Here is a 144179-nt window from a genome sequence, read left to right as displayed (position 1 = left end):
TGGTATGTGGGATTTCATACTCCCAAATTCTGACACTGAGAATCAAGAAGAAGCTTTTCCTGTTACTACAAGAAGTAAAATCGCTTCTGAACCTACTCAAACAACTACAAAAAAGAGGAGTGCAGGTGCTGCCACACCAAAAGAAAAAGTTCTTCCGAAGAAATCTCCGGTAGCAGCCCCTCAAAACCAGCCTCCAATTTCTAATTCTCCTTCAACATCCAAAACACTAGTGGTATCTGACCATATGGAGTATAATATTGTCGATGACATGAAAAAGACCAAGGCAAACATAACCATGTTTGAACTAGGTAAATTAAAACATCAGCAAAAATTGCTCCTAAGGGAATTTAACGCTATTCCCTCTTCCCCTCTCCCCAGTTCAAAAGCTGCTAATGATTCAGGACAACCCCCTCCAGATATGGTCGAGGCTACCGATTCGGTTCTGATTGGAGATAGATCCAATTCTCATACCCCACCTTTCTTGCTCACCTATGAAATCTATAATCGAAATCTGCATAACTGTTTAATTGATTCTGGGGCTTCATCCAATATTATGCCAGCTTCAGTTTGTTCTAAGCTGAACATAGAACCCCAGAAGTCAGCCATCCACATTGTACAGTTAGACAGAACCAAAGTACAGGTCATAGGAGAGATTAATTCCGTGACTATCAGGTTGTCTGCTGATCCCAGAATAGTACAGAGAATAGACATTTTGATCGCCGACATACCTGAATTCTACGGTTTAATTTTGAGCAGAGACTGGTCTGAGAAACTGCATGGATATATTTCCACGGATTGGTCACATATGTGGCTCCCCTACAAGGGTAAGCCAAATCAAATAAGGATCGACCGTGAAAAGCATATGACTCATACAGTAACCGATTTCGAACAAGAAAACCAGCCGGTGGCTTTCAACAATAACATTTTGGGAAATTATTCTTCACAGTCATTCTTTGGCAATTTTGTTGCCCAATCTTCCCCTTTTCAAGTTAATCATTGTACATCTCAAGTAGAAAATTTTTCACAATCAAATTTATCCAAATGCTTTAATGTAGATCAAAAGGATGTAAATATTTCTGATTCTCCTTTATTTTGGTCTTTGTATTTTGATGGCTCTAAGTCCAGCGAGGGCTCAGGAGCTGGTTGCATTTTGGTTAGTCCAAAAGGCGAAAAGACAATGCTTTCTTGTAGATTAGAATTTGAATGCACCAACAATACAGCCGAATACGAAGCACTACTGCAGGGATTATATAAGGCAATTGACCTTAAAGTCCAATATTTAAAAGTATTCGGCGATAGTGAGATCATTGTTAAACAGGTAAGGAATACAATTCATTGCCTCTCAAGCCACCTTAAGCATTATCAAACGCTAGTGCAAGATCTCACTTCGCATTTCTCAGCATTCAATATTTTTTCAATCCCAAGATCGCAAAATTCAGCAGCTGATTTGCTAGCCAACGTAGCTTCCAAACTCCTCCCTTCCGAAGACTATAGTCTTGATAGATTTTCCATAGAGTTAATTTTTAGACCTTCAGTTCCTGATAACATCACTAACTGGAGGGTTTTCAACCATGACGAGGATATTTTGCAATTTTTGACCTCTGAAAAGTCCTATGACAATCAAGTCATTGAAGAGGATGAGCATGATTCTCAAATGAAGCAAACATCTCAAGATAACGTTATTCCTAAACCTGTGGTAAAGCTTGAAGACCTTTATGACATCAAAGATAGGTTTAAACCTGTAATTAATGCTAAACTCCAGAGCTCTACTCTTAGGTTTGAATTGATTAATTTAGGAACGGCTCAAACTCCTCAAAATATAAATTTAGGATCAGGACTTTCTACAATAGAAAAGGAAGCATTTATCAAACTTTTAAGAAAAAACAAACAAGTTTTTGCTTGGAAGTATGATGACCTTAAGACATATGATACATCTATCATACAACACACTATTCCTATGCTTCCCGATCAAAAACCAATCCAGCAGAAGTTAAGAAAAATCCATCCAAATTTGGAGAGCCAGATAAAGTCGGAACTTAATAAGCTTTTAAAAGCTAAGATTATTTTCCCTGTCCGACACTCAAACTGGGTCTCCAATATGGTACCCGTCAGGAAGAAAAACGGCGATATCAGAATCTGTATTGATTTCAGAAATTTAAATAAGGCAAGCTTAAAAGATAACTTCCCTCTGCCTACCATGGAGCAAATCCTTCAATCGGTAGCAGGATCTGAATTGATGTCTTTTCTTGATGGTTTCTCAGGATACAATCAAGTGCTGGTCCACCCTGATGACCAATTAAAAACTACATTCAGAACAAAATGGGGAACTTACGCATACCAAAAGATGCCTTTCGGACTCATAAATGCAGGAGCGACATTTCAAAGAGCTATGGATACAGCCTTTAGAGGGTTAATTAACCGAACAGTAGTTGTCTACCTCGATGACATTACTGTATATTCTAAAAAGAGATATAATCACTTGCATGATTTAAATCAGATTTTTCAACGATGCAAAACATATGGTATTTCTCTTAATCCGAAAAAGTCTTTCTTCGCTCTCAACCAAGGCAAGCTCTTAGGGTTTATTGTATCTAAGGATGGCATTTATGTAGATCCTGAGCGAATTAAAGAAATTTCTGAAATTCCTTTTCCACACAATAAAAAATCGATGCAGTCGTTTTTAGGACAAATTAATTTCGTTAAGCGATTTGTTCCAGATTTTTCACAGATTGTACTACCACTGCAAAAGATGATTAAAAAGAATTCAACCTTCAGATGGGGACTAGAAGAAAAGCAAGCTTTTCATGATATTAAACAATCCATAATCAATGTCCCAGCCCTGAATACTCCAAATCTTGCTAATCATTTTACATTATATACTATTGCATCCGACTTATCTTACGCAGCAGTACTAACTCAGTTGAATGATGACAATTTGGAAGCACCCATTTCGTTCTTCAGTTCTAACTTTCAAGGCGCCGAATTGAATTATTCCGAAATTGAGAAACAAGCTTTTGCTGTCTTTAAAGCAGTCAAACATTATCGACCCTTTCTTCTTAAAACCCATACTAAAGTAATAGTTCCTTTCTCCGCAGTCAGGAAACTATTAATTCAAAAGGAATTGGGAGAAAAGAGGGCAAATTGGGTCGCAGCCCTCCAAGAATATGATCTAGAAATAAAGCCAGCAAAAGTTGTTAAAGGTCAAGGTTTTTGCAGGATCTTAGCAGGAGCATCAAACATTCCTGAATCAGGTGATACAGAGCAAAACCAAGAAGTCAATCAGCTAAGTATACCGGATTCCGAATCTCAATATTCAGATTTAATCTTTTATTTAAAGAATGGTTATGCACCTACCAATTTGTCCTACAAGAATAAAAGAGCCATTAGATTGAAAGCTAAGAGTTTTTCTCTTATTAATGATGTGCTCTTCAGGAGAAACTATGATTCTGTATTACTAAGATGCCTTGAGAAACCTGAAGCTCAAAAGGTTTTGCAGGAGCTACACGATGGACCGGCAGGAGGACATTTTGGAGCTGATACAACAGCTCATAAAGTAATTCATGCCGGATATTACTGGCCTACTTTGTTTAAGGATGCTCATGAATATGTAAGGAAATGCATTAAGTGCCAAACTGCCAGTGGAAGACAACAAAAGCCAGCTTTCCCTTTACAACCAATCAACATTGAACAACCTTTTGAACAATGGGGATTGGACATCATTGGAGAAATAAATCCTTCATCTTCCAAGCAACACAAGTATATCCTTACAGCAACTGATTACTTTACAAAGTGGGTAGAAGCAGTTCCATTAAAGACAACAAACTCGGAAGCAATCATCGAATTTATAGATCAGTTCATCGTAACCAGGTTTGGTGTCCCAAACGCTCTTGTCTTTGATAATGCTTCTTACTTCTCAGGCAATGCAATGATTGATTTCGCTATCAAAAGAGGATTCAAATTAAAGTATTCTGCCAACTATTACCCCCAGGGTAACGGCCTAGCAGAATCAACTAATAAAAATCTAATCAAAATCATTAAGCGAACAATTGAAGAGAATCATAAGAACTGGCATAAATCCTTGGTATTTGCATTATGGGCCGATAGGATTACACAGAAAGCTTCCATAGGAACTTCTCCGTTTAATCTTGTTTATGGAAAAGAAGCAGTCGTACCAACCAATCTTCTTCTCCCATCTTTAGCCCTAGTGCAATTTATAGACGAAACTCCCTCTTCTTCTATACAGTTTAGACATGATCAAATACTCAAACTTGAAGAAGAAAGGGATAAAGCCAAGGTTACACATGCAAGACATCAGCAAGTCATTAAAGCAGCCTTCGATCTAGCCTCATCCAGCCCTAGACAATTTGAAGTCGGAGATCTAGTCCTGAAATGGGACAAAGCCCATGAAGACAAAGGTAAACATTCCAAATTCCAAAAACTGTGGCTAGGACCATTTCAGATCTGTGAAAAAGTAGGCCATTCCACATTCATACTTCAAAATCTATCAAGGGTGAGAGATTCTCTCCCTGTCAATGGTCTAATTCTGAAGAAATTCTTTAACTGAGGAGGTAACCCCTTCTCTTCGTAGCTTATTAGTTTTTCATAGTTTGTAGGATTTGTAGGAATAAGAATGTGGGACATTCCCATTGACCTTTCGCTGTAAACAAAAGCTGTCTCGCCATAGTAATATTAATATTTACTTTTTAAAAATAGCATCCTGAACCGAGAGAGATCATTTCTAGGAAATTAGATATCTTTTTATTCTGAGCATTACAGACTCACCTTTGTAAACTTCACTCTGAACGAAGTTCTTTGAATCATCTTGAGTGGTTGAAATTAGTCCCCAAAGGTTATCTATACGAAAATAGGAGCTAATTCATCTTCAGCATCTTCAACTCTTAAACCTGTCATCCATTTATTCTTAATAAGATAGTTGTTCATCCCATTCACCAACAGTTTTTGATTACTCAGAGTGAAATTCTAAAATATAAAAGATTAAAGATAAGAGGTCTTATCACAAGCCTGCTTACCATGTTCATAGGAAAATAATTTAACTGACATTACCAAAACTGCATACCAAACAGGGTAATGGCTTGAAATTTCAAGACAAGGGGTCTCATCACGAGCCAGCTTGTTCAGTTTAATTACTACCCGTGAATGGCATTGTCACCTATCTGGCCACCAAACCAGGACAATGGCTTTTATCTTAAGAAAAAAGAAATTGAAATTCAAAAAAATACGAGAATATCTTTTGAATTCATTCTGTTTAGTCACACTCTAAGGTGAATGGAACAATGGACAACAACATGGTTAAAAGGTAACCCTGCCGAGACTATGAATGTTTGCTGGCAGCAGAGGCTCTACCTGTGACAGAGGAGTTTATTTTAAAAAGCTGATATGGAAAAGTTTTCTATTTTTACTTTTACAAACCAATAAGGACTTATTTTAATACTCGAAGTGCATTTATAAAAAGAGGAAGTTAAATGAAGAAACCTGTTTTATTTAGAATCAATAGATATCTAGTTATATTAGAAATTTCCTTTCTTTTATAAAGATTCTATTTGAGAAAGTGTAAGTATAAATGTTAGTTCAGAGATAACTGGTTCTGCCAGCGAATCGCCAATTGTTGTGCCCTACAACACCCCCCCCATTTCATAACATTTTTATCATAAACAATTTACATATGAAATGGGTCCCTTTTAAAATTTTTAATTGGCATTAATAAACTTGTTCAAATAAGGTATGATAATCAAATGAATTTATGCAAAAAACCCTTGTTGAACAAATGTTAAGCAATTTTTGGTTAAGTCCAAAAAAGTAATCGCAAGTTCGGTTGCCATCTTGGTTTTTCCCGATGCGATATCGCTATCGGCCATCGGCAATAGCCAATGCACACACAAAAGGGCACATACCTTTTCCCCGATGCGACGCGATATCGGCAATCGGCTATCGGCACGGCACTATTTCTTGTGAAAAATGTTTTGACACTCCGGCCCGATGCGATATCGCATATCGGCAATCGGCACAATCCTACGCAGTTTCATAAGACGTTTATATCTTTTCCCCGATGCGATATCGCTATCGGCATTCGCTAAAAGCAATTGATACACATTTAGGGGTTATGTTCACGCGCCGAATGCGATATCGCAATCGGCGTTCACTAAGGAACTTTCCCAAGTGATAACGCCACACACACACTTCCGATGCGATATGATGACGCTTAATGATGACCTCAGTTCCAAAAGGTGATTATTTCAAAGCATTAAAGTTAGATTTAAATCCGATTTGACAACAACACAGATCTCAAGATACCGTTAAGTAAAGGGATAAGGTAATGCATGCGTATTTAAAGCTTTGCCCCTTCGAATTAACGAGCAATTACGATTAGACCTTTGAAAAATCTATTACACGCTTTAAGGGGTCATTCGGTTTAATAACTTAAGTAATGGTCATTTATGAAGCTGCAGGCCGTAAAATCACCATTATTGCATCTACGATCCCTTCTCAAATCATTAGATCCGCAGCTTCTTTTAGGAATAATCTTGCCACGCTTCAAATTATATATTTATCCCGTTATGGATTGTCATTGTTATTTCTTTGTTACGATTTCTCTTGCACTTGTGTAGAATTCGACTACCGAGAGAAGTCTGAATATGATGGGAAAGAAGTTCAAGAAGGTGGCAGGTTCTACTGCGACACCTGCCTCAGGCCAAGCTGCTACAGCTTCAAGGAAAGGCTTAATCTCAGATACTACATGCACTGCTCTTACTGGTACTACATGGCAAGGGACATACAATTTGCTAGAAGGAGAACAACCAGAAGCGACAGTAATGGAGGCAAGTGTGGATGAAGTAAGAAAGTCTGAGGCAACTCTTAAAGATTTGGCTGATTCTTTTCTGCACAGAATAGCAGCCAGGGAACAAGTCTTGCCTTATACTGATGTGGTACGTTGGGCAATTGAAGAAATTCCTCTCACTAATAGAACCTTCGTTTCTAAGGATGGAAGGATTTTCGGCTCCTTCAAGCCTGACGACTTGAGACGAATGTATCATTTGCCCAATCCCGAGCAAGTCTATAACAGAGCATTTGTGGAGAAATTCGCCAGAGAGAATGAATCACCAGCCGAACCTCTCCGAGATTGGAGGCAAAATCCAGCAAAACACAAGCAGGATATGTCAGGTAAGTACTCCAATGCCTCTTTGGCTTCACCTTACTGCTATGCTGGAATTATGATGTGTAGATTGTGGGGATTTCATGATTCTGCAAATATCCATGTTGATATGGTTCCCTTAATGGAAGCGGCCGTTAATAGTATAATTATGGATTGGGCCACTATCCTGTCTGATAAGTTGGTCTTAGCTATCCGTGAGTTTAGGGCCAAAACCAGAGTCACTGAGAGAAAAATTCCACCTTTTTATTACTCTGCATACATTATGGATGCCCTTTGTTTTAATTCTGAGTTTCCTGTCCTTGGTTGGAGATGGACAACCCATGACCCAACACCTATTCATTTGTATCATCGTAAATTGTGGAAACCCTCTCACAAAGACCATTTGTACCAAATTTGCAACGGTTTTATGGTTCCCGTTCACTATTCTATTTTTGACAGACCTATCCCTAGGATTTCCTATGAAGCCTCTTTTGACCTACCAGCCGTAGCCCATTGGTTTGGCGAAGAATGTTTTTCTTATATCAGAGTTTTTGGAAGCAAGGCCAGGCCGCATGTTCTTCCCTTATACATGCCAGACAAATTGCTAGCCCGAGAAATCTCTTATCAGATAATGTCTGAAGGTGTTACCCAAACTCTCAAAGAAGAGAAGAAGAGAGGATGGCCATCTTTTCCTTTAAGAATTGGAGTTTATACGCTGCTAAATTATAAGCATGCAGAAAAGGAAGCAGCAAAACTCCAAATGCTATCTCTAGTTTCTATTCCCAACAGACTCTATGACCCGAAAAAGACTGCTTTCATTGCCTTGGAACAGGCTAAGCTGACAAAGGTTGTTCACCAAGAAGACCAGTTTGACGACCTGTTCATGGGCGCTGATTCAATAAGCCAAGTCAAACAACTTGCTGCGATGAGATATGAAGATATGGAATTAACTGAATTTAATAAACTTAGAAAGCAAAGGTTGCAAACTTTGCCTCTAAAGTTATTATCTACAACCCCAACTTCATCCTCAAGCGAGCCTGATCAACCAGAAATAAATTCACCTCCCATTACAATTAGAGAACAGGAGGAAAGTCAAAGAAAGCTGCAGGCAGAAAGTCATAGAAGAGAACAAATAGAAAGGCAGCAAAAAGCACAAATTGAGCAAGAAGAGCAAAGAAGACAAAGGGAGATAGAAGAACAGAGACAAAGAGAAATAGAAGAACAGAGGAAACGAGAGGAAGAAGAAAAAATAAGGAAAGAACTGGAAGATAGGCAGAAAAAGGAATTGGAGGAACAGCAACAGAGAGTACAAGAGGAGCAACAGCGGAAGGCATTTGAAGAACAGCAGAGAATTGAAAAAGAAAAAGAACAGAGTAAGCAAATCTCTGTTGATACTGAATTAATTAAGGAATGGAATCAATTTGATTCCATTATAAGTGGTAAAGAAGCCTCCAAAGACTCAGATGCCTTAAAGACTCCCGATACTATTGTTTCTCCGGTTCTTGAAGGAACCAGCGGCCCACCCACATTACAGAACGTAGAAGAAGTTACTCAGAATCCATCTGATCAAGTTGATCTTCAGGTAGAGGAAATTCCTCCTCTAGACATTTTCTACAACCCTAAGCATAAAGCCGTTGTAAGACGCTCAAGGAAGAGGCGAAGGCTTGATCAACCTTCTGTTTCAAATGAGCAAACAGTCACGGGCAATGTCGTCTGGAAGGGAGAATTAAGTCCCTCTGAAGATTTAACAAAGCTGTCGCAATTTGCGGGAGCTTATTCAGCAGCAACCATTGACAAAGCATCCGAAGTGAGTCTTCTTTTGAAGACTAAAGAGCATGAGGTATATGCATTGCAAGCAGAAGTGATAGAGGCAAAGAATAAGGCGACACAAGCAGAAGAACAATTGCTGGCTCAACAACAAGAGAATCATTTGTTAACCCAGCAAATTGAAAAACTAAGGATAGACCAAAGTGACATTAAAGCACGAGAATTGGCAGAGGCATTATCACAGTTGGAGGCATCAAATGAGCTGTTAATGAAATCTAAAGAGGATCAAATAGTTCAGCTCTCAGCACAGCTTGAAGGTATCAAAGGTGCCAAGATTATTGAAGATTTCAGAGCAGAGGCAACTCTGATAAATGGCGCTTTGATATCCCAGATCAGACTTTTGTGCCAACAGCTAGTTGAAGCTGAGTCACTTTGTGATATATCTACAGCAGTATGTGGGCAAATCGAGAAAGCCAGGACTAACTTGGATCAGGCCGAAGATGAAATAATAGAATATATTGAATGGCAAGATACTCCAGAAGGGCAAGCTGCTAATTTAGCCCGAATTAGTGAAACATACAGAACATACTTTTCATGGAATGGGAAACACAGGTAATGAAGGCAGAGAGGGCAGCATCCAGGTGCAAAACAATTTCCAAAAACATGATCAATATAGTCAATGATACATTGTATCTGGCTAACATGATTTCACAATGCACACCTGGAAACATAACAACCGCGAATATGCTGGAGCACAAGAATTATCTTAAGCTGGAAGAACAAGGGCGGTTAATCGCTGGAGTGAATACCTTGACCTCCGATGCATACTGGCTTTTCCTGATTAAACTGCATTCTCAAAGGTCGGCTCTTAACTGCCTAATCGACGCTCTCCGATACCTGATCGCCGATTTCTAAGATGCCACATATGATGCACAGCTGACTTCTCGCCTCAATACTCCACCAGAAGTAGAGCCAATGCTGGCGATATGTCAGCGAAAGAGTAAAGGCAAAGAGACAGCTGACTGAAGCATCGTCGCCGACTGCCGAATCACCCAAATGCAAAATGATATTTGTTGATGCCGATTTCTTAGTTTTCAGTTTTTAGATATTTAGTAGTTAGATTAGCATAGTATTTATAGACCCTTTCATTGTTTTGGAAAGGGTCGTAAAATTTTGTAAAAGACTAAAAGGCTGAAGTTTGCACTATTGTGCTTCAGTCTATATTCTTTTTGAAACTCGACCACTGGTCCTTAATTTTACTTGGAATGCTGTTTAAGTAAATTGTGCACTATTGTCGTTTGCTTGGAATGCTTTCTGGTTGGAAGGAAGGACTGCGACATAGCGATTAATATATTGGATTGATCAAACAGCTTGCATGGTACTATTATCTGTATCTGTTCTCTTTTCAGTTATATGAATTGCTGTGTTATTACTTTGCTATTATTGAATACATGTATGTAATACAACAACAAGTCTGCATTTCATATCACTATTGAATGTTTTGTGATTTGTTATCTTTCACTCATGTATGTATCAATGATATAAATGAATGAGTGCAGTAATTCGCTATTATAGCTCTGCGTAACTACTTACGCAGAGCAATCTCAAATGATTAAACATCTATGCTTGCTGTTAGTGTCATCTATATGCCTGTCATTAAGCATAGTTTATCAAACGCTATACTGTCTGAATTGATAAGTCCCGGGATTAGCTTATAGTTTTTGTATTTCTTTTATAGTTTAGTTATTTGTTTATTATCATTTCATATCTTAAATCATCCATCCATCCCGTTCACTTATAATTTTTGGGAGACTGGTCCCGTTATCCCCAGTCGGAGCCACTATTCCAAACGGAAAAGGAGCTGCACTAAGTTCCGGACCGGGTGGTTTCCCCGATGTTGTTGCAACGAATTTCGGGGCATCAACAGGTTGTTACATTAGGCTTCCATTGCGAGTCAAGTCATTTTGAGACTTTTGCCCTTCTGTTATTTTTTTGATGATATAAATTATTCGGGTGGTCATCTAGTTTTCTTCACAAGGGCAGGTGGTCCTACCTACCACAATTTTGTGATAACCAAACTCTTTTTCTTCTAGCGCAATCTTGTATCTGGCTAGCCAAATCCATCAAAACATGCAATCTCCGTACATTTTCTATAATACAAAGATGTCTAACTTACAATGGAAATATCGATATCACATATGCTCACAAACAAATAAACTCAGAAACTTACACATGTATTAGAAGCAAAATTCATATAATATGGAAATACTTCTTCAAAAATTACAAGTCATCAATATATACAATGATAAAAGAATAATCTTTGAAAAGGTCTTCCATTCTTTTCTTAAATTCTGATGGAACATTTTTCAAACCAAAGGGCATAACTGTCTATTAGAATTGGCCACATGGTACCACAAACATTGTTTTATATCTGTCTTCAGGATTAATTCTAATTTGCCAGAATCCACTCTTAAGATCAAATTTACTAAAAACATTGGCTTTGGCAATTTTTTATAACAACTTTTCTTTATTAGGCAGAGGGTACCTAATAGGAACTACAACGTCATTCAGGGCTTTGTAGTTAATGACTAATCTCCTCTTTCCACACTTCTGCTCTGAATGCTTGTTGACATAGAAGGCCAGACATGCCCATGGGCTCTTGTAAGGTTCTATTAATTTCCTGTCCAGTAGATCCTTGATTTCTGCTTTGCAAAGTTCCTGCTTGGTTGGACTCATGTGATTTGTTGAAGTCTTTTGTGCTTTAAATGATCCTTCTTTATGAAACGAAAGTGAAACAAAATATTTTCCCCTTAACCATAATGCATCAGGGTGGTCTGTTGTACAATTTGTTTTCAGCTTATTTACAATATCAGACAAAATTGTAGAGCCATGAAGTTCTGCATGCTTAACATTTTTTTGGATCTTTGAAAGATCTGTAACTGCTTCCTCTAGAGTGTTTATTTCATCAACTTTTACCCTAATAGTAAACTTGTTCTTAGCAAGAACTTTTACCTTTTCTCCTTGTATACTAAAAATTATCAAATTTCTTTCAATGGTAATTGGCATATGTTTTTTCATGAAATCTTGGCCAAGTAGCATGTCAACACCAGTGTCATAATTATATAAAGTGACATACACTTCTTGAGACCACAATAACAAAGGAAAGTCTGGTGCAACTACTTTCAAATGTTTCACCGTAGGATCTCCGGCTATCAACTTCTATCCCTTTTTCCCTATGGGATTTTCATTATTTGTTTGTTAACAACTCGAAACTCGACCTGAGTTGGCTTCCAATAGTAGGCTGGGATGGCTTTGAATCTGCAACAACTACTCATGGCACCAATATCAATTTGAGCATCTAGAGTGTATTCTTTATATCCTAGTACTTTTATTTGAACAATGATCACCATGTGATCATAAATCCCACTAATATCATGAGTTATATCATCATTTTGTTGTTTGCCATAAACTAATGGAGTATGAGTGTTAGTGAAATATGGGGTAACAAACTGAGAATTTAATTCATCAAGAATTTGAATTTTAGCTTGGATTCTTTCTGCTAACTGCATAATCTTTTCTTGATCTTTTTTGAGCTCTTCCGTTGTACTTTTTATTTTCTCTAATAGTATTTCTACAGTATTATCTTTATTAGATGCTTCTGCTACAAGATGCCAATAATCATTACCAAATTCTTCTTCCTCTACATTCTCTTGTAAAGGTGGATAGATGCATGCTTACAACTGATCAATTTTCTCTTGGATACGTTTTCTTGGCATGATCAAGATGGGATTGAGGGAAGCTTTCTGTCTCTGGAGTATCTAACTATTTTTGAATATTGTTGAAAGAAAACGTAAAGCAATCTGACAAATATGTACGATCATTATCACTGCTGGATTCTGAAATAGAAATTTTTCTTCTATGTCAATATTGTTGTCAGTATCATCATTATTTATAGAAAAACATTCAAAATCTGAATGAGACTGTGAAACAAAGTCCCATTATGCTGGATTATAAGTGGATTTAAACATCTCAAAAATCTTTTTATGGATTTTCCTTCCTTTATTTGGACATTTTTTATCCCAATGACCAATTTGTCCACAGAGGAAGTATTTAGTTTGCTTTGTTGGTTTAGGTCGTCTTTTAAACACAAATCTTGACCTTTTTTTTGTAGGGGTTCTAGACTGATAACTTTCTCTTTGTTTTTTATTTTCAGTGTTAGGAGCACTGACCTTGTAGTGGCACTTAGTTTTTCTGAGAACCCTTTATGGGGGAGTTCACATAGCACCCAAAATGATAGGTCTCATTGAAGGAATCGCATATATTGGGACTAAGATATAGCTGCTTCTTAACATTATTACGTGTTTTGTAGGATGCACATTCATTTTTCAAAATGGTGAGGATGTGTTGATGTAATGCAGCTAATGATAAAGTGTCAATGGAAATATGCTGAGAAGCCAAAGACTGTTGGACTAATTCTGGTATCTTGCCTGGAATAGAAGCAATATAATGCCTGAGATATGCAACATTATGGTGATCTGGAATATTGTAATACAAGCTTTGCATTGTGCAGTAATAATTAGATAACAGGTCTAAGTTGCAAAGCCTTTGGCTCATAAACATTTGGGCATAGTGTTCATCACTAGAAGATATGAAACCCAAGAATTCATGAGATAATGCTAACAACATAGACTCTCTTAAGGGTTTCCCACCATAGCCTTGCATTACTAGTTAATGCCCATGTGATCTATATAGTCACATCCTTCCAAGAAGCCTTAGTATCTGCTTTTCTTTGAGAGACCCGTGCATTAATTTTTTGTAGAAGTACCAAGATCTGACCTTTGTTCAGATAGTCAAAGTTTATAAAGAAAGTATTACTTTGACTTACAAAATTTGACTCCAAATGTGCATCTTCTTTAGCTTATGTGGAAGCCAAGTTTCGAGTCCAGATGTTAAATGGCCTTTTGTTTGGTTGAGAGCCTATATCTGAACTAGATGTTCTCACAACTTTATTGGGAAAACTAAAAGATTATGTTTTCTTTTGTTTAGTGGTAGAAGATTCTGCATCTTCTCCTGTTAGGCTAGTCACTTTTATTTCATTTGCACAGAAATCTGAAATTATTCTTTTTAATAGATCTAAATTTTATTTGGCCAAATCCACTCCATTTGCTATTTTCAGTAACTCATCTTCGTCTTTCTGAAAAGCCTTAAGGGAAAGGCTAGTAGAGGTTTCAGATGCCTTTTGCAGAGTAAATTTAGGACCTTCTTCTCCAATTTATGAATATCTAGGGGGAGATCTAACTCTGGTTTAAGCAATTTCAAAGCTAGATACAACTTTACTGATTACCCCTATTTGGTTATTAATGGTCCGTAATTGGTCCTCATAAACATTCTGGTGTGCATACATAGTTTTCTATGCTATGATGGATGTTTCTTACATGCTCTTTGACCTCAATAATGTCTCTTGCCAGATCATCAATGTTCTGAGCTACACATACTGACATATAATTATTGTAATTTTGCATTTTTATGTGCTCAACAGGCTTTGGATTTGTAGATGATCCATAATGTAAGAACTGTAAATCACTTTGAATAGTACCATTTCTGAATTTAGGAGTACTATTACTCGGTTCTAAACTTCTTTCAGGCAATTCTACTTTATTACATGTCTTTTCTCTAGGCAGGGAAATCATCTAGTGAACTTTCACAAGGAGCATGATACATTCAGGACAATCTGAATGTTGGCCTTGATGTGCAGAGGCAGATGTTGAGGGAATAGACTGATATTTATTTTTTAAGTTTTCTCTTCTTTGACAATATATACAGGCCGCGGAATTTCTACTATCATGATGATGTCTTTGGCTGCTTTCAGATATTGACAATCTTGGTGGTATATTGACAGAGTGTGGAAATTGAGCAAACTGACTTCTGATTAATGGATTTGACTAATTTGCTGACTAAAATCTTAGACTAGTGCCTCCATCACTTATGGGAATAACTCTCAATTGTCTAGATGAGCTGGTCAATTCTGGATACTTATGGGATAAGGGTTGGTACTCACTGGACCATTCTTCTGGGAGAGTTAATTCACAAAACCCAACTTGTAAAGATGTAGCATTGTTAGGACCAACAATTACCCCTTCTTTTAGTGCTCTTTGGTGTAATTTTTGGTTAATGGCTGGCATGGAAGATGAAACAAATTGGATACAAATAGTAGTGTGTAACTGGGCTACTTGAGTCCGTGGCGCAAAATTAAATCCATGGAACTGAATAAAAGCTTGAAGAAAATCATTTATATATGGATCTGTCAGTGAAACTTGGTATCTGGGTACAAAAGAAGACCATGCAGGACCATTATTAAGAGGGATTTGGAATCCTCCTAATAAGGCATCACTAAATTCATTGGCTCTGGTGTCAAGGACACAAGCTAGACATGAAGTGTTTAACCCTGGCCTAACTAGAGGATTGATTTTGAACTGGATTAGTCCGATGTGAATATATTTATACCCCTTAGCAAGTCCCCATTCTATATATTCCTTGTTAACTAATTATACTTGATATACTTGTTGCGATAGGGATATAGGAATGTTGACCGAAGAGAATCTAAACAAATTAGTTGCTCTAAACTGGAACACATGCATCTTATAGTTTTTTTCACTATCTATATCGGGTAGAGTTCAGTTTGGTTGTGGTTCAAATTCTTGATCAATAACACGAGTATTATACAAAACATCTTTATTTTCTTTGTTAATATACTTAGTTAACCATGACTACCTCTTATCATGTGCTACTTTGCGGGACTCATAAACTAAAACTTTGCCTAGCATCCATACTGCTTAAAGTAAAAGAATTAATGCACCTGAAAATTGTAGAATTGTAATCTTGGGTCACACCCTAACGTCCAAACACCTCACCATGGCAAAAACAAGACTTATCATGGCAGACACCTTCAACTTTCGCCTACTACAAGTACTCTTCCCCTTCTACCTCGAATCAACAAAGAACTAGGCTCTGATACCAATTTACCAGAGTGTGCAAATTGATTCACAAATGCAATTTATAAACACGAAAATATTGATATCACATATGCTCACAAATAGATAAACTCATAATAAACTCATAAACTCACAAATGTATTAGAAGCAAGATACATATATGTGTGTGTGTGTGTGTGTGAATAAAATTAAAGTGAACCACTTAATAAAGAAAATTTAATTAGATTCACATAAAATTTAAGAATTTTTTCCTCTTATAAATAAGTTTGTCAACTATCTTAGGGAAGTAATGGAATTGAAGACCTGAGAGTGAGAATCTAGGGTTTTCTAGCGGTTGTTGTTCCTCCCCTTTGTGTTGATCATTTTGGTTGTACATTGGAGTTTGATTTGTGGCTAAGTGTAGATTTTTTCAGTCTTCATGCTAGCTTTGGAGTTTTTTGCCACTGAATTAGGGTTTGTCTTGATTTTCAGCTAGCTCAGTTTGCTATTAGCTTGGCAATTCTTTTCATGTTCCATGTGTTCCTAGCTCATTGGGGTCTTTCTTGTTGCTAGACTATGATATAGTGGTGTTTCTCTAGTTCTTGAGTGGTTGAGATCATTGCTTGTTCAATGGGTCTTAGAAGTAGATTTGTTTAAAAGGCGAAATCAATTCCCTCTCTTGATTTGGGAATTTTCTCCTCTGTGAAGAAGAATGTGACTATATTGAAAGAAAGAGGGTTGATTGGTAGGTTCATTGGCCCTTTCCCTAGCTATAATTATGTTTTAGAATGGGTCTCTGTTAATTGGGTAAATCATGAGCTCGTTGGTATTTTCTATCATGGAAGCAGTTATTATTATTTTCTTTTTTAAAACAAGGAGGATAGACATCAAATATACAAATCTAGACCTTTTTTCATGGGCACTAGAGGAATGTTTCTCACCCACTGGTCTCTAAATTTCAACCCCGTGATGGAAATTTCTTCTACATCAATGTGGATCAGATTGTCATATATTCCCCTTTTTTTCTAGGGTGAAGGTATTTTCACGGCTATAGGATATAAATTGGTATGATTTATTTCTAGTGACATGGATAAGGAGAATAACTTCTCTTGTGCCATAATTTATGTTGAAATGGATTTTTCAAAGGGCTTTCATGAGGTTATTTAGCTTAACTTGGACAATTGCTCCCATCTTCAGACCCTAGTTTATGAACAAGTTCCTTTAAATGTAATTTTTGTCATGAGTATGGGAACTTTGTAAAAAGTTGTCCTAAGGCTCCAAATTCTCAACTTTCTTCTAATCCTCTGTCATCTTCTCATAGCAATGATGAGAAAAGAACATTCAAACTAGTTAGAAGGAAACACAAGAAGCAATTGACTAAGAGGCAACATGCTAGCAAGCCTGAATCTCATCAACATCCTTTCTTCAGTAGTAGATATGAAGTTTTGAAGTCTCAAGTGGCAGAAGTTATGGGTGATGAGGCCTAATTTGATCAATCATTCCTAAATCAAGTGTCTCCAAAGAATATTAATTCATTTGTTGGGGAAAAGTCTTCATCCGAGGATACTGACAAAATCCCTCTTATAGAAAATAAATAAGAAGAAGTTGGAACAAAGGATGAGGAGGAAATTAAACCCCCTTCTTCTTCTCCTTTCTATTTAGATGTGCTAAAAAATAATATGCATTCTTGCCCTCCTTTAACTAGAAGTAGGAAAAATCGAAACAAGAAAGCCCCAAAATCTGGTGTCAAGAACTCTCTTGCCTCCCATGGGTCTAGCGGTGGGTCGATTTCTCTCAAATCTTAGAAATGTTTTGTTCTTGCATCATCCTTTGCCAACAATTTGTAAGAATATACTCATGTTCTCAAGAAATAATAGGTGCGAGCTTTAGAAGGTCTAGCATTGGATCTTTGCCCCCCTTCTTTTTTTAGGCGAACTATGGGTTTTATCTCCTTTCTTTTTAGATTCATGCAAATTTTGTCAAACCTTCATACAACCATGCTTTGATACCAAATTTGATCCAAAAAACAAAAGTGAAGGTATTACTAAACAATTTGCAAGTTAGTTTATGTCTCTTTGTGCAACACATCGTAATTGCAAAAATACATAAACGAAAGTAAAATTGCAAAAAATTACAGAACAAAGAGGATGAAAACATAACATAGGAAAGACACAACTTGATAACAAAGTTCACCCATCTTGGGCTACGTCTTTGGGTCCAACTTCTAGTGGTGACAGTTTTATTAAAATGCTCAAGTGCTTAATACATCAATTTACCAACTTTAGACTGAAAAACTAACACTTCCATGTTGTTCAAAATGCTCAAAAACCTCCATTTAGGCTCTCCCGAAGCTCAAAAAGGCTTAAAAATGAGCAAAATACCCCCCTTACAACAAAGGACTATCAAACAACTCTATAAAAAGGCTTTGTTTTGCAAAAGATTCAACAATATGGTCTTGTAGCTTGACTTACTGGGTGTAGGCATTGTTATGGTGTTGGTCATGGGTTTGAATATCTAAATGTGTCGATGGTTGTGTTGTTTATTGTTTATGTTAAATAAATAAAAATTATAACTCTCAAGCGGTTCGCGCACTAGTCATATTTAGTGATCGACCGTGGGCGGTTAGCACCAACTATCGACCCTACCTCTAGTCATGCAACCACCGTAGAACCCTCGGCGTAACACTTATCCACACTAGTATTGAACCATAAATTCACGCTTGTTTCGATGGATCTAGTCACGTGGAGTCCCATACAACCAAGCACGTTACTATTTATGTCGCCTCCGCCTGTAGCGCCTGTCGTTGGTCACCTATATGCCATATAACACTAGTCGGGCATTCTAATGCCAACCTTCAATTATTATGATAATAAATTAAAACATTCGCCCGTCGTTTAATAAGTCATAACATAGCCTAGTTGGTTGGACGTTGGATTCATAGACGAGAGGTCAGTGGTTCGAATCCTGCGAAGGCCTGTTCGACCAACAAATTTTGGCACAGAAATCGAGGCCACTTAGCGGCCTATCGTAAGGCCGCATGGTGCCCTCTGATTAGGCCACCTCAATATCGTATTGTCGATGTCAGCGCCATGTGCCCTTCTGTGATTGACCTGTTTACCCATCTGTACCGCCAACCATCGACTACCACATTCGCATACGGATTGCCACACCAGCATTTGTACCCTACACACTCAACCCTGCAAGTTGACCTTTTTTACTGTTTGGCCAAAAACTTCAAAACGCCATAACTTGCTCATACGATGTCAGATTGACATGATTCAAGCATTATTGGAATCATTGCGATGATATCTACGACTTGGCTCTTTCAGGATAATTTGAGCACTTTAATTTTTAAGCATTTTCTAGATCCCCTGGATCACTCTTCCCCACATAAAGCTTTTGGACCACCAAAAATTTGTTTTTGCTCAACAAGTAAGTGAGAGTACAACTCCCTCACTTTCTCGATCTCTATCCATTATGCTTTACTTGGATTGTTACCTTTGAGCCCCACACGAAGATACTCCACGTTGCCTCTGCGTGAAGTTCTTATTTTCCTATCAAGAATGGTATCTTCTTGCAGTTCATCTAAGTATTTAGGAGAAAAATATTATATAGATGGAATCTGAACATTCTCTTCTTGATCAATAATCATAGGAGGCTCATACAACCTCAAGTTTTCCACATTCACAACAGAATAAATTTGCATGTAAGGTGGAAAATCTAGTTGGAAAGCATTATTACCAATCTTTTCCACAATCTTGAAAGGACCATACCTGATTGGTTTTAACTTTTTACCTTCACCTTGCAGTCTTTCCTTGTTGATATACGACCATACTTGATCTCCCACTTGAAAATCACAATCAACTCGTTTCTTATCATGCCTAGCTTTGTACTTGGCATGACTCTTTTCCAACTGTCCCTGTATTGTTTGATGCACCAATTAGATTTGTTCAATGAATCGCTTGGCTTTGTCCACATCACTATGTCCATCCACTGCAATATCCTTGCCAAATATAAAGTCCAAAGGAGACTTTGGTAAATATCCAAAACATGCTTCAAATGGAGATGTCTAAGTTGATGAATGCTTGGTACGAGTGTAGCCATGCTGGATATAATGCAAATGTTCATCCCAAAGTTTATGATGCTTACCACAATATCCACGTAGTAGATGCACTAATGTCTTGTTCACTACCTATGTCTGACCGTCTGTTTGTGGATGAAATGTTGTGCTCTTTTTCAATTTTGTGTCCATGAGTTCCCACAAACTTTACCAAAACTTCCCAATAAATTGAGAATCTCGATAAGATATAATAGAAGTGGGTAACCCAAAGTGAAACCATGCATTTTGAAAGAACATTTGTGTAGTTTGTTCATCTGTTACCTATTTCTTACAAAGTATCAAAACACACATTTTGCTTAATCGATCCACCACAACATATAAATAATCATGACCTTTTCTAGACATAGGTAATCCTCCTACAAAATCCATAGAAATCCTTTCCCAAGGACGAGAAGGAATAGGAAGTGGAGTATACAAACCCAATTTCCTGATACTTGGCTTACTAGTAGCACACATAAAACATCCTCTTACATATCTTGACACAGTTTCATTCTTACGATGCCAATAATAATACCTCTGTAGTTGAGCAATTGTTTTGCCTACACCAAAGTGACCAACAATAAGAGAAGTGTGGGCTTCTTTTATGACATTAACTCTTTCACCCTGTGGAACACACAACTTGCCAAGATTATATAATAGCTTGTTATGAACATGATAATCCAACTCTTCAACATGATTGCCTTGACATAAAGTTGCATATACATCTTTAAAGTCTTCATCTTGAGCATATTGTTCAATATAAATTTCATGCATGACTAAATTATGCTTAAGAATGACAGATGCATTGACTCTAGGTATGAATAACATATGTGCAACTTTATTATAAATCCCTTTCTTATACCTAATGACCAAATGAAATTGTTGTAAAAATCTCATCCACCTAAAATGCCTTGCTTGCTGTAACTTAGTTTGCGATTGAAGATATTGCAAAGGTTGACGGTCAGTATGAATAATTGTTTCTTTACCCATCAAATAGTGTTTCCATTCCTTCACACTTTGAACTAGAGCATACAACTCCTTATCATAGGTCGGATAGTTAATTACTGCATTAGAAAAAGTCTCATAATGATAACATATTGGCTTACCATGTTGCATCAACACTGCTCCCATAGCATATTCACTTGCATCAGCCTGAATTTCAAATGGTTGTTTGAGATTTGGAAGTGTGCCTCCCACTGAAAGACTTGTTTCACACTTGTTAAAGCATTTAATGGCGTTGCAATAGATGAGAAGTTAGCAATAAAATTTCTCCAGTATTGGGATGCTCCAAAAAAACTTCTAACTTTTGTTACATTATTAGGCTTAGGCCACTTTACAATAACTTCTACTTTGGAGGGATCTATTCTCAATTCAACAACCCCTATAATATGACCTAAGTACACTAAAGATGTTTTGCCAAATTCACATTTGGACATTTTCAAATACAATTTTTCTTTTTTCAAAACATATAGCACTTGCTTTACATGCTCTTCTCGAATCTTATTGAAAATCAAAATATCATCTAAGTAGACTATGACAAAATCATCAAGAAATGGACACAATACATCATTCATCACCCTCATGAAAGTAGCAGGTACATTACAAAGCCCAAAAGGCATTACTAACTATTCAAACAAACCTTGTTTTGTCTTAAAAGCAATCTTCCAAATATCACCTTCAACAATCCTTATCTGGTGATAACCACTTCTGAAGTCTAACTTAGTAAAATAAATAAAATCCTTTAACTGATATAGCAAATCATTAATATGAGGAAGAGGATAATGATTCTTTAACGTGATCTTGTTCAAAGCTCGAAAATCCACACACATGCACCATGTACCATCCTTCTTTGGAACCAAAACAATAGGAGACCCACAAGTAGATGTACTAGATATGATGACCCATTTGTCAAGCAACTCTTGGATTTGTCTTTTGATCTTTGCATTCTCCAAGATTGACATTTTGTACATTCCAATATTCATAAGTGGAGCATCCTGTTGCAACTAAATCTCATGTTGGATTCCTCTTTTTGGAGGTAACCCTTCAGGTTCCTAAAACATCTTGCCATAAGTATTAACAACATCAACCAAATCATACTCAAGTTTAGAATCACATCCAGAGAAAGCTTTAGATTCAGAAGTATCTTTAGCTTTAATCGTCAACAATACAAAGTTCTTACTAGCATTTACCATCCTCTTCATTTGACCTGTGCTAAAAAGAGATAAATTCATTTTCTTGTGATGTGCTCTTACAATATATTTTGTATCACCTTTGAAAACACGATACTTGTTCTCATGATATTTACCATCCCCTTCATTTGACCTATGCTGACAAGAGAAATTCATTTTCTTGCAACGTGCTCTTACAATATATCTTGTCTCACCTTTGAAAAGTTGATACTTGTTCTCATGATGATAGAATATATCCTTTCGATCATATAAATATGGACTCCCTAAGAAAATCCCACATATGTCAAGTGGTACAACATCAAGCTCAACCTCATCAATAAAATTAGCAGTAATTGCAAATTTAAGTTTACATTTTCTTGTTACTTTCAATTTAGCATTTTCACATACCCATCCCAAAGGGTATGGCTTTGCATGAGGTGTTGTTTCAAATTATGTTTCTTGACAATATCTTTAGAAATAATATTGACCTGAGATCCACTATCAAATAGTGTATCAACATTAATATGCTTTATAACCACTCTAATATGGAAAATCTCATTCCTTTCTTTATCATTTTGAGAATTAGAAGATTTTTTAGAAGAACTAGTACTTGCGGTAGTAGATATACCTTTCATTCCCATGGTTGTGATCTTGGTTTCATCACCTGAATCAAATCCCAAATCTTGTTGCCTTGTAGCAACAATATTTTGTTTCCCCTTATTGTTGAACTTCTTTGGGCTCAATTCGGGATGTAATTTCCAACAATGGTCTTCATCACGACCTTCTTTTGAACAATGCTTGCAAGTCATTTTCCTTTCCTCCTTCTTAACAATAGATGTCTTTTTTTCTGTTTTCATTTTCCTTTCCCCTTTGACTTATCAACATATGGCTTAGATGGTTTCTTTGAGAAATCTTGTCGCACACTTACATTCTTACCTCGATTTTCCAGATGTAGTAGATATACCTTTCATTCCCATGGTTGTGATCTTGGTTTCATCACTTGAATCAAATCCCAAATCTTGTTGCCTTGTAGCAACAGTATTTTGTTTTCCCTTATTGTTGAACTTCTTTGGGCTCAATTCAGGATGTAATTTCCAATAATGGTCTTCATCACAAACTTCTTTTGAAAAATGCTTGCAAGTCATTTTCCTTTCCTCCTTAACAGTAGATGTCTTTTTATGTTTTCATTTGCCTTTCCCCTTTAACTTATCAACAAATGGCCTAGATTGTTTCTTTGAGAAATCTTGTCGCGCACTTACATTCTTACCTCGATTTTCCAGATGTGTAGCTTGCACATATACTTCATCTAACTTAGTTGGATTAAACATAAGAATAGTATGTCTAAGATAACTATATAAACCACCAATATGATGATGATGATGATGATGATGATGATGATGGTGGTGGTGGTGGTTAACGTCCACTGAGACCAAATTGGTCTATTGGACCTATAATTTTCTTAGTTTTTAATTATCTGGCTCCTCGTCTTTCTTGGTGAGATTGGTGTTGTAGCTTTCTTTTTTTTCTCTACGGTCTTCCAACTTCCTTTATCTTTCATCTCCTTCATTTCTTCTGGTTCTTGGGACATTGGTGTCTTAGCTTCGCGATCTATTGTGTTCGTCCTTTTGAAGATAGTCGGAGAAGAAGTTTGGTCTAGGAGATCTGCTTTGCTATTAAATGAAGATTTATTTTGTGCGGTATTCAAATCCTTATAACTGTTGATTTTTTGGGCAGGGTTTTCTCCCTACTTGTCTTGAGAGTTGTTTCTTTCTTGCCCGATTTCCTGTGATTCAGAGTTTTCTCTAGAGTATTAGGCTTTGATTTCATTTTGTGCTCCTTCCCACCATGTAGATATGTGGTGGTTTTTTCTAGCAAAATTTTTCTAGGAGGCTTTTGGGCAATTTTTGGCAAGATGGCCTATCTCAAAGTAGGATTGACATCTGAAGAGGACACTTTCATAATCGAGTTTCTGGTTCCACACATAGTCTTTACTTGTTAGGTTTATTTCAACTGGGAATTCGGCGCTGAAGTCCATTTCCACACAAATGCATGCATAGGTGGTTCTGGCATATTCCTCTGTTTCTAGGCACCTGCAGTAAAATTTCCCAATTGCATTTCCAATGGCTTTAAGCAAGGAGAGATTCCAGAGATGCAAGGGTAGGCTTGGCAATCTCACCCAAATTGGTGTTGAGGTCATGACTACTTTAGAGGGATCGAATGATGGGTTCCATGGCTTCATGAATAGGCCTGATTTTTCCCAAAACCAAGGGCCGGAATCTAGAATACATTGTCTGCTTTCAGGATTTTCAAAATCTACTATAAAGAAACCCCTAGCACAGGGGTAGATATTAATTTCATCAGAAATGACAGGCTTCCATACCTCCAAGATCCAATTGTGGAGAGCTGTCAGTCGTAGCCAAAAACCATTAAACCGGCAGATTAGGGCACTTTCGGAAAACTTCAAAGCCTCGTCGAGTGAGGCCTAGACCACCTGGACAGTGGGAGCTGGGGCTTCACTAACGATATGGGCAGGAGCTTGCCCTCCAGAAGCGGATGAGCCAGTAGCTATTTTCGCGAAGCTGGGAGCCATATTTTATTTGCCCGTAGAACCCAGCCGTAGATAAATAAGGCAGAAGATAAGATTAGATCTAGATCTAGCCGCAGAAGATTAGATCTAGAACCTAGCCGCCTAGATCTAGATCTAGCCACAGAAGATTAGATCTAGAACCCAAAATGTGCAAACAAACTTATTCACTCAAAATTTTCAGATGTCGGTGACTAACCAGATCTCACCTAAACAACGAGTGCGGATCAGAATTATTAAACCTGTGAGTGCGCATGAGAAGAACCTGCAGGAAGATGCAATTTGGGTTGGCGTGGTGCAGCAGAACACACAGGCGGTATCTTCTGCTCCTTAGTTTGCCATTCTTCTTGTGATAAGTAGCGTATCTTGTAGATAACCTCAGACAACTTGCATAAACAGCAGAGACAACTCGCATATCCGACACTGATTATCCCATATCCAGTAGAGACCGCTCACAAAAAAATCAGAAGAGTTACGAAAAATCAGAAGAGTTACGGCTCTTCAATAAAAAATCAGAAGAGTTACGGAAAATCCAGAGGGATACCCAGAATTAAAGCTTGCTTATGAAATTCTTGAGTATAGCTTTGGACACTTTGTCCTTTAGCTTCTCTAAGGTTTTTCCATCTCATAAATGCTTGTTTCTTGTATGCCAATGGATAAAATTGTTTTCTTAATGTTCCAATAAAATCATTCTAAGAAGAGATAATCTTACCACTTTTCTTAAGATCTTCTTGAGTTTTGGCCTCACACCATACAAGAGTTGTACCTCCCAGATGAAGAGAAGCAAGTTGGATTTTAGTGACATCATCATTAATGTTTTGTATCTTGCAATAAACTTCAATTTGATGAACCCAATTATCTAACTTTTCAGGATTTAGTTATCCATCATACATTAACAATTCAAACTTTACATCAAGCTTAAGTAAAGGAGACATAACATGTCCTTTTGGTGATGTTGGAGGAATAATAGGAGTTGAAGGATAAGATGGTTAAGAAGGAGGCGAAGGAGGTGGAGGAGGAGGAGGCCTACTTCCACCACCATATCCATCTTCCAGTGGACCATTCTCGCCACATTTTTCATGCTTCAGTTGACAAGAACTTTCTCCTTGTATCTGTGTCGTATGCTCATCATACAACACATTCACCATCTCAGTCATATCATAAAAAGCTTTTCAAAATTCTCTGTTTGCCTTAGAAAGAATCTCTTCTCCTTCTTCATGTGCCATGGCCCATAGAGAAGGTGGTCTTCTTGAGCCAATTTTTAGATTGAATTCTTCATTTGGTCCTACTCACTAGTAAAAAATGAGAAATTAGTGACTAGGTGACTAAAAAAGTTAGTCACTGCAACTTTTCCAGGTGAAATACTACAAAAAATGAGCAATCTTAAGTGACTCAACTAAAAACGACTAACATAAATGACTAATTTAGTCCCAGGTTAAAATATACGACTAACTAATAAGTAATACAACTAAAAATGACTAATGTCAATGACTATTTTAGTCTAGGAACAAAAATATGACTACCTAACAAGTACTACAATAATATGAATCAATCGTTTATGCTAGTCACTTTAATTGTGTCACTTTAACAAACCTTCTGTATACACCAGGTGTTTATGTTAGTTAGTGCACCTAATCCCCTAATCCTTAATCCCTTAAATCCTAAATACCCCAATCCCTAGAAACCCTAAGCCCTTAACTCCTCACCACTAAAGCACTTATCCCCTAAGCCCTAAACCCCCTAACCTTAAATGACCTAACCTCTAAACTCCTTAACACCTAAATAATTAACCCCTTGACCACTTAGTTGTAAACCCTAACCTCTACACCCTAAAATCCTTAACCACAACCCTTAAAACCTTAAACCCTTAACCCTATCTCATAAGCCCTTAACTTTAAAACACCTAAAAAAACATTTTTAGATTTTCCATCCCATCCACTCGAGTTCAAGTCCCCGAAGACAGAGCCTGTCATAGTAAGGCTAGAAGGATAGGCATCATGTTAGACTCTAGGATCTCGACTCCAGTTTCGGTGGTCTCTAGACGTCTCGATCCCAAGCTGAATTATGAGTTCCTGATATATGTGGCTTGCAGGCTGTTTCATATATCTGGGGAGATTGCTAGTTCCCCATCAAAATTTTGTCATTGAGAAAAAAATACTATATTGATGACACATCACTCAAAAATTTATAGTGGATTACCATAATGTCAAAGATCTTATATGTCCACAAAAAGGACACATATCAGTCGTATAAAGCTTTCAAATAACTTTTTTGAAGCAAATCAGTAATAGTGGGCCTATTTCATTTGCTAGTCACTAATAGCGCACCTATATCCCAAAAACCTCATAGAAAATCATAGCAAACATTTCTTACTTGACCTAGTCACTAATGGATTACCATAATGTCAAAGATCTTATGTGTCCATGAAAAGGACACATATCAGTCATATAAAGCTTTCAAATAAAAAATCACAGTTAATCACTAATAGTGGGCCTATTTCATTTTCTAGTCACTAATAATACACCTATATCCCAAAAACCTCATAGAAAATCATAGCAAACATTTCTCACTAACCTAGTCACTAATATTGGTGCTAGCCAAAAAAAACCTCTCATGGCTCTTTATGCAATCCTTCCCTAGTTCAAGTTTTTGTTCATGGTCCATTAGCTGAGAAGCAGAAGAAACAAGTAGTTGCTTGAGAATTTTGGCAAGCAAAAATCTGTGAGTGCGTCCAAGTTTTTTGTTTACAATGAATAACAATTGTTGTGGGCTTTACTAGCATGATATTATTCGATAGCTGGGGTTTATTTTGTTATTATTTAGCAATCCCCCTCTGAAAAGGTTTTATCTTAATTCGGTCCAAGATTAGGTTTTTGCTTAGTCAGGGAAACTACACTGGTGTTAATTTTTATTTTTCCTTTTTCTTCTCATTGGTAGTCGATGCTCTGCTCTCCACCGAGTGAATGTTGGCTTGCACCCTTAGCTTCTCTCCTTTCCTTCCTACTGGTTAATGGATCTTGAATGTGCCCAAGTAAATTCTGATTCCATTTACTTTGAATCTCTCAAATTTCATTTTTATTTTGTAGTGTGGAGTTTCCTTATGATTTTTAATTTCTTCAGTTTCTTTATGACATGTTGATTTCCTTGTGCTAGGATACTCAACTAGGCATTCATTTTCAGAGTCAATTTTATATTCGTCTTCCTTCATTTTCACCCTCTTTTCAAATTATTTATAGAGTTTGGAAGGATGAGGTTAATCACTTGACCCTATTTTTGCAAATTTGTTTCATAGATCCTAAATTTTTTTTTTTCCTCGTAGCTAACTCTTCTAATTTCTAGCAGGATGAGAAGTTTGGTGGAGAGACTATAACCAGGTGAGGGTTTGTCCTCCATAATGGTAAATTCAACAAAAATCCCCCGCCTTTTCTAGTATTTAACTACATATTCAAATTTAACTCTTCTTTATTGCTATCTAGAGGACTCTCTAGTCGGTTCTACCAATAATTTCCTATGTCATGTCTTCAGTCTTGGTCTCGTTGCACATATGGTGTTAAAAACTCATGGGCGAGGTAAAATGTGGAATGCTCTTTTATTGTTTTGGGTTCTTTGTCAATGTGAATCCTTCTTGTTTCGTTTCGAAGATATCTCTGTTCCCAAGTCTAATCAGTTGATTTTAACAATGTTACAGGTGAAACATGGTCTCTTATTCCTTCTAGGTCGTTCACATGTGATTATAAAAACTATGTTATACTATTTCTAGTAAGTTATTACAATTTAGCATTCAATTTTTGGTTGTTTGACAAGTTCCTCGCAGGGATTCTTTGGCCCTTATTTCATAAATCTGCATACATCTACTACAATTTCCCTTTTTATGGTTCTAGTTCGATCTCTCACTTTGTTGCGGACCTTCTCCTCACTTTTAGGTTAGGCGTGTCGTAATTAATTCCAGGTTGAGGGGGCAACCAGATGAACATCCTTTGTTTCTTTTACTTGAGATGCGTTTTATTTTGTTCATGGTTAATCATGGGAACTACCCACTTGTAACTTCGAGTTCCATTATGTCCACCCTTGGGGTGAATAAGTGTGTACCTACAATCGCTTTTGACTCTATAACAATCAATTTAGTTTAATATTACTCTATCAATGTTTCTTTTGGACCATTTATTTCTTTATCCAATGTATGGATTTTTCAATAGGACTTTACATAAAAATACTTGCTTACTTTGTACCTGCTTAGTTATTTATATACTTGGACTCCTCTTGGATATGTTATGAGCAATTTTTTTCTAATAGTTCTTACTTCATATTGATAATGTAATTATTAATGAACGAAAGTGATTTGTCAACAAATTTCATCCTTGCATAATTCAACAAGTTATTGCCATGAGGGTAATTTGCTAACTGGATTCCACATACTTCTGAAAATGTTGGATTACATAGGAGTTTCCTTATTCTTGGAGTATTTGTTAGTTGAAGTCAATACCATAATTTTCTAGTAAATGTAACTAATAGGTTTTGACTTGTAACTTATTGCAGTTTGTCGATATAATTAAATTTTATGTGCGAGTTCAGAGTACTAGCTTAGACCCTTACTCACCTGGAATTTTCCTTACCTAATATAGTTATGTACTAATCTCGTATACTGTCAGGTTTGAATTCTTTTTGTTGGACGATTAATGAATAATATTTGGAATTTATTCTTTTGTTTTCTTGGGAGGTTGTATACAGGGGAAATTTTGAGTCCCCTTATCCCATTTTCCCAATTAATATATGTCTTGGGCTGAAGATTGGCATTGTTAACATTTTGTTACTTCACACCATTTAACTCTGTCATAAATAGTAAAGAGAGCATATCTTAAAACTCTTATTTAAATTTCATGTTTCCTTACCAGACCCGACCCCTAAGATTTTTGTTTTAACTTCTACTTATTTCGACCTCACCACAGGTTATTCACACTACACCAACTAACTATCCTTCCTTCCTTATAAAAGGTTATTCCTTATCTAGTTGAAAGGGTAAATTAAGGTATTATCATACCAGGGTCTCTATAGTGTTAACCTTAAAAACCATTTGTCTCTCTCTGCACAACAAACACAATCTTTAAGAAGGGAATCAATCAAGTGTCCAACTAGAACTTACAACAATTATGAGGAGGGCACAAGCCATATTATATCGGGATTTAATTTGATATGTTCTAGTCATCTAGGCTCCATTCAACTATGCTCACAATATTATATCTTTGTAATTTCGAAATTTAATTAACCATGTCTCCAATGGGATCATCCAAATATACTTCTACATGTACGACACTTGCAATAGTAGTAATAAATATTTATCTTACAAAATTCATTTGGAAGCATACTTTTTTGTTCTATCTGTAACTATTCCTTGTATACTACATAAGACAAACAACCCTATTCAAAATTTAGAACAACAATTTATAACAATCTCATTATGAAATGGTGACACTTATTTGATCAACAAAAATTTCATTGGGAATGATAAAGGGAAATGCACATTCCTCCCAACCAATGAGTTGCCGCCAAGAACTCTCCTTGAGCTTAGAATTCTTTCCTTCAAGAGCTCCCCTTTGTATTCCCTTTGTATTCATCAATCCCCCTCCGTATTAGATCAAAATTTGGAGTTTGATTTCTTCGCTTCTTGACCTACCCATAAAAATATTTCTATCATTTACACAGTCAAAATTGTGACCATGGTAGGAATTTAAGGAATCCAAAGAATGGAAGATGAATAAAATCTAGACCATATGAAATAATACTATTTACATGTTTATCTGTTGTTGATACACCCAATAGATGAGTAATTGGTTATCATTGTTTTTATCTCGTAAGAGGTATATGACTATATAAAGAAAAAAATTAAAACATGTACTTTAGGACTAGTGGTTATAAATTTACAACTAGTTTTGTTTCAATTATTTATAAGATTTGCATATAATACTACATTTGGTGCCATCGCTATTTTGTTTCCATTATTTATAAGATTTGCATATAATGCTACATTTGGTGCCATCACTGTTTTGTTTTCAATTGGGGTTGTATGTGGTGATGCCTTATAATGTATGCTTTCATTGTTACAAAATGAACATTCAAGCATGTTGATATTTTTATTGTTTCTCACAAAAATTGCTCTACAATGTGTGGGTTAAAATTTGAGAATTGCGACATTTTGTTAGCATGAAGAAAGTACGATTGCAACAAGTGAAGCAAGTTGGCATGTTGAGCTCAATTATCTCTGGACAAGTAAGGTCTTTAGTCTATATAATCCAAATATGCCACCAAAATATTATTTGCAAAGCCATTAGAGAATTTGTCATTTATTTATTATTTCTTCGATTATAAATTGAAATTCTCATTTTGACACATTCTTATAAAGGTCAAGGTTGAGCATAGGGTATTTTTTTCATGTTTTCCTAGCCATTTCTATGTCTTATCTTCATTTTTTATGGTTTTGCAAACAATGACAATAGTTTTAAAAACAATATTGTTATCATTCTTATCCTGTAATGAGATTATATAAAACATCATGTTAAAGAAAACTATTTTATTTTACATAAAATGACTATATGATGAATATCAAGAGTGGTGCAACGACAATAAAAAATCATTCATCAAACTATTTGCAAACTCAAGCAAAGCAAGGGGCACCAATACCTTATCGCACAATTCCCTCGTAAGGGTAAACTTCTATTAATTCCTCAATCCTTGAGTGTTGCAACTATTGTACAAAGGGTCCCTTATATAACTATAGCTGACCATAACAATCTCTTCAACTATCTCCACAATATCTTCATAATTATCTCCTATGATCTCTCCATTATCTCCTCAAATCCTTCCATGAATCTCTTAGTAAATCTTCATCCCTATTTTAGCTCATTCCTCTTCATCTCTTGTAGACTTCTAGAATTAGTCTACATCTCATCATATTACTTATTTATTAATCATTACAAATTTAGGTTCTTTTATTGGTTTATATTTATTTTCTAAATAACTTAGTAAAATTGGGATAAACCTAGTTTTCATCATGGCAGGTGGCTTAGGTGGAGCTAAACTAATTGCAAGCTATATCAATGGATTATTGGCATAAGCAATATCTACATTAGGAGATGAAATTGTTGTTATCTACTTCCTTCATTTCAACAAGTCATTTTGTTGTGGATTTAGAATTCTATTCAATTGTTATTATCTTGTCGTTCCTATTCAAAACTCAAATCCACAAAATAAAATATGCATTACCTTAAACCCTTATACATATTGCAGATGCAAGAATGAGTAAAAAATCATAAGCATACCCATGGCTATCATATAATGAGTAAAAATATAATAATATCCATGGCTTTCATTTACATTATTATAATTATGTATGCTTGCTCAACATTGGGGTGCATGTGGGTATTATAAACCCTAAATCATTGATGTTTTACCTTGTACATCGATTGAATGTAAGAAATAAGCATGCTCAATAAAGCATGTTGAAATCAATTATATTATGTAAGAAAAACAAGTGGTTACTTGACTATAGAGTGCACCAAGAAGAAATAATCAACAATTAACAACTATTTTTTTGCAGTCATCTTACCCCTGATTTCTATGGGAATAAGAGCCATCTTTTGCACTCCATAGAGTTTTTTTTTTTCTGCAAAATTTGAATTGAAAGTTCTGTTGCTTGAGTTTTTGAACAATAAGTGTTGGAATATACTTAATCAAGAAGATAACATAAACTGAAAATCAAATCTAGAACTACACAATATTTTAACAACTAAAACAATTCATTTGTAACAACCCTAGTCAAAAATCCATGTAATAAAGTTAATAAAGACAAAATAATAACCATGGTCACGGGACATGTATTCCAAGTTGAATGTTGAGCAAAAACATAGTGATGGGGATCACTTGTGATCAATTAATGGCTATGGAAATTGGTAAAGGCAATGATAAAGGCTTTGGAAAGGCAAATTGGAATTAATTGGTATTTTATTTATGAAAATAATGGAAAATAGGAGAAAAGGGAGGTGAAAGGTCATAAGTTGCATGTGAGGAGGAAAACGAAGGAAAAACAATGGAAATGAAGAAAATAGAGGCCTCATTAATAAAAAGGCTTATGAGGATCAATTTGTAGCTTTTTATCAGTTCAGTTTTAGAGCTCTCATTTTCTACTCTCTCTCTCTCTCACATACTCTTGGGCACTTAGAGTTTTCTTGGAGCACTCTTTGAGGAGTGTGGCATACTTGGGATTTAGAGAAGAAGGAAAAGGAAGAGTAGAAAAGCGCAAGAGGACATCGATATCAACAGCTACAACGGGTTTTGCTTGCAGGTATCGAGTTGCATGTATGATTTCCTTGCTAGTTTTGGCATGCATGGCACATGCATGTGGTTTCTTGGTTATGATATGTCATTGGAATGGAGGATTGCCTGGATTGACGATGGATTTACCCAGCCTTACCATTTCTTGGATAGCCATGGTGTTGTGGGTTTCTTTCTTTTTATTTTCTAGTTGGTTCTCATGTTCCTTATGGCTATGGGTTGAGTTACTAGTTCCTGGAAGCCTTGGTTGGAAAAATTCTTTGGAAGCCCTGTAACAACTTGGGTTGAGTTACTAGTCTTGGAAGCCTTGATTGGACAAACGCTCTAGAAGCCCTTGGTGGGTTGAGTTACTAGTCTTGGAAGCCTTGGTTGGACAAATGCTCTGGAACCCTACAACAAATGTGGGTTGAGTTACTAGTCTTGGAAGCCCTGGTTGGAACTAATGCTCTAGAGCCCTGGATATATTGGGTAGAGACCAATTTGGTGATGGTTAGTGATGTTTGACCTTGAGGTGGAATCACTGGTTGAGGGTTGAGGTGGCTTGGCCTCTAGAAGCCCTGGTTCGGTTTTGTTTGAATGGTTCCATGAGATCCCACATTCATGCTTGGAATATGGCATGGAGGTGATTGGCTAAAAGAAAGATTTGGTTTAGCTAATCTATGGTAGGGTGGTTCATGGAAGTCCCAAACCTAGTTGACTTATGAATTCATTAATAAGAGTTCCTTCTCCTTGGTATTTAATGTGTAAATGTGATTGTTCATATATGATTATTATGGTTGTTATATCCTTGTTATTTCTATTGGTTATGTGTTGGTTATGAATATGTTTTATGAAAAACTTAATGTATGGCTCTCATCATGTTTTTATTAGCAAAAGAATGAACAATGAATATATGACCTAATAGATGACAATGCAACTATTGTGATAAGGCATCAATGCTTCCTTATGAATCTCATATAAGTATGAGACCCCTATGCTCAGATCTGTTGTTATGACTTGTAGATTACATATTGTGATATGTTTGACGAAATGCCTATCATGGCTAATAGGGGTCCAATAAATTCATTGATCAAACGTTTTCATTAATAATCTTGTTTCAATGTTATTTATCATTTCTTAAGTTTTCATGAAGTTTTGGGCAATCATAGCCCTTAAAAAGTGGCACAGAATCTAGGGTCGTTGGCTTAGAATTGGATGAAAAAGTCCACAGTCGTTGGCATGCCTTGTTGTGGGAGAAAATGGAAGGCCTCGATCACATGCATGGCTTGTCACGGGAGAGGCTGAGGGTCTAAATCAGTGAAATGTCAAGTTGTCTCAGGGGTTGGTCACCTGGAAGGATTGGTTGGCTCCTGAAGTTTTTGTAGCATGTGTGGAAGATCATGATGGTTTTTCTTTGTCGGTTCCACTTCCTTAACTGTACATGGGGAGTTGAATCATGTCATAGTAGCCTCTCGCCACATGTTTACCCCAACGGACCAGTTAACTTGGGTAAATGTGGGAGGAGGGCGTTACAGAGTGGTATTGGAGCATGGTTCACCCCTTAGACTGGATGAGCGGTGTGTTGGTCATGCATACATGCAGATTACATATGTGTTCCTTATGATTATGGTCTATGTTCTTGTCGCATGTGCATGGTGTTGGTCATAGTTGTACTGGTGTCATTGTGTGAAAAGTTGACGATGTTTTTGTTGGATGTGGTCGTCATGAGTGCATGTCAGTTGTGCATTGGTCATGCATGTTAGTGCTTATATGTTGTTATGAATACATTGACATGGTGATAGTTTTCGTGCATGAGGTCATGGTATGTGGTTTGTATGGTCATGCATTGATGACTGGATAATGGTTGAAATGATGATTAAACATTGATATGATTATGTTTATATATGTATTGTGTTAATTTGGTTGGTCTTGCAGATGAGGTATCCTCCCTGAAATAAACTGAGGTATGTTGGTTTGTTTATGATTTGGTTTAGCTGACATGATATACCTTGCAAGAAGAGAAGATCAAAGATGACTAGCAAGATGGTAGACTACAACTCATGATATTCTCCCTATAGATTATATGAGCAACATGGTGAGGGATATTCTCCTAACATAACATACACTTTGAGAAGTTTGAAGGAAGAAATAAGGAGTTGCAAATAAGATAATGATTGAATCATTCAATCACAAGAGAGACTTGCTAGGGCACAGGAGATACAAGCAAAGGTCAATGAAGTTATCCTTCAGATCTTGTCAGACTTGCAGAGATAGGGACCACTTAGAATCAATCATGGACAAGAGGATAGAACTAATGGGGCATACGGTAGCTGGTCACATGGTGGGAACATGTTGGATAGAGATGACACAGTCAAAGATGGAATATTATTGGATACACCTAATAGACGAGGCAATGGACATTGGCTTTCCTCTAGTTCTATTTTAGAAAGGTATCATGGTCATCATCGCTATCATCCTTACAGGAGGAGTGACAGGGGATATTTTCTGGATGAGTTCATGAAAGCAAAGGCACCTACATTCGATGGAGAAATAAAGAAGTCACAGGATGCAAAATCATGTTTGCTTGGGATGAACAAGTTCTTTAGATTGCATGATTACTCAGAGACCATGAAGGCCATAATAACTACATTCGGTCTTAAAGGTAAAGCAAACATTTGGTGGGAAGATGTAAAGAATGTAAGAGGTATTTATGAAGAGGAGTTGACTTGGAGTGAGTTCGAGAGACTATTTAGGAAGAAGTATCTACCGGAGAGATATTATGACGACAGGGCAAAGGAATTCTATAAGCTAAAGATGGGATCTATGATTGATGAGGAGTACACTAGCAAATTCTTGGAGTTATTGAGGTATGTGCCTTACCTCAAGGAGGAGAAGGCCAAGATTCAGAGATTCATTAGTGGATTATCGATTGCATTCAAAGACAAGATTGAGTACATACCAATAGTGTTGAAGAATGTAACTAATTTCAGTCTTAATAATTGTCATTTCAACAGTGTTGAAGAATGTAACTAGTTTCGATCTTCATCATTGTCATTTGACTCGTGTAATGATGTAAATATTATTTGGAGAAAGAAAATGATAAAAAGGAAAAAAAAAAATTGGAGCATGGGTTTCATGCTCAAGTTAGTTGTCATTAGGTCTTCTAGGTTTATCACGAGTCAAAGAGTCATTATTATTGTAAAAGACCTTTTTGGGCATTTGTATCATTAAAAGAAAAAAAATTTGTATATGGAAAGGTTTAGAAGGCTCCTAAGAACCAAGTCAGCCAACCTACATGAAGTCGGCCTTGTGAGGGATATTTGAGCCCTAAGAAAAGAAAGGATTTGACCTCATTTGTGAGACAATAAAGCAAGCATATTCTTGGTTCGATCTACAAAGGAAGAAGGAATGTGAGGGTCATAGGAAAAAAGGAAGGCTAGTGAAGAAGGAAGAGGCTCCAGAATTAAGCGAAGGTTTGAAATCTTGCCATCTCTTGCTCACATGTACGAGTACCCTAAGGTTTCTAAGGTTACCTTAGGTATAAATTGCAAAAAGAGTTGCAAGCTATCTTGGCATGAGTTACCTCGGTCTAGGGTTTGGTCTTGGAAGTCTCCTTTGAAGTTGATTCTATAAGAAGATAAGTTATTTATAGGTTTTTCCCTTGGAGGGGTCTTACCCTGGCTTGGAGCCTATATCTTGTGTTCATTGTGTATGGTTGTGATCTTCCTATTTTGGCATTTATTTGATGATAAGAACATAAGCATAATAAACAAAAGAAGAAGATAAATCACAAATAATTGTCATGAATGGAAAAGATAAATTTAAATGATACCTTATCTAATTTTCCAACATGATATCAGAGCTAAGGTCAGAAACATTGGCAGTTGGAAGGATCACTAGAAAAAAAATTGTATTGCTCCTAAAAGCCTAAAAGAAGGGACTGATTATGCCCTTGAAGTAGTCGAGCTCAAGGAAACTAGGCCAAGGGCTTAAAGAAGATTGGTTTTGGGTTTATTTTGTCTCTATTACAGGGCCGAGTAAGGAGCATAGGCTAGCCACAGGCTTAAAGAATATAAATAAGCATGGTTTGGGGTAAATCTTCCTCAAAGGCAAGGTTGAGTCATATAATACAAAGAAAAGAGAGTCTATGAGATCACGTCAAGGGCTACTACAGACTTAGAATAAAAGCCAAAGGTTGAACTTCTGTAATGGTTATTAGAAAGGTCCAAATAGTCCTAAAAGAAGTAATGAAAGTATCCTCTTAAAGCCTACAGTAGCCTGATAAGAAAATAAAGAGACAAGAACCTTGTTAAGGAAGCCTTGACAAAGTCACTTGAGAAGGAATTAGGTTGATTTAGAAGTAACAATAGTTACAATGTGACCTAATGAGAGGCCGAGACTTGAAGGACAAATTTAGATGATTTTTGGGACTATATTTACATGGTACAAATGGTCACTTTGTTTATGTTATGCGCCAAAATTTGTTGGAATAAATTAAAGAAGAGCCTAACTTTGTTAAATAACAAAGAAGGATTTTGAAAAGCCTACTTCTAGACTAGATATTAGCCCAGGTATCAACGTATGGAAGTAGGAGGCTATGGAAGGAAGGTCACAACTATAGGAGAGGCATATTTGGAGCCTATAATAAGGGTTGACATGGATTGTAATAAGCCCTTACCAGAGGGCCGACGTTGCACTATGATAATGTGAGCTTGATCCCATCAACAAGGGCATGTCATTTAATAGTTCATTTAAAGCAAGGAACTGTGGTAGACATCCAATTTAAGAATATGTAGTAGCATGTACCTATCAAAAGTCAAGAGGAGCAGAAGCTAAGTCACCTTGAGAAAAGCATCCTGTCTTGACATCTTTGAATACCTCCCTTAAAAACAATGAGATTGAATCCTTGGGAAGCAGTCTCCTTCAAATAAACTGAAGACAAAATCCTTTACAAGAAAGGATGAGGTAAGGATGTAAGAAGGTATGTGTGATCTCAAGGTAGTAAATACTCATTTACATTGTTTTTGCTTAAGGGTCTATATAAAGTATGCATTATGTTTTTGTTGCATCTAGGGTTCATAGACCTCATCTTGTTGGAGGCTTTTGGTATCTAGGGATTGTAAACCCTAGAGAAAGCTTGAATTGAAAACCCTAGTGAAAAACTCTAACCCTAACTGATTTTTTCTTTCATAAAAGCCCTAGATTTTGTTTTCTAGGGCTTGCAATAGATAATCTAAGGTATATGGTAATCTTGAGCGAGGGTGGAATTGAAATCTAAGATATGACATCAAAACCCTAGGGTCGATGTTTTTATGAGAAATATCAAAGGAATTTAGGGTTTGTGTCTAAGAATCCTAGGAGAATACCATGTATGAAAACCATGAAACCTTAGTTCATTATCATACTCTTGTACTTGTATTTTGCTTGGTCGTACTTGTCAGTGAATGTTGCAAGTACATAACAAAAGAAGCAAAATGGGAAGGATGGATAAGCAAAGTAGTCCTTATGCTTGGTAATGATAAGCATGATGGAAGGAGGGAACTATAAGGACCTTGAAGAAACTAATGCTAACAAGGTCGTCAAAGGAGTAAGCATGTATCATTATGGAATCTTGTTTTAGTATGTCATCATAGATAGAAGCATGTGATAGTAGCATATTTAAGTGTACTTGTTTAAATTGCTTGAAATAATATATTCCTTCAAAAATGAAAGGCTTGGGAACCATTCTGTATAAGCGTTCATGATCCAGGTGGATATTGGTGGCCACCCACCTATTCAACTCTAACCCCCACCGTTGTTTCTTTTCAGTTTCCTTAATTGTAGGACAACTTACTATTTTTGGCAGTTTTTCGAGTCCTAAGCCATTTTGAGGGACTAAAATACGTTTTTAGGGAAAACATAGAGATCAAAAAATTCCAAATTGGTTTACTTATTTTTTTTTTGCCTCCTCTTTGAGCTCTTTGAAACGAGGTATTATGATAGCCAAATGAAGATTGTATGCCAAATTTATGACCTCAGGAAGTTGACCTTCTAACTTACCCCAATGTGTAGAAATTCTCACTATAGATTAATCTGATTATGCAATGTACTAAAGCAAAATACTTAATCTACTTCTACCATCAAACTTGCAGAAGCTTAATAGATTTGAGCAAGATCAAACAGAACACATATAACAGAGAAGAAGAATCAATAACACATGAAACACAGAAGAATACTCTGGGGAAGGCCTCAGCTAAAAACCCCGCTAACTGTATTATCATACAAGGTGGAAATACATCAAGATTACGCAAAGCCTTAGCTCCCATAGCTAACCAAGTCTCAGTACAATCCTCCTGGATGCTCACAAGCAAACAAGGCTTCTCACAAACCTTCTCCTCTGCCCTTCAAGCCTCCTATTTCCTTACATAGTTACCTTTGGGATGATCTCCTTCACCCAGTGTAACACTGCTCTCACACACTGCTCTAACACACTATCAGAACTGTGCAATCCTCAAGGAACCTTATTCCTTTTGCATGGATGAGTTTCCTTTATAGGAAAATTCCTCCAACTGTTAGTACAATGTCCCTGTCTTTAATCTCAACTGGGTCTTTTTCTGAATTGACATGCATGATTTATTTATGAGAGAATCCTCATTTATCTGGAGTACACTAGTTTCATGCATGCATGCATTAACTGATTGAACTCACAATTAGTTCCACAAACTGTTTGGAACTAATTTAACTGGACTTAACTCAATTAACTGAGCTAACTAATTACAACTCAAATACAACTCATCTTTATCTCCTTAATTAAGGGATAACTTCCTCAATCAAAGGGATAACTGTTGCATGACTTCACAAAGACTTCATGTTTGAATTTCTCCAACTAATTAACTCAAGATGAATTAATTAATTATTTTTCAAGCAGCTAGTGAGACTAAATTCGAATTTTAATTCTCAATTTTAATTCAAGGACAAATCAAAATTGGAATATTCTGAATGCTATTTTTAGCATTTCTTGTTGCTATTTTCAACACTCCCTCTCAACAAGAAAGGAATTCAACTCGATCCCGATCTCGAACTTTTGGAATGTTCTACTTGCAACACTTCTCTCTAGTGTTGTTCTTCAACAACTCCAGAAACAAAAAATACCCAACCTGAATCAGAATGATGCCTCTGTCATCAAAGTCTCTGACTGCTATTGCCTTTGTCGACTGAAAACTCTACGCTTCTGTTGATCATCCTTTTTGCACTGTTGTCAATTCTCCTCTGCGCTCTTCAGTATTTAACTGCTCTAGCCTCTGTCACTTTGATCTCTGACTGCATCAATCCCACTGATTCCTCCAACTACTATGTACTTTGGGCTCCCGTAGCAAGGTACGATCCATGAGATAAAACCTCTCAATGGACCCTGCCCAATTTCAGCCTTCTTGGGACTATCACTTCACATCGCCCCACCTCACACCTCAAGGTATGGCTGCATGTGATCCCTTTGCCCACTTCTCTAATTGTGGCTCCTCCACAATTATCTGAGACTTCTTCTGGGACTGCATGTTGAGAGGTAATTTACTCTCCCTCTCAACCACCAAGTCTCTAACATTGGCCTTGCTCCTCAAGGCTTTACATGCATCTTGAACCTCAAGAGCATACAGGTTCTTGACTCGTGAACCGATCTATTTCACCTATCTCGTGGTGATGTGTCTAAGAAAAACCTTTCCCTTACTGAAGACAACATCATAGCCTTTGTCCTCCAACATCGTGATTGATACCAAATTCTTCTTCAGTCTAGGCACATACTTCACATCTGTCAAGGTGATAGAAGCTCCATGCTCCCTTTGAAAAGAAACTGTGCCCACTCCTGAAACATTATACCTTTCATTGTCACCCATCTCTATGAGTATCTTGAGGTCTTTCTCCTCCAAGGTACTGAATAAACTTTTATCGCCGGTCATGAGGAATGAGGCTCCAGTGTCAAGAAACCAACCACAACCCATCATCGAAGACACCATGCATGCGATGAGGGTGAAGTCCATTTTGAACTGAGAGGCCAATGCCTCACCTTCTGATCCTTCTAAGGATCCCTTTTTGGACTTCTTCGATGGGAAATTAGTCGCATAATGACGCATCTCGTGACAATAAAAGAATCTCACTTTAGATTTGTCACCTTTCTTCCCTCCATGAGAAGAATTCAATTTGGGATGAGAATCCTTCTCCTTCCCTTTCCTTGCCTTACTTGCTAAGGCCAATTTTTCTTCATCATCCTTGGATGAAGAACCATCTCGTGTGCTCCTCCTGATCTCCTCCTTCATGAGATCTGACCACAGTCGTTCCCAATCTGGAAGTTTCTCACCATATCATCATCGTCAGTAGTTATTCCTACACTTCCAAGCTCATCTCTACAGGTGGTGAGCTTGTTCAGATATGTAGAAATAGTGTTGATGTTCTCCATCTTGATTCTTTGAAGCTTATCTTTGAGCGCCAATTTCCTCTGGTCGTTATTGTTCTAATAGAGGTCCTTCAATGTCTTCCACATTGAAAATGGAGTATCCTTCCCATGGAGACTCGAGACAATATGGTCTCGAACTCCCTCTAGGATGATCCTTCTCACCCTCGCCACACACTTCTTCCATTCAGCCAACTCTTGTGCATTAGTTGAACCTGGCTTTGGGATTTCTTGATCAATGAAATCCTTCAAACCATTGTCTTTTAATACAGCTTCCATGCGATCTTTCCGTGCTATTTAATTCGAGCTGCCATCCAATGCATACTTGAGTCTCAAGCCATTAAATGCCATTGGTGAACTTTGAGGTGTGATAAGAATTCGATTTTGTACCTACAATCAAGAACTTCAAACTTCGACTTTTCCCTTCTCAATATGCTATTCACAGCTCTGATCACCTTTGCTCTGATACCATGTGGAAATTCTCACTGTAGATTAATATGATTATGCAATGTACTAAAACAAAATAATTAATCTACTTCTACCATCAAACTTGCGGAAGCTTAATATATTTGAGCAAGATCAAACAGAACACATATAACAGAGAAGAAGAATCAATCACACATGAAACACAAAAGAATACTCGATGGAAAGCCTCAGCTAAAAACCCCGCTATTTGTATTATCATACAAGGTGGAAATACATAAAGATTACACAAAGCCTTAGCTCCCACAGCTAACCAACTCTTAGTACAATCCTCCTGGATGCTCACAGGCAAACAAGGCTTCTCACAAACCTTCCCCTCTACCCTCCAAGCCTCCTATTTCCTTGCGCAGTTACCTCTGGGATGATTTCCTTCACCCAGTGTAACACTACTCTCACACACTACTCTAACACGCTATCAAAACTGCATAATCCTCAAGGAACCTTATTCCTTCTGCATGGATGAGTTTCCTTTATAGGAAAATTCCTCCAATTGATAGAACAATCTCCCTGTCTTTAATCTCAATTGGGTCTTTGTCTGAACTGACATGCATGAGTTATTTATGAGAGAATCCTCAGTTATCTGAAGTACACTAATTTCATGCATGCATGCATTAACTGATTGAACTCACAATTAGTTCCACAAACTGTTTGAAACTAATTTAACTGGACTTGACTCAGTTAATTGAGATAAATAATTACAACTCATCCTTATCTCCTTAATTAAGGGATAACTTCCTCAATCAAATGGATAACTATTGAATGACTTCACAAAGACTTCATGTTTGAATTTCTCCAACTAATTAACTCAAGATGAATTAATTAATTATTTTTCAAGCAGTTGGTGGGACTAAATTTGAATTTTAATTCTCAATTTTAATTCAAGGAAAAATCAAAATTGGAATATTCTAAATGCTATTTTTAGCATTTCTTGTTGCTATTTTCAACACAATGAGGCCCACAAACTTTTGGCACTTCATCTCCTAGGGTTATGTTTTTGGATGTTTAGGGTTTTTCATTGTTTCTCAATGATAAAAAGGCCATTGATCCTCATTTTAACATAGTTCAGAGGCATGTATCCACCACATCTCTTCTTAGAGATAAGCTACCATCTCTTGAGCTAGTTTATTTCCATTCTATACGTAAGCATATTTCAGTTCTTTGATATTAATGAAAGGAAATTTTATTTTTGCTACATTTCAGTGTTTATGTTTGTATCTATATTCTGTTGCATTCCTGTATAAGTTTGGATCAGTGGTATTAGAGCATTCTGTACTTTCTCTGTTTTTCTTTGCATGTCCCCAATGAGGTTAAGGTATAAGGAGTTAGGGCTCGAATTGGTTGAACCTTTGCAAGACCAACCTCACAAACCCCAATGAACTCCCATGACAGAAGACAATAAAGACCAAGGAGCAAGAGATTATTTCAAAATATTGATCAAGGAAGCCCTCGAGTGACAGAGGAACGCGATGATGGATAAATTTGCCCAGATCCTTTGACGACTGCCCACTGGTGAGGCATCTTCATTGAGCAACCACTCTGGAGGCACCACTCCCTTTATGGTACAAGTCAACTTTGAAATTTCCATATTTCAAGGACATATAGATGCAAACGTCGTAGATAGATGGTTAAATCTGTTGGAATGACATTTTTCGGTTCATGACTTTTCCAATAGGGAAAAGATTACTTTTGCACTCCTCAAAGCCATCCCCATGTCAAGGATTGGTGGGAAACCTACTGTGAACAGAAGGACGAGAGGGAATCCTCAATGTTTTCAGCCGCACCCACTTAGAATTATTTATGAGACACCATCAAGGAACAATAATACCTTGTTGGGAGCTATGGAGATAAATACATAAAGTGGACCATGTTGTGGTAGGGAAGGGACCAAGACATGCCAGAGTTCACAAATATTTTTCATACCCTTCGCACGAAGTTGGGTATCAAAGGATTCTGAGCGGAATTTGGTACTCTAGTACCACACCTACCTACACAAGTACATCCAGGATGAAATGGAATTCCTGGACATCTCATTGCTTGGCACTACCTATCAATACACTGTCAAGATCGAGTGTAAATTTAAACAAAATAAGCGATACTTTGGATTTGCGAATCTAAAGCAAGGATGTTAGGACTTTATAATACTAGTGATTCCCCCATTACTATTGTCGGTGTAACCCTTATTAATATTGTTGTGCCCCTATTGTCCCCATATTGTTATCATTGTGCCCCATAGAATCCCTCTATTGTTATTTTTGTGCCTTTATATTATTATTGTTAGGTCTGCTTGGTTATATTGTGACCCCTTAGACTCCTATATATAGAAACGAGGTTTTGTCATTTGAATCATCTAAGAATTGTTCATTTGTGTAATGTAAAGGAGGTTTCCCCCTCGAAGAGGCTGAATTATAAGGCGTTGATCTATCTTTTCTATCTTTTTGTGAGCTGGTTTCATAGCATTTGGTATCAGAGCTTTGGATTCTAGGGTTTTGTTGCTCCAAACAGGTCATCGTGGCATTTTCGCTATAACTTTTTTTTTTGCGACATTTCAGATGCTAAAAAAAGGACCCATTTGGACTGAAATCGTTATGAACTTCGGGTCTGAATTTCGGAGCTTTTCGCGCTATATTTGCGAAGATATGATCTAAGGAAGTTGGCCTTTTTGCAGACTCCCGGATTACATTACAAACCGGTGACCTGGGGAAATGATCCAGGTGGATGTTGGTGGCCACCCACCTATCCCATTTGGACCCCCACAACTGTCTCTTTCAGTCTTTTCAGTTTCCTAAATTGTAGCACAGTTTACTATTTTTAGCAGTTTTTCGGGTCCTAAACTTCCGGAGCCATTTTGAGGCCCTAAACGACGTTTTTTGGGAAATCTACCGCCAATGATTTTTCTATCAAAAAATTGTCTTTTCCGTCGTATTCCTCGGAGAGATCTTTCCAACGGGCTATCATGCGCGTCAAACGGAGATAATATGACCAATTCGCGACCCCAGGAAGTTGATGTACCAACTTACCCAGAAACGGGGCCCACAATTTGGCGTTTCATCTTCTAGGGTTAGGTTTTGGAATGTGAAGGGTTTTCCATTGTTTCTCAACAATAAATAGGCCTTTGAGCCTCATTCTAACACAGTTCAAAGGCATGTAGCCACCACATCTCTTCTCAGAGATAAGCTACCATCACCCTAGCTGGTTTATTTCCATTTATGTTTGTAAGCATATTTCAGTATTTTACAGTAATGAAATGAAGTATTATTTCCACTGCATATCTGTCTTTATGATTATCTCTGTATTTTATTGCGTTCCTGTTTAAATCCGGATCAGTGATATCAGAGCGGTCTACTTTTTCTTTGTTTTTTCTTTGCATGTCCCCAACGAGGTCAGGATATAAGGAGTTAGGGCTTGAACTGGTCGAACCTTTGCAAGACCAGCCTTGCAAATCTCGATGACCTCCCATGGTGGATGAGAAGAAAAATGAGGGGGCAGGAGATCCTATCAAAATCTTGCTTGAAGAAGCCCTCGAGCGACAAAGGAACGCGATGATGGACAGCTTTGCCCAGATCCTTCAGCGGCTACACAGAGGCAACGCATCGGCTTCCAACAGCTACTCTAGAAATGCCACACCCTTTAAGGTACAAGTTAATTTTTAAATCCCCATCTTTGAGGGTCAAATAGATGTAGATGTCGTAGATAGCTAGTTAAATCTGCTAGATGGGTATTTTTCTGTTCATGAATTTTCAAGTCAGGAAAAGATTGTTTTCGCTCTTCTCAAAGCAGCCCCCCACGTCAAGGACTGGTGGGAAACCTACTGCGAGCAGAAGGATGAAATTACAGGCTCACTGTTTTCAGTCGCACCCACTTGGAATGACTTCCGGGATGCCATCAAGGAGCAGTACTACCCTGTCAAAAGCTATGACGACAAATACATCAAATGGACCACACTGCAGCAGGGATGAGACCAAGATGTGCTGGAGTTCACAAACATTTTTCATACCCTTCGCACACAATTGGGTATCAAAGATTCTGAGCTACATTTGGTACTCAAATACCACGGCTGCTTACACAGATACATCCAGGAAGAGATGGAGTTCTTGAACATCTCCTCACTCGGCACAACATACCGATACGCTGTCAAAATCAAGCAAAATTTCAAACAGAAGAAGCGAGACTTTGGATCTGCAAATTCGAAGCCCAAAGGACAAAGCCAAGGCGGGGTGACCCAAGACAACCCCTCGAAGCCGCAAGAAAAGAACAACACCACGAAGCCGAAGAAGGACACAGGAAAGTGGTGTGAGTTCCACAAGAGTCCCACTCATAACACAAGTGAGTGTCGGACCAAGCAGTCGCTGGTGGCCGAGTTGAAGGCTTCTGAATCAGATGCATGTTCTGACCCTGAGTCAGAACCTGACAAGGGGAATGGCAAAGGGAAGCAAATCATTGATGCGGAGCCCAGCACCACTATTGCCACCGCCAAGATCCAGAAAAATGAGCCCGAAGATCCAGAGGAGGGGGAACATCTTTTCCACTCAGAGATGTGGGTGAAGGGTTCGCTGCTGCAATTCATTGTCGACAGTGGCAGCCAAAAGAACCTCATTTCAGCAGAGGTCGTGAAGCGGTTGGGCCTACCGACTACACCACACCTGCAGCCGTACTGTATCGGGGGGCTTCACGAAGGACAAGATCTCAAAGTTCGCCAACAGTGTCGCCTTCCCTATAGCATCAAGCCCTTCATAGACGAGGTATTGTGTGATGTTACACCTCCGGATGTTTGCGATGTACTATTAGGCCAGCCATACTTGTGGAGGCGACATGTTGTGTATGAGTCAAGGCCTCGCGCTGTCATTATTTCTTTGGATAATTCATTATACAGGATATCAGAGGTAGCCCCACCTACCGCCACCTCTTTGATCACTGCCAAGAAAGGCAGCAAGCTCATCTCCCAGACTAGGAAATTCATTTTCTGTCTGATTCACTCCCAAAGTAAGGGGAATATCGTTGCTACATCCATGACCCCTGCGAAGGGTTCCTCCACGCAGCAGCAGCAAAGGGATACGGTCATGAAAAAACATAGGAACAACTTCTCCTCACCCACAGGGGTACCACACAAGTCTCAGGTGGGCAACAAATTTTGGTTGCATCGATAGAAAGAACGCCTTACCAGAACCCATCAGAAGCTCAGACCACTCCGACATGGTCCTTACACCAGTACCAAGGCTATGGGAAACAATGCTTTGAAGCACAACATTCCTCCATCCCTTCGCTTGCACCAAGTGATCAATGTGGACCATCATCGACCATGCTTCCCACCATTTCTGGACACATTAGAGATTGCAGAACAGCTCACTAGAGATCCAGCTCAGCAGAAGCTTCCTCATCTCAAGGAGGAACTCAATGCAATGGCGACCATTGCTTCCCAGGTGGATGTTGGTGGCCACCCACCTATCCCATTTCGACCCCCACAACTGTCTCTTTCAGTCTTTTCAGTTTCCTAAATTGTAGCACAATTTACTATTTTTAGCAGTTTTTCGGGTCCTAAACTTCCGGAGCCTTTTTGAGGCCCTAAACGACGTTTTTTGGGAAATCTACCAGCTAGTGATTTTTCTATCAAAAAATCATCTTTCCTGTCGTAGATCTCGGAGAGATCTTTCCAACGGGCTATCATGCACATCAAACGGAGATAATATGACCAATTCGCGACCCCGGGAAGTTTATGTACCAACTTACCCAGAAACGGGGCCCACAATTTGGCGTTTCATCTTCTAGGGTTAGGTTTTGGAATGTAAAGGGTTTTCCATGTTTCTAAACAATAAATAGGCCTTCAATCCTCATTCTAACACAGTTCAAAGGCATGTAGCCACCACATCTCTTCTTAGAGATAAGCTACCATCGCCCTAGCTGGTTTATTTCCATTTCTGTTTGTAAGCATATTTCAGTATTTTACAGTAATGAAATGAAGTATTATTTCCGCTGCATATTTGTCTTTATGATTATCTCTGTATTTTATTGTGTTCCTGTTTAAATCCGGATCAGGAAAATAGTCATAACTTTTGTTTTGAGCATCAGATTGAAATTTCATAAAAGTTACAGAAAGAGGACGGACTGTAGTTTCCTGTGTATATTTTTCAGATCCTAAGGTCAAAACAGTGACACATGGCACTTCATACAAGTTCGCTCTTCTGAAAAGGTATATAATCAAGTCATCTTGGGAGATTGTGCATAACCCTTTCTTGGAGAATCTAAATTCGATCCGACTGGTGGCATTGGAAAGAGGACGCAGAGGGCTACTGCAAGTCACAATTTTAGAACTAGAAGATCTGAAATTACAGAGATACATCATATGCAATATCAAGCTCCTACAAAGTGAAAAAAGGTGTGTAGATTTTTTAAATTTTTTGCATAAGCTTGGTATGAAAAATTAGTTTGAAGGAATTCAAAGGGCATATTGAAGCATTATTATCGGTAATTGATGCCGCGAAGAAAGAAAATGGAAACACCTAGTAAGCAACCTAAAAGCTCTAGCATGACTCATGAAGAAGAGGAAGAAATGCAACATGATATATCAAAATTACAAGACCAAGTACAACAAATTTCATTCTCACTAAAGGTAAATGAAGCCAATATGAATGGCGTGGAAGCTAATATGAATGGAATGCAAGTGAAGATGGAAGCTAAGATGGATGGCATGGAAGCTAAGATGAATGGCATGGATGATAAGATGGAAGAATTGAAGATAAATTTGAATAAGTTGTTACAAGAAATGGTCACTAATGGTGAAATGGTAGTAAAGGAAACTCATGATGAGAACAAAGGAAATGTTAATCGTGATTTCATAGACTCTAATGTTGGATTGAAGACCCACATGTTCCAGAAATCGATATGAGGAAGTTCGATGTCAAGGATCCTGGAACATGGATACTACAGATGGAGCAATTTTTCGATCTCCATAATGTGCAAAACACACAAAAGGTACGTATTGCAACTTTATATTTGGAACCAAATCATTTTATATGGTATCAATGGCTTTGCTCTCGTAAACAAATTGTCACTTGGGCAATTTTTACGGAAGAAATGACAGCACATTATGAGGATACAAAAAGCAACACTTTTTTAGCCAATTGATAAATCTCAAACAAAAGGGTTCAAGGATGGAACACATTGAGGACTTCCAAAAATTGAACATAAGGGTAAAAGATATTCCAGAGGAGCATATGATTGATGTGTTCATAGGGAATTTAAAGGATAATATCCAATATGAGGTTCGCCTTTGGGAACCTGATTCATTGTAGAAGGAATTCAAGTTAGCAAGAAAAATGGAAAGCAAAATTATGGCAACCAGGAAGCCTACCTGTTATCGGGAAATCTAGTGTCCACTCGGAGCCGCTAGTCCCACTAAGACTGGTAGCTATCTTAGAAACAAACAAACTAAAACTACTTTCATTTTCCTTTATGAGAAGTAGATAAGAGGGGAATGAAGGATACCAATCTCAGTCTTGCGCTTGGTTCCTTGCTCGGTTCCTCTCCCTTCTGACAGATCCTTGCCGCTTCTCCTTCGTCTACCCAGCTTCAAAGAGCACCTGTGGAATCAAAGCAGCATAATACTATCAAAGAACAGAGGTCTAAAATCATAAACAATATAGGACCAAATATATATTGATCACACAAATGCATATATCATCAAACATACAAGAATGTGGAGGAAAACTTGAATAGCTTTATTAATATCAAGAATAGCAAAGAGGATTACAACTACTTGTTCTGACCCAGCGTCATCCTCCAGCATGAAAGCCCTTCTTTCACCTCATGAAAAGCTTAGATCACCAAACACTATGATATTCCACCAAGAAACCAACAACACTTCCTTACAAGATACAAAATTCCAGCCTCTCAATCTCTGGGATGAGGGATCCATATATAGATGATTGCAGGGGGTGAGTCAGCTTCTGGTATTTTGATTAGTGTCCTCTCACTGATAGTTCTTGATTCCACTTGGAGATTGATGATCTCCTACTCATCCCTGGGCGAATTCAGATAGGCAAGTGTCATAGGAGAAGTTTCTGGAAGATTCTATGATCATCCACCTCGCAAACTGTCTTTGCCATTTGTCCACTCTCACCCATCGCACCCTACAGAATGGCTTTTCAGTATGCATCGCACCCTTTACACTGGGCAGGTGGGATGCATCGCACCCTTAGCACTGAGCAACCTGTATGGTCCAGTTTTGACCAGTTCTGAGCAGTTTCCTGTGGAGAACTTCTGGGAGATGATGTAATCAACTGAACTTGTTCTTTTAGGGTATGGAACAACACTTTTAGGGACTTAGGAGCCCTTGGTTTATGGACATGTATGATTGGGGTTGCAGTGCCCAAACATTTCTATAACAGTTGCCCCCTAAAGCATGAGGTCGTTAATCTTTTGATGTAGGGTGAAATGCTTTATCATGAGGATCCGATTTTTTTTCAAGCTGGAAGGCGACCTGTAATAAGATACAATACAATACATTATCTTCATAATATTTTTCATGATCTAGCTGAGGCGGGCATTCCCATGCTCAGCTTTATAAATTCATTTTCATGTACATAAGACAGACAACTGTCTGTGTGGGAGACTGATGATTCTGATAGAGTCATCATCCTTTGGTTCGGATGATCATCTGTGCAGCAACAATGTACATTTGATGTCTTTATTTTCCTGAATATATCGCAGCCCGGATGGATTAAACTAGATCCGGGGTCTTCAAACTCGTCCAATCTTCACTCGGAGTACAAGTCAATCCATGTGAAAAATGTTCTGGAGTTGAACATGGAAAGACATCGCCTGATTACCAGCCAATGATGTAAGTTGTTAACAAGCACGAGAGGAATCACCGATAATGATGATGACCCTCAAGGTACTACAGTGCAATTCGTGTGGTGTGAAAAAGGACTTGGTGTTGAACACCACGCAAAATCTTTCAGTCGAAGGCCATTGATGTAAACCTGTTGCCGGAAGTGAGAAACTTTCCATTGAGGTATGCAAGCTTCAAAGTACTGAAAGGGTTGTTCCTAAGTCGACTTCTCGGATAATAAGCTGATGTCGAAAAGAAGTGACCCGTCATAGGAAGGCCTTAATGAATCCCACATCTACGATACGGAACGGAGTAAATGATTTTTGGAGGTGAAAATGATCTGATGATACAGGGTTCAGGGTGGCGGTCATGAAAGAATGGAGCGTGAATGTATTTCAGTGGATGAGACACAGGTGAATTCTCTGAGCGACATCTCTTGAACATACCGGCGACATTGACATGGATTGGTAGCGTTAACCCCAAATATGGATGGTGTGATGGACCAATGATAATACGACCAGTGAATGGAATAACCCAACCCGACTCGGACGTGGAGTTAAAGTGTCATGTTCAAGAGCGACTTGCTACCAATAAAGTTTCTTCAAGTTTTCTTCTCAATTTTTCCCCAGTCATTTCTGACCAGTACCTCTTTATTTTTGTCAAGCTTGAGGAGGATAACATATGCTTGTTCTACAATTTGCCCTTCGGGAAAACCCGTCGCTATGTTTTAATGAGCCTAGCGACAGTGAAACTCGTTCTTGTTTGTATGGACAAGTTTTCTGCTATTCGGTTTTACCGAGTTTAACGAAAAAGATAACTCGGTCCTTTTCAATTTTAGAGAGTCTGAAAGGGACGTAAAGGAAACTCCAATAATCCTTTTTCGTCATATAATCCCTTAATTCTGAAAAAGTATAAAATAATACGAAATGGATGAATTTTCGATAATTTTAACGAGCCGAACAAAACAAGCGCTCGATCTTTTTGTGTAATAATCCCTTAGGTCCAAAAAGATTAAAATCTAGAGGAGGGATATCACTTCCGGTAGCTTTAACGAACTGGAGAGGCCAATTTCTCGGCAATCTTTTCACATTTTACAAGTCAGATGAAAAAAGCTTAAAGGATACTCGTTTTTTGAGGAACGAGTGATAATTTCAGGTAGCAGCTGATTCCAGGTAAGGTTTGGAATTTTCCAATCATGGCAGTGTCACAAGGATGGCTAACAGGATCACTCTTCGCAGCTGTTCCTCAAAAGGGGTAAACAATCAAATGGAGGTGAATGATCAGCTAAAACAGAGTGGAGGTGATGGTAAGAACACGACCAGGGCTCAAAAGCTGATGATAATGCATTCACAATGGTTATTTACCGGAAATTGGTTCATTTTTTAATGAGCTTAAACTCTGGGGGAACGTTTGCTCATTGCTAAGGTTTAATTTTTAACGAGCTTGAACTTCACATAAAAATTACTCGTACCAGTCGTATAATAAGGATGTCTCATCGATAGGTTCAATTTTTAGGGAGCTTGCACCATTCGAAACTTTGCTCCGGATCCTTTCATTATGAAAGCTAGGAACGACCAATCCTACGAGTTTAAAGGGTTGAGAAACTACAAACTAAGAAAATAAATGGTCGCTCTTCGCTTGCATGCAAAAAGGTTTGCATGCCCCCAGGCATAGCGACATAGAGTTTCCATGTTACTGTTAGCCTCCTGTTGCAACAGGTGTTCATCTTTCATGATTGATAGTTTTACATGCCAAATATGTCATACTTTGCATGCTGCAATGCTCCATATTTCAAGAAAGAGGTCAAAAAAGGAGACCATGAAAGTGTGCCAGTCTAAATGCCACTGCTGTATTCCAAATTTTGATGAGTTAACCATTTTTGAAGAATTTTTTGTTAAAGGGAACTCCAAACAACCTAATCTTGGTTTCCCTAGGTTTCAATTTCTTGTTTTAGAATATAGAGAATGAATATCTGTCCAAACAGTTTAATCTTGGCAGATTTGTAGATAGGTAGAGAATCAAAGGAGCCCAACTGCTTAATCTGGGCCCTTGGAAGAAATAAGTGTAGATTTAGATAGGAAGGCAGTCAAAAGAAAAATGGTAAAGCAGGGTCTGCAAGTCTAAGTGCACCCAAACCAAAAAGAAGAAAAAATGCTAGGTAAGTAGGTTGGGTAGGTAGTTTTGAGGTTGCAGAATGTGGATCTATGATCAATTTTGTGTTTCAAAGTGATATTGTAGTTCATATCACAGGTACAAGGCAGTTTTCATTTGGAAGAGCTCAAACGAGGCATGGCTAACTCCCCTTTCTTCTTATTCCCCAAATCACTCACCAATTTCCTAAAGAGGTCAAGATCTGCTTGATTCCTCTTAGTTTCACTATTTTCCATATCATTTGCCTTGGTGAAGATCTTATCTGCTTCACTCAAGGATTTCCATTCTTCCTCTATGAGTCACTTTTCCCCCCTGATAGCCTAAGATCCACATACTTAGCGCTTTCTTTTCATTTCCATATTAACTACTAACTCTATTATTTAGCTCCCTAAATCATTTTCCTATCCCCTACTATGCAAAAATATATAAAATCCCAAAAATATTAAATAATCCCCCCCTTGGCACTATAGCCATATTTTTCTAAGTCTGGGAGGCAGTAGTCCATCTGGGGCTCCTGCTAACCCATCCGTGTCCTAACTGGAGTTAGTCTGACACCTGGTCATGCTAACAACCATTCCCCCTTAACCCCAACCCTACAGCACCCATATTCTGCCCTTATCCTAAAGTTTTACATGTAAATATCTACCCCGCCCGCTTATAACCCCGTAAACCCACTTTTCTAATGTTTAAACCCCCCCTCGCCATTTAATAAATTATTCAAATGCGCCGCGGGCCCCGTCCATTATCCCTCCGCCGCCTCATCTGTGCCGCCGACCATCAGATCTGGCGCGCCGCAGATCAACGGTGGGCGAGTCTTGTCATCTCTGAAGCCGCCGAGGGTTAACGCCCGAGAGATCAGTGGTTTCCCCGTCGTACTCCCGCCACGCGTCACCCTCTCGGCTGTGGCGGAGCCCCCTCCTCCAATACCACCTATGCGGAAAGGCGGTGCACCATGAAACTGGATACCGCCTCCGCCGAGTGACATCATCCTGCCACGTCATCAAACTGCGTCGGCCTCCTGCCACCGTACTACCACGTCACCTCCTGCCACCGTACTGCCAAATCAACTTGCCACGTAGCTGCCACCATACTACCATGTCACCTCCTCCGCCGTACTGCCACATCACCTGGCCGTACTGCTAACGTCACCCTGCCACGTCACTGCCGTACTGGGACCCGCATGCTGACGTCACTGTCAAAAAGTGCGAAAGGCGCAAATCGCAGCCTAGGAAGCCCGGAATCAAAATCTGAGGCAGTTTTTCATGCGCGATTAGCGCCTAGCGCTAATCACGCATGGCTACGGGAAATAGGCCAAAATGGAAAGCCCCTTCGTGACTCGGCCTCCAGCAAGCCCGAAAGGCGCAAAATGACCAGAATTTCTTCGCGAAGCATACAGAAAGGGGCAAACACAGTTTTTAAAGCAACAGAGGGCCGAACAGCAGCCATTAAAGTCGATGAGACAGTCTAAAGCACTCAGAAGACGTTAAAGAGGCCAGGTTCAGTGCCAAAGTGTACCAGAGGAAGCGGCAAAGAGTATCAGTCGAATGTTTTTAATGAAAACTTTTATTCCCGATGCAGGTGAACATTAAATGACCTCCAACAAAGTCAAAGAAAACGGTGGAGCTCTAATCAAGGCTCTCCCATCACAGTTAATGCACCTCAGAACCACTCAAGAGCATGGATCAAAACCCAAAGCATAGTTATGGCTAAGTGATCAGCACAGAGCCATAAAGGCAATACATTAATTCCTTTTTGTTACAGCTGCACCCAGCGCAGCTCGAGGATATTTTCCCGCATTTATTTCAGACATGTGTTAGGTTTAGGACATTTATTACAGTAGATCTGTCTGAGATCCGATTAGGGTATATATTTTGCTTATATAAACAACCCTAATTCATTGTTTAAAGGGTTGGTTGGTTGATAATCTTCACTAGAGACTCGCACTGGAGATCTGAGATGTTTTACCTAATCAAAGATTGTTGAAAAGCTTTGGAGAAATGACTGTCTGCTCTGTGTCTAATGGTTTGAAGAATTGAATGTGGAATTCTTGTGCTGCAATATGAATCAATAAGTGTTCCCTACCTCTGTTATTTCAATTTCACATATGCTCAAGTCACAGAACAAAGGACTGGTTTAGAATTTGCTTAGCTGCACTCTATGCTCAGTTTCTGTGGCTTCTTAATGTTTTCCTCTTGATTTAGGCATAAATATGAATTCTGTTATGGCTCATGTTTGATCTATTTCACATATGAATGACTATTATCTAGGAATTCTTAGCTGCTCCTAGATAGGGCTCATTTATCTTCCTTCTACTAACCTGAATGAGAGATTCTTAATTACCCCTCATTCCTTAGCCTTTAATCCATATCTTTTACCTTGAATGATTATTTCATATGCAGCTGTATTGCTCCATAATTCCCTCTTGTGACCAGGAAAACGCACCAGCAGTCCTACTCCTTGACTCCACGCCCAATGGTTCTAAAACTTTCATGCTATCCCTGCCTCTTTACCTGAAAGCATCATCCTTCCCACCAAAAAATCAAAACAAAACCCCTTGAACTCAATAACTAGCCTAAAAACCTTATCAACAAAGCTAAATCAGAAAGAGAGAGCCCTCTCTGATTGCAGGTGGGCTAGAACCTGCAGTCCAAAGATTGGTCTGTGGTTACCTCGGCCGTATCCTTTTGAGCTGACCAGAAGGACAACCTGAGTGATAACATAATGGCGACTCCACTGGGGACATCCTCAGTTAATTTCACAAATCAAGTTGGAAAACTCCATGAGAACAAAAATCAGTTGTTCAAGTGTTGTCTATTCCTTAAAACTACAGATGAAGTCTGAATGTCGGCCAGGAAGCCTTTGAAACTGTTCTTGCTTTGCATTTACAGGAGTAAATAAATGTTGCTTCAGTCAATCTTCATGCTAGTTTTAAACTGCAGATAGCTGTCCCAAAAATTTGATCAGTTCCTTGCTAATTCTAAAAAACATTCACAGAAAATACCAAAACAAATTCAGAATCTGGCTCCCAAAAAGAATTCTCGTTATACAAGGACAAATCCAGACCCAAATCCCCCAGCTGCTTTTGAAAATCCGAACTTAATCCCAAAGATCCTTAGGAAGCAAGAACAAAGAGAAGACTTTGCTGATAATAGTCCTGAAGCAGTTCACCCAAGCAGTGTTCCAACCCCTGTCAAAGTTTTATTCCATTCAACCCATGTTTCCCCTTGTTCATCTTCCACACCTCCATTCACTACACATACTACCACTACCACCATTGTTGTTACAGCTGTTCCCGTTGTCCCTGTTGTCCTAGTTGTTCCACTTATCCCTGTTGTTCCAGTCGTCCCTCTTGTTCCACTTATCCCTGTAAACATGGCCAATAGATATGCACCCTTACAATTACCTGCAAACCCTGGGGCTATGCCTCAGGATTATCAAACTAAAATCACATATTTTGATGGAACTGGTTCTTGCACAGCCCTTCAGCATACAAAGAAAATGCAAGACTATTTTGAGAACTACGAGATAGATGATGATAGTGTGAGAATGAAAATTTTTGTCCAAAGTCTGACAGGTGATGTCAGGACTTGGTTCAAAGCACTTGCTGCAAATTCCATAACCAATCCGGATGAGCTTTATCAATCCTTTATCAACAGATGGGAGAAAAAGAAAGACCCCTTACACATACTAGCTGAATACGATACAATAAAAAGAGGCCCTCAAGAGTCTGTCCTAGATTACTGTGCAAGATTCAACAATGTCTATAATGCAATACCACAGAACCTAAGACCTCCACCTGACCTTGCCTTGTATAAATTCCCTGATGGATTCAACCCAGATATGGCCTACCAGTTAAAAGAAAGAGCCCCTCAAACCCTTGCAGACATGCAAAATGTTGTTGTTAGCATAGAGGCCAACCTAATTTCCAAAAGAAACAGAGCTAGAATGGAGAGAAGAACCACCTTCAAAGAAGAACCCTCAGCCTTAGATCAGAAACTTGATGCTATTATCAATGGCATGCAAAGGCTGGGAGACAGAGTAGAAAGTGTTGAGAGGAAGTCATCATGGGAAGGACAACAGTCCAATACCATAAGGAACCCAAAGTTTAGGAAAACGCAAAACACAAATGCTGGTAGGTCTAGCCCAGACCATGATATAAGACCCCCTTTTCATGAAAATTATGCGGAAGCATCTACATCTAGTGAGCCCCCAGAGGACACTCACATGAACTTGGTGGATTCGAGGGCTGAACAACAAATTTTCCTAACTCAAAAAGACCAAGATGAGCATGACTTTAATCAATTTCAGACTAAGTCTGGTGAGTCTTTTGATTTTAAACAAGGCTATGATACTGTTGTGTATGAGGTCCACAAACAATATAAGCTGAGAACTAGGACCATTGACATTCCTGAACCTGGTAAACCAAAGGATGCCAAACAGCCCAACAAGATCAAAGGCAAGGCTGTCATAACAGAACCAGCAGGTATACCTGTCCCAAACCCGCATCAAGTGACTGTAGAGGACATAACAGAAATGCAGCCTTCTAATGATCAGCCTCTGCCACCCTTTTCCTTAAAAGAGAATTTGAACAGCGTTCCAAAAAGCCCTCCTAAAACTGAAAAACCACAAGCAGTCACTTCCATAACACTGATAAAAAAGACCAAATTGCTGATACTCCAATGGAAAAAGGGAAACCTGCCTCTCAAAATACGAAGACCCAATCTGAAAAATCATTTGACTGAGAGGCAGAAATAGGTAAACTAAAGATATCCATCCCCTTATCTGAACTTGCCAAACATGATGTGTATAGGCAACAAATTCAAAGGTCACTTCAAATGCCAGAAGTCAAGGATGATGTCAAAGTTCTTGATGATCAGCCTGAGCTGATGTTTGGTCCAGAAGTTAATGGAAAATCAACTTATGGATCTGTCTTACCTTTCTATGTCAGTTTACATATACATGACAAAGTCCTGCACAATGCTATGTTTGACTCAGGTGCCTCACACAACCTTATGCCCAAAGCTGTAATGGAAAAGCTGAACCTTGATGTTACAAGACCCTACAAAGATCTATTCTCCTTTGACTCAAGTCAAGTCAAGTGTTTAGGCCTCATCAAAGACCTGTGTGTCTCCTTAGTCCAATATCCCAACAAGACAATCCTCATGGATGTGGTGGTTGTTGACATTCCACCAAAGTATGGCATGTTATTGTCAAGATCTTGGGGAGAAAAACTCCAAGGATCCCTCCAATTAGATCTCTCTTACGCCACTATATCTGTCTTTGGGCAACCAAAGAGACTGTATAGAGAAACACTGATGAAATATGTGGTAACTAGTGAGAGCAAGCCTGAAAATTTTCCCATTTAATCAATCCATTCTGACATGGATTCTTTTATTTTATTTAATGATGAAATAAGTCCTCCCATTGATGACAAGCCGCTGGCTTTAGAACTGAACACACACATCAATGAAGAACCGGTTGCCCATACTGATGAAACTACCAAAACAACAAAGGCAACCAGCTTACAGGAAGAACCTCCCCAAACAGAAAATTCAAATCTGTCCACTGCAAGAATGACTGAAACTCTTGATATTAACCACAAGCAAGAAATCACATGGTATCTAGAGTTTGATGGCTCTGTCAACAAGTTAGGAGCAGGGGCAGGTGTCTGGATTCACAACACACATAACAATCATGCAAAAGGCCATGCCTACAAACTGAACTTTAAATGCACCAACAACATGGCAGAGTATGAGGCTCTCCTTTTAGGCCTTAAACTGCTCAAAGCTCTAGGAGCTGCAAAGGTGTCCATCCTAGGTGACTCTGATTTAATCATACAACAAATGAAAGGTAACTTTGTTACCAATGACAATAGAATGAGGGCCTATAGGACTGCTGCCACTAATATACTCAATGCATTCACTGAATCCAAGCTTGCCAAGATTTCAAGAGAGCATAACATTCATGCACACAGCCTAGCTACTTTTGCTAGTACATGCAAGCTACCTTTTGAGCCAAATCACCATTTTACTGCTGAGATAAAACATAGGCCTGCTATCCCAAATAATGTTAAAGATTGGCAAGTGTTCGAAAATGATGCCCAGATTAACAACTTCCTCACTCTTGAGCATGAGTTTTCAAATATTAACATTGACATGGATGCCATGACAGATGAGCAACAACAAACGAACGAAAATCAGCAGGTTGTAACTGCTGTAACAGCCAAACAAATGTTAAACCCAACTGTTTTTGACAAAACCAATATAGAAGAGCTGAGACAAATGCATTTGGAGGAAATAGCCGAAACAGAGGCCGAGATCGTTGATCTAAAGGATAACTTTCTCCCTGCTGGCCTCACTCCATTAGAAGATATGTTTGATGCAAATGATGTTCCCAAGAAGCCAAAAATGCAGCCCTTAAACACTGCTATAGAAGAACATAACATCGGGACAGCAGAGAAGCCCAAAATGATCAAATTATCCAAAAATTTGCCACCTGATCAGAAGCCCAAATATGTTGATTTGTTCAAAGAATTCCAAGATGTATTTTCTTGGAGTTATGAGGACTTGAAGTCCTATGACACCTTAGTAATCCAACACACCATTCCCTTAAAACCAAACCAAAAGCCCTTCAAACAGAAACTGAGGAGAATCAATCCTATGCTTCTCCCTTTGATTGAAAAGGAAGTGAAAAGAATGTTTGAAGCAGGTATCATAGCACCCATCAGATTTTCTGAATGGGTATCCAATCTTGTTCCCACAAGAAAAAAGACAGGTGAGATTAGGCTATGTGTAGACCTAAGAAATTTAAACCAAGTCTCCCTAAAAGGCACTACCCATTGCCCAAAATGGATCATATTCTACAGAGAGTAGTGGGGTCATCTAGAATTTCTTTGCTAGATGGCTTTTCAGGTTTCAATCAAATACTGGTTCACCCGGATGACCAAGACAAGACAGCCTTTACCACACCGTGGGGAACATTTAAGTATGTGAAGATGCCATTCGGACTTAAAAATGCTGGTGCTACCTTTCAAAGGGCAATGGATATTGCATTTGCCAAAGAAATACATGATTTTCTAGTTGTCTACCTTGATGACTTAACCCCTTTCTCTAAATCTGATCAAGAGCACCTGAAACACTTGTGGCAAATATTCATGACATGTAGGAAATATGGCATTTCCTTGAACCCCAAAAAGTCTCTCTTCGGCCTTGAAGAAGGCAAACTTCTTGGCCATATCATATCAAAGGACGGGATTAGAATTGATCCTGAAAGGATCCAAGCCATCCTCCAAGTCCCATATCCAAGAAACATAAAAGAGTTGCAAGCATTCCTTGGAAAAATCAACTTCTTGAGGAGATTTATTCCAAATCTAGCCGAGCTAATAAGACTGTTAAGTAACATGTTAAAAAAGGATGCTAAGGTAAAATGGTCTCTTGAGACCAAGCAAGCCTTTGAGAGTTTCAAAACTGCCTTAACTCAAGCCCCTGTCCTCACCAGTCCACAATTTGACAAAGATTTCATCATATTTTCATTTGCATCGGAGCACTCCATAGTCGCTGTCCTTTTGCAAAAGGATGACCAGGGAGCTGAAAAGCCAATTGCATTTTTTAGCCGAGCCTTAAGAGATGCCCCTCTGAAGTACCCAATCATGGAGAAGCAGGCCTATGCCCTGGTCAAAGCAATCAAAGATTTCCGAGTCTACATTTTATATTCACATGTGATTGCTTATGTACCAAACGCTGTTGTAAAAGACATATTAACCCAAGAGGGATTAGAGGGCAAAAGAGGCAAGTGGATTGCTGACATCCTTGAGTATGACATAGAAATAAAACCAACCAAACTGATAAAGGGACAAGGTTTAGCCAAACTGATGTCCGAAACGAACTTTCAAGCCTTAGACATTAACCAATTGGACAATGAACAGGAGCTGGCAACTCCACAGATCAGTGAAACCTTCTTGCAATCCCCATGGTATGCTGATATATGCTTTGTATTGTTAAACCTGTTTGCTCCCCCAGGATTGTCCAGAACTAAGAAAAGATTTTTAAGAATGAAGGCTTCAAAGTTTTGTGTCATAGATGGTGCATTATTTTGGAAAAATCATGAAGGTATATTGCTTAATTGTTTAACCATGAATGAAACTAACAATGTCATGAAAGAATTCCATGCAGGTGACTGTGGAGGACATCTATATTGGAAGTCCACTGCTGATAAAATTTTAAGGGCTGGTTTCTATTGGCCCTCTCTTTTTGCAGATGTAAGGAAATTTGCCATTTCATGTCATAAATGCCAAATCTTTGAGGGCAAAAGAAAGTTGTTGCCCCTGCCCCTTAAACCCATCTCAACTGAAAAGCCTTTTCAACAATGGGGTCTTGACTTCATTGGAGAAATCCATCCCTCCTCCTCAGGCCAGCACAAGTGGATTCTAACAGCCACCGACTATTTCACCAAGTGGGTTGAAGCCATCCCATGCAGACAGGCCAATGACTCCATCATTATCCAGTTCCTTGAGTGCAATATCCTTTCTAGATTTGGCTGCCCTGAGAAGATCATTACTGACAACGCCGCTGCTTTTAAATCCAAAAAAATGATCAATTTTTGCCATAAATTTCACATCACCTTGGGGCATTCCACAACCTATTACCCCCAAGGTAATGGCTTGGCTGAGTCATCTAATAAGAGCCTGATTAATATCATAAAGAAAGTGCTAGAAGAAAACAAGAAGAACTGGCATAGAAAACTCACAAATGCCCTATGGGCAGACAGACTTTCAACAAAGAAATCCATTGGGATGAGCCCTTATGAGCTAGTATATGGCATGGAGGCCAGATTTCCTTCATCCTTGGGCATCCCTCCTATCAAACTATTACAGGAGATTTAGGCTGAACCAAATGACATTCAACGAAGAATCAATCAGACCATTCATCTTTAGCAAACCAGAGAGCAAGTTTATGACAGAGCTCAGATTTTGCAAGAGAAGCTCAAAAAGATGTTTGATAAAAGAGCTAAGGCGGAAGATTTCTGTGTTGGCAGCAAAGTTCTAAGGTGGGACTCACGAAGAGAAGACAAGGGAAAACATGCAAAATTTGATTTTTTATGGAAAGGGCCATTCGTTATTTCTATTGTTCAGGGAAATAACACATATTTTCTCAAATCTATAGAGGGCAGCACTGCTGAAGAAGGCCCTGTAAATGGCCGAATGTTAAAACATTACCATGATCCTTTTTAAGGGATACAATGCAGCTCTGTATATATCTCTTTGTACATCAATATTTGTATATATCAGCACTTTGTTTTTATTTTTTGTATAGGCAGTCTGAGTGTTAGAGGAGCAGCAGCAAAGTTTGTGAAGACACAACCAATCTTGCAGTCTTCAGTCAAATAGTATCAATAAGAGAGGAGCATTTTCTTAGTTTCACATCAGCAACTGTTTCCAGATCAGAGGCTAAGGAAATGCATCAGTTTTGATCCATGTTTTGGATCTATTTCAAAGGCAATGCTCAAGCAACATTGTATATAATATAAAGCACGCAAAAGAAAGCAGGCAGTGCTTCACTTTTTATGACAATGCAGTTGAGTAGAGGGCTGTTTATATTTCCAATTTTCACACTTTTAGCAGCCAGCATAAAGAAGTTTTCTAATCTACAGCAACAATAGATCAAGGCAATTTGACCTACTGTTCTTGGCTTTTCACAAGGAAAAGTCATCCCCAAGTGGAGCCACTGTTAGCCTCCTGTTGCAATAGGTGTTCATCTTTCATGATTGACAGTTTTACATGCCAAATATGTCATACTTTGCATGCTGCAATGCTCCATATTTCTAGAAAGAGGTCAAAAAAGGAGACCATGAAAGTGTGCCAGTCTAAATGCCACTGCTATATTCCAAATTTTGATGAGTTAACCATTTTTGAAGAATTTTTTGTTAAAGGGAACTCCAAACAGCCTAATCTTGGTTTCCCTAGGTTTCAATTTCTTGTTTTAGAATATAGAGAATGAATATCTGTCCAAACAGTTTAATCTTGGCAGATTTGTAGATAGGTAGAGAATCAAAGGAGCCCAACTGCTTAATCTGGGCCCTTGGAAGAAATAAGTGTAGATTTAGATAGGAAGGCAGTCAAAAGAAAAATGGTAAAGTAGGGTCTGCAAGTCTAAGTGCACCCAAACCAAAAAGAAGAAAAAATGCTAGGTAAGTAGGCTGGGTAGGTAGTTTTGAGGTTGCAGAATGTGGATCTATGATCAATTTTGTGTTTCAAAGTGATATTGTAGTTCAGATCACAGGTACAAGGCAGTTTCCATTTGGAAGAGCTCAAACGAGGCATGGCTAACTCCCCTTTCTTCTTATTCCCCAAATCACTCACTAATTTACTAAAGAGGTCAAAATCTGCTTGATTCCTCTTAGTTTCATTATTTTCCATATCATTTGCCTTGGTGAAGATCTTATCTGCTTCACTCAAGGATTTCCATTCTTCCTCTATGAGTCACTTTTCCCCCCTGATAGCCTAAGATCCACATACTTGGCGCTTTCTTGTCATTTCCATATTAACTACTAACTCTATTATTTAGCTCCCTAAATCATTTTCCTATCCCCTACTATGCAAAAATATATAAAACCCCAAAAATATTAAATAATCCCCCCCTTGGCACTATAGCCATATTTTTCTAAGTCCGGGAGGCAGTAGTCCATCTGGGGCTCCTGCTAACCCATCCGTGTCCTAACTGGAGTTAGTCTGACACTTGGTCATGCTAACAACCATTCCCCCTTAACCCCAACCCTACAGCACCCATATTCCGCCCTTATCCTAAAGTTTTACATGTAAATATCTACCCCGCCCGCTTATAACCCCGTAAACCCACTTTTCTAATGTTTAAACCCCCCCCCCCCCCCCCCGCCATTTAATAAATTATTCAAATGCGCCGCGGGCCCTGTCCATTATCCCTCCGCCACCTCATCTGTGCCGCCGACCGTCAGATCTGGCGCGCCGCAGATCAACGGTGGGCGGGTCTTGTCATCTCCGAAGCCGCCGAGGGTTAACGCCCGGGAGATCAGCGGTTTTCCCGTCGTACTCCCGCCACGCGTCACCCTCTCGGCTGTGGCAGAGCCCCCTCCTCCAATACCACCTATGCGGAAAGGCGGTGCGCCATGAAACCGGATACCACCTCCGCCGAGTGACGTCATCCTGCCACGTCATCAAACTGCGTCGGCCTCCTGCCACCGTACTACCACGTCACCTCCTGCCACCGTACTGCCAAATCAACCTGCCACGTAGCTGCCACCGTACTACCACGTCACCTCCTCCGCCGTACTACCACGTCACCCGGCCGTACCGCTGACGTCACCCTGCCACGTCACCATCGTACTGGGACCCGCCTGCTGACGTCATGCTGACGTCACCGTCAAAAAGTGCGAAAGGCACAAATCGCAGCCTAGGAAGCCCAGAATCAGAATCTGAGGCAGTTTTTCATGCGCGATTAGCGCCTAGCGCTAATCGCACATGGCTACGGGAAATAGGCCAAAATGGAAAGCCCCTTCGTGACTCAGCCTCCAGTAAGCCCGAAAGGCGCAAAATGACCAGAATTTCTTCGCGAAGCATACAGAAAGGGGCAAACATAGTTTTTAAATCAACAGAGGGCTGAACAGCAGCCATTAAAGTCGATGAGACAGTCTAAAGCACTTAGAAGACGTTAAAGAGGCCAATTTCAGCACCAAAGTGTACCAGAGGAAGCGGCAAAGAGTATCAGTCGAATGTTTTTAATGAGAACTTTTATTCCAGATGCAGGTGAACATTAAATGACCTCCAACAAAGTCAAAGAAAACAGTGGAGATCTAATCAAGGCTCTCCCATCACAGTTAATGCACCTCAGAACCACTCAAGAGCATGGATCAAAACCCAAAGCATAGTTATCAGGCTAAGTGATCAGCACAGAGCCATAAAGGCAATACATTAATTCCTTTTTGTTACAATTGCACCCAGCGCAGCTCGAGGATATTTTCCCGCATTTATTTCAGACATGTGTTAGGTTTAGGACATTTATTACAGTAGATCTGTCTGAGATCCAATTAGGGTAGATATTTTGCTTATATAAACAACCCTAACTCACTGTTTAAAGGGTTGGTTGGTTGATAATCTTCACTAGAGACTTGCACTGGAGATCTGAGATGTTTTACCTAATCAAAGATTGCTGAAAAGCTTTGGAGAAATGATTGTCTGCTCTGTGTCTAATAGTTTGAAGAATTGAATGTGGAATTCTTGTGCTGCAATATGAATCAATAAGTGTTCCCTACCTCTGTTATTTCAATTTCACATATGCTCAAGTCACAGAACAAAGGATTGGTTTAGAATTTGCTTAGCTGCACTCTATGCTCAGTTTCTGTGGCTTCTTAATGTTTTCCTCTTGATTTAGGCATAAATATGAATTCTGTTATGGCTCATGTTTGATCTATTTCACATATGAATGACTATTATCTAGGAATTCTTAGCTGCTCCTAGATAGGGCTCATTTATCTTCCTTCTACTAACCTGAATGAGAGATTCTTAATTGCCCCTCATTCCTTAGCCTTTAATCCATATCTTTTACCTTGAATGATTGTTTCATATGCAGTTGTCTTGCTCCATAATTCCCTCTTGTGACCAAGAAAACGCACCAGCAGTCCTACTCCTTGACTCCACGCCCAATGGTTCTAAAACTTTCATGCTATTCCTACCTCTTTACCTGAAAGCATCATCCTTCCCACCAAAAAATCAAAACAAAACCCCTTGAACTCAATAACTAGCCTAAAAACCTTATCAACAAAGCTAAATCAGAAAGAGAGAGCCCTCTCTGATTGCAGGTGGGCTAGAACCTGTAGTCCAAAGATTGGTATGTGGTTACCTCGGCCGTATCCTTTTGAGCTGACCAGAAGGACAACCTGAGTGATAACAGTTACCATATGAAAGCTCTCGATCCGCGTTGCAGACAAAATGCTTCCTTGGCGATGTCTACCGAAATAGACAAAGGTGAGTGGCGCGGTCGCCTCCACTCACATAACTTTGACGAGGGAATCTTATTCCAGTCTAATCCCATTTTCCTAAATGGACGGGTGTGTCAGACTAGTCATATATCCTCTGCGGAAACCTATCCTATACCCAAGGTTTTCCTGCTGAAACAGACCAGTGTGCATGCCCCATGGGTTTCAGTCATGTCCTCCCGAATCACTCGCGCTCTTCAGGTGGACGGACAGGAGATTGATGAGACATTCCTTGCGTGAAAAGACAATTTAGTGATGGCATTTGACTATTAGCTATGTGTGAGCCGGGGAACGAAAGCTGGTCTACGATATTGACCACTCGGCCTTCATGCGGAAAACACATTACTCTAAAGAGTGAGGAGACAATGGCTCCCATGCTATAAATATAGTCACGTCCAAGGAGTAGATTATAGTCTAGAGGTCCTCGGACTACCATTACGTTCATGTAAACGATTTTCCTTCTCAACGTTATGGGCACATTGGGAAGGATCCCTAACGGTCGATTGGTTCCTTTGTCGAAGCCTGTCAGATTTCTCATTTCAGGTAGAAGCGATGGCAAACCAAGCGCTTCCCAAGCAGTTGAGGAAAGGATACTCACAGAAGCCCCTTCATCTATGATGGTACCAACCATGATCATTTTGTAAACTTGTACAATGATTCGGAATGGTACATTAGCCGGTACACGGGGTCTGCCTAGTAGATTCCAATCGAAGGAAACGACTAGGTTGCTTGGAGGTGGGACCGAATAGACGGCCGGATATGACTCTGACGAACTTCCTTCCTACAGTAAAGGAACGGGTAGATTTCCCCCATGTTCATCGGAGTCTGTGCTTACGAAAATAATTTGAACGGTGTCATTCTCATTCTCTTCGGTGTTTGTATCATTTGAAGATGGACCTTCTGAAGACAAGACCGGGTCGACTGCCACCTCAACCTTTTGACTTTCGTCTGGTATGGATTCAGCGGGTTTATCTTCAATGACAGATGCTTCGACCGACCACAATGGCATGTCGGTCGGATTTTCAACTAGCGATGGACTTGGCAAGAGTTTCTTGTATCCAGGAGGAAGCCGTAGCGGTGAAGCTGGACGGTTATCCAAAACTCTTTTAGCTTCGTCTAGGAAGGGACACTGGTGGACGACGTGATTGCCTTCACACAGTTTACAAGGAAATTTACATTTCCTTTTTTGTCCAAATGCTTCGCTTTCACTAGTTGATGGTGTACTCTCAACATGATCTTCAGAGGTTGATGACACCGGGTTGTGCAAACAAGGAGACCAGTCCCTTAAGATCCGAGGGATGCAAGGACAATCTCGATGATAGTGGTCTCCTTTGCAAATGACACATGGAGATTTAGGCTTGGATGGTGCAGTGTGTGGATTTTCACTAGACGATGCCTGGTTACCCATTTTCGCCTTTGGCTCCTTCTTCTTCTCCTCTTTCTTCTCCTTCCCTTTCTTCTCCTTCTTAGTTACTTGGTTTTTGGCTTTACCAGCTTCATCAAGCGAAGAGGAAGGAGGAGAGGGAGAATCGGATGAAGTAGAAGGTTGGGAGGTAACTTTAGTATCATCTATTTTCTGACTCAATTGTTCAGGAATTACAGTGTTTTGAATGACAGAGGTCGAAAAGAGCCATATGGGCAAGCCAATAGTCAATCCTGGAAGTGATAATGTGGCCATATGAGGTGCACCAACATCTCCCCAAGAGGAGAAAGGACCAGGATTCCCTCCAAGGGGAAATCCTTGGTTGGTGGACTCCATTTTTCTCAACCTAAGACCAACGCGGGAATGGTGATATTATTCCGATTAAAATAAATTTAGACGCTTTGACACAACTTGTTTTTTCAATTTTTAAGAGTCGAGAAAAAACAAAAGATGACTCTAGTCGCCTTCGATTTTTAATGAGCCTGAAGTGACAAGTGCTCAGATGGACATTTTCCTTTAAGGAGTCTGAAAAGGAATGAAAGAGACTACTCTAGAAATCTGGACAGAGGGATTACCAAACCAATCGCAAAACTGCGGAATACTTTTTACGGTACGGCAGTCAATCTTCCCGAATGTTGTGTTCAGTGCATTATGATCGATAGGGCAGCAGACACGGCTTCCTATGGATAAAGGATATAGCCTATTATGGTCTCCCAATATATACTCGACGGTACGTGGGAGCACAAGTCCGTACTGGCACTTTTCGTCTCAAAGAGGAGGAATCACCCAACCAACAGTGAAAGCGACAGTTACCAGGCTTTACGACGCCGGAATATGTCTCTAGCCTAGACTTCTAGATGTTGTGTGTTAGGTTCCAAAGTGTTTTTATGTTCATTGAATTTATTTTATAGTTGATCTTTCTTAAGAAATTTGCCTTTCAGGTTCACCACGTGATGTAGATATATAATTCCTAAAATGCAATCTAAGATGATGAACAATCGTTTAATCTTCTTTTTGCAATGAAAATCCTAGCTACTAAAGAAAGAGGCATGATATTCTTTCAACATAGAGCAGAGAGCACACACTAGATGCATTGTCCTAAATCAAACCAACAAGCAGTCTAAATGCAAATGCACATGCATGTATTTGTTTTCAGCTTTCTTAATGTGTGAATGACAAGAAGAATGCTAAGTACAAATCTGAATTATCTTTTCAAAGCAACAGTACTAACAAATTTCTCTTCAAAAACGAAAGGAAGATAATGATGACACTTTGCTATTTTGAATTGAAAACTGCTTTCGACACTTGAAAAACTACTAATTCAAATCAAATACAAGAGTAACCGTATAATTGATTGTCCAGAACAATAGAATTCTTTTCTTTGACTGAAAACGACACTTGCGACACTTTCAAATCAGAAGACGACAGTTTGATTATGCTACTTCTTTGTAAAAGAGAACTGAAAATGGCACACAATACATAAAAACATTCACAGTTCTTTGCACAATGGAGGTGGAATGATGGAAAGGAAGGGAGTTTCCACAGTGGTATACTGATCACAGATAGAAAAACTCCTGAATAAAGCTGAAGAGAGTGAACACAGAAACCAAAATCTGAGAGCAGAAGAGGTCTTGTCTAATCAGCGCACCTGTAACACAGGGAAAGTGCGATGCAGCGCACCTACTGCACACAGGAGGTGTGATGCATCCAGATTCCCAAGAGGAGAAGGTGCGATGGTCCAGGGACGAGACTTCAACTGGGTTCCGAGTCACAGTTTGCAGCTCAGTTCAGGGATTTAGGCCGAGCAAGTGATGTTCAGTAAATATAAATCACAGGGGTTGATCTAATGAGGTTACTAGAGCCACCACTAGGGCAATTATAAGGTTTGCAAATCGATTGTTCAGTTTATAAACAAAACCCGGAGATAGACTGAAGCAGCATTGATCTACTTTGCACTTGCATAACAAATGCAGTTCGAAGGCTAGCTAGCTTGACTTCAGGCTCCATCTATAAGTTTATAAAACAAACAAATATATACAAACAAACAATCTATTCGCTCCCCAGTGGAGTCGCCATTTTGTTATTGGGAAATCTAGTGTCCACTCGGAGCTGCTAGTCCCACTAAGACTGGTAGCTATCTTAGAAACAAACAAACTAAAACTACTTTCGTTTTCCTTTATGAGAAGTAGATAAGAGGGGAATGAAGGATACCAACCTTAGTCTTGCGCTTGGTTCCTTGCTCGGTTCCTCTCCCTTCTGACAGATCCTTGCCGCTTCTCCTTCGTCTACCCAACTTCAAAGAGCACCTATGGAATCAAAGCAGCATAATGCTATCGAATAACAGAGGTCTACAATCATAAACAATATAGGACCAGATATATATTGATCACACAAATGCATATATCATCAAACATACAAGAATGTGGAGGAAAACTTGAATAGCTTTATTAATAACAAGAACAGCAAAGAGGATTATAACCAATTGTTCTGACCCAGCGTCATCCTCTAGCATGAAAGCCCTTCTTTCACCTCATGAAAAGCTTAGATCACCAAACACTATGATATTCCACCAAGAAACCAATAGCACTTCCTTACAAGATACAAAATTCCAACCTCTGGATCTCTGGGATGAGGGATCCATATATAAATGATTGCAGGGGGGTGAGTTAGCTTTTGGGATTTTGATTAGTGTCCTCTCTCTGATAGTTCTTGATTCCACTTGGATATTGATGATCTCCTACTCATCCCTGGGCGAATTCAGAGAGGCAAGTGTCATAGGAGAAGTTTCTGAAAGATTCTATGATCATCCACCTCGCAAACTGTCTTTGCCATTTGTCCACTCTCGCCCGTCGCACCCTACAGAAGGGCTTTTCAGTATGCATCGCACCCTTTACACTGGGCAAGTGGGATGCATCGCACCCTTAGCACTGAGCAACCTGTATGGTCCAGTTCTTAGCAGTTTCCTGTGGAGAACTTCTGGGAGATGATGTAATCAGATGACCTTGTTCTTTTAGGGTATGGAAGAACACTTTTAGGGACTTAGGATCCCTTGGTTTATGGACATTTATGATTGGGGTTGCAGTGCCCAAAAATGTCTGTAACACTACCACTCACAACTATAAATATGGAAGTGTTGTTTCCCCTAGCCTTCCACAACCTACAAGGTTGACACCACAACAATTGGAAGAAAAAAGAGCAAAAGGGCTTTGTTACAGTTGTGATAGAAAATACACTAAAGGTCATAAGTGTGCTGAGAAGAAATTATTCTACATAGATTGTGAAGAGGAGGAAGAAAAGGAACAAGAAATTTCAAAAGAAGAGGATATACTCCAGGAACAAACCCTAGATAAAGAAGAAATGAATCTGACCATATCTTGTAATGCATTGGCTGGAATTACCACTCCTCAAACTATCAAGATAAAAGGACATATCAAGAAGAAAAAGGTAATAGTGTTGATTGATTCAGGAAGTACCCACAATTTTATTCATTGTAAGATAGCCAAAGAATTGAATTGCTTCTTATATCCAGCACCAGAGTGTCAAGTGATGGTTGCAAGTGGAGGAACCATAAATTGCTCTGGAAAGTGCCATAATATCAAGCTATCCATGGGATAATATGTATTAGATAGCCCAATGCTTTCCATTCCAATGGGTGGTGTTGATGTTGTACTAGGAGTCCAATGGCTACAATCCTTGGGTACAATAGCTTTTAATTTTCAAGAACTTTTCATTAAATTTTCTGCGGAAGGAAAGGAAGTTAAATTAAGGGGTATTGCAAGGAAACCGAGAAAGATAATCAGCTCTAACGGTATGACAAAGCTTCTAAAGAAGGAACAAGAATCTGTAATTGCACAATTATGTTCACTAGATGTTTCCACAGTGAAATCATCTATTTCTCCAGATCTCCAAAAAGTCTTGGACAATCATTCCAAGGTATTTGAGACTCCCAAAGGTCTCCCACCTATTTGTGATCATGATCACACTATTCATTTGATTCCAAGAAGTGTTCCTCCAAACATTAGGCCGTACAGATATCCTTATGCCCAAAAGAGTGAAATTGAATGTATGGTTGTAGAAATGCTAGAGGCTGGTATAATTCAACCTAGTCAAAGTTCTTTCTCTGCTTCATTAGTATTGGTGCACAAGAAGGATGGATCTTGGTGCATGTGTCCATATTATAGGGAGCTCAACAAGCTCACTATTAAAGATAAATTTCCCATTCCTGTCATTGATGAATTATTGGATGAATTGCATGGATCAATTTACTTCACCAAGTTGGATCTTTGTTCAGGAAATCATCAAATCATAATGAAGACTGAAGACATTCCGAAAACAGCATTTAGAACTCATGAGGGTCATTATGAATTTTTGGTCATACCTTTTGGCCTTACCAATTCAGCTTCTACATTTCAAGGTTTGGTGAATTCCATTTTTAAACCCTTCCTTAGAAAATTTGTGTTATTATTTTTTGATGATATACTAATCTACAACAAGTCTTGGAAGGATCATGTTGAACATGTTGAAAGGGTGCTCAAACTATTGAAGGAGAAACAATTATATGTAAAAAGCTCCAAATGTTTCTTTGGAGTACAAGAGGTAGAATATCTGGGTCATATTGTATCTCATGAAGGTGTTAAGGTAGACCCTAGCAAAATTAAATCCATTAAGGAATGGAAAATCCCCACATCCATAAAGCATCTGTGAGGATTTCTTGGGTTGACAGGGTATTATCGCAAGTTTGTTAAGAATTATGGGAGAATAACAGTACCTCTAACAACATTATTAAAGAAAGATGCATTTTCATGGACTCCAGAAGCAACAAAGGCCTTCGAACATCTTAAAGAGGCAATGTTCCAAGCACCGGCCTTAGCTACACCAGACTTCAAAAAAACCTTTATTGTGGAATGTGATGCTTCAGGAAATGGAATTGGTGCTATTTTAATGCAATATGAAAGACCCATTGCTTTCGAAAGTCGTCTAATCAAGGGAAAGTATTTACACAAAGCTATTTATGAGAAGGAAATGTTGGCAATACTACATGCACTTAAGAAATGGCGACCCTACCTAATGGGAAGACACTTCAAGGTAAAAACGGATCATGATAGTCTTAAACACTTTTTAGAACAAATATTATCCTCTGAAGAGCAACAAAAATGGGTCACAAAGATGTTGGGTTATGACTTTGAAATCATCTACAAAAAAGGGAAGCAAAATGTTGTGGCAGATGCACTCTCAAGAAAGGATGAGGATGTGGAAGCATTATTGTGCACCATTTCTATTATCCAACCAGATTGGATAAACGAAGCAAGGGAGGAATGAAAGAATGACGAAGAAGTGTGGGCACTTATTCAAAAGTTACAACAAGATTCCAATACATATGATACATTTAGCTAGAAAAATGATTCATTATGGTACAAAGATCGCTTATACCTCTATAAGAATTCCCAACTCAAACAAAAGATTCTTATGGAATTGCACACTTCTCCCTTAGGAGGGCACTCAGGATTTTTAAAAACTTACCATAGGGTTAAGAAGGAATTTTTTGGGGATGGCCTTAAATCGGATATTCAAAAGTTTGTGGCAGAATGTTTGGTTTGCCAACAAAATAAAGTTGAAACAATTAAGACCCCAGGTCTATTACAACCTTTATCCATTCCAAGCCAACGTTGGGAGGAGGTTTCAATGGATTTTATCAGCCACCATCCATCACATCATATTTAAGAGAAAATTCTAAGGTTCAAGCAGTGGAACATCACATCGAGCATCAACAACAGGTTCTCCAACTTTTAAAGGATAACCTCACGTTGGCGCAGAATAGAATGAAACAACAGACATATCAACATCGCAACAAAATAAGTTTTGATGTATTTTTATGATTGTGGAAAAACCCGTGAACAATTTTCTCAAACCAACGTTTCAGACTAGCTTGGTGAGTCCATCATCAGGGAAAAAATTTGAGATTCGATAGGTTTCTAGCTCTGGAGATTCTCATCTTCTCAAAATTTAGGGCATTGTTCATTATGTCCCTTCCATGGTGGGACTTAATGGTGTTAAAGAGAGAGTCCATATGGGTTGGTATAATTTTTATGATTGTGGAAAAACCTGTGAACAATTTTCTCAAACCAACATTTCGGACTAGCTTGGTGAGTCCATCATCAGGGCAAAAATATGAGATTCGATAGGTTTCTAACTCTGGAGATTCTCATCTTCTCAAAATTTAGGGCATTGTTCATTATGTCCCTTCCATGGTGGGACTTAATGGTGTTAAAGAGAGAGTCCATACAGTTTGGTAGAATTTTTATGATTGTGGAAAAACCTGTGAACAATTTTCTCAAACCAACGTTTCGGACTAGCTTGGTGAGTCCATAATTAGGGCAAAAATATGAGATTCGATAGGTTTCTAGCTCTAGAGATTCTCATCTTCTCAAAATTTAGGGCATTGTTCATTATGTCCCTTCCACTGGGTATTCCTACGGTTACAACCATATAAACAAATGTCCCTCACGCAAGCTAAGAAGGATAATAAATTATCACCAAAGTATTATGGTCCGTACAAGGTGTTGCAAAAGATTGGTACTATGACATACAAATTGGAGCTTCCTGCAGCTTCTCGAGTGCACCTAGTTTTCCATGTTTCATGTTTAAAGAAGGTTATAGGCGACAAGCTCCCAATTCAAACAATATTGCCACAACTTGACGAGGAAGGAAAAATTATATTGGAACCAGAAGCAGTCACAGAAATAAGAACTCGACAGCTACAAAATCGATCAATTTCGGAGTATCTCATCAAGTGGAAGAACTTATTTGCTTAATATTCCACATGGGAGGATGAGAATTTTATACAGAAGCATCTAGAACTACTCAAGCATTGAGGACAACACTTTTATGAAGGAGAGGGGCATGTTAGGTCCCCATAATACTAGTGATTCCCCCATTACTATTGTCGTTGTATCCCTTATTAATATTTTTGTGCCCCTATTGTCCCCATATTGTTATTATTGTGCCCCATATAATCCCTCTATTGTTATTTTTGTGCCTTTATGTTATTATTATTAGGTCAGCTTGGTTATATTGTGACCCCTTAAACTCCTATATAGAAAGGAGGTTTTGTCATTTGTATCATCCAAGAATTGTTCATTTGTGTAATGTAAAGGAGGTTGCCCCCTCGAAGAGGCTGAATTATAAGGCATTGATCTATCTTTTCTATATTTTTGTGAGCTGGTTTCATAACAAAGGAAAGAGTGTCCCCAAACCGCAGAACAAAGGACAAAGCCAAGGTAGGGTGACCTAGGGCAACCCGCCGAAGCTGCAAGCAAAAAACAACACCATGAAGACAAAGAAGGACACATGGAAATGGTGTGAGTTCCATAAGAGCCCTACTCACAACACAAGTGAGTGTCGAGCCAAGCAGTCACTGGTGGCTGAGTTGAAAGCTTCTGAATCATATGCATGTTCTGACTCTGAGTCAGAACTTGACAAGGGGAACAAAAAAGGGAAGCAGATTATTGATAAGGATCCCAGTGTCACCGTCACCACCACCAAACTCCAGAAGATTGGGCCCGAAGATCCATAAGAGGTGGAGTGACTCTTCCATTCACAGATATGGGTGAAGGGTTCTCCATTGTAGTTCATTGTAAACAACAAAAGCCATAAGAACCTCATTTCAACAGAGTTCATGAAGCGGTTGGGCCTATCGACCACACCACACCCACTATTGTACACCATCAGGTGGCTTCACCAAGGACGATATCTCTGCTTTAGCCAACAATGTCACCTTCCCTACAACATCAACCCCTTCACATATGATGTACTATGTGATGTTGCTCCTCTTGAAGTTTGTGATGTATTATTAGGCCAACCATACCTGTGGAAGTGTCATGTTGTGTATGAGTCTAGGCCTCACATTGTTATTATTTCTTTGGGCAATAAGTTATATAGGATATCGGAGGTAGCACCACCTACCGCCATCTCTTTGATCTCTGCGAAGCAATGCAGTAAGATCATTTCCTAGACCGAGAATTTTTCTTCCTTATGATTCGCCCTCAGGGCAAGAAGAAGGTTGTGGCCACATCTGTGGCCTCCAGACAAGGATCCTCTGTATGGAAACAACAAATGGACAAGGTCGTGGAGGAGTATAGGGATATATTCACCTCATCCACAAGGGTACCCCTGCACTGTCAGGTCAAGCACTCCATCAATCTGACCCTGGGTGTGTCACTACCCAACGGGCCGATCTATCGATGCTCTGTTATGGAGAACTATGAAATCAAGAGACAGATTTAGGAGCTATTGCAGAAATGGCACATCAAGTCGAGTTCATCACCCTGTGGGAGCCCGATCGTGTTGGTACAGAAGAAGGATAGGACCTGGAGACTCTATCTTGAGTATTGGGCACTGAATAAGATCATTATACGGAATAGGTATATAATCCCACAGATTGATGACATTTTGGACCAGCTCAAGGCGGCCAAATATTTCAGTAAGATTACCTGAAGTCCGGTTATCACCAAGTACCAATCGAACCCTCTTATGTGTGGAAGAATTCCTTCAAATCCAAGGAGGGCTTTTTTGAATGGCTGGTCATGCCTTTCGAGTTGACAAATGCCCTCACAACCTTCATGAGGCTAATGGAAAACATCTTGCGGCCCATCACCAACTCATTTATGGTAGTGTATTTAGATGACATCCTGATCTTCAGCTAGAGTTGGGAAGAACACCTCCACCATATTCGAGAGGTCCTCCAAACCCTGCAGCAACAAAATTTGTGTGCCAATGTGGAGAAATGCACTTTTGGTATGACCGAGTTTCAATATATGGGGTACATCAATGATGAGCGGGGTGTGCATGTAGACCCAACCAAGATACAAGTTATTCGAGATTGGCCCAACCCTAACCACTCTAACAGATCTTTGCAACTTTCTATGTCTTTCCAATTTCTAATCACATGTTGGGTTTCTCTCATATCACTTGGCCTTTGAGACAAGTCACCTAGGGTGGAGTGAAAACAATTTTTTTTGGTCTGAATCCCAACAGAAGGCATTTTATGAGTTGAAGCATCATCTCTACTCTGCACCAGTGCTCACATTACCAGACCTGCAACAACCATTTGAGATTGAGACAAATGCCTCTAACTATGCTATTGGTGTAGTTCTTATTCAGCAGGTCCATCTAGTGGTATATCACAGTGAGACACTTTTAGACACAGTCCGAAAGTATTCGACCTATGACAAAGAGATGTATTCCATTGTCTAGGCCTATTGAAAATGGAATCATTACATTATGGGGAAGGAAACGGTCATCCACATAGACCACTGACCCCTGTAGTTCATATAGACACAAGGAAAGTTGCAGAACGATGACCATCAGAAATGGTCCACATACCTGCAACAGTTCCATTTAAATGTCATTAAGTATAAGAAGGGAAACACCAATAATGTTGTGGATTGCCTCAGCTGACTGCTAGTAATGGTGCTAACCACTATGCTCGACTCTTGTGGACACAATACTTCGAGGTGGCCGCATATTTACAAGAGCGATCCAGAATTCAACAACACATACTAGATGCTCTTAGAAGGCAAGCAAGTTCCTGATTTTCACCTCCAGGGTGCACTGTTATGCCACTTGGGACACTTTTGTGTTCCTTCAAACGAGCATGCTAAGATGATTTGGGAGGCGCATTGTAGTCGAGTCACAGGACATTTTAGAGTAGAGAAAATATTGGCAGTGTTGTAGAAGCATTTTTATTGGCTGAATCTTCAACAGGATGTTGGGAAGTACATTAGATCCTGCACTTCCTGTGCCATTGGAAAACTGACCATCAAGAAGCAAGGCCTATATACTCCTCTGCCTACTCCTAGTCGACCTTCGGTATCCATCTCCATGGATTACATGTCGGGCCTTCCTTCTACTAAGCATGGCAACGACTGCTTTTTCGTAGTTGTCGACAAATTCTCTAAGATGGCCAGTGGCTTGCAAGAAAATTATCACACCATAAACCACTGCTGATCTCTTCTTCAAACGAGTGTGGGTACACTCTGGGATCCCACAGTCCATTATCTCATATCAGGACAACAGGTTCCTGAGAACATTTTGGTGAAGCCTTTGATCGATGTTGGATACCAAGCTGCCTAAGTCCGCGACCTTCCACCCCCAAACTGATGGTCAAACAGAGGTCGTCAACAAGATGATCATGCACATTTTGCACATGTACAACTCGAAGCATCCACGCACATGGGATGAAAGCCTCCCTTATGTCTGACATAGTTACAATAGATCTCTCCATAACTCAATTAGTCATAACCCCTTTCAGGTGGGACTGGGATTTCAACCACTATGTCCCATTGATGTGGCTATACCATTTGAAACTACTCAGATAAATTTGACTCATGTTTAGGTCGAAGCTGACAGGGCTAACAACTTCATTGAGCGCATTCAGTACATCCACCAGCAAGTGCATGACATATTGGATAGAGCCAATGCTAAGTATAAGCAGCGTCATGATCAACATTGGGCACCACACAAGTTCCAAGTGGGTGACAAAGTCTGGTTACATTTGTAGAAGGAACATCTCACTAGGGCCCACTGCAAGCTACGCCCTCTCCAATATGGGCCTTACACCATCACTAAGGATGTGGGAGACAATGCTTTTGAGCTCAACATTTCCCCATTCCTTGGCCTGCACCTGGTGTTCAATGTGGACCGCCTTCGACCATACTTTCCACCATTACTGGTCACATCAAACATTGCAGAACTTCTCACACCAACACAGCTAAACCAAAACTGCATGGAACAAGCCACAACTAATCGGATCATGGACAAGCAGATCAAGAACACTTTCTAGCAAAAGATCCAATTGTATTAGGTTGTCAAAGTTGGCCAACTCCTGCATTAAGGCAAGTGGCTCACCAGGGACTAAGTTTAGTAGAAGTTTCCCCATCTCATGGAGGCACTCAACGCAATGGGGACCATTGCTTTCTAAGGGGGGAGGACTGATCCAGATGGATATTGGTGGCCACCCGCCTATTTCTCTTGGACCCCCACCGTTGTTTCTTTTCAATTTCCTTAATTGTAGCACAACTTACTATTTTTGATAGTTTTTCGGGTCTTAAACATCTGAAGTAGTTTTGAGGGACTAAAAGATGTTTCTAGGGAAAATGGAGAGACCATAAAAGTGCCAAACCAATTCACCTATTTGTTTTCGACCCCCTCTTTAAGATCTTCGAAATGACGTATTATGATAGCCAAATGGAGATTGTATGCCAAAGTTACAATCCCAGGAAGTTGACATTCCAAGTTACCCCAACGGGGCCCACAAGCTTTGGTGCTTCATTTCCTAGGGTTAGGTTTTTGGATGTTTAGGGCTTCCCATTGTTTCTCAATGATAAAAAGGCCACTGGGCCTCCTTGTAACACAGTTCAGAGGCATGTAGCTGCCACATCTCTTCTCAGAGATAAGCTACCATCGCCCGAGCTAGTTTATTTCCATTCTATATGTAAGCATATTTCAGTTCTTTGATATTAATGAAAATAAGTCTTATTTCTACTGCATCTCGGTGTTTATGTTTGTATCTGTATTCTGTTGCGTTCCTGTATAAGTCCAGATCAGTTCATCCATACATTATCTAACATAATGTTAGAGGAAGTCATTTTGCTAAGGTGGATCATCATGATCCTGTAAGAGTCATCATCTTGGGAGGTTCTTGGAAGAAGCATTATGACAAGATTAGTACATATTCCATATTGTATGGAATAAATACATTAAAACGATGAAGGAAGTCAGCTGGTAAAATTGCATTTTCATTGTGAAATACATATAGCTAGATGAATGTGTGAAAGATTAGGTGTGCATGTTCAAATGTAACCTTTGGGTAAGGATTCATATAATCCCTGAAGAAAGGTTGGTCAGATGCATAGTGAATTTTTCATTGATGCATAAGTAGGTGAATTTGACTTACTCTAGAATGGATAGAATGCTAAGAATTTCTTGCTAGAATATATTTACTAATGATCAACATCAAATACAATCTCCAGAAGTAAATGGTAACTTGGTAATCAAGTTCGATCCTTGGGCACTCTGATGCATGAAGGAAGATTCAAGTGGAGATGGACCATAAGGATGTGGATGATGAGAAAGTTTTCATGATAAGGTAACTCTGATATTTTATTGTGTCACCTGGAGGAATGTTGCAGGATGACAAAGGACTATTGAGGAATGCTTAATATCTGGTACCTGGCAACTATGAAGTCAAGATACACTCATCTTGGGATTGAAAGGTAGCAGTGCAAGAATATAACCTGAAGGTCAAGGGAGATCATTTTCTTGAGGAAGATATGATCAACTGGAAACTTGGGAAGGCTCAATATAATTAGTATGTCTTCCAGATTAATCACATGTTATAGAATTGGTCGACGTTTCGAACCAACTAATGTGGTTCATCCTCAGGACAAATGGTGAAAAAATCAGTCTTAACAAAAGTTTAAGACATTCTGAGCAGCCCTAGCATTGGGATTAACAGTCAAACTTTTTGAAGAGGCTTTCGGCATCTGAGGTATAGACTCAACTACGAGCCTCTCAATATGGAGTGGCTCTGGGATATCAGAAGCATCCTTAGCCTTAGAAGGTTTCAACTCACCACAATCATGTGATCTTGTAGGAACATCAACATAAGATCATACCATATATACATTTGATGTGGATTCCCCATCCTGATTTCACCCTGTGGGGGTTCCAGTACTAGAATTAGCGTCAGCAAGCATTTGCTGCCCTTGGGGAAAAGGGTTAGTGAGCACAGCCTGGGAACTTGAAGAACCTTGCTGGGCTAACAAGCGTTGAGCATCCTGAATCTTAGGGAAAATATGGGTAAGATGATCCCCATTTCATAACTTGCATGGGAATTTTACTTTCTTTTTCGATTCCTTTTTGCCCTCTCTAGTATCATTATTTGGTTTGTTCACATTTCCCTTTCCAGTCTTATATTTCTTCTTACCACATCCCTTCTTCTTCCCATTGAATTTTTGGTTTCCTTTGGGATTTGAAGATTGGACAATATTAACTGCTAAAGGTTGGGAAGGAATAAACATTGACAACACATCTTGTGTCAGAGAAGCAGATTGTAAAGACAACTGTTGTAATTGATTCAATAGGTTAGTTGTACTACTATCGATTGACCCTACAATTCTGTCAGCATGGTGTCCCGACTTAGGTTTGGCTAGATCGATCTTCGATCGAGGAGCATAAGGCAGAATCTTGTAAAGGAATCCAGACTGAGAATAGATGAGTTCTAACTACTGGGCTCTAAAGATTGCCTATTCTTCAGTGAACACTCCAGAGAGTGACAAATTTTTAGAATTCTTTGGCTGCAAAGATTTCAAAAAAAATTCCAGAAGAAACTCATCAGGGATATATACCTTGATTAGCCTCTTCCTTCTGCGCCACTCTTGGATGTGGTCAGAAATATGAGTTGCCTTGTCTTGTTCAAAATTAGATAGAAGCTTAGTTCCAGCATCATATCAAATTTTTGAATATCAGATGGAAGTTTGGTGGGGGCCAGAGGCCAAACTAAATTGTATTGGATCGGATCGTTTGTCAATTTCAAAATATCTTGCAAGTTCAAAGCTTATAGGAATGGTAAGCGCAAAGGAACGGGAGAATTCCACCCACAAGGAGAAAAATTTCCAACATTAGAAAAAGAGTATCCTGGATTTGGAGAGGCACCAGGTTGCCACGGGTTACTCATAGAAGGACCTGAACCATAAGGAAATACCTGTGGCCTAAAATTATTCGGAGGGTATCCACCCCCTGCTATAGGGTAACCATGCATAGGGCAGTTTCCTCCTAGCAAAACATTGAAAGAAGGGGAAAGCCCTTGATAAGGATTCCATGCACTAGTTAGTGGAGGAAAGACTTGTGAGGTCTCGACAGAAGGGAGGGGCATACTCCCCTGTTGACCAAATAGATGGGGTAAGTTCCCAACCCCTAAACCAATAACGAAAGGATTTTACCATCCTTGACTTCCTTGGAAAGGATTAACATTCTGAGTTGGTCCAGAGGAAGGTACCGATCTTAAGTTCAAAGATGGATTGGAAGGAGGAATGTGACCACTTCCAAAATCAAAACCCTGAAAAGATGTTGAACCACTTGGAATAAAATTCATGGATATGGAAACAACATATGATAAGGTTGAAGGAACCAAAGGAATCCCACTAGATGGCATCCTAGGCACCAATGAAAGGGGCGGAAGGTTGGGTGCCCCCACTGAAACCCAGAATGGAGGTAGAGCCAACGACTACTATACTAGGCATAACAATAGAGATAGGAATATTATCCCCTCCTGCAACTGAAGGAGGGGTCTACACACCAGAAGTATTAGTAGCCATATTTACACCACTAACATTGGCCATTGGAAAAAAAGAAGGAGAGTGAACAGGGCTTGCTGGGCTATGAGTCAGAGTACCCACACATTCTACAACATAAGAAAGATAAGAAGGAATAGGTTCTGAAGGAGTCACAGGGGACTCAAGGACATCTTCAATATCAACCTCATCTTCTGATTGGAAGAGCACCCTAGCAAGGACCGAAGCATTTCCATCCAAATTATGAACTGAACTAGGTTCACCCTGTGAAATGAGAGCCCATGGAGAAGCCTGATTAATATTTAATGCACCAGCTGCTACTAGTTGAAAATCACCAGCATAATTTCTCCTATACCTTCTAGATGAAGGATCGGTACTCACAGGTGAAAGCCCACGAAGCCTCCTAGACCAACGAACCAGTCGATCAACCACTTTTAAATATTAAGAGAGCCTTTTAAAGACTAAAAGATAAAAATTTATAGAAATCTAGGAGCAAAGAGAACTCACTACAAAGACCCTAAAGATACAACCAAACAAGCAACTTCCAGGTATTTCCACTCCGGGTTTTTAGGACCAAACACCAAAATACAAGAAAGTGAAGATAAGGTCCTTCCGAAGATAGTTTGGCATAATTACAGCACAAGCCTACCAGCGAAGGTATCAGAAACAATTACACTGACCTCCAAACAATAGCCTTTGCTGGTGCAAGTACCCAAGCTTCACAAGCGCACCTTCTAGAAGTACTATGAAAGTGATGCAACGTCTTTCTCAAGTATCACAAGAATTCCCCCCCCTACAGTCACCTATGTGGTCCCTCGGATAGGCAACTAAGGTCACTAGCATGTAATCAAAAGTCAGGCGGAACAATCATGGGTGCGGGATCCAACAAGTAGGAGAGGGGGTATCTCTCTTTCCATGTCTTCTCTCATCCTCATGCTTAATTTCTATGTTAGAGGAGCTTTCCCAGACAACCTAACGATACTGGATTTGCACTCTTTAATCAACTTCTATGTTTCGGTTTAGAGTGGCCTTCGAGAGTTTACTTTCCACACACCTATTCCAAGGCTCTAAATGCCCTAGACTAATTGATGTATCTATGAAAAAAATAAAGTCTAGTTCATTTTAAATTAAGCGCTTAATTTTATTAGTTGTTATTTAGGTCACAGGTAGCGGAAGTGAAACTTGTGATGTTCTGACGCAAAAAGAAACCAATAGAAAACTGGGCTACATGCAAGTGCAACTTCTTTTTCTTCAATGAAAAGTGATCTTTACAAGGTTCTACGAGAAATCTATTAAAGTAAAACTCTTTTCTTTTCCCTTTAAACACACTCGCACATTCAACATCTATCGAAAGAGACTAAAATGTCTAAAATGAAAACTACCTTAATGCATACTTAAATGCATAAATGCAAGATTTTATGGAATTCTCTAAAAAAAAATGTGTTATTTGAAAGACCAAAAGCCAAAATTTGACAAACAAGGAGAAACAAATATCCAAGAAAATATCTCCCAAATGAAGCAAATTTCAACCTAAAGCAAAGATTTGCACACTTGTTGAAAAGCCAAAAAGACCTAAAAACCAAAATTCCAAGAAAAGAAAGGCAAAAAACAAATGTTTTTTCTCTTTTTCTTTTTAAGGACTTATGACAAAAGTTTCAATAAGGCAAAGCAATCAATCACTTGAAGATCAAAATCAAGCGAAAATACTCCAAACTTCACAAGCCATAAACAATCACCAAGATGATAAGACTAAAGTGAATAAGAGACCAAAACACTTGAACAACTTGACCTGAAAGATACATAAAAGATTCAGAAAGACAGAAAGATTTTAGAGAACCAAAATCCTTCACTGAACCAAAATTGCAAAGACCCTTCTCAAATAATAAAAAAGAAACCAAATGAGTCAACTTCAAGAATGCAAAGCAAAGTAATGAAAAGATTGTAAAAAAGTTGAGAACCAGCTCATTATCCCAAAAATATAGAATAGTCAGACACTTCACAAAGAAGGTCTGAAACCCAAACTTCAAATGCAAAAACTTTGAAAAAATGCAAACCCTAGGTTGAAAAAATATTTTTGCAAAAGGAGATCAAGAAACCGACACACAGAAGAAACAAGACCATTCCAAACTATAGATGACTTTAAGAAAGTAGAAAAAATCAGGCTACACCCCTGACTGAAGGAAAAACTTGAAAAATTCAATTTTTCCAAATATACATGACCATGTAATAACAAACCCACATATACACATGACTATTTCCAAAGAAACTAGCATATACGTTGGTTTATTTGCCAGAAATCGCATATGTATGCTTCTATGTACAACAAAAAGAGAAAATATATAGAAAAACAGGGAAAAAAAAAAAATACAGACCTGATCCAATAGATTAGACTAATTTCCCAGGCTACAAATGAGTCAAAAATACTATAAAAATCAAGAAACAAGAAAGAAAAACCTAGATCAATGGAAAAACAACCCTTCTAGGAAATACATGATTGTATTCCCCAGTGGAGTCGACAGTTTTGTTGACGGGAAAAAATCCCCTAAGGTAAGGATTGATAACTTCAATAGATGGGAGGCAGACAATCAACAAGAAGCATACGTTCAAGCAAGAAAACTATACGAACTACCAAAATTGGGTTTGAGAGGATTACCCGTAGGTCCTACATTCTATGTTGATCCCGTAGGGTCCAAACCCTCTGCTTCCTCCCAAGTGAATAGACCTACAACACAATTCAAAGAAGCATATACATAACAAGTAGTTCAAAGTGTGTGCATAGTAAACATGTTAGATCATCAAACATAAACATATAAATCATGACATATTACACATGGATCATAAAAACATGAGATCATGACGTATCAAAAACTAGACATATCTTCTTTATTGATATCAACAAAGAGTAGTGGAGAGATACAACCTGATCCAACCATGGCACCAACAAAACCTTCCTTTGGATTCGTCCAGCCCAAGCCTCAAACATCACCTCTCAAGCATGTGCAAAAGGATGCCATATAATGAAGGATGAGTATCTATGCAAGGAAACAAGGGTTTCCTATGATTGGGAGTGCATGAGGCACAGGGAAAATAAGACTTGATCCAGGGACCAAAAATACTATAATTTCGATATCCTATCTCCTTGATCTCAATAGGCCTTCCCATGAGGTGTATAAATACCACTAGAAATCAGTTGATTCAGTTAGACCACAAGCTCCTGTAGGTGGGCTTTCGGTGAAACCTGTAAACCCTACCCAAAAAATAGGATATTATTTCATTTTTTCATATTTTAAATAATGAACGCGGGTTATGTATTATGGTACCCACGTGTGTATGCGCTTTTTAAGGGCTAGAGTTGATTATGTAATTCAAAATATTCTTTTTTAATAAATGATCAAGTCTATATGGAAAAGGGTTTCCCAAGGCCATACCAGAGCATCATAACTATAGGAGTGCTAAATGATGCTATAACATCTGTACAAGGCATTTTCACCTTGACACTTGATAACATCGTCACTGAAATCAAGCCTTTGTAAATAATCACTACAACATCATCAACTATTCCAATTTATCTACTATCAATGTATTTGTCTTAAAAAATGATTTTTTCTCATAGTACATTTTATTTTCTTCGAAAATAATTTCAAATACATTGTTCTTGCACTAAGATTACTTTTCTTTCACTAATATTTATTTCATTGCTCTTTTTCGTAGATTTTGTTCTAGTTACATGTCAGCATATTGTTTCAGTTACACTTCGAGACTATCAATCCAACAACCAATCTTGTGCATATGTAGTATGCAATTTTGTTCTTCACAAAAAACTTATAGCAAATATATTTATATTTATCGAAAAAAAAAAACAAAAGAATAAATCAACGATGAAAAAAATCCGAAATTCAAAAAAAAATTGTTGGTTTTTTTGGTGAGTTGAATAACATATATAGTTTGGCTATGTCATTTGATTCCACCATAACTGAAATTTTAACTATTATATTAACATAAAACTTAAAAAATTGTATAAAAAAACAAATGCATTTCTCTATATATCCTATAATTTCAGCAAATAAATAAATAAATAAATTTTCTCTTCAACTCAGCCACATGTCTAATATTCCTGTAAATCAATATATCAAGTTCCTTCTTAATTTTTTATTACTTTATAATTCAATGATATTCATGTTACATGTGAATCAATAATATATATTGCATCTAATATTTCTTAATTCCTATAAAGTGTTTACTACAACCATATGTAAAAAGAACAAAGGTAATGACATCGCCACCATTTCGCTCTTCTTTAATAATGATTGATATATACAACTTAAGTTATATTTTTTCCTATATTAAAAACAAAGGTAATGACGTCGCCACCGCTCTTCTTTAAAAATTATTGATATTTACAACCTAAGTTATATTTTTTCCTAAATTAAATTTAAAAATTCAATATTTTTCCACATTATTTGAGAAATTATTTTTGGATATTTTATAGGTTTATGCATGGATTTTCTACTTTCCACAACTAAATCTATTATAATCAACCACTGCTCAATGAGGATGTTACCATCTTAGATTTTTCAAAAAGGTTTTTAATAATTTTTTAGCAAAATATATATTATATTAATATTAAAAATTATAATTTAATATTTTTTTCATTTTTCAAATGATTTAAATATTACTTATCAAAAATTAAAAATTTATTACAATTTATAAATTAATTATATAGGTTATTTTCATTTACCAATGGGCATAATCAATAATACAAAAATTAATATATTGAATGAGTAGAGTATTACTTAACATTTTTAAAGATTTTTTATTTTTATTTTTTTAATAGATATTGAAAAATTTATATTAACAAAAGATAATGTAGTATAAGTTTATGGTGAAAAAAATACAAAATGAATTTTTTGCTATAGTTATAAGATTTAAAAATTCAATTGCTTTTTTTGGAAAGGTTATCTATATAACAAGTTAAAAACTTAAAATAGTTTCCAAAATGACTTTAAACTAAAAGTTATAACTATTAAAAGATAGTCACATACTTCAAAAGCATAAAAATTAAACACAACATATATAGATATGATTCAAAGAATAGGAAGGACTTCCACTACATTTTTTTCTCCATTTGTTACATCCCTAGTGCTTATTAGTTGATGGTGAAGGAAGGAGGTCTTCTTGTATGCATAATTTTGTGTGTTTATCTTAGGTATTAGTTGAGCCTAATGCGGGGTTGATAGAAATTCTGCAAATTCTCTACAAATCTCGCTCTGAGACCTCTGTAGAAAATCTGACTGTAGATTAACCCGATAATGCAATATAACCAAAGCAAAATACTATAATCTACTTCTACTATCAATTTGCGGAAGCTTAAAGATCGAGCAAGATAGAGCTGAAACAAAAGAAGAAGAATCAATGCACAATACACATGAAAATACTTTGGGGAAAGCCTCAGCTAAAAACCCCACTATCTGTATTATCATACAAGGTGGAAATACATCAGAATTATACAAAGACTTAGCTGTCACAGCTAGTCAGCTCTTAGTACAATCCTCTTGGATGCTCATAGGCAATAAAAGCTTCTTACAAGCCTTCTCCTCTGCCCTCTAAGCTCCTATTTCCTTGCGCTGTTTTCCCTGGGTGCTCCTGTTGTAACCTTGTGTGACATCGGTCTCACACACTGCTCCAACACAGTGTAAAACTGCGCAAATCTCAAGGAATGAATTCCTTCTGCATGCAAGAGATTTTCTTATTGGAGAATTCTAGCAACTGATAGTACATTGTCCCTGCCTTTAATCTCAACTGGGCCTTTTTCTGAACTGACATGCATGAGTTATTCATGAGAGAATATTAAGTTATCTGGAGTACACTAGTTTCATGCATGCATGCATTAACTGACTAAACTCACAATCAGTTCCACAAACTGTTTGGAACTAATCTAACTAGACTTAACTCAGTTAACTGAGCTAACTAATTACAACTCAAATACAACTCATCCTTATCTCCTTAATTAAGGGATAACTTCCTCAATCAAAGGGATAACTGTTGCATAACTTCACAAAGACTTCGTGTTTGAACTTCTCCAACTAATTAACTCATAATGAATTAATTGTTTATTTTTCAAACAGTTGGTGAGACTAAATTTGAATTTGAATTCTCATTTTTAATTCAAGGACAAATTAAAATTGGAATATATCCTGAAATGCTATCTATAACAATGCTATTTTTAGCATTTCTTATTGCCATTTTCAACACTCCCTCTCAACAAGAAAGGCATTCAACTCAAACCCGATCCTGAACCTTTGGAATGTTCTACATGCAACACTTCTCTCAAGTGTTGTTGCTCCAGCAACTTCAGAAACAAAAAAAATATCCAACCTGAATCAGAATGATGCCTCTGTCATCAAAGTCTCTGACTACTATTGCCTCTATCGACTAAAAACTCTGCACCTCTGTGATCTTCAGTATCTAACTGCTCTAGCCTCTATCACTTTGATCTCTGACTGCATCAATCCCACTGATTCCTCCTACTGCATCCGTGTTGTTGTTGGTCCTATCTCCCAGCATTGCATCCACACTGCACTTCCTCTCATCATGTTGCATCGTGCTGCCCAATGTTGCACTGCAACTTAGTTACTGAGAAGTAAGTAACTGATCTCCCAACTGACCTCCTTATTGAGCTAGAAACACCCTCTGATGCTGAAGCTCCCTCTGCCGCTCCATCCACATTTGTCTCTACCCACTCAGCCAATCCTACTACTCCTCGTCGGGGCTCTTGTAGCAAGGTCTAATCAAAGAGGCTGGGTACCTCAAGGATCCTGCCCCTATTTCAACTTTCTTGGGACTATCACTTCACATTGCCCCACCTCACACCTGGAGGTATGGCTACATGTGATCCTTCTGCCCACTTGGCTCGAAATTTACCCATACTGGAGGTATCTACATGAGTGGATGCCTCCACTCGATCTCCTCTCAGCATCTTTAATTGTGGCTCCTCCACAATTGTCTGAGACTTCTTCTGGGGCTGCATATTGAGAGGTAATTTACTCTCCCTCTCAACCACCAAGTCTCCAACATTTGCCTCACGCCTCAAGGCTTTGCATGCATCTTGAACCTCAAGAGCATACAGGTTCTTGACTCGTGAACCGATCTGCTTCACCTGTCTCGTGGTGATGTGTCTAAGGAAAACCTTTCCCTTACTGAAGACAACATCGTAGCCTTTGTCCTCCAACATCACGACCGATACCAAGTTCTTCTTCGGTCTAGGTACATACTTCACATCGGTCAGGGTGATAGGAGCTCCATGTTCCCTCTGAAAAGAAACTGTGCCCACTCATGAAACACTATACCTTTCGTCATCACCCATCTCTATGCGCATCTTGAGGTCTTTCTCCTCCAAGGTACTGAATAAACTTTTATCGCCGGTCATGTGGAATGAGGCTCCACTGTCAAGATATGAACCACAACCCATCATCGATGAAACCATGCATGCGATGAGGGTAAAATCCAATTCGAACAAAGAGGCCAATGCCTCACCTTCTGATCCTTCCGAGGATCCCTTCTTGGATTTCTTCAATGGATAGTTAGTTGCATAATGGCCCACCTCATGACAATTAAATCATCTCACTTTAGATTTGTCAATCTTCTTCCCACCATGGGAAGAAATCGATTTGGAATGGGAAGCCTTCCCTTTCCCTTTCCTTGCCTTACTGGCTAAGGCTAGATTTTCTTCATCATCATGCTTAGATGAAGAACCATCTCTGGTGCTCCTCCTGATCTCCTCCCGCATCAGATCTGACCACAGTCGTTCCCAATCTGGCAGTTTCTCTCTTCCATTCACTAAGTCCTAGTAGCTATGCTAGCTCTTCGGAAGACCGAGGAGAGCAAGACTCACCATCTCATCATCGGCTGTCATGATTCCTACACTTCGAAGCTCATCTCTGCAGGTGGTGAGCTTGTTCAGATATGTAGAAATCGTGTCGCCCTTTTCACACTTGATTTTTCAAAGCTTGTCCTTTAGCACCAGCTTCCTCTGGTCGTTGTTGTTCTGATATAGGTCCTTCAATGTCTTCCACATTGAAAACAGAGTCTCCTTCCCATGGAGACCCAAGACAATATGGTCTTGAATTCCCTCCAGAAGAATCCTCCTCACTCTCGCCACACATTTCTTCCATTCCGCCAATTCTTGGGCATTAGTTGCTGCTGGCTTGGGGACTTCTTGATCAATGAAGTCCTTCAAACCATTTTCTTCTAATACCACTTCCATGCAATCCTTCCATGCTATGTAATTCGAGCTGCCATCCAGGGCATACTCGAGTCTCAAGCCATTGAATGCCATTGGTGAACTTTGAGATGTGATAAGAAATTGATTTTGTACTTGCAATCAAGGACTTCAAACTTCGAACTTCTCCCTTCTTTGTATACTGTTCTCCACTTTGATCAACTTGGCTCTGATACCATGTAGAAATTCTGCAAATTCTCTACAAATCTCGCTCTGAGACCTCTGTAGATAATCTTACTGTAGATTAACCCGATAATGCAATATAACCAAAGAAAAATACTATAATCTACTTCTACTATCAATTTGCGGAAGCTTAAAGATCGAGCAAGTTAGAGCTGAAACAAAATAAGAAGAATCAATGCACAATACACATGAAAATACTTTGGGGAAAGCCTCAGCTAAAAACCCCACTATCTGTATTATCATATAAGGTGGAAATACATTAGAATTATAAAAAGCCTTAGCTCTCAGTACAATCCTCCTAGACACTCACAGGCAATCAAAGCTTCTCATAAGGCTTCTCCTCTACCCTCCAAGCTCCTATTTCCTTGAGATGTTTTCCCTGGGTGCTCCTGCTGTAACCTTGTGTGACACTGGTCTCACACACTGCTCCAACACACTGTAAAACTGCACAAATCTCAAGGAATGAATGCCTTCTGCATGCAAGAGATTTTCTTATAGGAAAATTCTAGCTACTGATAGTACACTATCCATGCCTTTAATCTCAACTGGGCCTTTTTCTGAACTGACATGCATGAGTTATTCATGAGAGAATATTCAGTTATTTGGAGTACACTAGTTTCATGCATGCATGCATTAACTGACTAAACTCACAATCAGTTCCACAAACTATTTGGAACTAATATAACTGGACTTAACTTAGTTAACTGAGCTAACTAATTACAACTCATCCTTATCTCCTTAATTAAGGGATAACTTCCTCAATCAAAGGGATAACTGTTGCATGACTTCACAAAGACTTCATGTTTGAATTTCTCCAACTAAGTAACTCATAATGAATTAATTAATTATTTTTCAAACAACTGGTGAGACTAAATTCAAATTTTAATTCTCAATTTTAATCCAAGGACAAATTAAAATTGGAATATATCCTGAAATGTTATCTATAGCAATGCTATTTTTAGCATTTCTTGTTGCTATTTTCAACACCACTTGAACTACAAAATGCCCAATTTGTGCCTGTGAGAACCATCATCCAAACTATGCCCAATTTGTGCCTGTGAGAACCATCATCCAAAATATGCCCAAAAGATAATTCCTAGGTTGAAGTTCCCAATTCAACAAAATGTAAAACTAATGAACAATTTACCTCCTTCAAAGATGGAACTTCGAGCCTAGTTTCCTAATAAGTTTCTTCGACTTTGTTGGAAGACGACTTGTTTCTAGATGCCAAATTTCGTCATGCCCCAATGCTGCAATCCCAAATAGAGACAAAATAATAATGATACTTGTTATGCCGAATATCATCTCCATTATCACACCACGATATCAATTTACTAGAGCAAGGCATTTATTAGAAATTGAGGGAACCTACGGAAGAGTGTAGCAATAATGAACAAGTCTTATCAACATTGTCCTTGCTATAATGGGAGAAGTTTTCATGTTCCCAACCAATTTCTATAATGATTTATCATCAAGTGAATTGATTTTCACATGAAGAGATAGGTAGAACATACTCTCTTTCATTGATAATTAGAATCCACTTATTAAGCAAATGTAGAAATAGAAGTCCCTCACATTGAATGTATTTTTATATTTATTTTTTCTAAAACCAAGTAATTTTATTAGAGGTAATAAAATTATATGCATATGGTGCTATGCTTGGTATTTCAAACAACTCTTGTTGGATTAGTGTTAGTGTCCGAGAAGACCAATAATTCTTATTCATAATCAACGTAGGTGTGACCAAAAACCAAATTCATAAGTCTATTACAATTTTTGGGGCCACTAATATCTCTTTGTATCATCTAATTACAATATATCCAATCAAAACAATATATCAAGGCATCAATACATCTACATAGCTTAAAAATTCAATATTGTAGAGTCCAAAACATTGTTGGGGGCTTTTCAAGAACAAACTTTTGTAAGAAGTTCAAGAACTTAGCTTAGATACAATGAGAAATTTAAAACCATGACTCATGAAAATAAGAAGAATGTTTTCCTTGAAGAGGCTCTTTGATCTCCCAAATGCCTTCTTGCAATTCTAGGCTTTCTTTGGGTAATCTATCAACTTCACATTTTTTTTTCCTTATATAAATATGAAAAAGTATGTGAGAAAAAATGATTATAATTGCTTAATGTTGTGGAATAATAGATGACACATGAATTTCTTAACAAAAAAAATTAAAATTAATTTAAAAATTGTAGGTTCACTTTAATTATTTGAAGATTGACCAATTTTATTTTTAAATCTGAAAAAATGATTTAAAAAAAACCATATTGATCCCAAGATGAAACACCTCTGAGAAGGTTCATGGAAAAAATCCTTGAAAATTTAATAGTTAATACTTAAAATATTAAATTCAGAAAACACATTCAAAAAAATATATCTTATCCTCATTTTTTTTATTATTCTTTACTAGCAAAATTACACGATCTAAATAAAAAGCAAGGATTTGCAAACTTTTATATCTTTAATTTATTCCATTTACTTTAATTATATCCCCTTTCCATTTAAGATTTTGGATTAAAAAGAAAACTACTGTAAACGGTCCTAGATAGTTAACACATGTGAAATTCTCAATTATTAAATTTCGTTATTAAATATTTTTAAATTATTCCATTTAAAAAATATAATTTTGTTATTAATTTTGTGTAATATTTTGAAATCATTTAAATTTAAAAAATATAAGTGATTGGTGTTAAATTCTTATTTTTATATTTTATTATTATAGAATTCATCTATTACATATTTTTAAATGTTTATAAAATTTTAATTTAAAATTTTTGTAATATTTTAAAGTTCTTAAGATTTAAAAAAATATTGTTTATAGGATTTTAAGTTAATGGTGAATAAATATATTGTTAAGATATATATCTATATATATATATTAACTAATTCAAATCTCCTATAAGTTAACTGACCAATAATAATAATAAATAAATAAATAACTATTATTTATAAGTTTAATGGTTTTTACCCAAAACCGGTTACATTAATGGGTGTTATTTTCATGGTTATCTAATTGCAACATTTACTTTTACTCAAAGGCATTTTTTATGGTCCAATTTGATACACACAAAATTGGGCGTTGTTCTAAATAATGGGCCATGGTTATGGGGCAGACCTTGATTATCTATTACTCTTTGGTTCCATGGTTTTAATGTGACCTCCATAGTGGTTACTATTATGCCAATCTGGGTTAGGCTCCCAAATCTTCCCCTTCTATTTTGGCACCATCAAGTCCTTGAAGATATTGGAAACAAACTAGGAAAATTTTAAAAAAATGGACTTGGAAAGAACAAAAAAAAAGAATATTTACTTTTGCTAGGATCTGTGTGGAGATAGACTTTAGTAAAGGATTACCAGATCACATCACTTTGAAGCATAATAGTTTTCAGTGGTCTCAAATTCTAGACTATAACAACATGGCCTTTAGATCTCGTGTTTGCTTCCAAACAAGACATCTCCAAAACTCATGTCCTATGGCGAAAAAGATCCCAAAAAGAAAAAAAATCAAACAAACAGATTCAAAGGATGGCAGTTAAGTGATCCTATTCTCATGGAGGAAGAGGAGGATGAAAATACAGAGATACAACTAAAACAAACTGAAGAGATTAGGGAGGGGGAGAATGTGGTTCAAGTTGATTCTGCTCCTCCCCAACAGTTGGGTATGGATCTTGTAGAACATCCCTTGACTCGTACAGGGGGCACCAAATGAGCACATTCCTCAAAGGGTTCAAAATCTAACAAAGACCCCCCTCATTTGGAGGTAGACAATGATCTAGATTTGGTTTTGGTTGACCCAGATCCTCATGGGTGGCAACAGATGCTCGAATGTATATGTTCATATCAATTTCTGACATGCACTTTTCAACTCACAAATGTATTGACATGCTCTCGTGATGACTCTCATATCATACACACTATGTGTGTCTACAAAATGTAATTTTTATTTTTATTAATGAAAATTATGATTTTTTTTTCTTGTGGAAAAAAACAATTAAAACAAATAATAATTTTATAATGTTTTAAAATGATTAAAATTTTAAATATAACAAAACACAATCCAAAAAATAATTAAAATCTACCTATGATGTAAGTCAATGTCAATATTCAAGTGTCTCTGCATATGAAATAAGTTAATGTCAAAAATTAAGTGCCTCAAATTGGATTGACAAATTCAAATGTTTATTTGTTCACTGTTTCTCCACGATGTTGTTTAACTATTATAAGTTTTGGAATTTTTTATTGAAATTAGCAAAAAATGAAAACCTCTGAGACACTTAGCTCTTGGAGAATTCACAACTCAAACTTATGATTCCAACAAATCCCATCAACTTTTAGATAAATTAAACAAAACAAAAAAAATACCAAAAACAATCCCAAACTTATAATAAATAAAATACAATTTTTTCCACGTGAATAACGAAATTTCTTGGATGCTCCTTAGGTCTATGCATCATTTTTGAGCTTTTCCTTTGCAGTGAAGCATGAAATTTCCTGGATGTTTCATGGTCCATGGATTGTCTCTTTCAATTTATCTCTTACTCTTCCAACGTGATAATAATTTATGTTTTGTCGGTCCATGGATTATCGTTTCAATTTATATGGGACCCTTCAACGTGAAAATAAATGACAAAAGGATTTGGTATATATTTTTAAATTTTGATTCAAAGTATATATCTATGGTTTAATAGTAACGTAACTTATATTTTTTTCAAAGTTGGATTCAAAAATTCCAAATGATTCAAAATTTTATTATTAGATGTTTTCTAGGTTTATGTATGAATTTTTTACTTTCTCCTCCTCGTGCATTTTTTAAAATAGTTTTTTAATCATTTATAGCAAAATATATATTAAATTAATATAACAAATTATAAAATATTTTTTAAAATTTCAATATTATGATAAAATAAATGAAATAATATCATTAAATTTATTCCATATAAAAATTATACATTAAAAATTAAAAATATATTAAAATTTATAAATTTAATATTTATATTTTTCCTTTCTTAAATAGTCATAACGAAGAACATAAAAAGTAATATATTGAATAAACAATATAATTTTTATATTAAAAATTAAAAATATATTAAAATTTATAAATTTAATATTTATATTTTTCCTTTGCTAAATAGTCATAATGAAGAACATAAAAAATAATATATTGAATAAACAATATAATTTTTATATTAAAAATTAAATATATATTAAAATTTATAAATTTAATATTTATATTTTTCCTTTCCTAAATAGTCATAATGAAGAACACAAAAAGGTAATATATTGAATAAAAAATATATTGCTTGATATTTTTGAGGATTATTCTCATTTTTAATAAATATTAGGAAATTTATAAAAATATATATAGAATAGGTTAATAGTGCAAGATATAACATATGCATTTTGTTTAATAATTTTTTTTGAAAAAGTCATTTACAGATCATGTTCAAAATTTGAAACAATTTCCAAAATTATCTTAAGCTAAGAGTTTTAAATATCGAAAGATAGTTACATATTTTAAAAGCATAAAAAAATAAACACAAAATATGTAGACATGATTCAAAGGAGAGGAAGGACTTCCACTGCAGTTTTGCCTCCATCAATTACATCCCTAGTGCTTATTGGTTGATGATTAAGGAGAGAGGCCTTCTTCTAGGTGTTTATCTCCGGTATTAGTTGTGCTTGATGGGGGGTTGACAAAGATGTCATGGAATGTGTTTCCCCTAGATGCTTTGCTATAGCCTATTCTTGATTATAGCATCACTCTTGAACCATTGATTCTAGTGTGGTTAATTTCCTTTGTTGTTGGAGCAATACACTCATAATGGTGTCCACCTTGACATTATAATCGATTTCTTCCTAACCCAATTTGTAAAGAAAGGACCAGAAGGAGGTCTCCAACTCTTTTATAACATCCTCATACCTCTAGAGAGTTAGGTGTGTTTCTTGGAGATCCTTGTAATCCATCTGCTCTAGAGAAAGGGTCATGGGTTCAAGATGTTTGAATTCAAGGGGAAGGGACACAAACCACTTGAACTACACAATGTTGAATTTGTGGTCGTGAGAATCATCATCCAAACTTTGCAAAATAGATAATTCAGTAGGTTAAAGTGCCAATTCAAGAATAGAAAGTAGAACTAATGAACAATTTACCTCCTTGAAAGATGGAACTTTGAACCTAGTTTCCTAATAAGTTTCTATTTTGTTGGAAGAGGGCCTATTTCTAGATGCCAAAGTTCACCAGGCCTAATGTTGCAATCCTAGATAGAGGAAAATAAATAATAATGTGTGTTACACCAACTGTTGTCTCCATTATCCCACTGCAATGGTAATTTACTAAATGCATTTATTAGAAATCAAGGGAGCTTGCAGAAGTGTGTAGCAATAATGAACACATCTTATCAACATTGTCCTTACTACATGGGGAGAGGTTGACATCCACCCATCCATTTGTCGTAATGATTTATCATCAAGTGGATTGAATTTCATGTTAAGAGATAGGATTAAGATACCCCTTTTCATTGATAATTAAAGTTCCACTTTTTTCCTAGTTTCCAAATTAGATTTTGAATTATAAATGGAGTTGTGCTCATAAAGAACATGAAACCATTTCACTGTTTCACATGTGTTACGAATATATTGTATCCCTTTCAAGATGGAGGCTAGAGGAAATTCAAATGGAAGAGTGTTTAAGAACATATATTTATGAGAATGCTTGAGTATCCAATCATGATTATATTTATAATACACAAATTGGTAGTTAGTTTCATTCCTTGCAATAAAGTATAAGCTTTTGCCGTATTATTGGTCATCACTTTGAGACTCCATGTGTAGGCATAAACTATTGTCCCCATAGGGCTATAAATGTCCCCTCCCACATGTTCCACATCAAGAGGATAATTGTCATAATTAATGTGCTATGCCACTTGGCATTTTAGCAAATCAATGTTGTCTATGTCCTTCTAGTAGTATTGTCCATAGAATCATTTGCATTTAATTCTAAATAAATTCTCTAAGAATCTACCGAATGAAAGAAATTTTCTATTGTTTTCATCTCCTCTTTGCTATTGTTACTCCATTACCTACAAATAAATTAGTATGTGGATATTTGTGAGCATTCCTCTATGTTTAAAAACTATTATAATGTTTTTTTTGTCATGTATAAGGATTGTGTACCTGGATGGTTAGTATGAAAAAGGATCATCAATTTTTTGTAGTGGAGGGTTGACAATGCCTAAATAATTGTTTTCCAATGAATCTCTTAAAGAGTTATCTACCCAATGAGGTACTTTGTGCATTCTTTGCTAGAGATCCATCTCCCTAGAATCATGATGTTAAAGTTATTTGGATGATAATAAAAACCAAAATCTTAAGCCCTTTATTATTTTAAGCTCTTCTTTGAAGTGCAACATCTCATCCTTTTCTTCTAGAAATTATTTGTAATGTGTCTATGATGTATGAATTTGCAAGCTCAATGTGTTTAGCTAATTTAAATTATGCATCGTTTCATACCTATCATGATTGATTATCACACTCTACTTGGAATTATTCAAGGGCTTTAATGTTTCCATCTTTTCATGGTTGCACCAATAGAGAGATGCAAATGACAAATTTTTCATTTAGAAACAAAAATAATTGTATGTAATTTTGTATCTTTAAACAAAAGTGTAATCATCCAAATGTCTTCTTGTAATATATATTATGCACATATAAAGCAAAAAAACCAGTCTCCATGTCGCCATCAAGATAACGCAAAAAAAAAACCAAATATTAGTAGTTATGTTTCAAATCCAAAGTTGTTGTTATCCCAGAAGTGGGAGCATCCCTGCATCCACTATGTTGTCACCCAACTTGATTTCAATATGCATCTCGTCTAGTGCATCTTGTAGCCCCATCTTTGACATGTAGTCCGCGTTTTGGTTAAACTCCTGTCCAATATGTTGAGTCTCTAACGGAGGCCCAAATATTCTCAATCTGTCTGAGCCAACCATGTAGCATAGGTTGATATATTTTGGTGTTGCCCTTAACATGTTCAGTGATTATCCGTGAGTCTCCATATATGTGGATGGAGGGAATGTTAAGATATGATGAGAACCAAAGGAGACCCCATAGGTCCATCGCTTCAACGCTCATATTCTTGCCCCTACTAGCACCCGAGTGGACCTAGTTTTCTTGTTCCTTTGATATAGTGATCCAAAAACCACACCCACAATTGCCCCTTTGTGCCGCTCCATCAAAAAAACTCGTAGGATAGACATTTCCAGGGCCTGTCTTCTTACTAATCGTCTTCTTACGTCCACTGTCGTGTTCATTTCCATATGTATACCATCTAACAATTCGATCCATCACATGTATATCATTATCCTTATAGTTCTCAAATATGATTCTATTGTGTCATCTCCATATTTCCCAAAATAAAGATAATGGGATTGTCCTCCATAGGGTGTTTTGTTCACTCCACTAAACCAAGAGTTAGTGATGTTATCATACTAGTCGTATGGAAAATGTTGAGATTGCAACAAGATGATGGAGCTTAGTGAAAAGAGTCGCCTTCACTAAGTGGGCCCGCAGGCTATTTTTTGCGCAAGTCTATTTTTAGACTATGTCTATTTTTAGACATATGGATCATGTCTATGGATTGCAGGTTGTTGTTTATGGATGATTGATCAAGTTGGGAAAAAATAGATGGACTTCTATTTTTGATGAAAGTGTGAGTGATCACAGTGTGAGTGATCAAAGTCTATTTTTAGACTGGCTGTCAAAAATAGAAAAGTCAAATATTATTATCTCACAATAATATTTGGACTATAAACTTAATCTTATTCTCTTGGAGCACTTCAGTTTGAGCTACAGAGGTGGCACATGCAGCTATCAGAAGGAAATACGCTTTTCTTATGAGTCAGTTGAGTTGTTGCATGCATGACTTCAGTTAGAACTCAATCAGTTGAGTTTGGTGGAGTTGATTGTGGAGTTGATGGAGTTGTGTTCAGTTTAGCTTTGTTAAACTGGTTGTATTTAGTCTAACTGGCAAATAGACTAGAGATGAGTTGGGTGAATTAGTTATTAATTAATTCACAAGTTATTAACTCATAATACAACTAATGAATACATCAGTTAACTCAGTTGCATGTCAGTGCATGTTCAGTTCAACAGGGACAGGTGGTAGAGAATCAGATTGCTATCAGTTGTGACTATAGTTGTGCACCAGATCTTGCACAATCAAGGGATTGAGTATGCCAATGAGTTTGCTCACGTACTTGCCCACATTATAGCTTGTGCTCACGTCCAAAAAAGTGTGAGTGACTATTTTGCAGGTGAAAAACGAGTTTGGTGAGCCATTCTCATCAGTTCTTGAGTAGGTATTGAGCAGTGGAGGCAGGCAAGCAGTGGAAGAGATTTGGAGATCAGATCTGAGCTGTATTGTGTGTAACAGAGGTGGAGATACTTGTGAGAAGTATTATGTTGTGTAATGTTACATGACTCAATCATTAATATACAAATAGTTGGGGTTTTTAGCGAGATGCTTTCCCCGGGATACATACTGTGTTAATGTGTGAATGCTCTTGATGTTTTATTGTTATTGATGCTGCTATATTGATGATCAACGTAGAGGAGCTTATGTATTGTGTATGTTTTCCGCAATAGTACATGATTAGGATAATCTCCATTGAATATGTGTTAAATTATTCAAACTTTCTACAGAAAACCAATGAGTCTAGCAATATAACTCCAAAAACGTACAATTATAGGGCACTTCAAAAATATATGGACATTGTCCTCCGCTGCATTCTTGCACAGTACACATACCCCCGGCCCCTGTCAGTTCCTCTTTTGTAGGTTTTCCCAAGTTAGATTCTTATTTTTCCAAACAAGCCAAATAAATAATATGATTTTTATGCGAATTTTAGTTTTCCAAAAATTATAAAAAACAACATACCTCTGTGTTGAGCACCTCCTAGTAGCATAGAGAATTATAGACATCTGCCACCTCAACGCCACCCTCCTTCATCTTGCCAACCCAAGCTATCTTGTCTCCACCTACCTCATGACTTATACCAATTAATTTCATCACTATCTTGATCTGCTCCCCTTCTTGTGCCATTCGACCCTCCAGACCCAACTCCCTCGATCCATTCCATAGTGGAATATACCCATGCCATTCTCGAATGACCTGGTTCCAAAAGAAAAACCCTCGACTATTGATACACTGGATAAGGCCATTTGATATACTTAAATCCTTTCCCGTGCCAAGAATATGGTCCTTTCCAATCAATATCTTGTGCCCTGATCCAAGCCTCCAACACATGTTCTACAAAAATATTTTTATGCTTTTGTTAAAACTAAGCCATGTGGCCGATCCCGAGGTAGTCCCAATGTATTCTCTGTGCATCCAAACATTGAACTCTTTGTCCTTTAGGTATTTATGTCTAATTATATTACCCCATATGCCATCCCCAAATAAACCTCTCCACAATGTCTTCTGCAGCAACGCCCATCCAAAACGCCTCAGATTCAAGATACCCCAACCACCCAGTCTTTTTGGAATGGAAATATAATCCAACTTAACCAGATGGTATTTGGTAGTGGAGGTCTTTCCAGACCAGATATATTTTGTCATAATCCAATTCAAATACTTAATAATAGTGCATGGGAGATAGTATAAATGGGCCCAGTATACTCCGAACTGTGTGATCACCGATTGGGTGAGAGTAATACGACCACCCAGTGATAAGCATCTGAATTCCCACCCAGTGATCTTTTTATAAAATCTATCCACTAGCCACATCCAGTCATTTATCCTATATCTGTTGGGCTTGATATGATAACCCAGGTATTTCATGCCCCCTGCCAATATATCAGTCCCCACCCTAAATAGTCTATGGATGTATGCAATGTCCTCCAGATCACAAGTGCCATATAAAATGATAGACTTTTGTAGATTCATGATAAGGCTCATGGCATTTCCAAATTTTGCAAAGATGTGAAATAAAGCCAGCCATGCAAACCTATTGATCATCCCCATAATCAACACATCATCAACAAAGAAACTATGTGAAATCCTGATATCTCGTCCCAAGACCAGTGCATCAAAATTACCCTCCACCACAACTTTTTTGATATGTAAGCTGAGCCCATCCATTGCCAATATAAATAATAATGGTGAAAGTGAGAAACCTTGTCTGAGGCCCCGCCCAACCCCAAAAAAACATGTGGGGTATCCATTTATAACAACATCATATCTTACATTTGTGATACAAGTCATGAACCACTCGGCACATTTGACCTAGACTCCAATATTTTGCAATACCATCCTCAGATATCCCCAATAAAGGCAATAATATGCCTTCTCTAGGTCGACCTTTATCACAACAGCATTTATTTTATTTGTATGGATTAAATGTATGCATTCCTGGGCATTGGCCAACACATCATGGATTTGTCTGTTCTATAAGAAGTCGATCTGCTGAGGAGATATCTACCTTGATAGAGTGTGCTTTATCCTAATAACAATAGTGTTAGAAATAATCTTATATATAATATTACAAAGAGAAATGGGCCGATACTTTGAGAAAGTTTCAGAGGATTCCCTTTTTGGGATGAGAGAAATGTATGTGGCATTTATATGCAGATGAATATAACCCCTGATTCTCGATTCTTCCACCATATCGAGCAGATCCTTATGAAAAATGTCAAAGAAATGTGTGAACAGTTTGACTATCCAACCCTCAGGTCCCGGGCTCTTGTCCCCTTTGAAATATTTAAGCACCCCCAGGATTTCCTCTCCTGTGACTGCCTTATATAGTATCGTGTTAGCACCATCATCAAATATAGTGGGATATACATCCATCCCCCAAGTCTGACCTTCGGCATAGTCCAACTCGCTACGGCTATAGGCCCATTCAAAATGTTGAACAACCGCTCTACATATATCCTGCTATGTCTATATCCGGTTCCCTTCTGCATTAGAAATCTCCCATATGGAATTTATATTTCTTCTATGATTGGAAAATCTATGAAAAAATTTAGTGTTTCTATCCCCTTCCTAAATCCATATGGCCCTACTCTTCAGGTGCCATGTAGACTCCCGAATTTGTAGGATTTATTTCCTTTTTAGTTCCAGAGAATGTATATTCTCCCTAAGTGCAGCCAGGGGATTATACATTAACAATAGTGGGCGTAGGGTATCCAAGGCCACTGATATATCATTTAGATATTTTTTCATTTGGATGTGCTTCCTCCGTTCCCATGCTTTAACCTCCACCTTCAGGGCCCAAAGTTTTTCTAGGATATTTACCATGGGAGAGATATCTCGATCCTTATCCCTATTCCAGGCTTCCTGCACCAGTGCATCAAAGTCTGAGTCCTCCATCCATATAGGTTAAACTTAAATGACATCCCATGTCTAATGTCTCCACGCATCTAGTTGAGAATAATGGGTCTATGGTCAGAAATAAAATTATTCACAATGTCCGATTCGACAGACCCGAGCCTCTCAACTATGTGCTCATGAAGTAAAAAACGATCTAGCCTTTTTGACACATATCCATCACCCGACCTTCCATTGTCCCAAGTAGGAACAATTTTAGAGGGACATATATCCACAAAATTATAGTCAACGATAATATCTTTAATCTAGTCAGCCATGGCATCAACCTTCCTGGATCGCCCCCATACCTCATCGAAACTAATGGTACAGTTCAGGTCCCCAGAAATGACAACTGAGGCTAGTTCCAGTACCGTCGATGCAACCAATTTTCTCCAAAAAGAGTCACAATCCCTATACGGGGCATATATATTCAATATATGAATATGTCCTGGTAGTCCTCTAATATATCCAGCAAGCAGAATGCCCACAAAACATGAGAAAGCCTTCATATTGACCCATCGTGGATCCCATAGAGCAACCAGACCCCTTGAGAGGCCTGCAGCATCTGTAGCCGCCATATGCCAGTTAGGGAGCATCTTCCTGAAATATTTTATCACCTATAGAGTCGAATGCATAGTTTCTTGTAGTAGGATAATATAAGGACGAGTCAAAAGGAAAAGTTCTTTGAGGGCCAAGAATTTTGGAGTAGCCCCCAGACCCTGGATATTCATACAAAGGATGAAATTCATGTCAACCCAGGAGCGGGCATCTTTGCTCTAAGGGCCCGAGGGGAGATGGATGAATCAATGGGAACGTCGATCAATGCATGTGGGTTAGACAGACTAAATGGAAGAGGCCAAGTGCGTCCTCTGAAATGTCTACTATCCCGTCTCTGTTTCCGAGAGACGGTGATGTTTCCCGCCAAGGTAGGACTTATGTGGGGAGACGATGAGCTGGGTGGTTTATGTATCGTGAGAGTACGACAATCCAGGGTATTCTTTTGGAGCAATAAATCTAAATCGATATCCAATGAATTGGCAGGTGAATCAATGGGCAATATAGGCGAATTAGGTTGGGTCCTAGTCACCGGGGATGTATGAGTGACGGGAGGGGGGGGTGCAGGGATGTATGTAATATTTGCAGGGGAGGGGGTGTCATGTGCCGTCAGTAGGGGTGGAGCTATATCAGAATGTGGCGGGTCAACACATGGAAGTAGGGGAATCTTATCTGACAGAGATAGTGAGGTGTTAATAGCCACATGGGTACTAGAAGCTTCTGAGGTCTAGGGAGAGGAAGGAACATGAATAGGAGTGGAATCAAGACAATTTACAGTATGTATATCAGAGGATGGGAAAGGAATGGAGTAAGTTGGTGTACCTAATGAATTATGTGCACCGCCCAGATGATATGTCACCCCATGTCCAGTCAATGGAGAATCAGAATGACCACTTGCCTTTTCCTTTGCATCTAAGAAATTCTACCTATGTGTCATACGCCGACCACCCATCCAACGTGGACATTGAGCCATAAGGTGTCCAGTATGGTGGAAAATAATACAATGGTAGGGAACACCCCAAAAATCCAGTCGTTGCACCAAGTGGGTGCCCTCCCATTGAAGTTCGATGTGGTCTAGGACTCTGCCCCTGTATTGATTTTTAATTAAGATCCAAGAAATTCTTTTATGTCGTGCACCCAAAAACTATGGGTCGACGTACACAAACTTACCAGTTCCATTGCTAATGTTGATGAAAACTTGCCGAGCCTAGAATTCAATAGGTAAATGAGGTAATTTAACCCAAATCATATTGTTTTTAGGTGTCTCCTTCAGGGGATTGAAGCCAGCATACCAAGAATGCAGAGCCAAGAATCCTCTCCCTTTTATCCATGGAATTTCCTTGATCTTGTACAAATATTCTTGGTTGAGGAAATGAAATTTGTACCATCCACTTATCAAATGCACCACCGAAGGCATATAACCCAATAGAGACTTCCATTTCATTTCTACCCAAACCCTCATTTCGACTTCACCCAAATCAGCAAAATGACATTTACCAACAAGCGCCCTCTTCTGCAACCTATTAACCTGGTCAATCCAAACATCATGGCCAAAACTGATAACAGGCGTTGGGGTGGTAATTTTTATAGATCGTTGATAATTTCGGGATTGTTTTTCTCTGTCGTCATATATCTCCCCATGTGATCTGGGGATTTCATGTCCACCACCTGGCATGTCCATCGTGGCGCCCACCAAGCGTTGAGTCTCCTGGTCCATAGGTCCATCGTCCTGCTCTAACCCAGATAAGAATCGATGCTTTGAATTAGCCTCCAGCATGGCTTGTATGTAGGCCTCATGTGCCGACATGTTCGACTCAAAAGGATCCATCATATACACCATGCAATAGGATTTAAGGGGTGCATAATGTGAACATTAAAAATTAAAACCAGACATAAAAGTGTGTCAAAGTGGTAGGTCAGAAATACAGGTGTATCCAGTAGAAAATACCAAACAGAATGTCTTGGGATCCCCAAACATCAGGCACATTGAAATAACCCACACTATATTATGCTCGCATACCGCAAAACAAGGTATACCGCCACCAGAACACTGTCCGAAATGGGGAAGTATCAGGTGTGTGCAAATAAAATATAGGTTGCCCGATCCATTGCAACTGCACTCGGATACCAATACCCATATTTTTAGAACCAAACCTTTCAGAGAATAATGTGGATGGTGACCCAAGTCATCTCAATTAAGTGTATTCCCAACACCCTCCTTCATAATTTTCAAATCACGCCGAAAAATCAATTACTTGTCGCCAAAATTGCCAATTCATCCTAGATCACCAACACCATAACAGATCAAGAAGGTAAAAAAACATCCTACCAAAGCCAAAGAAGGAAATTCCAGGATTTTTATCCTTTGCAACAACAGCAACAACAACCGCAGCACCCCAAGCAAGTCCATCACTTGTTACATAGTCGAATCCCGAAATTTTTGCATGGCCTAGAAATGATGAATGAATTAACCCAATGTTGCCAGAGCGCATAATAGTTTATAGGTCTAAGACAAGATCCCTGTTAGGTGTGGAACCTGATTATCTTCTGTATTCAAAATTATCGCCACATTGGACCCCAGTTCATAATGGGGTGGCAATGCCGCTCGTAAAATATTAGCTGCAGGGGGGTCCAAATGTAAAATTGCCTTGTAAAATGTTGTAATTTCATAGTCAATCTGGGTCATTCATTAGGCGGAGATATGACAATAGAAGTTATGTTTAATTTAGGGTTTTTTTCCCTAGAAGGAAACCCCTCGCTATATACAAGGTAATTCTATTGTGTCTATGTAGATCTGTATTCTGAGTGAGGAAGAGAGAGGAGATTGAGAGTGAAGAGGGAATTACAACGGATTTGTTGTAGGTTGTATATCTTCAGTTTGTTGGATAATATAAAAGGAAGGACTGGCTATTTCACCATGGACGTAGCCCAAACTGGGTGAACCACATATATCTGTGTCTCTCTTGTTTTATGTGTTTTTCTGTGTTTATATTTCTGCAATATTTTATGTGTTCCATCGTTGTGTAATATATAATTTTCTAACAACTAGTATCAGAGCCAAAGGTCTATTTGGCTAATAAACTCGCAGGATAGAAGGGTTCCTGGTTTGAGTGGGAGCAATGGCGGAAGATGGTAGGTTTAGGGTCGAAAAATTCAACGGCCAAAACTACCAGCTATGGATGATGCAGATGGAATATTATCTATATCAGAAAGATCTGTACCAACCATTGAGTGGAAAGGCAAAGAAGCCAATGAGTATGACAGACATAGAATGGGATATTCTCGACAGAAAGGCATTTGCAACAATACGGTTGTGCCTAGCAGCGTCGATAACATTTAATATTTCAAAGGAAACAACAACAGAGGGTTTAATGTTGACATTGGCCAAACTATATGAAAAACCCTCGGCCTCAAATAAGGTATTCTTATGAAGCATTTATTTAATATGAAAATGTCAGAAGGTGGATTTGTTGCTGATCATTTAAATGAATTTAATACAATTACCAGTCAGTTAATGTTATATACCTAGGGGGGGATAATATGGGGTACCAAGGGAGGTACCCAAGGTAATAATGTAATAATGGGATGGGCCATAGTAATAAATAAGGTGGTTAACCCATGTCATGTAAGGGACCACAAGTAGTTAATAATAATGTAATGGGCCCATGGTATTAGTTGATGGTAGGAGGGAACCATGGTAATGAGCCATGGTATTGTATGTATGAGGCTTATATAGAGGCTAGAGACTCCACTTGGGAGATAGAGAAGGAATATTGTATGAATAGGCATATGGCTTGTGGAGTGTTCTCCTTCCTTAAGGAGTGAATGTATGGTGTTGCCCTACCTTAAGGGTTTGATAATAAAGAATAATTTCATATCATTTCTAGGTTTATTTACATTGTCTTATATTTTTGTATCTGATCTATAATATTCTTGGGTTAGATCTACAACAATTGGTGATCTATAATCTTCTTCAGCCTCTGTTTGTGTTTGATTGTTGATCATCAAAGGCTCATCATTTGATATGTCAGTCCTTGGAACATCTTCTGCTTCAGCCTCCATGTGCTCTACCTGTTTATGGATGGAAATATCCTGTAATGTAATATTCTTCTTTTTATACCATAGCTTCAGGAATTTCTTCTACACATTAATATTGATAGTACCCACTAATTCCATCCAAGGGCATCCCAAAACAACATCCATGTTATCCATATCTGAAGCATAAAAATCACCATGAAACACATACTTATCCATAGAAAGCTTCAAATCCTTATAAATTTGAACATCCTTATCATCAACCTGTGTATTTTCAATTTGTTTTGCTGGGACTTGCAATTTTTTTTCCAAGTTGACATTTATGAGATTTTGCTTGCAACTCGGATTTATAGACACAATGATTTTCTCCTTCTGAATCAATCCATGAACCTGTAATAAGGATATACCAGTAGGAAATAGACCCACATGTTTCGCCTTATCTTGTTTTCTAGCCTTATCTTGTTTTCTAGCATGAGACCATTTGTCTAAAAGTAATTTTTCAAATTTTTCATCGGGCAGGTTCAAACACTTCGTTTGGTTAAGTAATCCCCACCATGTGGTTGCCTCATCTTCAAATTGCGCCACTACCCACCATTTCCAATGGTTTTTCCATACCCACTTCTGTTGTTTTATGTATTCTTCAATAGTAGGACCATCATCTTTTCCTGTAAATAATAGAACCTTGCTAGAAGCCATGAAGAGGGTTTTGAAAAAAAATGGTGAAAATTTGAATTTGTCACAATTCTGTCAATATTGCTCAGAATCCCTATTATGACCTGTTTTTAGAAATGGAACAATCATTCTGCATCTGCCCATGTGATAGAAATCCTGATCCAGGCACTAGAATTCCAGATCTGCGCTGCTACTCTCCCGCCGTCACCCAGAATTTCTGAAAAAAGAGCTGATTTTAAATCAGCGATATCTCCCTCATCCGGACTCCGATTCAACTGATTTTTTTTTTGAAATTAGGTGTTTTTTCACAAAGATTCCAGATCTACAATTAGATCTTGCAGATCTTGTGCCAAGACGTCTAGATCTGCGCCGCAAATTCGCTGCCCCGAAAAATGGTCTGCAACCCCACTGATTTTTAAATCAGCGATATCTCCTTCATCCGGATTCCGATTCGACCGATTTTTTTTTTGAAATCGGGTATTTTTTCCCAAAGAATACAGATCTACAATTAGATTTTGTAGATCTTGCACCAAAACATATAGATCTGATCTGCAAATTCGCCACCCAAAATCCCTGCAAAAAAAAAAAAAAAAAAAATTAAAAAATTAAAAAATTAAAAAATTCTCCACTTTGGTACCCAAGAAAGTGCTCTGATACCAATTGTTGTAGATCTAACCCAAAAGATATATGAGAATAGAAATAAACCCAATAATAATAAGATCCAAATATAAAAATGCTTCACTTTATTATCAAACCCTTAAGGTAGGGCAACACCATACATTCACTCCTTAAGGAAGGAGAACACTCCACAAGCCATATGCCTGTTCATACAATATTCCTTCACTATCTCTCATGTGGAGTCTCTAGCCTCTATATAGGCCTCATACATACGATACCATGGGTCATTACCATGGTTCCCTCATACCATCAACTAATACCATGGGCCCATTATATTATTATTAACTACTTGTGGTCCCTTACATGACATGGGTTAACCACCTTATTTATTACTATGGCCCATCCCATTATTACATTATTACCTTGGGTACCTCCCTTGGTACCCCATATTATCCCCCCTAGGTATATAACAGTTAAATTTTGTACAGGTAACTTTTGATGATGAAGTTAGGCCTCTGTTATTTTTATGCTTATTGCCAGAAAGTTGGAATGGTTTAGTTATGGCGATTAGTAACTCTATCTCTGGATCTAGTACTTTAAAGTTTGATGATGTTGTCGGTGCAATCCTTAGCGAGGAAATGCGACGAAAAAGCTCCGATGAGACATCAGGTAATACTTTGACTGTAGAGACCAGGGGAAGAAAAATGGAAAGAGGAAAAAGCCCTCGATATCATAGTAAGTCAATAAAAGGTAGATCCAAGTCCAGATTGGGGATAATGTGCTAGAAATGCGGGAAGAAAGGACACCTGAAGAATGACTGCAAGTCTCGGAAGGGAAAAGAAGGAGACGCGCAGCAAGAAAATAATCATGAAGCAAATGTAACAGGTGATGTGTTGCAAGATGCTTTTATTTTTTATTTAGAAAATATTATTGATGCCTGGGTGGTAGATTCAGGGGCCTCATTCCATGCCACACCTGATAGGAAACATTTTCATGATTATGTTCAAGGAGATTTTGGATAGGTTCGATTGGGTGATGATAAACCCTGTAAAATCATTGGAATGAGTACAGTTTTCATAAAACAACAGAATGCAAATCAATGGCTATTAAAGGAGGTAAGGCATGTTCCAGATCTAAAGAAAAATCTAATTTCAACAAGGCACTTGGGAGGTGAAGGTTGTGTAACTACTTTCACAGATAAAATTTGGAAGGTCACTAAAGGAGCCCTGGTAATAGCAAAATGAGAAAAGGTTGGTACATTGTATTTATGCAATGATATTGCTAATTCTGTTAGTGCTTTTACCTCTATAAGAGAAGATACGACATTGTGGCATCACAGGCTCAAGCACATGAGTGAGAAGGGGATGTAGATCCTTCACTCAAGAAATTTGTTGCCAGGTTTGAAGCATGTTGATTTAAAAATTTGTGAGAATTGTGTTTATGGAAAACAGAAGAGAGTCAGATTCCTCAGAGTTGGGAAAGAAAAGAAAAGCGAAAAATTAGAGCTTGTGCATACATATGTATGGGGACCTGCTCATGTATCATCTCTCAGTGGCTCTCATTATTATGTTACTTTTATTGATGATGCAACCAAAAAAACCTGGATTTATTGTATTCAAAATAAATTTGATGTATTTGATACTTTCAAGAAATGGAAAGATTTGGTTGAAAATGAGACAGGAAAAAGGTTGAAGTATCTCATATCAGACAATGGAGGTGAATATTGCAGCAAAGATTTTGATAGGTACTATTCAAAGAATGGAATTTGCAGAGAGAAGACAGTTCCAGGAAGACCACAAGAAAATGGTGTGTCAGAAAGGATGAATAGGACAATCATGGAGCGTGCAAGGTGCATAAGATTGCATGCAGGATTGCCTTTACAATTTTGGGAAGATGTTGTAGATACTGTTGTTTATCTAATAAACAGAGGGCCTTCAAGTTCCTTGGATGGTGGTATTCCAGAGGAGGCATGGACAGGTAAAAAGGTAAACTACTCATTTTTAAAAAAAATTGGTTGTAAAGCCTTTGTCCACATTAATAAAGAAAATAGAACAAATCTTAAGGCAAAATCAAAGAAATGTACCTTTATTGGATATGGTGTTAATGATTTTGGTTATTGCTTTTATGATTATGAAAAACACAAAATCATTAAGAGCAGAGATGTCATATTCAATCAAAAGGTTTTGTATAAGGATCAACTGCAGGAAAAGAAACATGAAAAAGAAAACAGAGAATACACAATGCTTGAAGAGATCACAGGAAAAGTGATGGTGCCTAAAAATCATAATGATCAATGTCAAGAACAACAACCATGACAACAACAAGCACCTCAAACACCTGAAAGTGGTGTTAGAATATCTACCAGGATAAATAGACCCCCTGAATGATACTCTCCTTCATTATATTATGTATTGTTGACTGATTCTGGTGAACCAGAATGTTATGAAGAAGCCATGCAGGTAGAAACTAGGAAGAAGTGGGAGCGAGACATGAAAGAATAGATGGACTCCTTAGCACATAACTAGACTTGGGACTTAGTTAGGTTGCCTGCAGGTAAAACAAAATTGTAGAATAAATGGGTTTACAAGTTGAAGGAAGAAGATGGAGGTAGAAGAAGGTATAAAGCTAGAATTGTAGTGAAAGGGTTTGCACAGAAAAAGGGTATAGACTTTGATGAGATATTTTCTCCTGTTGTTAAAATGATTTCAATCAGAACTATTTTAAGTCTAGTAGTAGCAGAAGATTTGCATCTTGAGCAATTAGATGTAAAGACAACCTTTCTCCATGGGGATTTGAAGGAAGAGATATATATGTAGTAGCCACAAGGATATGAGGTAAAAGGGAAGGATAAACTAGTGTGCAGGTTGAAGAAGATCTTGTATGGCTTAAAATAGGCTCCATGGCAGTGGTATCTAAAATTTGACAGGCTTATGTCTAAACAAGATTATACTAGATGTCACTCTCATCATTGTGTTTATCTTAAAAAGAAAAATGATGGCAGCTATATTATATTGTTATCGTATGTAGATGGCATGCTTGTTTCAGGTTCTAACATGCAAGAAATAAATGTGCTCAAAAGAAAATTGGCGAACTCATTTGCAGTGAAGGATTTGGGTGCTGCAAAAAAATCCTTGGTATGAGAATAACTAGAGACAGGAAGAATCGCAAATTAACATTGTCTCAAAGTGAGTACATAGAAAAGGTGTTGAAAAGGTTTAATATGCAGAATGCAAAACCAATTAGTATACCTTTGGCTAGCCATTTCAAATTAAGTAAGGAGGAGTGTCCCAAGACTCAGGAAGAAATGGCTCATATGTCTAAAGTTCCATATGCATCAACAATTGGAAGCTTAATGTATGCAATGGTCTACACAAGGCCTGATATTGCACATGCAGTGGGAGTTGTAAGTAGGTGCATGAACAATCAAGGAAAAGAGCATTGGATGGCAATGAAGTGGATTTTCAGGTATTTGAGAGGTACCATAAATCAAGCATTATGCTTTGATGGTTCAAACATTTCTCTACAGGGATATGTTGATGCAGATATGGCTGGTGATAGAGATAACAGGAGGAGCACAATAGGGTATGTTTTTACTGTAGGTGGAACAACTGTCAGTTGGGTCTCAAAACTGCAAAGTGTTGTTGCACTCTCAACAACAGAAGCAGGGTATGTTGCTGCTACAGAGGCTAGTAAATAAATGATTTGGTTACAAAGGTTTCTGGATGAATTAGGTAAGAAGTAGGTGTTGGGCAGGTTATATAGTGACAGCCAGAGTGCCATACATCTTGCAAATAACTCTGCATTTCATTCCAAGACTAAACATATATAGCTCAAGTACCATTTCATACGGTCAGCATTGGAAGATGGACAATTGAAGCTGGAAAAGATACACACTAGCCAAAATCCTGCAAATACGTTAACAAAAGTTGTAACCAGGGAGAAACTGAGAATCTGCTCAGTTTCAATTGGTCTTCAAGTATGATGAGGAAGATGAGAAACAGCCAGGTCCAAAGTGGAGTCATTGTCCAGCAAATGAAGCAACGGTGGAGTTGCTATAATCAGTCTCCAAGTGGGAGATTGTTGGGTGTGGAGCCTAATTATCTTATGTATTGAAAGGTATCACCGCATTGGACCCGAGTTTGTCATGGGGCAGCAACACCACTCGTAAAATATTCGTTGTAGGGGGGGTCCAGGCGGTGGTGGCTGTTACCTTTGGGAGCTCCCCCTGGCGAGGGGATCGGGGGAAGTGCCCCCGAAGCTAAAAATAGATGTAAAATTGCCTTGTAAAATGCTGTAATTTTGTAGTTATTCTAGGTTGTTCATTAGGCAGAGATATAACGGTAGAAGTTATGTTTAATTAAGGGTTTTTTACCCTAGAAGGCAACCCCTCGCTATATATGAGGGAATTGTATTGCGTCTATGTAGATCTGTATTCTGAGTGAGGAAGAGAGAGGAGATTGAGAGCGAAGAGGGAATTATAGCGGATCTGTTGTAGGTTGTATCTCTTCAGTTTGGTGGATAATATAAAAGGAAGGACTGGTTGTTTCTCCGTGGACATAACCCAAACTGGGTGAACCACGTATATTTGTGTCTCTCTTGTTTTATGTGTTTTTCTGTGTTTATATTTCTGCAATATTTTATGTGTTCCATTGCTCTATAATATATAATTTTCTAACAATCCCTCCCCTAGGTTATGGTGTGGAAAGGCAAGTGAAAGGATATCAGTCTAGATAGGCATTTGGTCGCCTGATAGAGGGAGGAATATAGATGAAAATAATGATAATCATCAGAATATGTATAAGCTTTGAATGTAAAATTGAAAGCATGTCATCCACTGGAGATGGGGGAAGACAGGAGTCTACACCCATGCGCTTGGCTTTGCAACCTTACAATCCATGCAAAATCAAGTTCTCAACCCTTCCATCTGGCAGCGCACATGGGACACATACGGAATCCCCAAGGTGAATTTTTTCACTTGGCTACTTATTCACAGGAAAGTGTTGACAAGTGAAAATCTTGCCCATAGAGGCATTATAGGGCCGCATTGGTGCATTTTGTGTAGATCAGCATCTAAAAACGTGGACCACCTCTTTGTAAGTTGCGCCTTTGCCCAATCGGTATGGGCTCTCGTCCTTCACGGTCTCAACACACCTGCCCCTCTCCAGTGTACAGTCATGGATCTCTTCTCCACCTGGACTGCAAGGTACCCTAGGACTCTCAATGCACAATCACTATGGAATCAGATCTGGCACTCCATTCCCAAGTTCATTTGCTAGAAGCTCTGGCTCACCCGAAATAACTGGATATTCAACAATGTAATGTCCTCTCCCTTGTCAGTTGTCGCCAGAGCTAAGGCGTCCTTGATGGAAGCTCTAGGAAACTACTCCAGCAAGTTAGACAATACCCTCATAACTGAAGAATGAAGTTGGATGGGAACTCTTCTCGTTCGGGACAGTAAGAAAGTACCTTCTCACCCCACATTCAATCCTGCTTGGTGCATTAGAACATTGGATGCAGAGTTCCAAACATGGTGGAGGAAGTATGGAAAGGTAACCATTTTCTTCGATGGCGCCTCTAAAGGCAACCCAAGGATCTCTTGTGCAAGTGGAGTGGTCTACTCTCAGGACGGTTCCAGAATAGATAACTACAGCTGGGGACTAGGACAGAGCACAAACAATCAGACTGAAATTATCGGACTTCTTAAAGGCTGCCAGATCGCTCAGGAGCATGGACACAAAGCTCTTTAGGTCTTTGGGGAATTAGATCTCTTGATAAAGACATTAAACTCAGAGGAGCACTTTAGCAATCCGGCTCTCAATAATACTCTCCAGAGGCTGCGGGGCCTGCTGGTTTTTTTACCTCCTCCTCCTTTTTTCACATCCTCTGTAGCTCAAACAAGGAGGCAGATATCAAAGCCAATGAGGGATGCTGTCTGACTCAAGGGTTTTTCAAAAAAAACTCAGAAGAGCCCGTGTGGATTGCCATACCATAGCTCAACAGCGTTGTACCGATCAAAATTTGCCCATCGAATATCGGCGCATCACTCGATCGGCTCACCCCTTAATTGCAAATCAGCATTTCAGCTGTCCATTGGTTAAGGTCGCTCTGCTTGACTTGCTCCAATGCGAATTGTTCCACCGATCGCTTCATTATACGGTATGTGTTACACTAAAAAATGTCACCATGGCTATTTACAGTTAGTATGGCTCTATCAACAGTCATGCTACCCTCTTAGGCAAGTCTTATGCCTCTGCTCTCCATGTCAAACTCCAAAAAGAGAGAAAGTCTTTATAAATGTATTTATCTCTGGGTACGCAGGTTCTCTCAACCTTACCTGCGGGTACACATCCAATGTTCACAAAAGATGCGTCCTTGTACGCTCTGTATGTAAAGGGGCAGGTGCGTCCCCCTATAAAGGTCAAAATGCACAAGTTTCATCTTTAAAAAGTTACTTGTGGTCATTTCTAGAGCATTCTAGAAGGTTGTTCGACGTGTATTGAGCGCCTCCAGATGGTTCATGTACCCCTACCAAAGAGGAACTTATCCCATCAATGAGGGAGCTATCCCATCCAAAGAGGGGATTATCCCATTGATGGTGGACCTGATTAACTTCCTCTTGAGCACTATAAATACAGGCATTGGGCCAGAAGGAGGGGAGGTTGGAAGCTAAACATTTCTAAGGGTAGATGCTGCTGGAATTAGGACTCCCATTTAGAAGCTTGTGAGGAGAGATTGCCATCTTTGCTTGTTCTATTTGGAAGTGGGTGAGCTTTGTCAAAGTAAAGGAGAACTCTTGATGGACCCTGGGAGGGACTTGCACAACACCAAGGCTCAGGTTGTAATTGTTCCTTTTGTTTCCTATTAATGCAAATGAGTCCATTCTTCTCAATAACTTGTTATTTATGAGTTGTTTCATGTACTCCTTAGTCTATGTGTTAAATATGTTTTATTCTATGAGATTATCAAGTGCTATTTAATCGTTTGATTGTTAGTGGATGCAGGTTTCAAAGTGAAGGAGGAGCTCATCCGGATCAGCGGAGATGGACTACTACAACAGCGTTGGACTACAGGTAGGATCTAAACACTTGATTTCTTATATAGTAAATGCATGTTTAGAGAAGGATTGCTCTTATTTGTCTTGTTTGTCACTAGAGAGTCTTAGGCTCCTAGGGAGGTTGGTTGTGTCCGCACTATCGACTCTTTCCGCCTGACAAATTGGCGACCATACTGGGGAATCCATTGATGTGAAAGTCTTTTCCTTTGTATGCAACTTTGATCTGAGAAAAGTCATTTATTTTCTGGTTTTTGGCTCTGTGACTTTGTTTTTGGGTGGGTTAGCTTAGGGTTAGATTCAATTTACTTTTTCTTGAATTTTCCAGTAGGACGCACCCTCTGAGTATTGCACAGTGCGTCCCTGTACGCACTGTCGCTATGTGCACAGAGCGGGCCCGCACCTGTCTTAACGGGTTGCCTGCGTCCCCTGCTAAAATTTAAGAAAATTCCATTTTTTGCATTTTTTCTCTTAGATTTTGCTTTTTCTTAGTTTTTTACTACCCAGATCCATTAGTCTCTTGTCAAAGATCTTCACCTGAACTTGTTTCGATAGCATTGAGTGTTTTAGTGGATTTCATAGAAGTTTAAGCCCTAGGGTTTGATTTTTGGGTAGGTCTTGTAGTGACTTTGGCGGTGGAAGTTGTCAAGCCTTAGATTTCTCTAGTTTTGTCAGCATTCTTAGAAGTCGGACCTGTCATAAAGTCTACCTGTGAGAGCAACTTACCTTTGAGTTGTCTCTTTGGCAAATTTCGAAGTGCTTGTTGATTAAGTATTGAATTCCATTTTACAAAAAGAACAAAAAGATTTGAGTTTTGTTTTGACTAGTCTTTTGATTCTGCATTAGCTGGTCCTTGACTTAATTTTGGTCAAGTAAAACAACCTAGAATCATCTTTGTAGACTTTTGCCTCGTTAGGTTTGCTTAGAGTAAATTTCTTTTTGATTTGCTTGTGAGTCAAGTTTTCATAGATTTTATAGCTTTTGAGATTGATTTTCGTTAAAATAGATTTATATGCTTTATTAAATAAGAGAAAATACAAAAACATCTCCTTTGAAAAGTTTTGTTTCAAGTAGCTTTGAAGAGTTTTGAAAGAAAAAGAGTTTTTCGTGCACGTAAGGAGTGGTCATGTTTGTATGCTTGGAAAGATAAAGAGAATTGTTTCTTTGATTGTCTTTACTAAGAAAGTTGTTTTCTATAAAATTTGCATTTCTCAACTCTCTTAGTTAGGAATTTCATTGAAAGAGAAAAGTAGCGTAAATCATCTTAGGTGCATCTTTGTAGCGGTTTGAGTCGAGTCTACACACCATTGGTTTCACTTCCGCTACCTTTTGTCTTTAAGAAAAACCATAAAATTAACGCTTAAAGTAAAATCAACGTAGTAACTCTTATTTACTAGGGCTCTGAAACACTAATTTAGATCAGGCTAGTGTCTTGGAGTAGGAGAGTAATTAACTCTCCAAGACAACAAAACCAAACAAGTAGCTTATCTTGTGATAGAATAAATCCAATTGTCTCATTTGTACTCTGGGAAAGCTCCTCTTAAAGGAGAAGCACGAGCTCGTGTCCGAACCAGTGAGGGGATCAATCCCCCCTCGTTGGGAACGACGCCAGACACGCACGTATTACAAACGGTAAACCTCGGATTAACCATTGTCGAGGAGCCAGGGGTCACTTGTCGGTAAACCTTGGATTATTGTCAAGGAACCGGCAAGGGGATTGAGCTTGATACTCTGCCCTTGCGTGCTGTCGGAGTGTAGACTGTTCCCCCAGGTGCATTTGTTGCGGTTGGTAACCTTAGTGACCATTATCTTTAGGATTCTACCGAGGTGACGGTGGAGGGAAGATCCCACTGTACCTGGAGCAGACGTCGGCTAGACTCACTTGGATTTTCCGGGGGGTTCACTTCACTCGAGACGGTTAAAGTGGAGGAACTTGTGCCAGTCTATTCATTAAGCAGGTTGTCGGGGTAACTGTTCCACCCGCCACTTCTGTACTGAATCCGGCGATGTTGGGTTTCATCTCCAACTAGTGTTTTCGGTCTGGAAGGCTACTGTTTGTGCTTGGTTTGACGCCCTAGATTCTTTAGGCGTGTGATTCAAATTTGTTTGGTTCTTTAGAGACTTTAGGTGGTTTGATTTGAGATTTTACTTTGTTTTCGTGTGTAGTAGTTAAAAGTTTTTAGCTGTGGCGGAATTACCGAGACAGTCCCGTAGACTTCGGGGCCAGTCTCCTGAAGTTGTTTCTGTGGCCGAATTGTTGAGAAGATCCCGTAGACTTAGGGGTGAACCTCCTCGAGACGACCCCAGTAATCTAGAAGGTTTGAAGGTCCTTGTAACTCCTCCTAGTGGCAGTAGAGTAGGTTCACCTGAAGAAGGAGAATCTTCCTTGGTAGTCCATTCAGATTACCAAGGTTTAGAGACAGGTTATAATCCCGAAGTTGTTACAGTTTCTGAGCTTGTTGGTAGTTTTTCGTCTACTAGTGATTCAGGCGAAGAACCTGAAATATCTGAACCTGTTACTCCGACTTCTAGTGTTCCAGATTCACCAAGAATAGAACGAGTTATCACCGAAAATCTTCCTACTGGTCTGATTGCTATCGAAGAACTTGCTCCAGAGGAAGAAATAGGCATCTCTAACCTTGAAGATCAACTTACTATTGATCTAAGGGAGCGTGAATCTATCTTTTACAGTCCTCCTAGAAGTACTACTTGGTACCTTTCGTTAACCAATTATTTAGACAACTCAGGGGTAGGTTTTTCTACACCTCATACTCCCTTTCCACCTGGAGGTATTTATACTCCTGTAAATATGTCTGGTCAGTCGTCCGTGTTTACTCAAACTCCTGAATCTTTCTTACACGGCGGTCCTTCTGTTCCCACCGGGTATCAATCACTTTCTGGTACCTTTGCGGGGGCATCTCCTCAACCCGTTGATCATGGGTTATTAGCTGGAAACAATGGTAATATACCATTGGGTGTAGGAGACATTTACATGATGTCAGGTTCAGTTCCCGTTTCCCAACCTCAAGGTGGCCAATTACCGCCTGGGGGGCAGCCTCAGTTAACGCCTAGGGGGCAACCTCAAGGTACACAAATCGTGTCTGGGGGGCAACCTCAAGGTCAGTATGTACCTATGGTGCAATACATGCCTCAAGGTCAACCCCAGCCTCAATATGTACCCCAGGGTCAACCTCAGTATCAATATCAACCTCAAGGATGGCAACCTCAAGGGTATCAACCCCAAGGGTATCAACCTCAAGGGTATCAACCTCAAGGTCAAGGTCAACCCCAGTATCCGTATTTACCTCAAGGTTATCAACCTCAAGGTCAATACTCGAGTCAAGGTTATCAACCACCTCAAGGTCAGTCATATGTTCCAGGTATGGGAACTGCACCTTTCAATTATCAATCCTATCCTCAATCCGGTTATGGATCTCAGTATCCTCAACCTGTTATGGGTCAATACCCTGGAATGTTAGTGTGGGATCCATCACAGGGTCAACAGGTGTTGCAGCCAAGTTTACAGTTGGTACCTCAAGCTGGACAACCCGTAGTTTCTGGTCCACCCCAGCAACCGCAACCTGTCCAGTCAAATGTTCAAACTTCTGTAACTTCGGTAGTTACTCAGCCGCCAATTGCACCTAGTACTCCATCTCAAACGGCTGCTGCAACTACCGCCACATCTACCATACTTACTTCTGGAGTATCGACAGCTCCGGTTTCTACTGTCTCTGCAACCACTCCTCAGACATCTTTACCGTTGTCTGGATCTACGATTCAAACCACGGTCCAGATGCCTACAGGTCAGCCTGGTATAAGTACGGTTGTCACTACTCAACCTCAATTTGTTCAACAACCGTACCAGGGACAGTACCAACATGGGCAAGCTGTCCAACAACCAGTTTACCAGTATCAACCGTATCCTGGGTACACTTATCAACAACCTCAACAACCCCAGTACGGTCCGGTTAATCCTGGTTTTCCAGGAGGATATAATATCCCTAATGCGACTCCTGTTCCTAGTTATCCTGGATATCCTCCTCCTGGGACTGGTCTTGTGACCCAGAGTTTTAGAGATCCTAACCGGCAGTTACCGTTTATCGCAACTTTGGATTTACCAGACTTGACGCGCCTAACGAATGATCCAATTCAATATCTTCAGTTCTGGCCGCCAATGCCAAATAAGTTGCCCAGTGATATACCCAAGTTCGAAGGTAAGTCTGGAGAGGATCCGTCCAATCATGTGATGACTTACCACCTCTGGTGTGCTTCAAATTCTATCTCGGATGATTCGATCCGCTTACGTCTTTTCCAGCGTACACTCATTGGTCTCGCGGCCAAGTGGTACATTGAGTTACCACGGGCCTCTTTTTACAATTTCAGCCAGTTAGCTACCTCGTTCTTAACTCATTTTCAGTTGCCGGTCAGATACGATAACGGCACGGAATTATTAACTTCACTAAAACAATCGACGTCCACGTATATTTCTGATCACATTCATGAGTGGAGACGTCGAAGAAGGTTAGTGAAAGTTTTTATTCCGGACCAAATCTTAGCTGAATGGTTTGTTAAATCATTATTACCGAAGATTACTGAAGATGTAGCTAAGGCCGGAGTAGTTACTGAGGAGCAAGTCATTGCTCAGGCGCAGTACCTTGACTTAGTTTATACTCAGTCGGGTACGTTACACGAGAAGATTCCAGATCTTCCAAAATCGAATCAAATCGCTGCTGCTCCTTCGGGATCTCATGCCGCTGATGGTATGATTGGTATCGTGAATACAAAGAGTAAGAAGAAGTCTTCCAAGGCTTCAACTACTCCTATAATCACTTTGCCCGATTCCCCGACAGGAGAGTCTTCTCCTGAACTTTCCGCCGATATTCACGCTGTAGAGTCATCTACGGCCAAATCAAAAAACGGTGGAAAGAAGAAAGGAAAGAAGAAGGCTAAAGCAGACAAGGCTCCGAAGGAGAAAACGGAAAAGTCGGAAACCAATGACGAAAAGCGCAAACCTCGATATCCTTGTCTTATTTGTGAAGAGGATCATTTTACAAGAGATTGCCCTCATCGGGCCGAGGTTGTGAAAATAGTCAAAGGTTCTCCCACTCCTGCTGTGTTAAAAAATCCATTTCCAGAGCAGGAGAATAAGATGATAGGTTCTTCCTCGACTGCCAGTGAAGAACCCATTTTGATGATGTCTCATGTGAGGATTGCGACTCGATCGCAAGATTATGGTAGTAAGAATCCTGTTGATGGTAAGGAAGCAGAATCTTCTCATTCTAATCCATCAACCTCAGCTCCTGGTTCCGATCCACTACAGATCGAGAAACCTAACCCGGACTTAGTAATCAAACCGCCCGCCAAGGGTGTACTTCGAAGGTCTGCTTTCAATCCACATGCGAGAGCAGCCCAGAATTACAACATTGTTGAGGACTTAGCTGTTTCACCCTCAGCAATGTCGGCTTTAGAAGTGCTGCAATCATGCCCAGCACAACGAAAATTACTTTTGTCGGCTATCGGAGCTGTTGATGTTCAGGACCCGAACCTGATAATCTTCGATCTAGAAAATAGTACACCGCGTCTACCCCATCAAATGGCTTTCCAAATTCCAGTGATAGTCAAAAACAGGCCTATTCATCGGACTGTGATTGATGAGGGAGCTTCTACGTGTATTATGTCGATTCAATGTTGGAGATCGCTTGGTTCTCCTTCGTTGAACCAATCCCCGACCATCCTTAAGGCCTTTGATGGCCGTGGGTTCCGTCCGTTTGGTATTCTACAAGAATTGCCTATAGGGGTAGAAGGTAAAACCGTTAGTCTGGATGTGGAGGTGGTTGATGCCCCTCTAGACTACAACCTTCTTTTGGGTCGAAGTTGGTCATATGCTATGACAGCGGTCGTTTCATCGGTCTTCAGAGTAATTAAGTTTCCACATAACGGTAAGATCGTGACGATTGATCAGCTGACATACTTTTCATCCGACCCAGCCTCTTCAGAGAGTATCCAGCATGTCGGTAAGACGACAATCCCTTATAGGGACGTTGGCGTAGGTTTAGTTAAAGATTCCGGTTTACTGGGAACTTTTCCTTTCCCTCCAATCAACGCAGACCCTTCATTTGCATCAATTCATATGATTACATCAGACAACATTATTTATGATGATCCTTGGATTGTCCCATCTGAATCTGAGATAGACTCATTCGGTGATGCTATGCCTTTGAGTCCATATGAAATTGCTTATGAAGCTGTCATGTCTTTTACCGACTCGCGTTCAACCCAAATCGACCAAATGAATGTGGTCAGTGAAGAATCACTTTTCACATCAACCTTAGAACGGATAGCGTTTCCCGAAGTCGTGTCATCTGACGAACAACTTCGCGAAATCCTAAGTGTAGACGATCTACCATGGGAAGATCTCCATCACAGATCTTCGTTTTTACCTAAGGATGATGCTTTTGAAAATGATTTTTCATCTATCTTTACCGCTGAATATGTCAAAGACGCTCAGAATCCAACGAAACATTCTGATTCAGAGTTGAATTTAGGGAATATTTCTCGCACTATTCCCATTGATATTTCAGTGAAGCCCGGAATTGAGGAAAACATTCATATAGGTGCCTCATGTACAGAAGATGAAATCCAAACTTACAAGGCCCTATTCCAAGAATTCCGCGATGTGTTTGCCTGGTCTTACGAGGAAATGCCGGGAATCGATCCTGCCATTGTTGTTCATGAAATAAAGACCTACCCGGACGCTAAACCCGTCCGGCAACGGTTGCGTCAGATTCACCCTCGGAAAGCGGCTGCGATTAAAGCAGAAGTCGAAAAGCTGTTGAAAGCAGGTTTCATTTATCCAATCCCGTTAACGGATTGGGTATCGAATATTGTTTCGGTCAACAAGAAACAAGGAACAATAAGAATCTGTATCGACTATAGGGATATAAATCGAGCTTGTCCAAAAGACAACTATCCTACGCCTTATATCGATCAAATTATTGATGATTGTGCCGGAAGTGAAATGTTTTCCTTCATGGATGGTTTTTCGGGCTATAATCAAATCAATATTCTACCTGCCGACCAACCAAAAACGGCATTCATTTGTCCATGGGGGACATTTGCTTATTGCAAATTACCTTTTGGGCTTAAGAATGCCGGGGCCACTTTTCAACGGGCGATGTCTTATGCATTTCATGACATCAAGCACATTGTGCAACCGTACCTCGATGATTTGCCTGCTCATTCTTTACATCGAGCTGATCACCTTGTCCACTTACGAGCAATCTTTATGAGGTGTAGGCATTATCGAATTCGGTTGAATCCCCACAAGTGTGTTTTTGTATAGAGACGGGTCGATTGCTGGGATTTGTTGTTTCAAAAGCCGGCATTCGCGTCGATCCCTCGAAGGTCGAAGCTATCATCAAATTGCCTCCTCCTTCGAGTTTGCGCCAACTCCAAAGTTTGCAAGGGAAAGCGAACTTTTTACGCCGATTCATTCCAAACTACGCCGAGGTCACTAAAGGTTTTACACGGTTGTTGAAACAGAACGCTCAATTCTTTTGGGATGAGATTGCCCAACAATCTTTTGATGCACTTAAACACGCGTTGACCCATGCACCGTTGTTGCATCCTCCCAACTACAACCAGGACTACTTCTTATACCTCGCAGCTTCGCATTCCACTATTGGAATGGTGTTAGTTCAAGAAGATGAATTCGGAGCGGAACATGTGATATATTATCTTAGTAGGACATTAAACCCCACTGAGCTAAAATATTCGCATGTGGAGAAATTGGCCCTGGCAGCCGTTCAAGCTGTCCAGCGTTTTCGTCACTACATTCTTCTCCGTAAAACTACAGTTATTTCGGATTGCAACCCTATGATTTATATTTTGACAAAACAACTGCTAGGGGGCAAGTACTCTAAATGGATCGTTATCCTGCAAGAGTTCGACTTGGAGTTTGAGAAGTCCAAGTCTAAGAAATCCTTAGTTTTTGCGGAATTGATGTGTGATTTCCCGCATGCTGACACAGAAACTGTGGCAGAGGAGTCCATTGCGGACGAATCTTTGTTTCTTATCAGTACTTTAGATCCGTGGTACGGGGATATAATCATCTATCTCCAAACCCAAACCTTTCGGCCTGAAGCTTCAAAGTCGGAACGTCGAAAAATTCGGTTTCAATCCCAGCAATACAAGATTATTGGAGATACACTTTATCGCCGGGGGCAGACTTAGTTTTTCGACGTTGTTTAACTCACGAAGAGGCTGAGAGGGTTTTGAATGATTGTCACTTTGGAGCATGTGGCGGTCATATGTCTGGGTATGCCACAGCTTGCGCGCTGGCTATTTCTGGCCGTCTATGTTTAAAGATTGTATCATTGCAGTCCGGAAGTGCCACAACTGTCAAGTGTTTGATCGCAAGATGCGCGCACCACCTGCTCCTCTCCACCCTATAATTGCCGTTGGTCCATTCGCCAAATGGGGTATCGATTTTATTACTTGTAACCCTCACTCGGCCGGGGGGCATGCGTATATCATCCTCGCGGTTGATTATTTTACTAAATGGGCCGAGGCGATGCCTACATTCGACGCAAGCGGCAAAACAGCTGCAGTTTTCGTATTCAATCATATTATAACTAGGTTTGGTGTCCCACAAGCAATCATCACTGACCATGGGAGCCATTTTCGAAACATCATGATGACTGAGCTTACAAGCCAGCTTGGTTTGCGCCACGATAGCTCTACTCCTTATTATCCGCAAGCCAACGGTTTGGTTGAGTCTATCAACAAAGTTCTGGTTATCATGATCCGACGAACCATTGGTATTCATCGGTCGAATTGGCACAACATGTTATTTTCAGCGCTATGGGCATACCGAACCTCAGTGAAAACTTCAACAGGGTTCACTCCTTTCCAGCTAGTTTATGGCTTGGAAGCTGTGTTACCCATTGAATGCGAAATCCCATCACTTCAAATGGCTGTCGAATTACTTCCAGCTACTTCCGAAGAGGAGAAACGTTTATTATACTTAGCTAAATTAGATGAGACTCGACGTGACGCTGCATTGGCAATCGAGACTCACGCGAAGCGAATGAAAGCTCAGTATGATAGAAATGTGACCCCTCGAAGTTTTTCGGAGGGAGACCTAGTGCTATTATATGATCAAGCTAACGATAAGCTAGGTGCTGGAAAATTCGTTCCTATGTGGCATGGACCCTACATTGTAAAGCGAAAGCTAGCAAAAGGGGCCTATGAGCTGGTAGATTTTGATGGGGACTCTTTGGGTAAACCCAGAAATGGACTTTACCTAAAGAGGTATTATGCTTAAATGGTGGGTATGGAGAATTTTAGTTAGGTTAGGTTTTCTTTCTAGCTAGTATGTTTGTTAGTTTAGATAGTGTGCTTAGCTTAGAGAGTGTGTTTTTCGTCGTTATTCTGGCTTATCTTGGTTTTACTCTTGATATTGCAGATGTCGACGCCTCTCCAAACATACATTGGATTTGCTGATGGTGCTTGTCGTAGTACACGGAATATCTCTTCCGCAGCTTGGGTTATCTATTCGCCCTCTGACGAGTTAGTTTCTATGCATGGGGTAAGCCTCGGTCAAACGACGAACAACATTGCAGAATACAGTGCAGTGGTTGAATTATTATCTGAATCTATTTCATTTGGAATTCGACGTTTGATAGTGAGGTTAGATTCTGAACTCGTTGTATTACAGCTTAATAGAGTATATGCCATTAGAAATCCTGTGTTATTAAGGTTGTTTTTGAGAGTGCGTCTCTTGGAACGTGAATTTGATTACATTGAATATCAGCATATTCCAAGGTCTTTAAATACATTAGCAGATGCAATTGCTTCTCGAATGTTGGACAGACATTTACGATAATCATGCAAGTAAATTTAAAAACATTTCATCACATATGTTAAACAAGATAAGCCGGTAATAATGATATATATATAGATAGGAGTGTGTCAAAAAATATACATCGTCTTCGATCATAGGTTGAAAAACACCTTATGATCGGCAAAAATGATAAGTACAAAAAACCAAAAATGTCATATGTGTCTACAAAAGTGACTAGCCAATCACTGGTGGTGCTCTCTATACGAGACCACTGCCCGCGCTACCCTACACAAGAACCTCCTAAAAGGTCCTGGGACTGCGACCACATAGCGCTGAAGTCGAATGGGAATGTCATCTATGGCGGTCTCTGGTATATCCACCGTCAGACGCTCTAGATCCTGTTCCAACTCGGCTAAGGTCTCTGCGGCCGCATCCTGTGGGGGTGGTGCTGGTACAGCTGGTACTCTCCTCTCAAAAGGCCGGAGGTTGGCTGGGCGCTGTGGACCAACATCTGCATTTTGAAAATTTTTACTGTCAGTTTTGAGACGATATATATAAAAAACAAAAAATATATATAATTTGAAAACTTGTGAAAAATAAAGTACCTCTGTCGTCCCATTGTTCTCCCTGTGGAAGAACCATGTCCGAATCACCTCGAAAATCTACTCCGGCATACGGAAAGTCCTGAATCGCAAAGACCTGGTCCTCTAACCAGTGAAAATAACCATCAGGGAATCGAACAACTGCCGCGCCCTTGTCAGGATGCCGGGCCATCACCGTAACCCATCGTATCAACTTTGGCTCCCGAGGACCCAAAATATCAACAGTGAGTTGCTGAGGGATCAGCATCGGAACTCTCTCTAAGGCAAAGCTCACAACTAGAGGCCCATATCCAAAGGTCTTCAGTTGTTCGTTCTTTACCCTAGTCAGTTGGCCCTTCATATTGGCCGACACAGCATCGCACCAGTTGAAGATGGTGCCTCGGAAACAGTCAATCGCCATCCGCATTTGGGACCCGGTGGCAATATGTAAAGCAGCTGCACCGCAAATTCTGGTAACTGTGAAAGCTATAACCTTGAGTTCACGCCGAGAGATGTATTTGATTTCTACACCTTTCGCATGGTTTTGATTGGGTATGCACCAATCTGCCCGGAGACTAGCAAGGGATTGGCCACCCGGCCTCGTCCCGGCTAGATTGAGTTGCTCGCCCCTATTTGGCAAGCTAGTGAGAAAGTATATGTCAGAGGGCTCTATCTCGAGCTGGTGCCCTCCGATGTAAAAGCATTGCTCATGAATGTTCCATCTCTCTACCAGCCACTCCAAGAATCTCACCTGAGCCCTCATGCCAGGTATGGCCCAGTATTTATATATCTGCATGCTTTTAGGGCATCAATGGAAGGTTGATGATTAATTGCGGCTAAATCAACGTCCTCGTGCTCTCTTTCTCTCCAATCCAACATGGTGAGTGCCCTACACACCAAGAAATAAAGGTTAGAATTAATTTGGGAAAATTTGAATGGTTATTTTTGGGGTTTGGGGTTTCAAATTCCGCCCTTCGCGGGGGACGCACCCCGCGTTTAGGACACAGAGCGCCGGGACGCAGCTAGCTTGAAGGTGGGCTGCGTACCCCGACCTTTTTCCTGTGTAGGAAAAGGTCGGGGGACGCAGATCACCCTTAGGGCACCTACGTCCCCCGCAGAGCGGATTTTAAAACCTAAAACCCCCCAAAAACCAAAACTAAAACCTAAAACAAAATTTTAATCGGATGAAATTGAAGAGGAGGATGTTGTGAAATACCTGGAAGAGACGGCGTTCGATTCTGACGGTCGGATTCTCCGCAATGACCACGGGAAGTTTCTTGCCAAAAGCCCTTTTCTCAACCTCAACAGTAAAATGGTAAAAATGACATGGTAAAAAGTCTTTTTATAGGTTTTTTGGATGAATGAATGCTAGGTTTGTTTATTTTTCACCATGGAAGGATATTTTTCAATGTATTTTTTCCTATCTTAAACAGGTATGAGTAATGTGTCGTTTTTGTGCAGGACAAAGGGATTTAGAGGGAAAATTGTCATTTTTCTCGAACCAAAATATCAGAGTCATCTTTTAAGCTCTTTTCTGACTCCTAAAATATGAAAAGATTGCCGAGCGTTTCTTTTACACTCGTTAAAACGGAATTAAAAGACGGTCCCCTTATAGCCCTTTTATGACTGTAAAAACAAGAAAAGATCGCCGGGTTTTTGTCGTTTCAAACTCGATACGGAAATAAAACGACGTGTCCTTGATCGCTTTTTACTTTTCAGGTCAGTGGCACTAATTATGAAAGTACTCCTTGGTCGCAAGATCAAGCGGTTCCCCCAGGTATTATTTTATACTTTTTCTGGCTTGAGGGACACAAATCTACGAAAAAGTTCAACTTGGAGTCTTCTTAAGTTTTTCAGACTCTCTAAAATTGAAAAACGCCGAGTTTCTCCTATACTGGACTCGTTAAAATTTCACAGTAAAGGACCTGTTCAATTACAAACAGGAACGAACCACTCCTTCCTAGGGTTCGAATCAAAACTAGGTTGGACTCATCCGAAGGATGAGCTTATAATCAAGCATATGTTATCCTCCTCAAGCTTGTTAAAAATAAAGAGGTACTTGCCAGAAATGGTGGGGGAAAAGAGAGAAGAATGAGCCTATTTGTTCTCTTTTGTCTCAGAAGAAACTTTATTACCACTCTTGGACACGACACTTTTCATTCACCTGGGTTGGGAAATCCTTTACCTCACAGTTGATCAAACCACTTTGAAAGTCTTCAGCCGGGTTCCGGGGATTAACTTTGAGTCGTTTATCACCAAGCCATATGTTGTGTCGTTATGTGTTCAAGAGGTCTGCAAGCAAAACTCTCATCTGCAAAATACTTGTCATCCATTTGACCATCCCTGAGTTAGTCCTTACAGCAACATTTCTTCAACTTGAACAAATGATTTCGTGTTGTGGGCTTGCCTGCAACGGGTCGCTTTCTATCGACATCAACACATTATCTAGAGAGATGACTTAGAAATCATCAGTACCTTGAAGTCTGCATGCATCAATGGCAGGTTTCTCGCCTTTGACGTCAGTTTACATCATTGGCTTTCGATCAAAGGATTCCGTGAAATGTTCGACATCAACTCATTCATTCACATCTCATGGATTGTACTGGGTACTTTGAGAACCATTGACATTATTGGTGGTCTCTCTCACACTTGTTAACAGTTTACATCATCGACTGGTAATCAAGTGGTTTCTACCATGTTCGACATCAACTCATTTATTCGCATGGCTAGAATCGTACCAATTCGGGAAGTAGAAATGAAGACCCTGGATCTAGTTTCCACCATCCAGGCTGCGAGGAGTTTTGTATTCATTATATAGTAGAATAATCATAAACAGATGGCTGCGCCCATACTGTGTCTACAAAAGTCTATGATTATGATGTACTGCAAGATCATTCCTGTATCAGAGTAGTTAGTCTGTTAGTTAAAGTTTTGATCTGAGTATGGGAATGCCTACCTCAGTGATGATATAATCTTATACATGTATTTTGTGTTGAAAATTGCAGGTTCTGACCAGGCTCTGCACGAGATAATCCTTGAAATGATAAAGCGCTTCACCCTTCCTAGATAATACAAAACCCTAATCTATTACAGGCTTCGCACTTTAGGGGGCAATCTGTTACACTAAAAAATGTCACCATGGCTATTTACAGTTAGTATGGCTCTATCAACAGTCATGCTACCCTCTTAGGCAAGTCTTATGCCTCTGCTCTCCATGTCAAACTCCAAAAAGAGAGAAAGTCTTTATAAATGTATTTATCTCTGGGTACGCAGGTTCTCTCAACCTTACCTGCGGGTACGCATCCAATGTTCACAAAAGATGCGTCCTTGTACGCTCTGTATGTAAAGGGGCAGGTGCGTCCCCCTGTAAAGGTCAAAATGCGCAAGTTTCATCTTTAAAAAGTTACTTGTGGTCATTTCTAGAGCATTCTAGAAGGTTGTTCGACGTGTATTGAGCACCTCCAGATGGTTCATGTACCCCTACCAAAGAGGAACTTATCCCATCAATGAGGGAGCTATCCCATCCAAAGAGGGGATTATTCCATTGATGGTGGACCTGATTAACTTCCTCTTGAGCACTATAAATATAGGCATTGGGCTAGAAGGAGGGGAGGTTGGAAGCTAAACATTTCTAAGGGTAGATGCTGCTGGAATTAGGACTCCCATTTAGAAGCTTGTGAGGAGAGATTGCCATCTTTGCTTGTTCTATTTGGAAGTGGGTGAGCTTTGTCAAAGTAAAGGAGAACCCTTGATGGACCCTGGGAGGGACTTGCACAACACCAAGGCTCAGGTTGTAATTGTTCCTTTTGTTTCCTATTAATGCAAATGAGTCCATTCTTCTCAATAACTTGTTATTTATGAGTTGTTTCATGTACTCCTTGGTCTATGTGTTAAATATGTTTTATTCTATGAGATTATCAAGTGCTATTTAATCGTTTGATTGTTAGTGGATGCAGGTTTCAAAGTGAAGGAGGAGCTCATCCGGATCAGCGGAGCTGGACTGCTACAACAGCGTTGGACTACAGGTAGGATCTAAACACTTGATTTCTTATATAGTAAATGCATGTTTAGAGAAGGATTGCTCTTATTTGTCTTGTTTGTCACTAGAGAGTCTTAGGCTCCTAGGGAGGTTGGTTGTGTCCGCACTATCGACTCTTTCCGCCTGACAGTATGGTCTATGATCCGATGTCGCCGAAAGCCTTTCCCTGATGCGATTTTTCAAGGATCACAAATCGCAACACTTCAATTCTTGAGGCCACCCTTTGTAAACATAGCAGCCGATCAAAATTTGCCCCGATCGCCAATCTCCAACCCATCAACTATCGATGCATCGCTTGATCGGCTCATCGCAAATCGGCATATCGGCAAATCGGCGATTCGGCAGATCGGTAATTCGACAAATCGGTAAATCGGCAAATCGGCATATCAGAAAATTGGCAAATCGGCATATCAACTGTCGATTAGTTCTGGCCTTTCCGCTTGACTTGCTCCGATGCGATTTGTTCCACCGATCGCATCGCTAATTGGTATGGTCTATGATCCGACATCGCAGACAGCTCTTCTCCGATGTGATTTTTCGGGGATCGCAAATTGCACCCTTTTAAGTCTTAAGGCCGCCACTTTGTAATCAACATTCGCCAATGCGATATTCCTTCAGGGTTCGATCCTGTCCATTGGTCTATGAAATCCAACGGACCCTGCTATACTCTGACTTCACTTGACTTAACAATTAACTCAATATTTTGGATCGATGGACAGTCTCAAAACTAAGAAGGAAAGATTGTTAGGTGTTGTATGGATTTGTGAACTGAAGCCTCCTTGTAATATCGGTTGATTAGGCTACGGCCCAACTGTTGATCTATAAATATATTAACCGTTTTAGTTTTAAAAAAAACCGAGCATTCTAATTCCACTATAGAAAATGTAGACCCCAACCAAAATAAAACCAGTTAATTATCCTCACTTCCTATGGACGCATATCAGAGCAGGTTATATAGCAAAGGTTAAATGAAATACCCAAACTGAACAGACCAAGAGTGTACACTCATAAGAATGAATAAATCAATAAAAATGTAAACAAAACGCCGACCATAAGACAACAATATAATGCCCACAGATGACCACCCCTACTAAATTCAAAAACGACCAGCCAGACACATAGAGCCAGGATAAACTTGCAATGCATCCATGACTTTGTCTTTCAACAAAGAAGTTTTTCTAATCGTACAGTATGCATAAACTGGTTGGAGGGTAACTGCCCAGAGACCTAGACACAATAACTTTGTAAACACTAGAAAAGGAGAATAACAAAACGTTTAGTATCGATGGCCTCCTGCATCTTGGAGCGCCATTCCTCTAGAGAGTAGATGCATAAAATCACCTGAAATGGAAATCCTTACACACATCTATGAGAAAAAATCCAATCTAACCTCATTGGATAATATTTATCAGTAGAGAATGCCTATCCCAACGTGTTCATATACACCGGCCTCGCTTTGACTGGTTACACGCACAGAGAAGCACATTCTTAAAAATCCACGACAACGTCAGCTTCAGAGCCAGAATCTGCATTAGAAGGTGGAGAGTAGCTGGAACGATGTCATGGTAGATAATCTCGTCCCAGATGAGTAACCAATAGAGTAATTTATTTGCCTTTGCTAGAACCAATTCAACCTTTCTAAGTATTTATTAGGCAACCTTGATCTTGAATTCAAGATTTTGAGGTGTTTTATGGCATCCAGGGTGTTTTCATTCATGAGTGGAAGAACTTGCAAAGTTTGGTCCGAGTTTGGTCCTTAGTAAGGTGTCATGAATGTTGGTTTGGTCATCATAAATGTTGGAAAGGTAGAGGAGGAAAGACAGAATAATACAAATAATTCACACATACAATAATTAGCATGAGCTGCATGTTGGAAAGGAAGAGGAGGAAAGACACAAAATAACACAAATAATTCACACACACAAGCATTAGCTGCGGCTTTTCAATTGATCACACAAACTTGATTATTACAATCAATTTGATGAGGGGTATTTAAACCTTTTATTATTAGCTACTTGCCTAAAATAACTTGACATGAAACCACGCACTAAATTTGACTTTACTAAAAGTAAGACTTAACTCGAATTGACTTTAGATACTTGCCTATTTCCTAGATAATTGATCTGATATTCACCCTATGAGTGACATCAGTTAAAGATTTATTGAACAAAGGTATTACATACTCATGTGCTGGTGTGTGTTCTATGTTATTTAAGCAACGGATCGATCAGATTGCCAATACACAGACATTTAAATGGAAATACAGCAGAGAAATATAGTAAGCAAACATAAAGACACAAAAAATTAATAGGAGTTCACACTATTCTCCAGGGCTACATCTCCGGTCCAGCTTAAGTGGTGGCCTTGTTTTATTGTGTCTTTAAGCAGAGAATTACAATGCAGGGACTCAAAGTGAGTTCTCCTGAAGCATATTTGCTTGGCAGGGTGGTTCTTAGATTCCCCAAGCCACTTGAGTACACAGACTTCTTCTTCCTAACAGCTCTATGACCTTCCAATCTACAGTGGAGAGCCCAATGTGGTGTTCAGCCCAGACAGATCCTCTCTCAGATGGCTCGGATCTTTCAAGCCTCTGGTGCTCGACGCTGCCTCTGGTCAGCTCGGCCCTTTGTCCTCTTTCTCCTTTGCTTTACTGCCTTCTTTCTCTATGTTCCGTCCTCCTCTCGGGATTCTCTCTGACTATCGTGACTGTGTATTCTGTCTCTGTTCATGGCTTTTAGCCATTCGTCCCAATGCCTGTTTGGTTCCTCTTCCGCCTCCATTAATTCACCTTTTGCAGCTGCGCTTGGAGTTCCCTGGCTCGGCGTCATCATCAGCTCGCAGGGAGTGGCTACATGTCCTCCTCTAAACGATACCAGCCTGCTTCGTCGGTTCGTTTCTTCGGTTACATCGTGGATGAAATCTTCCTCCATCGTGGCAGTCAAACGGACCTCAAATCCTTCTAAATCGTGGCTTATTCCTTCGTCGATTCTGCTTCCCCCATCGGGCACAATCTCATCCGTCCGATCTGGGTCCCCCGGATCCAATGCCATACGCATGTTTCACACAGTTGACTTGCTTGACCTTTAATGCGTGATCAACGGCAATTTTCTCTCACCTCCACTTGCCATGTGTCGATTGTTTAATGGAATTGCTCTGCTTTCATCCAAAACTACTTACCGTTTGAGGGCGCCCCGATCAATACCGCTAGTTTCTAGAGCGCGGGTCTCACCTTTGTCCTTTTAGCACTTTTGCCTTTTCGCCCGCAGTTCTCCAGCTCCCCATGCATCCGTGTGCTCGGGCTTCCTCCATTATGGCCCTATTCACCCAGCAATCACACATCAAATTCCATCTATGTTTCCCGATCCGGGGCTCCCAGGGGCTACTTTAACCTCCTGCGCAGTCTCCATGGGCCTCGGTCAGTGCACTTTGACCGAGGTCCTCATCGTTCCACGCTGGCTACTATAGTCACTGGTTCAGGGTTTTTTTGATAGCTGCTCTGGATTCTTTAGAGATTTGTCCCAACCTGATATAGTCATGGTTCTTTGACAGTTCTTTATGGATCCAATTCGAATCATGGCCTTCCCACTGAAAAAGCTTTTGGACCACCAAAAGTTGGTTTTCAAGCATCGACTAAGTGAGGGTATTGCTTTCTCACTTGTCCAATCTCAATCCACTTTGCATTGCTCGACTTTGAACCTTTGAGCCCAATCATGAGGTACTCAACATCTCCCCTGTGCGCCATCCTCACTTCCTATCCAGCACTGTGTCTTCCTGCAACTCATTAAGATATTCAGGTAGCAGGTCATCAATAGAAGGTAATTGACTTTGCTCTTCAGGGTCCTCAATCATTGAAGGTTCAAACAATCTCAAGCAATTTACATTTACGACTGAGTAGATGTGCATGTAAGCTGGTAGATCAAGGCGAAAAGCATTTTCACCAATCTTCTCAAGTATCCTAAAGGGTCCATACCTGATAGGCTTTAGCTTTTTACCTTCACCTTGCATCCTGTCCTTGCTAATATACAACCAGACTTGGTCTCCAACTTGAAAACTATGCTCCATCCGATGCTTATCATGCCTAGCCTTGTACTTGGCTTGGCTCTTTTCCAGTTGTTCCTGTACTGCCTGGTGGATCTCCTGGATCTGTTCAATGAACCTAGTTGCCTTGTCCACATCACTGTGTCCATCAACCATGGTATCTTTACCAAAGATAAAATCCAAAGGAGACCTTGGTGTGAAACCAAAACAGGTCTCAAAAGGAGATCTATGTGTAGAAGAGTGTTTTGCTCTATTGTAAGCATGCTGCACATAACACAAGTGTTCATCCCAAAGCTTAGGATGTTTGCTACAATAACCTCTCAGTAACTGGATCACTGTCCTGTTTACTACTTCTGTCTGGCCATTTGTTTGTGGATGAAAAGTTGTGCTTTTCTTCAGTTTGGTGTCCATCAGTTCCCACAGACTCGACCAAAACTCCCCCACAAATCGAGTGTCTCGATCAGATACAATGGAAGTGGGTCATCCAAAATGAAGGCATACATGTTCAGAGAACAATTTTGCAGTCTGTTCAGCTGTAATCTGTTTATTACAAGGTATCAAAATACACATTTTGTTGAACCTATCCACAACAACATATAGATAATCATGACCTTTCCTAGATTTAGGCAGTCCTCCAACAAAATCCATGGAAATACTTTCCCAAGGGTGATAAGGAACTGGCAATGGAGTGTACAAGCCTAGTTTTCTGTTGCTAGGCTTGCTTTTAGCACACATAGCACACCCTCTTACATATCTAGAAACTGTCTCATTCATTTTCGGCCAATAGCAGAACCTTTGCAGTTGTGCAACTGTTTTACTTACCCCAAAGTGACCTGATATCAGAGAAGTGTGTGCTTCCCTAATTATCTTTACTCTCTCAGTTTGTGGAATGCAGAGTTTCCCACAATGATATAAGAGTCGGTCCTTCACATGATAGTCCAATTCTTCTACTCTTTTGCCTTGACTCAAAGTTGCATATACATCTTTAAAGTCCATATCCTGAGCATATTGTTCTATGTAGCTTTCATGTAGCACAGAATTATGCTTAAGTATGGTAGATGCATTTATAATGGGTCTAGATAACATGTCTGCAACCTTGTTATGTATGCCCTTTTTATATCTGATGACTAGATGAAACTGTTGTAGAAAACCCATCCATCTATAATGTCTTGATTGCTGCAACTTAGTTTGGGAGTGTAGATATTGAAGTGGTTGATGATCAGTATGTATTACTGTCTCTTTGCCCATTAAGTAATGTTTCCACTTTTTCACACTCTGAACTAATGCATTTTATCATATGTAGGATAGTTAACTACTGCAGGATTAAAAGTCTCAGAATGATAACATATGGGTTTACCGTGCCGTGTCAACACTGCTCCCATGGCATAGTCACTGGCATCAGTTTGGATCTCAAATGGTCTTTGTAGATCTGGCAGTGCTAGTATAGGTGTTGTACTAATCTTTTCTTTCAAGGTGTCAAAGGCTTTCTGATGTTTGCCTCCCCACTGAAACACCTTATTCAATCCTGTTAAAGCATGTAAGGGAGCTGCAATTGAGGAAAAGTTGGAAATAAACTTCCTCCAATACTGTGTTGCTCCTAAGAAGCTTCTCACTTCTGTAGCAGACCTGGGTTTAGGCCAGTTCACAATCACTGCCACTTTAGAGGGATCTATTTTCAATTCACCTCCCCCTACTATATGACCCAAGTAGTTTAGAGATGTTTTTCCAAATTCACATTTTGAGAGTTTAACATAAATTTTTTCTCTTTTCAAAACATCTAATGTCTGCTTAACATGCTTTAAATGTTCTTCCCACATTTTACTAAAAATCAGAATGTCATCCAGATACACAATAACAAAATCATCAAGAAAAGGTCTGAGTACATCATTCATTAATCTCATGAAAGTAGCAGGAGCATTAGTTAGGCCAAAAGGCATAACAAACCATTCATACAATCCCTGCTTTGTTTTGAAGGCAGTCTTCCATGCATCTTGCTCTGCAACTCTGACCTAATGGTATCCACTGTGCAAATCCAGCTTGGTGAAATAAACAGCTTCCTTTAACTGATCTAAAAGATCATCTATGCGAGGAAGGGGATAATGATTTTTTATTTTTATCTTATTCAGTGCTCGGTAATCAATGCACATTCTCCACAAGCCATCTTTCTTTCTCACCAAAACGATTGGTGACCCACATGGTGATGTGCTAGGCCTGATGAACCCTTTCTCGAGCAACTCCTGCACTTGCTTCTTGATTTCAGCATTCTCTAAAGCAGACAACCTGTACATCCCAATGTTAGGCAATGGAACATCTTGCTGCAAAATAATATCATGTACTATTCCCTTTTTGGGTGGCAAACCTTTAGGTTCTTGAAATAAGACATCATACTCTAAAACAAGCTTTTCTATATCAGCTTGTTGTTCAGCATTACAACCCTCAAATACATTGGTTTTATCAAGTTTCTTTTCCTTTACAACCATCAGTAAGAATTGTTTGCATGAATTTATCATTCTTTTCTTGAGCTTATGAGCTCTTACAAAGTATTCGATTCCATCTTTAACAAGTAGATACTTGTTTTCAGCTCTATAAAAAATAGCCTTTCTATCATACAAGTAAGGACTTCCTAAAACAATTCCACATATATCCAAAGGAATTATGTCTAACACAACCTCATCTACAAATGCTGACCCAAAAGAAAACTTGAGTTTGCACTGTCTAGTGACTTGTAGTTGTGCTTTATCATTCAACCATCCTAATGGGTATGGTTTCGTATGAGGTGTAGTTGCTAATCCGTATTTCTTGACAATTGCTTCAGAAATTAGATTTACTTGTGAGCCACTATCAAACAAAGTATCAATCTTTTGATTTTTGGAAATAACTCGAATATGGAAAAGCTCGTGTCTTTTTCTCTCATTTTCTTCATCAATAACAGATTGAGCAGAATTACTAGTAGATGCTTCAGAATTCTTACCTTTTATACCTATGGCTGCTATAGTTGTTTCATTTCCTGAGTCTGACCCCAAATCTTTCTTAATAGCTACAGTTCTCTTCTTCTTCTTGCCCTCGAACTTCTTAGGTCTCAGCTCTGGATGCAGAATCCAACAATGCTCATCATCATGCCCATCCTTTTTACAGTGAGTGCATGAAGCTTTGCTTTTCTGTGCAATGTTAGCCTTCCTTGGTTTCCAATTCTGCTTTCTTTTCTCCTTGCTCTTGCTTACAGTGGGTTGGGATGGTCCCCCAACTTCTGGATTTCCATTCTTTCCTCTAGCTTCTAGATGAGTAGCTTGTACAGATACCTCATCTATACTAGTGGGATTAAACATGAGGATGGTATGCCTCATGTAGCTGTGTAGACCACCAATGTACTTCAAAAGAGTCTCTAGTGAGTCTAATGAGATACCCAACATCAATGCTCTCTTTCTGAATTCTTGAGTATACCCTTGCACACTTTGCCCTTTCAACTGTCGAAGAGTTTGCCAACTCATCATGGCTTGTTGCATGTAGGCCAATGGATAGAACTGCTTTTTGATTGTAGCAACAAATTCACTCCAGACAGAGATGGTCTTACCATGTCTTTTCATATCAGCTTGGGTTCTTCCTTCCCACCAAACCAAGGCAGTGCCTCCTAGGCGTAGGCTTGCCAGCTGAATCTTACTCTTGTCTGAGTCTATGTTCTATACCCTGCAATACACATCAATTTGTCTAATCCAATTTTCCAACTTTTCAGCATTTAGCTCTCCATCATATATAGGCAAATCAAATTTAACATCTAGCTTAATCAAAGATGCTTTCTTATTATGCACAGGGCTATTAGGAGGTGTGAGAAAGCTTTCCTCTTTCCCCTTTCCTTTGGAGTGGTCATGGAAGTGAGACTCATCTTCTTCTTTATCTTGTTTAGAACCTGATGAATCCTCAACCTTATGCTTTCTAAAGTCCCTATACATTTCTTCTACCATAGACTTTATAGCTAGGAAACTTTCTATGAATTGAGGGTTTAGCCCCACAGAACCTTCCTCTGACATTGTCTTCCGAGAATACTCTCCCAATTTTAGGATTAGTTTCCACCAACTCTCCTCCTAATTTGAGCTTTGATCTAGTGAGCATTCACAACTAAACCAACACAAGCTTGTCTAACCTTACAGCCTAGAGCTCTGATACCACTTGATCTGATATTCACCCTATGAGTGACATCAGTTAAAGATTTATTGAACAAAGGTATTACAGACTCATGTGCTGGTGTGTGTTCTGTGTTATTTAAGCAACGGATCGATCAGATTTCCAATACACAGACATTTAAAAGGAAAGATAGCAGAGAAATACAGTAAGAAAACACAAAGACACAAGAAATTAATAAGGAGTTCACCCTATTCTCCAGGGCTACATCTCCGGTCCAGCTTCAGTGGTGGCCTTGTTTTATTGTGTCTTTAAGCAGAGAATTACAATGCAGGGACTCAAAGTGAGTTCTCCTGAAGCAGATTTTCTTGGCAGGGTGGTTCTTGGATTCCCCAAGCCACTTGAGTACACAGACTTCTTCTTCCTACCAGCTCTATGACCTTCTGGTCTACAATGGAGAGCCCAATGTGGTGCTTAGCTTGGATAGATCCTCTCTGGGATGGCTCGAATCTCTCAAGCCTCTGGTTCTCGACGCTGCCTCTAGTCAGCTCGGCCCCCTGTCCTCTTTCTGCTCATCTTTACTGCCTTCTTTCTCTGTGTTCCGTCCTCCTCTTGGGATTCTCTCTGACTATCGTGATTGTGTATTCTGTCTCTGTTCATGGCTTTTAGCCATTCGTCCCAATGCCTGTTCGATTCCTCTTCCACCTCCGTCGATTCACCTTCTGTAGCTGCGCTTGGAGTTCCCTGGCTCGGCATCATCATCAGCTCGTAGGGAGTGGCCACATGTCCTCCTCTAAATGGTGCCAGCCTGCTTCTTCAGTTCATTTCTTTGGTTACGTCGTGGATGAAATCTTCCTCCATCGTGGCGGTCAAACGGACCTCAAATCCTTCTAAATCGTGGCTCATTCCTTCGTCGATTCCGCTTCCCTCATCGGGCGCAATCTCAACCATCCAATCTGGGTCCCCCAGATCCACCGCCATCTGCACGTTTCGCGCGGTTGACTTGCCCGACCTTTAGCGCGCGATCAATGGCAGTTTTCTCTCACCTCCTCTTGCCACGCGTCAATCGTTTAATGGAATCGCTCCGCTTTCGTCCAAAACCACTTACCGTTTGAGGGCGCCCCGATCAATACCGCCGGTTTCCAGAGCGCGGGTCCCACCTTTGTCCTTTTAGCGCTTTTGCCTTTTCGCCCGCGGTTCTCCGACTCCCTATGTGTCTGTGTGCTTGAGCTTCCTCCATTGTGGCCCTATTCGCCCAGCAATCGCGCATCAAATTCCACCTTTGTTTCCCGATCCGAGGCTCCCAAGGGATACTTGACCTCTTGCGCAGTCTCCATGGGCCTCGGTTAGCGCACTTTGACCGAGGTCCTCGTCATTCCATGTTGGCTACTATTACCACTGGTTCAGGGTGTTTTTTATCGTTGTTCTGGATTCTTTAGAGATTCGTCCCGACCTGATACAGTCATGGTTCTTTGACAGTTCTTTATGGATCCAATTCGGATCAATAATAAATCAATTTCAAGATTGCGGTTTAGTTTTACATTATCTTTGGAATTTCTGTTGTTTTTGAAAAAAATACGTTAGGCAATTAACTACTTCCATTCTTAAAAATATACTTCTCATTAACTACTTCCATTTTTAAAAACCTTCTTCTCATAATTTATAAAGTGGAAGTAGCTCACTTCTTTGAATATAACTTCTAACTTCATCATATTTCCACTTTTCTCTGATTGTTGGAGGCTTTTAGATCCACCTATTATTTTTGTATGGATTACTACCTTTCACCTCTGTTAATTTTTTGTATAGAAGAATCTCTTCACTATGCTAACAGATAATTGTAGAGCTTTCAAAGCACTAAAATTTCTAGGTTTCTCCTCTAAAACTAAAGTTTCTTTGTTTAACATACTTTTTGTTCAGGAGAAATATTGATAGAATTTTCCTGTTTAATCACTTTCTTTACTATTAATAGAAAGAGTTTTTTTTCTGACTAGGAAAAAAACTTCTAATTCCCTACGAAAAACATTGAATTTCTAAATTTACAAAGTGTACATAACCGAATATTTCGAATTTGGACTCTTAACAAGAAACACTATACATGCTCTATGCTCTATCAGGAAACAGGTGGAAAAGATTTGCAACGACATTATCTCTTCCGTGGAATTACTTCTCTTGCAGCTCGTGAATTCGTAAAGGCAGTAACCCACCGTAATTCTCTTCTTATTCATCATGTACTTGTAATCCATTTTGGGTCAATTCAAGTTGTTTATTGAAGGTATCGCTCTGTGATGTGATTGAGTTGGAGGGCCAGAGTATCAGGTGCCTCTTAGGTGCAAGGACAACCTAAAATTCACCACACTAAATGTGACCGTTGCCAACTTCTCGTCTCCCTCTTCTAATGCGACCACCCTCATCAAGGTTTTCGCCAAAAAGAAGCTCGATGTCATAGACCTTGTTTATCTTTCAAGTTTTACATCCATTCTTTTATTTTTCAAGAATTACTTTTATTTCTTTTAGTTTTTAAGAATTAATTTTATTTTAGAATCCAGTTTTATAATAACTGTTGGCCCTCAATTTAGGTCCATTTTTGCTTAAGGAAACTTACTTAACTCTTATATTATCCATCCATTTTCCATCACGTCCACCTCATTTTGATGTATTTTATGCATATTCAGGTACTTAATTTTAATTTTGCAATTTCTAAAAAAAATTATGAAAATTGAATTCCAAGTGCAATTTTTGAATAGAATCAGAAATTCCCGTAATAGCTATATGGATGTCATACTTGCAGGACACTTGGGCTCAAGCTGGATACATGAATAAAAAGCTTGGGAACTAAGACTGAACTAACTCCAATTGGTTCGGACAAAACAAGCTAAATCAGGCCCAGTCAAAGCTGGTCAAACATGACCAATCATCTAGAAAATCCCTAGGAAATAGGGCAGTTTTGTGATTTCATGGGATTGTCCATATTTTTAGTGATAGATTGGATGGATTCGACTTGGATAGATGGATATGAGTAGATAGATTTTTTAGATAGACTTTATATCAGTTTGCTTCATGATCTTTTGTTTAAAAGCCAAAACTTTGAAGGCTTATGTGTGTAGTTTTTGTATAACTTTATGCCGAGACATTTGAATATTTAAAGTTAATTTGAAAAACTTTTTCTACTTCCATTTTGTTGTTCATTGGTGTGGATAAGTGACTGAATTTTCAGTAGTTGATAGCATTCTCAAGTGTGCAGAGCAAGGGTGGAGGCCCCCCACTCCAAGCTAAGTACACTTCATTATTAAACTAGCTTAATTTTCATGTACTAGTTTTTCAGAATTATTTACTTGTTTTGTTTCAGATTTTCTTACTTGAATTGATGAGTAATGATTTATATTTCTGATGAGTCTTAGTTTGTTTATCAATTTGATAAGAAGGGACAATAAAGGGTTCAAGTTAAATCCTCCTTCTGTTGAATTAATGGATCAAAACTAGAATTCATCTTTAGCGTATTTAAGCAGTTTTATGCAATTTCAGTTTTCTAACAATAGCATAATGATGAGTGAATTGTGATGAGGAATACCAAAGATCTATTAATTTAGGATTCTCCTTCATTTTTTATTCATGCATCTTGAGTTGTTGTTAATTAATGATTTTTTATTTCTATTCATTAAGCGATATTGTAGAAGAAGGACACAAATGGATCTCTTAAGTTAAGAGCCACTTCATCTCACATACATTGTAGAAGTGAATTAGAAATTGTTTAAATAGATTTATATTTGTATTATGCACTTCCTTAATTCCTTATATTTTATCTTCTAAGCTTGGCAATATCTGATATCCATACATTGTGGACATGCCTCCAAGTTTTACAAACCTGGATTGATAAGGAATACTTGTGTTAATTTGTGTTAATAAATTAGCTCAAAATTTTTGCGCCATTGCCGAGGAGGCATTCATCAACATAGTCAAATATAAGATAAACAAAAACACTAAAAATTTGATAAAACAAAAACAATAAAAATTTAGTTATGTTACATTTTTCTTATTTATGTTTCTTTATGCCTAGAAATAGAGATCCTAAATGTAGATTTATTAAACAAAATCGCCCATCAATAGAAGTAGGACCATCAAAACTAACCACATCGGTTTCTAGTAAACCAACAATAGAGGAATTAAAAGAAAAACAAAGAACATGACAAAGATTAACTTTAATTGAAAGACAAACTTTGTTAGCTTGGGAGGTGAGAAGAAAACAAACTCCAAAAGCAACACCTACTTAAGAAAACAAAAAGAAATTGTTAAAGTAAATCAACCCATTTTTTAGTCCATAGATCAACCTATTTTCGAACAATCTGAGTCTCAAGTTGTCATCGAAATAGCTGAAGCTATGACAAAAGAAGGGCACGAATCTGTTATCTTTACTCCTGAACAAAGACCTGAATATGAAAGACAACAAAGAGAATGGAGAAGACAAAGAGAGGAAGATGCAAAAAGAGAAAATGATAGAAAGGGAGAAGAGGATAGGAAAAGACAAAATGATAATGAACAAGAAAATGTTGGTAATCTGGAAGCTACTTTTGGCTTTCCAATATTGATACTAGTGCAATATTAGGAGAAGATGTGAAAATGAAAAATATTCAACCTTCTGTATTGCCTAACTTTTATGGAATGTCAACAGAAGATCCTGATTCATTTATGTTTGAATTTGACATCTTGTGTAGAACTTATGGATACATATATGACACACACAAACTTTGTCTCTTTCCTGTTACTTTGAAAGCAACAACCTTAAAATGATTCATGGGTTTAGGAGAGCGAACAATAACTTCTTAGGATGAAATGAAGACAATATTTCTTAAAAAAAATACCAAGCCTATTGTAGGCCTAGGGACTTGAAAGAGAATGTTTTCAAAATGACACAACAAGAGGATGAAAGTTTAGAAGAATACTTAGAAAGATTTTCTTATAATCTACAAAAATCTAAACAACACTCGTTAAACCAAGAAACCATTCAAACAATCTTTCTCAAAGGTATAAGAGATGAATACCTTGACATTCTGAATGTAATGGGCAAGGGTGACACTTCAAACTTGCCATTTAATTGCAAAATTATGTCAAAAATATTCTAGAGGAAGATCAAAAGCTGGAAGAAGAGATGTTATTTCAAACGCAGCAAAATCAGCGACAGGAGGGATAACAAGAGCAGAGATAGGAAGCTTGCTGGAAAACTTCAAAAATGATCTCCTAAGTACATTAGGGACACAAGTAGATGTTCTAAAAGAAAATAAAAAGAAAGAAGAACAAGAAAAATTCCTAACAATCTTTTGTCCCAAACGTAGGAAAAAGCATGTGTTAAGAGAATGTCCTTTAGATAGTGTTCAAGTATGTGGCCTTTGCACAAAAAATCATTCAACAGAAAACTGTCTAAAGTTGAAAGAATTGCAAATAAATCCAATGGAAGAAGTACAAGGAACAAAAGGTTTCTATTATGTGGCACCAAGAAGGCCTTGGCAGCCAAGGATTCCTCAACAAATCCCTCAGCAATTCCCTCAACAAAACTATCAGTATCCTCCTCAAAACTCTTGGAATACCCCAATGCCATGGCAAGCTTGGCCTCCACAACAATATCAAAGCCAACCTACACAAGGTTGGAGAGGATATGGTTATGGAAACCAGCCACCTCAACAAATGTATCCTCAACAATACCAACAGCAATACTAGCAACAATATCAACAACCATTCCCATACCAACAGTTCCAACAATATCCACAATCCATGCCATTTCCACAACAAAATTTTGCATATCCACAATCCATGCCATTTCCACAACAAAATTTTGCACCATTACTAACACAGCCACATCAGCTACAACTACCTTGAAACCAACCCAGACCAACTCAACTACTAGCCCAATCGGTGGCAAATCCGAACAATAAAATGGATAAACGTGCATACAATGTGGAAAAAGCAATATATTTTCCAACATACTCCATTCTTCCCATTAATGATGTCCATTTAAGGTCTGGGAAAGTACTTCAAAAAAATTCACCTCCAAACATATAAGAACTAGTTGAACAAGGAGAACAACCTGAAACATCACAT

This window comes from Pinus tabuliformis, chromosome 6, assembly GCF_031772625.1.
Source record: "Pinus tabuliformis cultivar Carrire ecotype Pingquan chromosome 6, CPIR1, whole genome shotgun sequence".
NCBI classification, from domain to species: Eukaryota; Viridiplantae; Streptophyta; class Pinopsida; order Pinales; family Pinaceae; genus Pinus; species Pinus tabuliformis.
The sequence above is the reverse complement of the archived record's forward strand: the minus strand, read 5'-3'. Positions refer to the sequence as shown.